Raw genomic sequence first — 144,179 nt, forward strand, 5'->3', positions numbered from 1 at the left:
GTTAGGTTTCATTTTTTTTCCAATTCAATTCAGTGGGACTTTATTTCCATGACAAGTTACACAAATGAAGCTGAACTGTAAGAAAAAGGCAGACCCTTTAGTTGTCTGTCAGAGACAGGTATGACACTCCCAGATAGACATTGTGTTTGGGATTCAATCCTCTAATTGTCATTAATGTCCAAACTAGTGGCAGGTTACTATGTAGCATGATGCCATCTATTTTTCCCCACAGGATCAGGCAGATGAGAACCCAACTTTAGCCTTTCTTTTAACAGCTTTTAACCTGATCTTTGCTATTATCGTCTTATTTTATTATGCCTTTTCAAAGGCGTTTACCAATTCAATTTATTTGCTCAATAACATGTTGTAAAGGTGTGCTATAAAGTCAAAGAGCAACCAGAGATCATCTGATTGATTGCTCCTGAAATCAGTGGCTTGTTTACCTCCACATCAACTTTGCCTTTCTCTTCCTAATTTAGAAATTAACTTGCCAGTAGCATATTTTGAAAGTCAGGAGGCGTACATGCTAACCTGGTACGTTCGTGTAATGCAGAGATATTGACATGTCACTACTAAATCTGGTATGGGATACAAAGCTGCCAGTGACATTGGTGGTTTCATGGTGCTGTTCACAATACAGACTAATACTGGAAGACATTCCATGCCCAGATCAGCTTCCAATCTAATTAAAGACAAGTTGCAAAAAGTGTGCATAACAAACAATAGGAGGGAATTCAGGATGAGGGTAACAGTAACACGATCAGTTACATTGGCTAGCAATACAACTTGATGGTTCTGAATCAGTTACTTAAACTTTGTATTTTAATTTCTCTTTTTGAAGACTCCTTAACCACTTGTGCTCCCTTAATGTGTTCTCCTTCTTCCCAGCCTTGAAAGAATCATAGAATCATAGAATATCAGGGTTGGAAGGGACTTCAGGAGGTATCTAGTCCAACCCCCTGCTCAAAGCAGGACCAATTCCCAACTAAATCATCCCAGCAAGGGCTTTGTCAAGCCTGACCTTAAAAACTTCTCAGGAAGGAGATTCCACCACCTCCCTAGGTAACGCATTCCAGTGTTTCACCACCCTCCTAAATAAAGGGATAAAGGGACTCTGGGCTTGCTACCTATTACTCCATTGAATTTGTATATTTCTGCCTTGTCCCCCATGCAGATGACTTCCGCTATACCTAATATTACTAGTCCCTTTGAAAAAATATTTCAGCAATTCCCATATTTCTCTCAGATGACACAGTCCCTTCCAAAAGAAAAGCCACCCACTCCATGTGGAGCTGGGAGCATACCAAGTATCTAGAGTTGTTCCTGACTTGGGGGCAGGAATAGGTCCTTGTAAGTGCTAGGTGTAAGAGGGAAGAAAGTCTATTGATTATGGATTGTGTGCTGTATTGTCACTGCTGTCCACAGCTATGAAGGTGCTGGGCCCTGCTCATTACCTAACTTCCTCAAACAAGGTACCCCTCTTTTTCCATGCTTTGCCCACCCAATGGTAACTCTTCCAACGCCACGGAGATCTCACAAAAGCCTGGAAATGCTCACATCACTGAAGCACCTGCACTTATATAGGCACTGCTAGGAGGGGAGAGAGTTGGGCCCATATATAGAAAATTATTTTTCTGTGGGGGTACTACTGGCTTCCATTAGAGCTGCCTGTGCTTTAATCTGGCTCTGAACCCCAATGAGGCAGAATCAACCATGAGAAGTCAGATAGGGGGCTAAATTACTGTCACAGAAAGCTGACATCAGGGAGACAAATGGGAATTGGCATTAGATCTTTTGATATAACAAAAAAATGCAAACCCTCAACTCTTCTGTATTACACATGTGGCATATCTTTAGCTGAACAATAATCTGATGACTGAGATATGAATTTGGTGTTTTGGTTGGATGACATTTGAATCCCATTCCTGAAGTAAATGAACTGATTAGTTGCAGAAAGAGGGTAGTGTGCTGGTTTACTCTAAGTTTAAAATCTTGATATTAAAATAGGGATAATGACAGACTCAATGCACATAGATAACATGTTATACAGCACCATGTACCTGTGTACATTCACTGGGTCCCATGATCTGATTTCACAAAAAATTCACTGAATACATTTAATGAGAAGTAAGAAGCATAGGTATATTGGGTTTGATTGTTTTGCACATGTTGGCATAGCTTGTCAGTCTGCATTTGAGAGGCAAGAACTTTTTGTTTTGTCTTTTTTTAAATAAAACCAAATCTTACAAAAGATTTCCATTGCTTTTTTCATCAGCCACTAGGTGGTGGTGTTTGCTATTCATGCTGTACTTAAAACAGAAAAAAAATTTAAGTCACTTGTTACTGAATGTGATGGTATATCATTTTATGATAGAAAGTTTGCTTCTTGCCCTAAAGGAACCTGTACCATTGATCATCTTATTTTCTCTTTGACGTATCTTCTTCTAGAGATGCACAAAACCCCAGATCTGAACTTTGTTGCTCAGGGGTCTATCTCTATTTTCCCCTCTGTGTTTTATCAGATTCTCTCAGCCCACTCATATGTTGGTGTTCATTGCATATTTAACAATAAAGAGGAAGAATGGTCTTGTGATTAAAAGCATGGAACTGGGATTCAGGTGATGTGGGTTCAATTTTCAATTCTGCTGCAAACTTTCAATATGATGTAGGGGCAAGTCACTTAATCTCTGCCTCAGTGCCCTATTTGTAAAATAGGGATAATGCTTCCTTTTTGTCTTTTTTTATTTAGACTGTAAGTTTCTGCCCCACAGACCTCTCTCTTACCATGTATTTGTACAGTGCCTAGCACCAGGAGGCCCTGATCTCAGCTAGACGTAGGTAGTACTGTAATAGAAAAACAATAAATAATATGGCTATTTTGTAGGAATCTGGAATTTTAGTTACGATTACCAAACAGTCTTCTCTATTGCACTCCTCATTGTTCTGAGTGCCCACTAGGTATCTTGTAATATAATACATAATAAGCAAGATGACAGGATTCATGCTCCAATTTTTACATGATAAATGTACAAATGTTAAGAATACATGATTTCAGTCTAAGTATTTTGAAGCTGAACTGCTCAATCACTCTTTACTGGTGAAAGGAATAAACATTCTTATTGAAGAAAATGCCCTGTTCACTTGTATAAAAGGAAATTATTATTTGAATTAAATTATGATATTACAATTACAGAAGAGGCATTTTTAGATTTAAGAAATATGCTTGCCTTTCGAAATCTCAGATCAGATTCCATTGTTCTTTGCAGGTGAAATTGCCCCGTGCAGAGTTCTAGGACCTAAGTGGTGCATAGATTGATTTTTTTTTTTTTTTTTTTGGTACAAGTTGTCTGCACTGAGATGAATTTCACAATTTGTGTCAAGAACTAACTCTGACTTGACTGGTTGAGCAGCTATGCAGGCTTACTGGAAAAGTGAGAGAGAAAAAATGGAGTTAGCTGTCTAGAGATTGGAGCAATTTTGCACTTGAAAGCAAATCATATCAACGCTGGCTTTTTAAAAATACTGATAATAAATACTGCTTGCTGGAGTCTGTGAATACTGGTGGAAACATGTGTCCAGACTGGATGAAAGTACAGAACATGATGACGTGGATACTAGTGAAAATATGATGTATTTAGAATGTGAGTTATCTCCAAGAGGAAGATGATAAAAACTGAGGTTTTTTCCTGCCTAGAAGACTGAGTATGAATAGATTTACCTTTTTAAATGGCAAGAAATTACTCTGTTTTCACTACAATCTTCTTCACCTTCTTGCAATAGGATGAAGTTGGAATTAATTTAAAACCAGTAACTTATCAATTTCAAACACAGTACTATGTTCCACTGTGAAGTCTATTGACATGTAGATCAATTTGAAAAAAGACCAACAGTACTGCCTCAGGATGCAGTAGCTAAGTCAGATAGTGGGGCTATTGTCTTTGCCATAAACCTTACACAATGCTGATCATTAGTGGCATGTGAATGCTATAGCAGTTTTTCAGAAGTTCATTACTTTGGCATATACATTTGCTCCATGCTGCATTTTGGAAGACAAGATTTGCCTACCATAGCAGCAACATATTTTAAACTACGGTTTCGCTGTTTGCCATACCATGATTAAGAAATGGATTTTTTTTTAAAGAACTGCGCCACAATAGTCTAAATTAATTTAGCCTGGTTATGACACCTGGTAGTATATTTTTACATATGTACTTAAAGACTTTAATGTACATTAACAAAAAAGTATGTTTCTGTAGTCATGGCATAAGGCGAATGATCACAGAACTGAACTCCAGATGTCTGAACTGAAATAAAATATGAACGTAGTTTGGGAACAGGTGATGTATTGACTTGTGTGTGTTTGTATGTATCAATACCCTCTACACAATGGAATGTAAGATGCACTTTGGTGCCTTGAGCCATTGTCTAAGGACCAAATTGTCTCCTGGGAATTTTTGCCATTTAAACTTACAATGGAAACTCAGTACCTACTTTTAAGCCAACAAAGACTCACTATTCCCTACTGGAGCTAGTTATGAAGGAAGTTGAGGAATTTTGTCAAAAAAAGAGTCCTTTCTCATCAAATTCATTATAGGAAAGTAGATAGGTTAGTTAATGGCCAGGTATTCAGTATTAGAGGGCTCCCTGAAGTGAGAGACCAGTCTAATGTCCTTGGACTATTAAACTGTTCTTCCACTTTTTTTTAGACCTTTCTCTCCTCTTACCTGTCATATGCACGTGTAGAAAATAAGGTGCATTTATTAACATACTTCTTCTGTCTTGTACACAGTATTAAACTTGTTCTGGGATAAATTGCTCAGATTACGTAGTTGGACACCCATGCAAATTTTGTGAAGAGGTGTGCTTCTAAAACTCCTTGTCTTTGGCAGCTCCCCTGGAAATTGATCCTACTTAAATATCTGTAGAATCTATTTGTTTACTTAGGTTAAACACATTTCTCAACTAGCCAGCTAATCTATGGGAGATGTTGATCACTACTGCTCCTCTGGCCTGTAGGAATGGACCTGAAAGTACCTGAAATCTCCTACCTATAAGGAACTGTTTTTCTCTTCAACACAGCTGTATGTGTGCACACGGAAAAGTGTGTTTATTTGGAGAGAAATATGTAACATATAGCTGAGATTTTTTTAAAAGTTATTTTGATAAAAAGATTTGAATTCCAAGCAGAGTCCAGATGAGGAGGGGGAGAAAAGAGAGCATAAATAGTGCTCTAGTTTGGCTCCATTTTAGGGACAGCGATGTTTACATGCTTGGGACTTTGTAAGGAAGGGAAAGGAAAGAAGTGAAGGAGATGCAAAGATACTGATGCAGATCCTCAACTATTACATTGCTTCACTTGGTACAGCTAAGGTTAGAAGTAAAGAACATAAGGCTGACTTTAAATCATATTTACACTCCCTCCTACAACAGCCATTTAAATCCGAAATATCATTAATATCAAGCAAATATCAAGCAAAGACAGTTTGTCTTAGAAATAAGGTACCACACATATAAGTTCATGAATAAGATTAGCTGCACAATTCCTCCAGCACAATAAGTTGCAACTGCCCACATAATGTTGTTACATAATGTTCTGCCTTGCAGAACAACAAAAAAAAAAAGATCTAAACTTAATGTGGGTAAGAAGTCTTGTGTAGCTGATCATAAATCACCTGGCTTCTTTCTTTTTGCTGAACACTTGTCCTTTATTTGGTGTCTAATATCTGTTCCCCCCCCCCCTCCCTGCCCCCGTCTATCTATAAGTAGGATAAATGTACTTCAATGACAAGAAAAGGTTGATATGCTGCAATACACATAAAAACAAAAGAGCTGCCATACTGCTTCAGACCATGGTCTAGCTGACCCACTCTGCTGTCTTTAGCAGTTGTGCACAGTAGAGCTCCCGTGGGAGTGTACAGAAAAGAGCCATTATGGCATGATCCACCCGTCTTCCATCCCCAGCTTCTTGTAGGGAGAGGTTTCAGGTAGTCCAGCCCATGTTTGGGGCAATCTTGGCTAACAGCCGTAGCTGGACCTATTTTCCATGAACTTATCCAGTTCTTCTTTTAAACTGGTCGTACTTTTGGCCATCAACCAGCACATGCATGGCAATGAGTTCCACAGGTTCCTTGTGCAGTGGGTGGAAAGTGGACACGTCCTCTCGTTTATACCAAACCTGCTACCTAATTAATTACAGGGCGGAGCCCTGGCTTGTGTATGGCGGTGACCGCACCACAAAACTAAAGCGTGCTGGGGTGCTGGCCTTTACACATCAGCCCGTTTCACAGCCGTTGTCTCCGTGAAGCCTCAGGAGGGGTGACCTGCTCGGGGTGAGCATGCCCCCCACAAGCGGGGCAATGTCTTTGCCGTTTTCCAGTAAGACACCCAGCTAGCGGACCGGTCCAGGGGGTGATATTTTCTACTTCTCCCTGGCCGGGGACAGCCACAATCCTCCCCCGAGGGCTGCTGGCCCATGCTGGCGGCGCTACACCCTGGGGAGCTTCCGCGCGCCGCGCAGCAGGAGGCGCCGGCTGCCCGCTGCTGGGCTGTGGGAGAAGTGGGGCCGCTGCCCTCACCCAAGATGGCGGCCGGGGCTCAGGCGGGCGGGCCGGTCACCTGTTGAGGTAGAGGCAGCGCGGCGCCTCATTGGCTGCGGCTGCCCCGGGCCGCGGTGCCTGCGCGGCGGGGAAAGGGTTAACGCCGGGGCCGGGGGCGGAGGCGGCGCCGTCAACCGAGGAGGAGCCCGCAGCGCCGCCCGGCTGGGCCGGGACAGGGGCCCCGCAACCGCCCCATGGAGAGCGAGGGCGCCGGCTGCAGCCGCTTGCCCGGCGCGGCGGGTGGGAGGGGCCCGGCAGGCAGCGAGCGGGAGCCGCAACAGCCCGGGGAGGAGGCGCCGCCGGAGGCCGAGTCGGACTGGAGCTTCATCGACTGCGAGATGGAGGCGGTGGCGCTGCGGGACCTGCCCACCGCCACCATCGCCTGCAACCTGGACCCGCGCCTCTTCCAGGACACCCTGTGCCGGGTGAGCGCGGGTTGGGGCCCCGGGGAGCTGCCGCGAGCCCCGCCGGTGCCATGGTGGCTTGGTCACTTTGTGGCCTCTCCCTTCCCTGCCGTCGGGGCGGCGGCGGCGGCTGCCGGGGCTCGGAGCCGGGCGCTGCACTGGGGGGGTGCGGAGGGCGCGCTCCGGCTCGCCGGGCTGCCGGAGGAGAGCTCGCCGCCCGGCTGCGGGCAGAGCAGGGAGAGCCGGAGCAGAAGCTGGCCGTGCCCCGGGGGTGCCCCTCGCTCCCTGCCTGGCGGCCCCGCTCGTGCTCCGCCGCTGGCCGGGGAGGCCGCGCGGGGAGGCTGCGGCACAGCCGAGGGCTGCCTGAGCCGGCTGCTCTCGTGGGGCGTCGCTGGCGGGCCGCGGCTCGGGCGTGGGGCGGTTGGGCGGCCGTTGGGAAGGCCGTTGGTGAGGAGCCGGCCATGCGGTGGGGGCCGGGCGTCTGGGTGGAACGTAACGTCCGCAGGCAGCTGGGAGGTGGGGAGCCCTTGGAGGCCGGTCGGTGAAGCATTTGCAGCACTTGCCTGGATCCTGGCGCCCCTCCCCCCCCCGCCCGGTCCCCTTTCCAAGCGCTGCTTGAGAGCAAAGGCCGGTGACCCCCCGCATTCCAGCGGCGCCTGCTGGGGGGTGACCCTGTCCCACAGACTTCCTGTTGCAGAGATCCCATGCCCTTCTGTTGCAACTCCCTTGCATTAAACCAGCGGCCACTGTTGGCTGTGCCCGGTGATAGGCTATATTTTAACCTACGTGACCTTAAGAGGAATAATTCTGGAACTTAAACAAATATATGCAGGTAATGATTTTGATTTTTTTGGATAGCTGCTCCTCTGAGTGAAGATAGCGTGTGCTTAGTTAGGTGTCTTCAGGTTTGTGGCGAGGGTCCCTAGCCTGAGGATTTAGTTCTAAAGAAATAATCAGTTTTTAAAGAAATGATTGGAAGCAGACCTTGACATCTTAATATACTAAACTCAGAACCTGCCTATACTCAGGGCTTGTTTACACTTAAAATGCTGCAGCGGCGCTGTTGTAGTGCTTCAGTGAAGAGGGACTTGCGCAGATGGGAGGGCTTCTCCTGGTGGTCTGGGTACTCCACCTCCCCAAGAAGTGGTCGCTTTGTCCATGGGAGAAGCCCTCTGGTCAACATTGCACTGTCTACAGTGGGAGTTAGGTTGGTGTAACTCTGTTGCTTGGGGATGTGGATTTTCCATCCCCCTGAGCGACACAATTATACCACCATAAATTCCTAGCATAGACCGAGCCCTACATGCTTTACTTCGCTTGTTTGAGTAGTCTCTTTGAAGTTGATGGTACTACTCACACAAGTAAATTTAAGCAAGTGAGTGAGTACATGTTTGCAGGATCAGTGCCTTCTGTTGTAAAGAGATCTTTGCCTATGTTACTAGTAATGCTTGGATTATTAAAAATGTAGAAAAAGATGGAAATCGGTTGTTTCATTTTGCTTTTATGCTCTTATTACTTGTAATGGCTGCTTTTCAAACACTGCAAGGGATTGTTTAGTTTTTAAATCAACTGTTTTTGCTGGATTAAAAACTTGAGGAAATATTGTACTGGTTTTTATCTTTTGCAAAAGCATGTTTTTATAATATTCAGATTTAGGGGCCAAATTTAAGTGTCTTTTTATTTTATTTTATTTTTTAAAGTACAGGTACTGGTTGTCATGGCAGTAGACCAGTAGTAAGTCTCTGAGCTTCCAGATAATTACAATTCATTAAAGATGAGAGTTTACATTTTTAAAAACTGGCAACAGTATTAACTGCTGATTTCAGTGTTTACGTTTAAGGTTGTATTCACTTTAAAAGACTGTGTAGTTACATGAAAAGTTAAAACTTTATTTATCACTTAAGGCCTAGTATCCTGTTAGTGTGTCAGTGCCACTGATAAGTTATGCATGTGTCAGAGGAAAAATAGACTTCTTAGTGTACATACTATTTTCAAGACTTAGTTTTCCTAAGTGCTGTAGGCATGTTGCCACCATGTATTATAAGTGTTATGTAGATGAAGATGAGATTTAAATATGAGAATGAAGAATAGGTTTCAGTTTTGCCAATACTGGGACCAATAGCCATTAAAAACATCTGGAATTTGCAGTCTTAGTTAATGTAGTAATAGAGATAAGGAAGATAAAACTTCTTTTCTATTGAAAAAGTACAATTTTTATAGTGCAAAATGTCAGATTGTGAGGGAGCATTGAATTTAAGAAATACATTTTAATGTAGGTAGCAGCCGTGTTAGTCTGTATTCGCAAAAAGAAAAGGAGTACTTGTGGCACCTTAGAGATTAACCAATTTATTTGAGCATAAGCTTTTGTGAGCTACAGCTCACTTCATCGGATGGATAAAGTGGAAGATACAGTGAGGAGATTTATATACACACAGACCATGAAAAAATGGGTGTTTATCATACACATTGTAAGGAGAGTGATCACTTAAGATGAGCTATTACCAGCAGAAGAGTGGGGTGGGGGGAGAGAAAACCTTTTAAAGTGATAATCAAGGTGGGCCATTTCCAGCACATTTCCAGGAGTTAACAAGAATGTCTGAGGAACAGTGAGGGGAATTTTAATGTAGCATGTCAACCAAATGATGCTTTATAAAATGGTATGAATGTTACACAATACCCCTGAAGAAAGGAATGAAGAACTTCCACTCCCTTTTAGGCGATGTCTACACTACAAACTTATGTTGACTCAAGTTACATCAGCATGTAGCCACTATCTCTAAGAGATAGTTTGACTCCTTGTGGCAGCGGTGTGTGTACACGCAGTAAAGCTTGTATCAGTGCACTGTGTGATGCACCAGAGGTAGGTATCCCACTGTGCAACTTGCCACCATCCAGTACACTGTCTTTTGAGAAGTTCTGACACTGTGTGAGGGGCCCAGAATGAGTCAGGCAGGGGTGTCTGGGACCATGGGGTCAACTTCCTTTTTGCAACTGTCTCCATTCCATGGTGTTATCTGTATCCCATAATTTTCATGCTCTTTTTTTTTTTTCAAAATCCCACAAACCTGCGTGACCCTCCTTGCTGTCTGACATCATAGAGCCTGCACAGCTCTGCACTATTATGAGCGTTACAAACACAGAGTGCATAATCCTGGAGTATTTGGAGAGCTACAAAAAGAACCAAATGAGTGGGGAACTTGGCCGTTTCTTGGGGGATGAATTGCTCACATCTTTAAGAATACAGAACTCTTCAGAAAGCTGCACCCAGGGACTTTTTCTCAATTGGTGGATTAATAGTAATTTTGGGCAATCCAGCCTACCCATTGCTCTTGAAGCTGTACACCAGCTACCTGGACAGCACCAAGGAATGATTCAATTGTGACAAAGTGTGGCATTTTCTTAAGATTTTGAACGAATACTGCGTGCCTCAGTTTCCCCTATGTGTTGCATGATTAACTATGTGGTGAAATGGTGTTTGATCTTTGCAGAGACTCCTAGAGGAACAGGTGTGATTGTCCAGCTGCCTGGGCCCAGACAATGGCTAGACATTTTGTAACTTAGAAACTGATGGCGGGGGGGGCGCATCCTCTGCAAGAAGCCAGACTGCTGCGTCAAGTTGAAGAACAAAGAGGTGGAGGCCAGGTGACCAATTTTTCCTGGGAAACACAACAAAGGACAGAGGGGCAAATGGGCATGACTGAGTGTGGGCTGCTGGAAACAGGACAGTCTCCTTCTTGTGGGTTTTCAAGAGGGAACCCAGGCTCAGGGCCCAACCAAGATGGACTTCGCTGGGACTCCCTGCTTTCTGTGCTAATGAAGAACTTTCTTACCCTGTGTTCCAGACAACTAATAAACCCCTCTCTTTTACAGTTCTGTCTGAGAGTGTCTGCTGATTGTAGAAGTTGGGCGTGCATGCACCCTTTGAGTGCGTAAGGCTTCCCCAGGTGTCCCGTTCAGACGAACCTACTGTGGGGAGCTCATGGCGTGGAATGGGGGTGCTGAAAACTCCGCGGTCAGTCTGAGGAGGTTTTCCCTAGTGAGTGTGTGACCTGAGGGAGTGCCACACTGACAAGGGTCCTGCCTAAGACTAATTCAAAGCTGTTCTAGAGCACTGAATCTGTGTGCCCATGACATCAACTATTGGCTCAGCAGGTGCAGAATGACCGTTGAATGTGCTTTTGGTCATTTGAATGGATGTTGGCATAGTTTACTCACAAAATTGGACCTCAGTGAGAAAAATACCTCAATGGTCTCAGCTGCCTGATATGTCCTGCATAATATCTGTGAAGCAAAGGGGGAAAAGTCTCTGCTGGGATAGAGGGCAGAGGTGGAGCGGCTGTCTGCTCAATTTGAGTAGTCAGATACAACGGCTATTAAAAGAGCTTATTGTGGAACTGTATGGCTTGGAGGCTTTGAAAGACTGTTTTAACTCTGAGCCTGAATAGAGTGCTCTACCTGGCCCTGCTCTTTTGTGGCCTGGTGGGAATTGTGTGGTGATTACTGTATATGGGGAATATAACCTTTTCAATGCATGTATTAATTTTGTTTGTGAATGATCCTATGTGACACTGTGCAGTAACAGGTAATTGGTTGCTTTCAGAACTGCTGAGCACTCAGCTGCATATGTTCTGAACTAATAAAAATGGGATTGTTGAACCTGCAGGTCTACCAGAGTCTGCAGTATGTGTGTTTTGCTGCCCAAGTAGCCCCATTATATCCTGGTGCATTTGCCTCTCCTTTTACTGCTGGGACTCTTGGGCCTTTATATTCTTCACTCTCTCCTTCTCCAGGCTGTCCGCAATGTCCATCCTCCAGGCCTTGTGCTCATGGTCCCATGCAGCACTAGCTTGCAGGATCTCATTGAACAGATCATCCTAAGTCGTCGTCTTTCTCCTCCTTATCTGGCTCAGGCATTCTGTGGGTGTGGAGAGGAAGACCCTGAAGGCTGTAATGGCAGCACCTCCAGATAAAACATAGAGGTACCGTTGTCAGCATAATTTCTACAGAAAGCATAACTTAAGATGCTGAGCTCACTCCCCTTGCTACCCAAAAATTTTAAGCACTACCCTTTCACTCTTCTCACTTCTGCTTGTGCACCGCACCAGTCACAGCACCAGCCATGGTGAATATGGCCCTCTGTGGCTTGGGGAAAGGAGGAGGGAATTGCTTGGTTGCAATTGATTTTTAGTAGAAGAGGGCACTAGCACTGAATACTGGCATTATTTTCCATAGGCGGTGGTGATTTTAGCTGATATCTCATTCCTCAGGGTAACAATGGCAGAGAGAGCACAGCTGCGGCTGATATCCTGACGGTACCTGGTTCCATGTGGTGCACAGCCTGTGTATTGCAATCATGCAATACTGAAGTTATTGTTGAAGTTATTGTTGAGTGATGTGGGAAAGTGTCCTACCTTGGAGGAAGAAATAAGGCAGCCCTCCATAGAAATCTTTGGCAGAGGGTTGCAGAGTACTTCCATGGAAGTTTCATCAAGGTCTCTCAGGAGGATTCAACGGACATTCCTGTATGCATAAACTACTACTCATGCTGTTCTCCACACCCTTCCTGCCACCTAACTCTAGAGGGGAATGAAAAGCAGATAACTCTACCTTTCTTGGTTATACCACTACCTCTTGTAGCGTGGGTAAATTAAGGAAAAGCCAAAAGATGTGTTTTGCGACTTTGGGAATGCCATTCCTGTAGTGAAAGTTTATCTGCACACTTACCTGAGGTTTCTTCCCCTGCATCGGGCTCACCCATGCTCGACTGGCTGGACTTCATTGGAGTCAAAAACATGTCCTGGTTCACTGTGTAGCTGGATCCGCCCAGTCGCCTGTCCCATATCCTCCACTACCTCCTCACTGTTGAGAGCAGGGGCCTGTGACTCCCCTGTGCTGTGCATGTGGTGTCTCCGCCACATATGGTATGCAGCTCTTTGTAAAAGCGACAGATCTGCATTTTAGCGCCTGGTCGATTGTTGGCCTTCTGGCATTCCTGCCTCAGCTTCTTAGCTTTCATGTGGCACTGCAGCTAGTCTATGTTGTACCCCTTCTCCTGCATTACCTGAGCAATCTTCTTGTACATGTCGACGTTTCTTTGGGTGGCTTGGGCCTGTGCCTGCACAGCCTCTCTTCCCCAGGGCCCATGAGATCCAATATCTCCTGTCTACTTTAAGCAGGCGCACATCTGGAGTGCGTAACCGGCATGGTCACCTGGGCAGTTGCATTCAACAATGTAGCGGTGCTAGGTGTCTTCACTAAGCCAGGCAATCAGGAAAAGGAATTTAAAAAATTTACAGGGCTTTAATGAACTTCCAGTCTCCATCAGTGCTGGTGCTAGCCCACTGGAGGCCCGAAGCAGGAATATTTTTGGGACAGTGTGGGGCAATTATGCCTGGGCTTTTACCTTGGCATAGTTCTCCACGGAGCCTGGCTCCTCCTCCTGCTCCCAGCCCATCCTGGGGTGATTGCCTGGCTTTTTTTGTCAGTTTCACAGCTCCAGCATGGAGTGTCTGCATGGACACTGTGTTGCCCTAACTACACTGACATAAGCCCTAAGCCTCTCATGGAGGTAGAGTTATGTTGGTGTAGTAGGGTACTTACATCGGCGGGAGCAAGGCTAGAGTATGTACACTGACCTAATTAGGTTGATGTACATTGCCTGTTATCCCTAATAACTTGCTGTGATCCCAGTAAATGTACAAAGGCACAGGCATAGACTCCGTGGGTGCTTAGCACCCACGGGGGGCGATCAGCTGTTGGCAACTGCCAATCAGCTATTTAGCATGTGCAACAGCCCTCATCAGCTCTTTGGCTGGCTGTGGCCAGTCAGCTGTTTAGCAGCAAAGTCCTCACCTATCAGCTCTTTCCCTTGCAGCTGCTGAAGCTCCCAGCAGGCTTCCACCCCACTGCAGGCAGGTGTGAGTCCTTTTAATTTTCAGGGCAAAGGGAGCTGGGCTAGGGAGACAAGCAGCCAGGACATGGCAGCTTCTGTACTAGCTGCAGAGGGGTGGGGGAGACAGCATGGGCAGCTTCTTGGCAGGGGTTTTGGGGGAGACAGGCAGGCAGCTTCTCGGCTGGCCACAGGGGACTGCTGGGGGCCGGTGTGGGGGGGGATTTCTCGAGGACCGAGACAGCCATTCTCAGCCCACTTTAGTGTCTCCCGCAGGACCTGTGCCCTGCTCTAGCCAGGAGAAACCAGCTGCAGACCCACTTAGTGCTGGGCAGGGGGACAAACCAAAGGACGTGGCTCCTTTAAGAAAAGTTTACCTGTGTCTGATGAGTGAACTTGGGCTGGGGCTAGCAGCTCGTCCCCTCCCCATGCTCCGTCCAGCCAGTCGGGTGCGCGCGGCCAAAGGTGAGAGGGGCTTCACTGCAGCCCCAGTCGCAAATGAGCAGCCTCCCACAGCCCGGACCCTGCCTGTGCCCGGACCCCTCCCTCACGGGCTCTGGGAGCTCCCAACCCCTACGGTTCTGATTTAGGTCCCAGGGCTCCGCATCCCTTCCCCCGTGCATGGGGGGACAGGAGGGAGAACACCGTCCCTGCGAGCTCTTCTCCATGACTGGCTGTCATGCTTGGCAACGTAATGCTTGCCCAGCTCAAAGCTGTTCTCTTCTCTCTCTTTTCCCCCCCATGTCCCCAGTCAAGCCTGCCTGAGGGGCTTTTCCTCCAAGAGAGGAAGTTTTTCTCCCCCTCCGCCCCCCCGCCTTTGGCCATGGTCCCACCAGAGGCTCCCCTCCCATAAAAGTTGCAGAGTTGTGAGGGAGTCAGCGAGTGAACTTCAAAGCTGGGATGGGCTGCAACCCTGGGGACTGGGAGGAACTGGAGTGACACAGCAGCCACACAGCAGGATGAATGAATGGGGCATTTCTATGCCGGGCTGTTGAATTCAATTTCTCTGTGTCAGGGTGGGCAGTTTCTGGGCTGGCCGTTGGGGTTGGGGGGAGACAGAGCTGCTTTGAGTTCATGGGTGGGAGCGGGCGCGAGACAGAACCACCAGGAGGTGGGGAGCAGAGAGAGATGGGGAAAACGGACACAGGTGGAGAGCAAGAAGTGGGAAACATCAGGAAGGGGAGATACCAATGATAAATATACATTCAGTAACTAGAATGAAAGTGTGTAAATATGCTGAAAATAGCCTCCCCTCAAAACTGGCGGAGCACCCCTCCAGCACACACACCTCGTCCTTAAGGCAGGAGGGGTAGAAAGGAGTGAGCGGCAGGTGGGAGGTATTTAGGGGAGGGAGGTTGGCAGGCACGAGGCATTCCGGGAGGTGGGGGAAGTCTAGGGGGATGGGGCAGGAAGAGGTGGAGTGGGGCTGGGGCCTTGGGGGAGGGGGCGGAGCCAGGATGGGGCATCCTCTGGCAAAACCAAAAGTCAGCACCTATGTACAGAGGACAACTTGTCAAATGCTATTCATGGCCTTAATCTTATTCTGTCTCTTTAGATTAGGCCCCAACTGAATTCCAGTGTGCCACTGGAGTGAGTGGGAAAACGTGAATGACATCACTAGGCTTTGAATAGGGTCCTGAGTGAGGAACACAATTCTTCCAAGTCACTGATGAACCCATGGGGAGGGCGAGGGGGAAATACTTTTCCCAGAGGAAGTTTTCTTCCTATTGGAAGAGGTAATCAGACTGACCCCTATGCAAGTCTTGACAAAAGTAATGGCCACAAACTGCATATATCTGATGGAGACCATGGTCTGATGGAGACCATGCTGTTTTAATGTCTTAGGTTATGCCAAACTCATACAGCATTCTAGTGACTTTTATGATCAACCCTCAGAATTGCAGGAGGGAATCTAGATGTCAGGCCATCTGTCTTAGCAAAACTAATGTTGTCCTTGCTCTAGTAGATGGATAGGAACATCCTTAAAAGGCCTCTGCTTTCAGATGTACCAAGACTGTATTAGCACAGATAGCCAAAAGGAGCCAATCTACTGAAGCTTCTGCACAGGGAGAATGGTCTTGTAGGGAGCTGTCACTATATGCCAGTATACTGCAACTTTCAGAAGTGAAGCAATCACTGCTCCTCATGGAAAAAATCCTGTGCTCAGCAACATATACCAATCAGGACGGATAATGTAACTCCAGTATCATATCACAGTCAGCAGTCCAAGATTAAAACCTTTCAGAGTAGTAATTCTTTTTAAGTCAAGAGTTACTTTCAGTCCACCACTCCTTCATGTTCCAGGACATCCAGGTTGACAGGCAGGCTAAGCAATGAGGAAGTCCAACCAGGAAAGTAGGGTCTAGAAAGTGAAGGGCTGGATTTTCAGCCAGTGTAAAATGGCATACTTTAACTGAAGTCAGTAGAACTACACTGATTTACAGTGGCTAAGAATTTGGCCTAAACTGATCAGCTTTCTGGAAAGTGCTGAAATAAACAAGACATCAGATCCTTTTCATATTGATAGCACTAGAATAATGAATACATTATTTAGAAACCCACTGAGACATGGAGCTGGTGCACATGCTCCTCTCTCTGTCTTATAGAACTGCTACATCTGGGGTCAATACTGTATTTCAACCCAGGAGTAGTAATTCTCTTAGCCTGTTTTGTGATTATAAGGCTCTTAAAAGACTGGACTATCAATTTGAGTAAAAGTATCCTCAGTAGTCTGTTGCTTTTTCCTTACCAGGCGTAATTATAGCTGATCAAGGAACAAAAACAATCCCTGACTTATTAAAATTTCTTCAACTTGGATTCTAGAATGGTCTACAGCTAATCTTCCTAAGAAAACCTGAATGTTCATCTCCAAGGGTTTTCAGATGCCCTGATTAGAAGAATCACTGTAGATTCTGCTTCCTCTCTTCTTAAGTTCCAGGTTACTAAAAAGTGGTTCTGTTTCTGCATTTCAGGTTCATGGTTTCCTCCCAAGCCCATTTCCCTGGGTTTCAAAGATTTAGTCTTTGAAACACTTTTCTGTTCTGACCCTCTGAAATTGCCTTCTCTAAAGTAACTTTTCTAGCAGCTGTAATGTCAGCCATGTAGATGGGCAAGTAATGGTGTGTTTATAGAGAAGTAGAATTTCTTAGGAAAGCGTCGCAACTCATGATAAGGTTGTCATCCTATTAGTTCTGTGTTCCAATGCAATATATGTGGCAGGACTCAATTAACAAAAAACATTAAATGTTTTGCTGTAGCACAATGGCTCCATCTCCTTGCCTCCCCAACTTGTTCTCCATTTGGCATTTTTAATGGTATTTTTGATGTAGGAGAGGTCTTTGATTTTATAGAATTTACTGTCGCATAAGTACAGTAGATTGATGCTCCTTATATATCCTAGAATATTGCACCAACAAACTTTAATGACTTTAAAAAATAATACTGGGTGAAGCCACAAGGGGGCTAAGTAACTTCATTTATGCTTTATTAGGCTCCTGCAAAGTAGGCTACATTGTTCATATTTAAGATCTCAAAGAATTTCTGAGTGTGAAGCTTCTGTTTCAGGTTAGTTATGGACAGGTTTGTCACTTATAAATGTTTTCATCATGGTTTGGGTTTTAAAATGAATATGGGTCTAATACATGTGTTGTGCACTCAGATGGAAGGAATTCTGTGTTAGAGCAGTAAATGTAGTTCTGAAGCTAGCAGATCAGGTACAGTGAAAGATTGTATGATCCAGCTAGCTTCTGTCATTTAAGTACAGGTACCGTAAATTAGCTTAAAGGATTTAAGTTTGCTGTAGACTTGTAAATCTTGTTGCATATTAAAACAAATTAATGAATGTAGTGCTAGATCTGTCTTAAATAATCAAAATAATTACCATTACAATCAGAGCTATCCCTCTTGGTTAAGACAGGATTTTAGCTAGAAGGTAAGACAATTTTCTCCACAAACTCTGGAGAATAACCCAGTTTTTACCAAAATTATCTTGAAAAAGAAAAGAGAACTGTTGTTAGGTGCATAGAACCCTTCCCCCAATTGCTGGAGTGGTAAGGGTTGGAGAGTGGAAACAATCTCTCACAAAGCCTATCCCTTCAAATGACCTTCCATGGCAGTTGCAGACAGAACTATCTTTGTATATTTTAAAAAAAAAGAGTGTCCCTGCTAAAACCATGAAGGAACACAATTTGTGTTTAGGTTTCAGAGTAGCAGCCATGTGTTCAGAAATTAGATCTGACCTGTTGCAAGTTTGAAGTAATATAGGCAACAGTTCTTAATGGCATATATACTGTGTATTGTTAATGACTGTCATATAATGTTAAAATTCTAAAACTGTCTGCAGTGTAAAAGTTTAATGTTGAAAAAGACATTTATGAATTGATCTTTAAATGCTAAGTCATTATTGAAGTGATTCAAGCTTATTAAAACTCTTGTGATCTACAGCCTTCTAAATATCATATGAGCTATTTAACAGAAGCTTTCATTATTTTGTCTTTCATTAAATATTCACAGAATTTCTCCATAAAGCTAATCTTACGTTTACAGGATATCTTTTTTTATTTTAGTTTTTTATTCAAGTGTTTGCAAAACTTTCTTTAGAAAATTGTACTTGGGTTTTCCTGTGTGTCTCACATGTTCAATTAATCCCTCTCACATGTACAATAATCCTGTTATGTCATGAATTACATTTAAACCCTTTGTGTTTAAAAATAAGTATTTAAAGAGGTGCACTTTATAAGCATTACAAACCATTGTTTTAGTATTTTGGCCAAATTAAAAAAAAATTAAGTGAAAGATTCTGTTGCAATTTGAATTTAAAAATTCAAGTGTTTTATTCAATAGAATACATGTGTACATACATTTATTTCACTGTCAGGTATACTAAAAAAAAAAATCTCAAAATATATTTAAGTCTCCCATATACACTTTGTTACCACACCCATTCACGTAATTCTCCTTGTGCTACTCATTCATGAAATGACACTGAGTTCTGGCAATTGAGATCATGGTAGGAGTTTTCATAAACCAAAAGTCCACGACTGCCTTTCTTGTAATAATTTAAAAGACTTTTGCAGTAATCTAACTGTTTAATCTAATTGGAAGACCGAGGCCTTGAGTAAAATTTTCAAAAATTACTTAGGCACTCAGGTTTCAAAGTCTTATTGAAAGTCATTGGGGCTTAAATTCTTAAGTCATTCATGCTTTGGGAAACTTTATCCTTAATGTTTTTCTATAATTCATAATTCTAATAAAATTCATAATACAGAACCATGTGAATTATGAGCCTAATGCAGTATAAATCCCCTCTATACTGTGCATATATACTTGCTGAAAATTTTAAGCAGTAAAAGAAAGAGATGAAGTACTGAAAATCTTAGTTTTTTAGGCATTTTGAACACAAGATCCTCATTCCATGTATATGTGTGTGTATACAGAATTTGTTCAGGGGTCACTGCTCTGCTGTTTCTCCCTCATAGGGTGCAAAGGAGTTTCTCTGACAATCTCAGTCAGGAAATCGAATTAGGTGTTTAAAAATGCTATTTCCCCCCTTAATTTAAATTTTTAAATAGAGGGACCCCCAATACCTAACTATTGTGTTAGATTTTGGGGGTCTCTGTTTATCAGGGGTTGGTGTCCCTAAAATATGGGAATATTCACATTTTAAATGCTTTCGTTCATGTGTCTTTTTCTGCCTCCCCAATTCAGGAGAGGCTTCCCAGTTACTCTTAATAGCCTTTTTTTTTTTTTTTTTTTCTGGACATCGCTTACCTTCCTAGTAAAAGAAGTCTGGAATAGAAGGGTTTAAATAGATTGTATAACTTAAGTGTTTGACCAGGGCATCATGAATACCTTACTCTTGGAGCTTTAAAGATTGGAAAGAATCTGTTTTGAGAGGACATGCTTTTCAGCATCCGTGTTAGTTTTATAGCTAAGCCCTTGAACGTCTCATGATAGATAGAGGATTCCACTTCCATTTTTAGTCTATGTCTGGCAAATGATTGCTAGCACTGTTCAAAATCCTAGGGCTCTTACTTACTCATTTCAGAAATGCTCAAATGATCCTCTTTACCTAGACAATCCAGAAAGATAAACAGAAAATACCTTTATTTAATGTCTTGGCCAAATAGCTTTGATATGTGAATATAATGTACTGTATAAAATAAATAATGGGCACATTTCTTTAAAAAGGCATTTACTAAAAGGGCCTTAAAAGTAGGGGCAATGGGAAAAAGAATTACTTTAATAAAAGTAGTCTGTTATACATAAACTTATTAAAGCTACTGGCATTTTAATGGGCAGGCAACTATCAAGGATGGAAAAACATTTTTGGAGTTCATAGCCATAGGGAAAAAATTCATAATTTTGTTAATACGTTATGTTGAAGAGGGAATTGGGCTCTTGTGAGGAAGAAGTAGAGAGGAGTCTTTAGTACCCCTCGCTTTTGAATATTTAGAATTTTCAACAATAATTTTGTTCAAATGGATGATGATCTGAAAGATTCAGCATTGGAATAATTGTAATCTAAGTGTGTGGAATGAGAAATGTTGAAAAATAACTTATGTACACATGCATATGCACCCACACTGTCCAGCCCATAGACTGGGATCAGTGAATTAGTTTATTAAGTTTATTAATACTTAAGTTTGCTGCTTTCATTGCATGCATCCTGTCCCTCTTCTTGCATATAATGTGGTAATTCTAGAAGAATATGCATATATATGCATCTAATAAGGGGGAAAGAATCTACACAGGTATCACATTTTGTAGCTATATATAATCTGTTAACTCAATACTATTTTCCCTGTTAATATTTATGGAAAAATGTGATCACACCCGGGAGGGCCAGATCATCAGCTAGTATTACAGCACTGATGTTAAAGGAGTTGTGCTGACTTACACCGGGCGAGGTTCTGATCCTACATGGGAATATTTACTTTCTGATCCAGATCCTATGCTGTATGCTAAATTAACATTTAGATTTCATTAAAAGGTTTCGGTTTTAGCTGTGCTGTGCAGGAACACAGAAAAGCTAATACAGCTGTCACCTTTGAATGACCTTTATGCTGTGTATTGTATCCCGCTTTGCAATTTCTGTAGTTTTCCCTTTAGAAACTACAGTATTGAAAAGGGTGTCTGTATGGTTTTGTTACCTGAATCTGTTGTTTTTCTGAAATGATACACAAGTGATGTGTGTACTAGAATGTGGGAAGTTCTCAAAAGACAAAACAGTGACTTTTAGGCTATAGCTACACTAGTGAGCTTACAGTGGTTCAGCTCTGCCTCTGTAAGCTCTCTAATGTAGCTGCTTTAAGCCAATGGGAGAAAGCTCTCCTGTCGGCTTAATTACTCCAGCCCCCGTGAGCTGCGGTAGCTATGTTGGCAGGAGAGCTTCTTCCACCAATATAGCACTGTCCACACCAGTGATTGGGTCTGTGTAACTTATGTCGCTTAGGGAGGTGGCTTTTTCACACCACTGAGTGACCTCAGTAGTACCGACACAAATGGTAATGTAGAGCTAGCCTTAGGTCTTGTCAACAAAACTCTGTAGTGTAGACAAAAGTTGTTGACACTCGAAGTGCTATAATAAAAATCAGTATTGCACGTTCACACTCGCTCCCTCTGTCGTCAGAGCACATCCACAGTTGGCGTACTCTCATTGACAATATGAGCAATGCCCTGTGGGTACCTATTCCACAGTCCAGCTCAACTCCTGCTGCCGCTAGGTCTTGCGCTGTGATCCACTCCACCTTCTCACATCTTGGGACCGAGCTCAATGTCCCATGATGCGTTGTTTTGTGTCCCAGCATGCCATGGGCTTCCAGCTTTCTTTCATGGCATTTTTCAACGGCCCTTGTTTGGGGTGCACCCCAGCATCTCTGTGAGAAGGGATGGATCCCGCACTGCTCTCCTGTGCTCTGATAACTGTCATTAAGACATCGCAGATTGCAGTGCAGTTGATCAAAAAGTTCCGAACTGAAGAAGACTGCCAGTTGCCTGACATGCTGTGTGATATAGATAGGAGCAACTTTAGATTGCTTTTGGCATTCACGGAGCAGCTGCAGATGGTGGACTGTCGCTTTTTGGCTCGGGAAACAAGCACTGAATGGTGGGATCATATCGTCATGCAGGTCTGGGATGACTATCAGTGGCTGCAGAAGTTTCGGATGCAGAAAGCCACCTTCCTGGAACTGTGTGCAGAGCTTGCCCCAGTACTGCGGCGCAAGGCCACCAGACCAGAATGAGAGCTGCCTTGTCGGTAGAGAAGTGTGTGGCAATAGCTGCGTGGAAGCTGGCAACTCCAGACTGCTACCGGTCAGTCGCAAATCAATTTGGAGTTGATAAGTTGACTGTTGGGGCTGTGTTAATGCAAGTGTGCAGGGCAATTAATTGTGTCCTGCTACAAAGGACCATGACTGGGAAATGTGCATGAAATAGCGGATGGGGCTTTGCAGAAATGGGTTTTCCTAACTGTGGAGGGGCAATAGATGGTGCCCACATTCCAGTTTTGGCACCAGACCACCTTGTGATGGAGTACATAAGAATAGCCATACAGGGTCAGACCAAAGGTCCATCCAGCCCAGTATCCTGTCTACAGACAGTGGCCAATGCCAGGTGCCCCAGAGGGAGTGAACCTAACAGGTAATGATCAAGTGATCTCTCTCCTGCCATCCATCTCCACCCTCTGACAAACAGAGGCTAGGGACACCATTCCTTACCCATCCTGGCTAATAGCCATTAATGGACTTAACCTCCATGAAATTATCCAGTTCTCTTTTAAACCCTGTTATAGTCCTAGCCTTCACAACCTCCTCAGGCAAGGAATTCCACCGGTTTACAGTGCGCGCACTGTGTGAAGAACTTCCTTTTATTTGTTTTAAACCTGCTGCCCATTAATTTCATTTGGTGGCCCCTTGTTCTTACATTATGGGAACAAGTAAATAACTTTTCCTTTTTCACTTTCTCCACGCCACTCAAGATTTTATATACCTCTAGCATATCCCCCCTTAGTCTCCTCTTTTCCAAGCTGAAAAGTCCTAGCCTCTTTAATCTCTCCTCATATGGGACCTGTTCCAAACCCCTAATCATTTTAGTTGCCCTTTTCTTAACCTTTTCTAATGCCAGTATACCTTTTTAGAGATCAGGGGACCACATCTGTACACAGCATTCAAGATGTGGGCGTACCATGGATTTATATAAGGGCAGTAAGATATTCTTCATCTTATTCTCTATCCCTTTTTTTGATGATTCCTGACATCCTGTTTGCTTTTTTGATTGCTGCTGCACACTGCGTGGATGTTTTCAGAGAACTATCCACGATGGCTCCAAGATCTTTCTCCTGATCAGTTGTAGCTAAATTAGCCCCCATCATATTGTGTGTATATATAGTTGGGGTTATTTTTTCCAATGAGCATCACTTTACATTTATCCACATTAAATTTCATTGCCATTTTGTTGACCAATCACTTAGTTTTGTGAGATCTTTTTGAAGTTCTTTGCAGTCTGCTTTGGTCTTAACTATCTTGAGCAGTTTAGTATCGTCTACAAACTTTGCCACCTCACTGTTTACCCCTTTCTCCAGATCGTTCATGAATAAGTTGAATAGGATTGGTCCTAGGGCTGACCCTTGGGGAACACCACTAGTTACCCCTCTCCATTCTGAAAATTTACCATTTATTTCTAACCTTTGTTCCCTGTCTTTTAACCAGTTCTCAATCCATGAAAGGATCTTCCCTCTTATCCCATGACAACTTAATTTACGTAAGAGCCTTTGGTGAGGGACCTTGTCAAAGGCTTTCTGGAAATTTAAGCACACTATGTCCACTGGATCCCCCTTGTCCACATGTTTGTTTGATCCCTTCAAAGAACTCTAATAGATTAGTAAGACATGATCTCCCTTTATAGAAACCATGTTGACTTTTGCGCAACAATTTATGTTCTTCTATGTGTCTGACAATTTTATTCTTTACTATTGTTTCAACTAATTTGCCCGGTACTGATGTTAGACTTACTGGTCTGTAATTGCCAGGATCACCTCTAAAGCCCTTTTTAAATATTGGCATTGCATTAGCTATCTTCCAGTCATTGGGTACAGAAGCTGATTTAAAGGACAGGTTACAAACCATAGTTAATAGTTCCACAATTTCACAGTTGAGGTCTTTCAGAACTCTTGGGTGAATGCCATCTAGTCCCAGTGACTTGTTACTGTTAAGTTTCTCAATTAATTCCAAAACCTCCTCTGGTGACCCTTCAATCTGTGACAATTCCTCAGATTTGTCACTTACCAAAGACTGCTCAGGTTTGGGAATCTCCCTAACATCCTCAGCCATGAAGACTGAAGCAAAGAATTCATTTAGTTTCTCTGCAATGATTTCATCGTCTTTAAGTGTTCCTTTTCTATCTCGATCACCCAGGGGCCCCACTGGTTGTTTAATAGGCAATTTGGGGTATACATTTAAGTTGAGCCTCTATTATGTTGACTTTGAAAAGTGTCCATGTAGCTTGCAGGGATTTCACTCTAGTCATACCTTTTTAATTTCTGTTTAACTAACCTCCTCATTTTTGCACAGTTCCCCTTTCTGAAATTAAATGCCACAATATTGGCCTGTTGAGGTTGTGTTCCCACCACAGGAATGTTAAATGTTTATATTATGGTCTCTATTTCCAAGCGGTCCTGTTATACTTACCTCTTGGACCAGATCCTGCTCTCCACTCAGGACTAAATAGAGAGTTGCCTCTCCCCTTGGGGGTTCCTGTACCAGCTGCTTCAAGAAGCAGTCATTTAAAGTATCAAGAAATTTTGTCTCTGCATTTCGTCCTGAGGTGACACGTACCCAGTCAATATGGGGATAATTGAAATCCCCCACTATTATTGAGTTCTTTATTTTGATAGCCTCTCTAATCTCCCTTAGCATTTCATCGTCACTATTACTGTCCTGGTCAGGTGGTCGATAATAGATCCCTACTGTTATGCTCTTGTTAGAGCAAGGAATTACTATCCATAGAGATTCTGTGGAACATGTGGATTCATTTAAGATTTTTATTTCATTTGATTCTACATTTTCTTTCACATGTAGTGCCACTCCCCCTCCCCACCCCCCCGCACGATCTGTTCTGTCTTTCCGATATATTTTGTACCCCGGAATGATTGTGTCCCATTGATTGTCCTCACTCCACCAAGTTTCTGTGATGCCTATTATATCAATATCCTCCTTTAACGCAAGGCACTTTAGTTCACCCATCTTATTATTTAGACTTCTAGCATTTGTGTACAAGCACTTTAAAAAACTTGTCACTGTTTATTTGTCTGCCCTTTTCTGATGTGTCAGATTCTTTTTTATGTGAATGTTTCTCGTCTGATCTGGCCCATACTTTATCCTCTTCCATCCGCTCCTCCTAACTAAAACCTAGAGAATCTCTATCAATAGATTCTCCTCTAAGAGAAGTCTCTGTCCGATCCACGTGCGCCTCTGCAGCAATCGGCTTTCCAACATCTTAGTTTAAAAACTGCAACCTTTTTAATGTTAAGTGCTAGCAGTCTGGATCCACTTCGGTTTAGGTGGAACCCATCCTTCCTGTATAGGCTTCTCCATCCCAAAAGTTTCCCCAGTTCCTAATAAATCTAAACCCCTCCTCTCTACACCATTGTCTCATCCACTCATTGAGACTCTGAAGCTCTGCCTGCCTACCTGGCCCTGTGCGTGGAACTGGAAGCATTTCTGAGAATGCCACCATAGAGGTCCTGGATTTCAGTCTCTTTCCTAGCAGCCTAAATTTGGCCTCCAGGACATCACTCCTACCCTTCCCTATGTCATTGGTACCTACATGTACCACAACCACCGGCTCTTCCCCAGCACTACACATAAATCTAGATGCCTCAAGAGATCTGCAACCTTTGCACCAGGCAGGCAAGTCACCATACGGTTCTCCTGGTCATCACAAACTCAGGTATCTATGTTTCTAATGATCATATCTCCCATTACTAACACCTGCCTTTTCCTAATGACTGGAGTTCCCTCCCCTGGAGAGGTAACCTCGGTGTGAGAGAATACCCCAACATCATCTGGAAGGAGGGTCCCAACTATGGGAAGGTTTCCCTCTGCTCCCGTTGACTGCTCTCCTTCCCTGGGCCTTTCATCCTCCTTAACAGCATAGGGGCTGTCTGACCAGAGATGGGACAAATCTACAGTGTCCCAGAAAGCCTCATCAACATTCCTCTCTGTCTCCCTTAGCTCCTCCAGTTCCGCCACCCTGGCCTCCAAAGCCCATATGCGGTCTCTGAGGACCAGGAGCTCCTTGCACCGAATGCACACATACGCCACCCGCCCACAGGGCAGGTAATCATACATGCTACACTGAGTGCAATAAACAGGATAGCCCCACTCTGCTGCTGGGCTTCTGCCTGCATTCTTTCCTACAGCTACCTAGGTTAATGATAGGGTTTTGGTTTAAATCAAGAAGTTTTGATTATAGTTTAGTTTAAAGGTTTTAAAGACTGACAAGTGTCCCTCACCCCCTTTCCACTCCCCTTCCAAACTCCCTCTTGAAAATCTTTGTTAGCTGCCCCTGTTTGCAAAGCTCCCTGGTCGCTTGCTCACTGCTTTATAAAGCCCTGTCCTTCTTGATCGCCCCGCCCCCTGACTAAGGCTCAGCCAATGAACAGAGGTTCTAGATTTCAAACCTGTTTTAGAAGCTCACAGCTTCCAACTGCCAGTCACAGCCCACTGTCCTTCAAACAGACAGACAAATACAAGTTCAGCACATCAATAGGAGTACTCCTGGAGATATTGCACTTCTCCAGTGCAGAGAAAAGGGAGTGCAAGGAGTGGAGGGAAGCTGAAAGGGTACTTGTGGCTCACCGTGGGCGTTTCACTGATATCAACGCAGGGTGGTCCGAGAAGGTGCATGACGTACACGTTTTCAGGAACACCGGCCTGTAGAGAAAGCTACAAGCGGGGACTTTCTTTCCAGACCTGAAGATTACATTGGGGGATGTTGAAATGCCCATAGTGATCCTGGGAGACCCGGTGTTCCCCTTACAGCTGTGGCTCATGAAACCTTACACAGGAAACCTGGACAGCAGTGAGGAATGGTTCAACAGGCTGAGTAGGTGCCGGATGACAATGGAATGTGCCTTTGGCAGATTAAAGGTGCACTAGCAGTGCCTTTATGGCAGGTTAGACCTCAGTGAGGATAATTGGTCATAGCCGTGTGTTGTACGTTGCGTAATCTTAGTGAAGCTAAGGGTGAAAGATTTGCTCAAGGGTGGAGTGTTGAGCCAGACTGCTTGGCTGCTGATTTTGAGCAGCCCGATACCAGGCTATCAGAGGGGCCTAGAGCAGGGGCAGTTTGAATCAGAGAGGCTTTGAGGCAACACTCTGAAAATGAGAACCAGTAATGTATATCTCTGTGATTGGTGCTGCATTGTTACGTTATATGTAGTTTTTCCTAGGAAGCAATGGTAAAATTTGGAGCCTTACATTCCAGTAATCAAATGATTAAACTGCCTGTATGTGTATTGGTAGTGCCTGCTACCTCAATTTGTAGCAAACAAAGATGTTACTGTTCAAAAACTTTGCTTTTATTGCACAAGAAACAACACCCATACAAAGATGCTTGGTGGGAAAGGAGGTACCAGGGAAGGGCAGACTTTCAGAGTTGTGTGTTGGTCCAGCTATCCTTTTGAAAGTTCTCCGGGGGAGTGAAGTGAAGGGGAAACCGAGCAGTCCTGGCAAGTGGAAAGGATTGTGGGGATGGAGTTTGGGAGGGACGCAGAAAAGAGTTCTGAATGTGCTGCAGGGGAGGGTGGGCATACATCTGTTCAGTCTGCAGCATCTGTGTTTGCGTCTCCATGACTTTAATCATCCACTCAGTAGCATCCTTCACAAACTCCTGATTTTTCTTTTGTCCTGTCTTTTGGCTTCCCTCCTCTCCTTGCGCTCCCTTTTTTCTACTTTGGAGAAATGCAGCACCTCATGGAACATGTAGTCTTTGCTCCGTCTTGGGCACTTTCTTATCTGGCGGAGATGCTCAGCCGGAGTGTGTGGGGTGTTCCTCAAGGCCACATCTGCCAAAGCACAAGGAACAAGGCACAGAAGCATAAGTTCATGAACAGCATTTAAACATTTCAGTAAAATTACACCTCTGGTTAAGTGACAATCACTTTCTCACTTATCCTTGACAAGCACACATCTCAGCGAACGCCCAAAGCATGGTGAGCGTTGACTGGGTAGGTGGAGCGCCAGCCAGGACAGTGTAGGCATTTTAGAACTCACTACTCAAAGAATTAAATGTAAGTGTAAGAGAAATAAAAATTATGAAATGCATAGACTAGTCAAAAAACTAAAATAACACTCTTTGAAAGAATACAATTACAGGGAATATATGTCCATTGCAGGAAGTACCAAGAAGTAACAACAACAACCACCACACAAGTATGTGTTGGGAGGTGAGTGTGAAAGACTGTATGTGCACGTGCTGGCTCCTGGGGAAGTTTCTGAGAGGCACTGTGCACTGACTTTTTAAGGCACTTACTGAAACCTCTCCTGCTTCTGAGCCCTGTCTCCCCTCTCTTGCTCTGTGGAGATGGGGTACATGGGCAGCGGGGAGGGAGAGAGTCTGTGTGTGTGATATATATGGCACTCACTCACCCGGAAGGCTGATTCAGACCACAGCAGCTCTCCCTGCTTTGTGAAGAAGGGGTACAGGGGTGGGGGACACCCTGACATTAGCCCCCCCTCCTCCCCTCCCGCTCTGCACAGCCAGTAGGAGGGTCCTGGGAGCAGCTGCAGTAGCAATGTGGCTGTAAAACAGCAGGGGGAGGGGCACCTGAACACATACTGCCGGATGTGCATGGCCTCCTGCTTCTTGCTCACTGGAGAGTAACTGCTGAGATTAGCTAGACACCTCTGGAGTAGTGAACAGTTCCTGGCTGCCTGCCCCACCGGGAGCTCCACATCATTGTCTAACTTCCTCTTCATCAACGACTTCATCCTCTGGGTTAGGTCCTTTCTCCACCGCCTTCAGGCCTGCCAAGGTATCCATGGGGCTCTTGGTGGTGGAGGTGGAGTTGCCACCAAGGATAGCGTCCAGCTCCTTATAGAACTGGCAGGTCTTAGGTGCAGCACCGGAGCGACCGTTTGCCTCCCTCACCTTATGGTACGCCTGCCTCAGCTCCTTTTTTTTGCTCTGCACTGCAGCGTGTCCTGGTCATAGCCCTTTTTGCACAAGCCTCAAGAAATCTGCCCGCATGTATCAAAATTCCTACAGCTTAAGTGCAGCCGGGATTGCGCAGCCTCCTTTTCCTACATAGTGAGCAGATCGAGCAGCTCCGCAGTGATCCAAGTAGGAGAGCGTTTGCTGCAATAAGCCACCATGGTCACCTGGGAAGATGCAATGAGACTTCTCTATGCTGGGCCAACAGGAAATGGAATTTCAAAAATTCCCGGGGCTTCTAAGTGGGAGGGGCGGATGTTAGTTTATCTGGCTGCAGGGCAGTGGAGTTCAAAGTGCTGACCAAAGCGGTCAGGATGAGCATTGTGTGACACCTCCTGGAGGCTAATTAAAGCGATTCAAATCAAGCATGCTGTCTACACTGGCCTTTTGTCGACAGAAAACTTTGCGCAAAAAGCCTTATGTTTTTAGTCAGAGTGGTTTTATTTTGTCACAAAAACGGCATTTTTGCCGCCAAAAGTCACATTGCAGTATTCACTGTTTTGTTGACAAAAGCTCCCTTTTTGTTGACAAAACTCTGTAGTGTAGACAAGGCCTTATATATGAAGACTTGGGTAGATCTTGGGGTGGGGGGGGATTTGCCCCCCCCCCATTCGCAAAGAAGGAATGTTGTGCTTTTGTTTTTGCTTTGTTTCCCTTTATGCCTAGGAGGAGTTTTTTTTTCTTCTTTTAATTTAGTCTTTCAGTATTCACAATTAGTAGTAGACTGGACTAGACTCTAGTGTTTTGATTGGATTAATAATAATTTTGAAGTAGGTAATTTGGGGAGACTAACCTGAATGTGGAAACAGAACAGTTTACTTATGTTGACCATTGCTGACTTAACGGAACTTTCTATACTTTAGAGAAAAAAGTTATATTTAATAGTAATAGTATGCAAGTTATGTCCCTTTTCTGTATGAGATGTATCTTATCCAGAAATTTTGCAACCATAGAAACTACTGTTTGAAGTGGAAAGTCAGTCAAAATCAAACATGCCTTTTTCTAAAAAAGTAAATAAATCTTGATTATATTAATATTCAAATTAACAATTCTTTTCCTAAGTGACAATGCATTACCGATACGTTGTTACATATGCTCCTAAAAAGAGCTGTGAAATATAGTACTGGGTGTATGCATCTTTCCAAGTAGCTTTGCACTATTAAAAAAACTTGCAATAGATAAAAGCTAACTAAAGATTAGCTTGTGGCAGCTCTTTGAAAGCATATCTTTATAATAAAATGAAATTGTGTGTTTTAAAAAGAACAAACAAACATGCCTTAAAATAGATTTGAATGCAAGGACAGCGATCAGTTGTTCTCCAGGACCACTGGGCGTAGGACAATAATTAATTAGGTTGGTTTGCAGCAAGAGAGATTTAGGTTAGAGATTAGGAAAAACTTTGAGGAGGTTTACCTAAGGAGGTTGTAGAATATCTCTTTGGAGGCTTTTTAAAACTGATTAGACAAATACCTGTCAGGGATGGCATAGGCATACTTGATCCTGCTTCAGCTGGCAGATGGACTGGATGACTTCTGGTCCCCAGCCCTACATTTCTAAGATTCTATGGTTTTCCACCTATAATGATGATTTCCTATGTCTTAATCTACTTTTAGTAGAAAGTCCAAACCACAATATTAGCATCGTGGTAGCTCCCCTTGAAAAGGAGGGATGAGCACAGTTCACCGATATGGGACTAGTGAAATAATGACAGGTATTTTTAACTATTTTGAAAACCAATTTTAAATACTTCTTGCTAAGTAGATATAAGTTGAATATCAAATCATAACTAAATCACTTCAGTTTCCTTTTGGGCCACCTCTTGAAGGTCTCATTATAGTTTTTTCTGACGTCAATCAGTATATTTTCCCCACCTGTGAAGATGGCTATATAATTATATTAAATGCCTGTAGCATTGCTATTTATTATTAGATGTATTGATGGAAGACGTTGCTGCATGGGAAGCAAAATAGCTCATATTTCCTCTTGTAACAAAATTACTGTTTCTCTACTTTTTTTTTTTTGTAGTAATTTTCTATAAATTTTGTTAGTTGCTTTGAGAACAAAAAAACTCTGGAGTGAGACAGGAGATAGCACTCCTGCCAACATAGCTATCGCCACTCATTGGAGATAGTTTAATTATGCCAGTGGGAGAGCTCTCTCCTGCCGGCATAGAGCGGCTACACAGGAGACCTTAGAGTGGTGCAGCTGCAGTGGTACAGCTGTGCTTCTGTAAGGTCTGTAGTGTAGACATGGTCAAACTTTAGAGCTTATACGAAGCTCTTCCTAAGGTCTGGGAAATGTACTCAGTGTGTCACAGCTAAATACAAGGTAGAATAGATTGTTTAGCATAAGTAGTTAGCTCATTTCAGGGGACCATTCATGGTGAAGTGGCCCATTAACAGCCCTCCAGTCATGGGGGAGAGGGGCATGAAAGAAGGAGGGGGAAGGCAACTAGGGGGTTGCTAATGGGTTATAGATTGTTTTAATAAGCCATATACAGTAAAAGCTGTTTTATCTGGCATGTTCGGGGAATGAGGGGTTCCGGTAAATGAAAAATGCCAGTTAACCAGGAGGGAGGGAGTTTGGGTGCGGGAGGGGTCTCAGGGCAGCAGGTTGGGGCATGGGAGGGGGTGCTGGATCTGGGGGATGCTCACCTTGGGCAGCTCCCCCGCAAGTGGCGACCTGTCCTGCGTGCAGCCTTCACAGCTCCCATTGGTCACAGTTCCCAGGCAATGGGAGCTGCAGAGCTAGCACTCAGGGCGGGGGCAGTGAGCGGAGTCACCTGCCACGCCTCTGCCTAGGAGTAGCCAGGACAGGTCACCGCTTGTGAGGAGATGCCAGAGGTGAATGTCCACTGGCTCCAGCCCACTGCCCCGAGCCCCCTCCCGCACCCAAATTCCCTCACAGATCCCATGCTCCAACCCCCTGCCAGCCCCGTGCCAATCAGACTATAAACCGGAATTTCAATGAAGATCAGAAATGCTGGTTTACGGAACTTTCCGGTTGGAGAAGTGCTGGATAAAACAGCTTTTACGATATCTAATGTCTCTCTTCATTCCATGATTTTTATGAATTTAAGCTCCCAGGTTTGTCTTTTGAAAGTGTTATGCAGGTTTCCTTTTGAGGATGAGGTCTGAGAGGTCAGATTATAGAGCAATCACTTTGTGAAAAGTATTCACTCACAGGTGATATGGGATTTTTGTCTTTTATAGTTTTCCTGTGAGTTCATTCAAGTGTAGTGGTTGGTTGGTTTCACCCATTTAGGTTTGAAGGCCAAAAGAGGGGGTTCAGGAAAGATTTCTTTCATGATGGGGTCCCCATCCAGTATGGATTGTAGTTGTTTGATACCCATATAGGTACCAGTGTGGGGTGGTAGGTGACAAGTACAGGTGGGTGGTCAGACGACGTTTTCTGTATTGAAGCAGGTTCTCTCGGGGTATTTGGATGGTCCATTCCATGATGCGACTTAACTTTTCTGGAGGATTGTCTTTGTTTGGTGAAGGCGGTTTTGAGTGTGTTAAGGTGTATATCCTGGACTTTCTCCTTGGAGCATATTCTGTGGTAGGTGTTATCTACTGCCAGGAACTCATATCTTCATAGATCCAATAACCACCCCAAAACACACCAAAAAATTAGTTTTCTGTATGACTTATCTAAGTCACCTGTATGATTAAACAAACTTTCTAAAGCATACTCCTGCAGTTAACTGATTTTATTCTAAAGTAGTCTATAATTGGTGCCTGATTCTCTGTACTACATAAAGACAAGACTTTTGGTTTTTAAATCCGACTACTGCTTGGATTAAGGTTTGATTTAAAATGTCTTGCAGATTCATTTTTTGTTACAAAGGCAGGTACTGTCTTGGCTTGTATGACTGGATGATTAAAGATAGACATGGGATCACAGCTAAATACAAGTTACTAACTTTTTTATATCTATCTTCTGTTGACCAGTCTTCCTCTGTATCCTCTGTAATTAAGGATAGTCAAGGAAAAAATTACTGTCTGCTCTAGTAATCTTCAGAAAACCACAATAGTGTTAAAAATGGCAGGATTATATTTCTGTAGCCTCCATCAAATGAAATTTTCCACTGAAGTCAGTTGAGGAAGAACAATGAGTTGGTTTAAACATATATTTTGAAGTGGAACATTTTTGGATAGTTAGCAAAACAGACAAAACATTAATTTCAAGAAGTAATTGTATTTTTCCAGGTGCAATTATTGTATATTGAGAAATTTTTTTTAACACAAATGATGGCAGAAGCCCAAAAAGGTAAATTTCTTAATGGACACTAAGATTCTGTGGTCTTGATTTTTTGTAATTCTAATTGCAAGCAGCTCTTGTTCACATTGTATCTTGTGACACATTGTATCTCTAACTCACTAATATTACTACTTAACCCTTCTGTTTCACCAATGATCTGACAGCACGGTACTTGGTTAACTTTTGATGGCATTTTTGGGCATCTAAAAATAGAATGAGACAGGGTCATATGACCCTATGATCTAAATAGAAAAGCCTCAGTGTAGAGTAATTCCAGTGTTATGTCCTTGCAGGAAAGGTTTGTTTGGTTTTGTTTGTGACAGTGTAGCATTTAAATAAGTATGCATTTAAGTTTTAGGACATGTTTTTAAAAAATCACTTAATAGTTTTATAGGGAAAAGTGGTGGTCTTTAAGTTGAAAAAGTGATCGCTAATAGGAAATAATGCCTCCGCTATCATAGCTTGTTCAACTGGCAGGGCAACAGTTTTCAATTTTAAACGTAAGCTTTAGTCAATATTACGTAAGACCAGAGATGAATATTCATTTCATTCTCTCCACCTTTTTGCTGCTTTTTAATCTTGTCTTTTTTTTGGCAATCTTTTACAGTGGAGCTTCAAAACTTTACTATTGCATTATCATATTGATAAGATCAGTAGTTTCTATTTTTACTCTCTTGGTAAGTCAGTGAAGAGACATAGCTGCATCTTTTGTGAGTAGGAGCAATTGGGAACAGTCTGTCCTAAAATCCCTGCATTGAATTGCTGCACTGAAGATTTGCATTCTCTTGTTGGGCTATGTTTCTAATACTGCATTTAGTCTTTGCCTGGAGTATGATCATAAACAGGAAAAAAACTGAAACATCCTTAGAACTGCTTAAAAGGATACAAATCTCTCAGCAGACTTAATTTTCTCTCCTCCCTTCTCAAGAGGGAAATGTCTGATTCCTGAACTCTGATGGCTTTCTCCAGTTATTTTTAGTGTCTTTTGACACTTTTAAATCATTGTATGTTGTTTTGAGACATGAAAATACATGGGCTGATAGTGGGTTTAATAGTCAAGAGTAATGATAACTTAACATAAACTCTGATCTGATTATTCTTATGCAACCCCAGGCAGGAGTTATTCATACTTTCCATTGCTTGCAACAGCAGCTGTTTTACGTATCTCCCTGGAGCAATCACTATTTCCATTAGGACAGATCTGTTTGCTATCAGACTGCAGTGACATGGCTGAAGTGCCAAGAAGCCTAAGAACAGGAAATATTGCAAGAGACTTCCCTTTTCAGCATGCTTCAGAAAATGGGAGAATGATATTGCTAGTTGTTGTTTTAGATTTGAACTCATTCTCCCTTTAAAAAAAAAAAAATCTTCCAAACCAATATTCCACAAGCACATTTTTATTTTTTGTGCTGACAGATATTTTTGCTAGCTTTATATATAAAAAATAAAATGTAATCTTTCCTTTTTTCTTCCTTTCTCTGCCCCCTGAAAAAAAGCTGATATAAGCAAGTAAGCAACATGGTTTGTAGGCTTGCAGCATTCTGCACTGTCACCTGTGATCCAGAGTCCTAAAGAAACCTCAGAATTACCACTCCAGGAAAGGAGGAGACCAAGCCTAGCGTGGAAGCTGGTCTTCTAAAGAAGTTGGGTACTGCTTGCATTGAGCGCTTAATGATTGTGCTATATGTATAAATAATGGAAATGGAGCCCCTCATAACAGATGACATTATACAGTATACCAGGCATTGTCCGTTTCCTCCTCCCTCTTCAGATATTAAGAAATCAGGTTAGTAAACTTTCATTAGAAAATCTCATAATGACAGGATTTTATTTATGGCAAAGGTGAGTTCCTGTTCTTCACATTTAGGCTTATTTTGACAACTCATTTTCCCCTCTGTGAATAAGATTGGTCTGGTCCCATGTTCAATCAGTCACCAAGATAGGACTTGGGTTTACACTCTCTGGCAGCTCAGTTCAGTTCCGCCTACTTTAGACTTCTACCAAGGAGGAAGTGCGGTGTTGGCACAGGTGTATTAGGAAGTTCCCCCCTCAATTTTCAGCATATTTTACTTGTGGGTTTTTTTGTTTTGAAGTTGAAGCCAAGCTTGCATTTTAGAAGGGATTTTTGCCTTTAAGAAGGAGTTTCCCTTCCATATAGACAGCAGTAGTCTCTCATAGAGGCGCCCAGATTGATGGCCAAACAAATGAAAAAAAATAATAGAAACTGTGCCTTCTTTCTGCCACCCTTCATCTCTGTACAGAAAAAAGACAAATCGTGTGTCAAAGTCTGCAGGATGGAAAATTCTTTGGTGTCCCAAATCCCAAACTTGACCGAGTGCAGCATTTGTTAATGAGAAAATCTTTCTTTTAGGAGTTCACAGAACCCATTGAAGTTCACCAGTAAGGTTCAGATACATATGGTAGCCATATGACATTTGTAGCTAAAATAATGGAAAGCAGGTATCCAGGTTAATAGTTTATGGAAGATTCCAGATACACTAAATACTCCTGGGGGAATTCTGTGCCACTGCACAATGTAGAATTTTGCAGAAATTAACGTTCACAGAATTCCCTTTCCCGCACAGAAATGGGTTGCAGTAGTGCTGGCTGCTAGACTCAGCACAGCCCAGCTCAAGCATAGAAGACGCTACTGGGGAAAGGGGAAGAAGCTGGAAGGTTTCTGGTAGCTGCAGTTCCCTGCACACCCTGAGGGAAGGAGATGGCAGTGCTCAGGAAACTCCAGACAGACTCGAGATCCAGCATCAGGCTGTTTCTCTCTCTCTGGAGCCCTGGGCTCTGAGTAGTGAAGGGAGCATGGCTGGGCTTTGGGGGCAGGGAAAGGGGGTTGGGTATCTGGGCAAGGGGAAGCCCGCAGCTGGGCTCTGTGGGGAAGGGGTTGGGTGACTGGGCTGGGAAGGGGCCCACGGCTGGGCTCGGGGGAAGGGTATCTGGGCTGGGGAGGGAGGGCATGCAGCTGGGCTCTGGGGAGGAAGGGGGCAGAGAAGTAGGAACTTGGTTGTCATAGGGGTTTCTTTAACTCTCTACTCCTGGGGGAATTTTTGTGTGTGTCTGTATTGTTAGACGTACTTACTGATGGGTATTTTGAAATTTCTAAAATAATTGAAACTGGCATGATTATGTAGTGTTGCTTTGACAAACTTGCAGAATTTTAAAATATTGTGTGCAGAATTTTTAATTTTTGGCACAGAATGTCCCTGGAAGTAACTCAAAGCTCTTTGGGAGCTTTTTGAGAAGGCAATTGAAGGAGTAAGCTCAAAGAAGAAACAACAGAACCTCCAAAAGATGTCTCTGCACTTCCTCCAAGTCTACTAGTATGCAGGACAGACAGGAAGAAGCAACCACAATAGCTGTGGCTCGCTTATAGCCCCCATGACCCTAATATTAGAAGCTGGTCATGCTGGCTTCTCATATTCAAATGCCTTTGTTCATCAAGTGGATATATTACCTCAGGGCTTACATACATCTGCAATTTTGTGATTCATATGTGTGCTTTGGACACAGTGTAAAATCTAATTCTCGTCAAGTTTATAACTAGAGCTGCATAAATTGTTTTTTTTCATTTTGGTTCACAAATCAAAAAATCTGAAAAGTTCAGTTTGGTTCCAAAAATGCTTAGTTTGTCGGCATATCAGAAAAGTCTGTTTCAGGTTCTACAGACTGTTTCATTGTGGTTGTTTTTAAAGGACCAGCTTCTGAAAACTGTATGTTACTCCTGAGGACATTCTGCTCCAAAAATTTAAAAATTCTGTACACAATATTTTAAAATTCTGCAAGTTTTATTTGTCAATAAATGCAGAGGCTTCACATGGTAGTGGAGAGCATAGGTCACTGGCTGCACGAAGGTGGGAGATCACCCTGCCGCCCCCGCTCCTGGGACACGAACTCAGTGGTGAGGTTGCACCCGACCTTGACAACAGTACAAGGCCTGGGTCTGCCCCAGAAACACCCTGGGGCCCTGCTCCTCTGTGTCAGGAGCACCAAGGGTGGGGCAGGCAGGCTCAACCAGGCAGGATCCAAGTGTGGGGGAATCCAGATGTGGGGTGAAAGGATTCTGTGTGGGACAATCTGGGTGCAGACAGCTCGGTGTGGGGGGAGCTGGATGCAGAGGCTCGTTGATGGGGTTCCAGGTGCAGGGGCAATGGGACTCTGCAGGGGCTTCCAGGTGAAGGTGGTTGGGGCTCAGCAGAGGGGTCTGGGTACTGGGGGAGTGGGGCTGGGTGGGGGTCTGGGTGCAGCTAAGTGGGGGTCAGTGGCGTGGGGGTCTGGATGTCGGGGCTCAGGGTGGTGCAGGGGAGTGGGGCTTGTCAGAGTTACGGTTTGAGTGCAGGGAGCTCAGTGGGAGGTTGTCTGGAGACAGGGGGTCTGGGTGCAGGGGGCTCCAGATGCAGGGTATGAGGTTCAGGGAGGTATGGAGTGGCACAGAATTCCCCCGAGAGTAGTATGTTCTAAACAGGACTTGGATAAAACTTTAAATTTCATGGAGACTACTACCACTCTGTTAAGGCTTTCCTTAGTAAGAAGACTTAAAGACCAGAACAAGCAAAGATTTCAGCTTGATAAGACCTATTGCTTAATGTCTTACTACAACTCTAGGTTTCCATTATGAAAGCGCAGAAAACCAAGAATAAGCTGAAGGGGGAAGGGTGTCTAGTGGACACAACATAGTGCAAAGAATTAGGCTTTATTCACATCCCTGCAGCTGACTGTTACCTTGAGCAAGACAAAGTAGGTGAGGTAGGTTACCTTGAGCAAGTCACTATTGGCTGTGTATTCTGATTTTGGTGACCTTCAGTAACAAAAGACAAAACCACCAGCGAGGATTTTAGGTGCTAAATCAAACACTTTTTCCCCACTCACGTTCACATGTACCCTTCCTTCTGTGTGCGACGATGAAGAATTAGAATTTTAGTATAAAAGAAATATAGTTGATGGATTTATAGAAAACACTATGAATTACCTTAAATAGCACAAAGCAAACTAAACAGAGCTCAATGAATTGTTCACATATAGGCTCGGGGTGAGGGAATAAAAAAGTAATCCCCAAAAAGCTAGACTTCATTGTATATTAAAATGATATGTAAGCGAGAGTGGGATCTGGCCAAATTAATGTCCAGCACAATCCTGCACCAGTTGCAGCTTAACACCTGATAAGAGAAACTGTCAAAGGTGTTTTACTGCCCCACCCCCCAAAAAATCAAAAATAGACGCCCAGTTTTGCAGCTTCCTGATACAGGCATAACTGTATCCCTTGTATAACTGTAACCAAGTTGATTTATTTTTAGCATAATTATCAGTTACTGAGTAGCAAAATAGTTAACTATTAAGAAAGAGCCAACTGTCTAAGAAGCTTTTCGAAGTGAGCTGTAGCTCACGAAAGCTCATGCTCAAATAAACTGGTTAGTCTCTAAGGTGCCACAAGTACTCCTTTTCTTTCTCCAGATCACTGTCTGTTACGGGGTGGGGGCGGAATACTACTATTGGTCTTCCTTTTCTTTTTCTTCTCCCCTCCCTATCTTTCTACATGTTCCATTAACACTCATCATTCTTTTAACATGTTTCTGTATTAATGTTGATTCAGATTATTATACTGTTACCTTTCTGATCTAATTTTATGTCTAGATGCACAAGAAGCTGGTCACTTTTTCCGGTTAAATTTGCTCTCCAGATGGGTGAGGGGAGTAGGCCCTCTGTATTCAACTCTTTGGTTATTTTAATCACTGTACATATGCTGTATATATAGTGGTAGTCTTTCCTTTGAACAAGATGTTTTCATTGCAGTAATTTAATAAAACTCCTTCAAGAAATACACTAGAGAGTGGCATTAATAGTAGACAAACTACAGATAACTTTGAGTAGTAATCTGAAGGAAGTTTCATATTTTTCCTTCTTAACCTGAGAAAATGTTTCATGATTATAGCTGCCATTAAAAGGATTTTTATGGCTATGAAATGGACGAAAAAATTGTATATCAATCAGAAGTTGAAACTGAAATATCCCGAAACTTGGGAAATTAAATCAGTGTTAATGTATGTTTGATCTGTCATAGTTGCACTATTTTCTTTTTGTTTTTTAAGGCACATTTAGACAACTTTACAGAATTGACAAAAATAGCCAGTCTTACTTTTGTAGCATCATTTGTATTCATATATCACTAAAAATCAAACTCAAGTTCTCTGTTTTCATTACTTCTGTATGCAAGTAGAGAGATAACTGGACCTTTGTGTAACTTGGCTCGTCTGAATACAGTCAGCGGAAGTGGTCATTTGGGAGACATAGGGTTAGATGATGTACTGTTTAGCATTTAATTGACTTCAAATTATTCTAAAGACTTATGTCAGGCAAGGTTTTCCAACATAGTATGGAAACTATTCTTGGGAATAGCCAAAATACATGTAATTAGTTTGTTCTTCTTTCATTAGGTAGACACACTCTCTGGTCAGAGTTGCAACATGTATCAAGAGAAGAATAAACAAAAGACATAATAGAATAAAAAAAAGTTTACTGAATAATTTCTGTGGACCTTTCATTAGTATTCCTAGATAACAAAATTTGACCGGACAGATAAAGTTGGAATATTTTAATAAATATTGTAAAACACACTGTGTGTGTGTAAATAAATATAAAAAAATAAAATTAACATATACACACCTTTTTGAAAGACCAAGCTGAGGCCCATCTTCAAAAAAATTAGGTGTTTTGAAATGTGAAAAACCTCCTCTTCCCTTTCCTTTCCTCTGTCTCCCAAGATGGCCACATAACAGTGTTTAGCCCACTGTGCCATCTTCAGTCTATGCATTATGCCTTTCCAGGACAGTGGGTAAACATCCTCCCCATAAAAAGACAAAAAGCGGGGAAATGTAGAAGGAAGAGAACCTGAAACATAAGCCCCTATATCAGAGACCTGGTATGCGGCCGAACCGGCTCACAAAATCGGGCAAGAACAGAGCTGATCTTGCAAAAATACACGTTCCTAAAAAGTGCTAGTCACAAAGTACTCATGCAAACCCATCCCGATATCAAGTGGTACCAGAATATCCCAATATCAAGGATGGTACAAAAACATTCCCCAAGGATAACAGGAACACACTGACCCCTCCTAAAAGATAAGGTCAGGATAACAGTACGTAATAAATATGTTTTAATCGAACCAACATATATAAGGTGATGGATAATAACTAGCCATGTCAGAGAGCAGTAACTAACTATGTCAGAGGGACAGTACTAACTTGTTTATAGCGGGGTATAAAGTTGTATCTCAAAGGGAGTATCTTTGTCTGGCCTAGGGAGGAACAGAAAATCCCGCTGTTCACTGAGCTGGTCCATTGTTATGGGCATACATGAATTAGTGGTCCGGTAAAGTCTGTGGGGTACTAGTACTATGCTTCGTCAACAATAAACCTGACTGGGTGCCTTCGTCCCTTAACTAATCTTGTGGTCATTGGGCGGTTCACTCGAGGTCTGCTGTGCCAACTGTCTGCACAGGGCTGGGGCAGCACATAAAGGAAACACACACACACAGAGCACAACATCTAACCACAACCTGCTTGTCCATCACTTTCCAAAAAAAAAATTCTCCACTGTAATCGACCACACATGACATTTCATGTTGAAAGAAGTATTTGAAGTTTTAAGAGTTTTATATGTGTGATTAAGGCCTGTAACTGAAACTCTCCATTAAAGAGCACATAGAACAAACTAATTAAGACTTGGTCCTTCAGGGAGTGCAGTGGGTTTACATGCACAAGTCTTTGCAGGATTGGGGTCTAAGTAGATAGGCTAGATTGATCCCTACTGGTACACCTTCTATGCCAGCAAAGGCTGCTTTGCTTAGAGGGAAAAGGGACATTCAGTGCCAGAGGAAGGAAGGTATTGTTTCTACTGCCAGTGCTGCCCTCCCTTGAGAGTTCCACCAGTAAGGGCATCTTAAGTATGTCAGGGATGCCATGGACGTGAATTAGTGCTTCCTCTTATGTGGCAAAACCTCACTAGTGACCACTCCCACCGAAGGGTACCCCAACAGAGAGCAGCTTGCAGGAGCCTAGTGCCTCTATGTCCTTGTGTGGATATCTACCTTTGAGGACTGTGTAAGGATCTGCACTGTCAGAAGCATTCAAGGAAATTCAGACACACACTCAGATGTGTCAATTCTGATGTGAAACCCTTTTTTTAATACCTAATTTTACCATACCTATTTGGACACTGAAGAATGTCATGTCTTTTAGCTAAGTAAGTAATAAAGACATTTGAAGTAAGTGAATTTCATGTCCTGGTCCAAGGTAAACAAGTAAAATTAAATGTCTCTCTAACTGTTACTGTTAATAGAGTATCTGAATGAATTTAGATGTGCACTAGGAACTTATGTACAGATGTACTCCTGAAAAATAGGTGTTGACATTATCCACTTTCATAATGCTCACTTTTTTAACTTGATGTTTGAAATGTTGATGTTGCACTTGATGTTGCATTTTTAACGTTCATTTATTATTTTGGAATTATCTCAGATTTTTTGCAATAATGTGATTAAATCATACTTACTTTTAGCCACACTTACTTCTGAAACCGTTCAATTCTCTGTCAAAAAGAGCATGTCAGAAGCATTTTTTTTGCTATTAATATACATTATCAGGTCCATATTGAGAATCCTGCTTTTAAGTGGCTTTTAACTATGCACAGTATAATCTTAGAATTTTCTTGTTTGAAATTCCCTGGTCAATCCCTGATTGGTGTCCAAGCAGCACTTTGTCTAGACAAATTATATGCCAATTTGGAGGTGTATTAAATATTTTGAAAAAATTTTTGTCGTGATGAGAATTTGTTTCTGAGCATTTTTTTAGGCCCTTAACTGCTCTTCCACCTGTCAAGTTGTAATAGTCCTAAACAACAATGGATAAAATCCTGCCTTAGCCATAAGAACCCCCTACCTCTGTGATATTGGATGTAAGCAGAAACAGGGAGTCACAACGCTCTCTGGGTGGACATCAGTCTGTTGAGTTGTCCCAACCTGCTCCTAAACCAACTATGTCTTGGCAGAATCAAGGTCACTGTTCCTTCTGTTGAGTCTCTAAGGCACATTCCAGGTGCAGGTCTCATGTTTGTACCTCTTCCTGGGCATGTGGAGTTTTTCAGCCTGGTGTCTCAGCCCCTCTGAATTTACACAAGCTCCCTCAGAGTTTCACCTTGCTGTAGGTACTTTGAATTTCTCTGTTAATTGCTTCATCGACAGCATGGCAGATGGGCTTAGGAAAGGATTCCTGCTATGAGACTGAGGTTTGGGTCAGCATTCATAGGCTAGGCTGACTCTCCTGCTTTCTCTCTCCTTAATCTGATCTTCCACTGTGTGTTGATGGACTGGTGCCAAGACCAGAGAAGCAGTCGTCTTTTAAAATTCTGTCCTTGTTTCCTATGGGTATGTCTATGCTGCAGCTGGGAGTGAGCCTCCCAGCCTGAGTAGCAGACTTGCACTAGTGTGGCACAAACAAATATACTAAAAATAGCAAATTGGATGTTCCAGCTCAGGCTTTGAAGCTAAGGGATCAGGTATGTTTGAGATCCTGAGTTGGGATGTCCACACTGTTATTTTTAGTGCACTAGTGTTAGCCCTGCTAGAATGAGTCTGTCTATATAGGTAGGAAGATTTTGTTCCAGCTTCAGTGTAAGTGTACCATGTGCTTCAGATGGAGGAATACCAAGCTCCAGCATTGTCAATGCTCCCTTCCAGCTCCCTTAGAAGTTATTCAAAGTCTGTTTTCCTGGGATAGAAAATCCATTGTTCCAGTAGGGAAGAGTCATTAAATATTGATGTTTCTGTTAGCCTTCTCTGAAGAGTCCCCCCCTCATAATGAGCAATACCATGTCTAGAATAGACTGGCATTGTCATGACCAGGCGCTTTTTAGCACAAACTTGATGTCTTAATCAACATGGTTACAATACATAATGAAGGTCACAATAAAGTTTACAATCAAAAGTGGCACTCCTAAAATAAAAATGGAGTTCACAGTGTGACGCCCTACCTCCTCAAACTGTGACACAGATCTAATCACCCTGCTTGTTTTTGAACAGCAGTGTAATGGAAAATTTAACTGGAAAAAAATTGTGAGAAACATAGTTTTGTCTGAGGAAATCATAATGAAATACTGGAAAACCAAATTCACTTTTATAACTTAATTTAGGTGAGAGAAAGCTACAAAACATCTAAATTGCACTGTTTGAGCTCCATATTTTGAGCTGAATTATTGTTTAGAGTTTCAAGAATAATTTTATCCTTAAAGTATTACATACTTCACAACCTTTCATGTGCTTATCTAGGTAGTGTCTTTAAAAAGAAGACAACTTGTAAATCTGCAAGAAGTTAATATAATCAGTTTCAAGTTTTTCTGTTTATACGGCAGCATAGCTTTACAGATTTCTAAACAATGACAGGTCCTTGTCCAGAGGAGTTTATGATTAAGGGCTTGAGCTTGCTTCCACTTAAGTGGCAAATTTATTGTGCTGAATTTAAACAGGAGCAAGATTAGGCCATCAATAAAAAGTAATGACCTCACACCAGGAGATGACATGTAAGAGTAGAATAAATATTTTAAAAGGTTTGACATAAATAAGATATATAACTGAGTAGAACTGTGTGAGAAATGTAACTATAATTTTGCAAGAACATAGTGAAATTTTCATTTACAAAAAATGGTTTGGTTTGGTTTTCCATAGCAGAATTTATTCCAGGCAGGTACTTTACTTCATGAAACTGTAAGAATATTTACTAGAATAAATTGTTTAAAAAACAATTCTCAGTTTGCTTTTAGAAAGAAAACAATGTCTTCAGAAGTTGTAGTCAGAAACTAAACAAATTTGTTAGTCTCTAAGGTGCCACAAGTACTCCTTTTCTTTAAACAAATAATGTGTTCTGCTTTACATAATGTACAGACTTTGTGAAAAAGTTTTCCAGGTAGTCCGGAAAGTAGAATACAACTGTGAATCATTTATGGAAAACACGATGGAATGAATTAGTCAGAAGAGGTATTTGAGTGACCCACCCCAGCTTCTGCTATCAGGAAATACTGTGACTTTCCATGGTTTTATTAAAATCATATGGCATAATAAGAAAAGCTTGCTGGTAAGGTTGCAAGCAGTTACAATCAGACCGCTCTTAACTTTACAAAAATACTCATTTGGAATGAATATCCATGTTTAATCTCAGCTGAAATGTGAGAGGTTTTTTGTTTGTTTTTGTTTTTTATTGTTGTGGTGGTTGTTTTTGTTTTTTTGTTTAAGAACAAAAAAGGGCCTTTTTGGGTTATGCGAGTGGCCAAATTTAATGGCTGCTCTCTGAAGGAGTGAAAAAAATTTTCTGAACATTACTCCTGGGGGAATTCTGTGCCACTGCGCACACACACAATTCATGTGCCACGCAGAATTCTGCCCCCACCCCAAAAGTACGTTCTGCTGGAAAGGTGCTATAGTTACTCCTTTCGCCCACCATGGGCCGCTATGGCGCCAGAACAGAAAGCAGCTGCTCCCAAGCGGGAGCAGCCCTAGCTGCGGATAGGGAAGAGAAAGAAGCTGCCTTCCTTACAGCACCCTGGCTGTGGGTCCAGGTCAGCAGGCATGGGATATGGGGGTGACAGACAGCATGGGGCATATGGGGCTGCTAGGGGAATCACAGACTGGGGTTCAGAAGGGCTAGTGCGGGGGGGCTGGATGGGTGGTTGAGTGGGGGTACAAGGACACATGGGGAAAGGGTGCATGGACACAGGTGATGGGGCAGGGTCACAGGGGGAGGGGATGCAGGGAATCATGGGGATGGGGGAGGAGGGGTGGCTGAGTTGAGTGCAAGGACACATGGGGATGGGGGGTGCAGGGAAACATGGGGACAGGGGCAGATGTGGCTGACAATGAGGGAGGCTAGGAGTCAGCCCTGGTCTGCATGGTGGAGGCTCCCTAGCAATCCCTCCTCACCCCCCAAAAAACCTGTTCCATTCTTCTCCCACCCACACCCAGCAACCCTCCAAGTTCACACCCCGGCTCCTTCCCAGCAATTACTTCGCTCTCCCTCTGCTCCTCCATTACCCCTGACACCTGCAAGCCTTTGCATTGCTTCTGAGGTATGCGTAAAATACATTTCTTTATTGTAGTTTAAATGAATTATTACTCAGAAGTCTGTATTAATGCCTAGTAAGGAATCTTTGTCAAAAAACATGTTCTGAATCTTTTTTGTGCACAGTTGCTGACAAGTATTTTGAAATAAATTACAAAAATAATTGAAACTAGTGTGATTATATTGTGTTATTTTGACAAATAAAATGTTGAAATTTTGCAGAATTTTAATTTTTTTTGGTGCACATTTTTTTGGCACAGAATTCCCCCAGGAGTAGAACATGCTCAGTGGGTATCTAAGATTGTTGGCAAAATGTAATGATTAAGGCTACCTTTTAGTCATGGGTATTTTTAGTAAAAGTAATTGACAGGTCACGGGCAGTAAACAAAAATTCACAGCACGTGACCTGTCCATGACTTGTACTTTTTACCCCTAACTAAAACTTGGGCCAGGGGGCCGTGGGTGCTCGGGGGAGTTGGTGGGGCTGGCAGACTCCCTTCTGGGTTCTGATGGGCATGTCTCTGCAGCTCTTCGGAGGAGGAGTGACCAGGAGGTTTCCATGCGTTTCTCCCACCACAAGCACCAGCTCCACAGCTCCCATTGGCCGGGAACTACAGCCAGTGGGAGCTGCGGGGGCAGCACCTGCAGGTGCAGGCAGCGTGCGGAGCCCACTGATCCCTCTGCCTAGGAGCTGCAGTGGGAACCAGGGACCTCCCTTCTCCCCCCGAGGTAAGTGCCTCCCCGCACCCTCCCACACACCCAAACTGTTGCTGCTGGCCCAGGGGCTGCCTGGCTCTGGAAGCCCCTGAACCAGCACCGGATGCTGCAGAAGTCACAGAAAGTCAAGGAATCTGTGACAGACATGCAGTCTTAGTAATGATGCCTCCATCTTTTTATGAAATTGTAGTGTGTGTTCCCAGTTGAACGGGCTGTTGCTCTCTAGCTATTCCTAGGACAGTCTGTGTGGGAGATAGTACATGTTTCATTGAAAACCCACCAAGCACATTTCTCAAATCTTCCTTTGAAATCCAGATCAGGATCAGTAATGGATATGTATTTTATATTGTGGATCCTGAGAACTGTGTTGTCTCCACTAGTGTTCAGTATGTTCTTCCGTTCTCAGATTACTCTCAGAAAGAGAAATGTCTCTATTTGCCAATGTTGTTTCTGGTGGTGTGTAGCTGTGTCGGTCCCAGGATTTTAGACAGAGAGGGTGGGTGAGGTAATATCTTTCATTGGACCAACTTCTGTTGGTGAAAGAGACAAGCTTTCAAACTTTCACAGACCTCTCCCTCAGGTGAAAGTTTGAAAGCTTGTCTCTTTCCTCAACAGATATTGGTGCAATAAAAGATATTACCTCACCCACCTTGACTCCATTTACCAAGACATATCACAAAATAAATGGATTCACTGCTGCCATATTAACACAGAATTGTAGAAAACTGTCTCTAGCCAAATAGTAATAGTAATATACGGAATGTATTCCTTTACGGAGGTGTAAACTTCAAATATATGGGTTTAGCTGCCTTTTCTTTCTGTTCCACATCTGTACTTCATCCTTCAGGCCAAAATTTAGTCCTAAGGCTGTACAGTTGAAATGACCAAAACTGCAAAAGTTTTAAGGCTTCTGTATCAACTTTCCATACCTGTGTATTTTGATACACATTTAACGTTATATGTAGAAATGGAGTTTGTTTTGAGAAGTAATTGTAAAAATAGCATCTTCACATGCAACAGATTAAGCAAATAACATGACCGTCTTATTTCACTTTTCAGGTTAGCACCACTTCTGATCTACATATTTAACAGAAGAATAGCAATAGAAAACATTACATGTGCAATGTTTAATGTTGCTGTGGCAGCCTTAGCTTTTCGTATCTTTGCTTTTAACTGTGCTACCCTCTACAACATGCTAATCTTTTTGCACTTAATTATGCATATGTATGATACGATGAAAGGAAAAAATCTTCCAGCTTCTTATAGTAGAACGCTTTCATAACCAATTAAACCAATCTGATGATATTCCTTATTTTGGAGTGTTCTGCAGTTCAGGTTTCATAGATTTTTACATCCAGAGACTTTGCCTTCAGACTTCAGAAGATCCATTCAAGGAGGACAGATTTATTTACTTGCTGAGTGCTTACAGCTCAGCTCTTACAGAGTATGTCAGTTGACCTCAAGATAACTGGAAAAAAAGTATTTAAGGTATTGAAGTAGATACCTTTACTCTGTTCTTTAAAAATCAACCAAATATGGCTTTTACTTTATTTTTTTTAAAAAAAACAAACAAACAGACATTAGGACAAACTCATCCCTAAGATAATTTCTTGATTCATATCAGGATGGATTTGGCTGATCACTTGTGTACGCAGGCCAATACTGTAGGCACATACGTATGTTTCAAATGTCAGCTATATGATATGATACTTGGACAATTATGTTTCAGTCCTGATAGCAATGCGAGAATACATTCTTACTGACCTTTCATCCTTTGAGTTCTAAGCACACCTCATCCTTGGTTCATAAGTGTTTTGTTTCTGATTTTATATTTTTATAAATCATGTGGATCTTTGTGATTAGAGTGTTCAGTTTAAACTAGGGCTGTCAAGGGATTAAAAATATTAATCTCCATTAATAGAATACTACTTATACAAATATTTGTTGATGTTTTCCACATTTTCAAATATATTGATTTCAATTACAACACAGAATACAAAGTGTACAGTGCTCACTTTATTTTTTATATCAATATTTGCACTGTAAAAACAAAATAGTGTTTTTCAATTCACTTAATACAAGTACTGTAGTGCAATCTCTTCATCATGAAAGTTGAATTTACAAATGTAGAATTATGTACAAAAATAACTGTATTCAAAACTAAAACACATGTAAAACTGTAATGTAAACTTTAGAGCCTACAAGTGCAATCAGTCCTATTTCTTGTTCAGCCAATCGCTCAGACAGACAAGATTGTTTACATTTTCAGGAGATACTGCTGCTTGCTTCTTGTTTACAATGTCACCTGAAAGTGAGAACAGGTATTCGCCAGTGTTGTAAGATATTTACATGCCAGATGTGCTAAAGATTCATATGTCCCTTCATGCTTCAACCACCATTCCAGAGGACATGCGTCCATGCTGATGATGGGTTCTGCTCAATAACTATCTAAACCAGAGCAGACCGACGCATGTTCCTTTTTACATCATCTGAGTCAGATGCCACCAGCAGAAGGTTGTTTTTCTTTTTTGGTGGTTCAGGTTCTGTAGTTTCCACATTGGAGTGTTGCTCTTTTAAGATTCCTGAAAGCATGCTCCCTACCTCGTCCCAATCAGATTTCGGAAGGCACTTCAGATTCTTAAATCTTGGGTTGAGTGCTGTAGCTATCTTTAGAAATCTCACATTGGTACCTTATTTGCGTTTTGTCATCTCTGCAGTGTAAGTGTTCTTAAAATGAACAACATGCTAGGTCATCAACCGAGACTGCTGTAACATGAAATATATGGTAGAATATAGACAAAACACAGAGCAGGATAAATACAGTTCTTCCCCAAGGAGTTCATTCACAAATTTAATTAATGCATTATCTTTAACGAGCCTAATCAGCATGGAAGCATGTCCTCTGGAATAGTGGCCAAAGCATGAAGGGGCATACGTATGCCCCGGTTATCTGGCACGTAAATACGTTGCAATGCCAGCTACAAAAGTGCCATGCAAATATCTAGTCTCACTTTCAGGGGACGTAAATAAGAAGGGGGCAGTATTATTTTCTGTAAATGTAAACAAACTTGTTTCTCTCAGTGATTGGCTGAACAAGAAGTAAAACTGAGTGGACTTGCAAGCTCTAAAGTTTTACATTGGCTTGTTTTTGAGTGCAGTTATGTAACAAAAACTCCATTTGTAAGTTGTGCTTTCATGATAGAGATTGCACTACAGTACTTGTATGAGGTGAATTGAAAAATACTATTTGTTTATCATTTTTACAGTGCAAATATTTGTAATAAAAATAATGTAAAGCGAGCACTGTACACTTTGTATTTTGGTTTATAATTGATATCAATATATTTGAAAATGTAGAAGAACAACCAAAATATTTAATAAATTTCAATCAGTATTCCATTTAACAGTGCAATTAAAACTGCGATTAATCATGATTGATTTTTTCAATCGTGCTTAATTTTTTTGAGTTAATAACATGAAGTAATTGTGATTAATCAACAACCCTAGTTTAAACCAATATTTACGAAAGAGAGGCTTTTGAAATTAAAATCTGGATTTAATGGTAAACGTTTATTGAAATGAAAATGAATTCGTTCTGTGAAATTTAAGAGAATATGTGTTATGTGAGGGTATGAAATAAAGTTGACTACTGAGAAAGAGTGATTCAGGAAAAAAGCTTTTTAATTTAAATATCTACCAAAAATATCACACTTTTTTTTTTTTTTTGGCAAATAATAAATATAAAGGAGATTTCTCAAGAATGGGGTTATGATCAATTTTATAACTGCCCCATTAGTCTCTTTTGTTAAAATTGTGGAGATCTTATGATTTGATGTTAGACTCTGTCTTCAGATCATCCTGAATGAAAAGGAGAAACGTAGTTTCAGCTGGCAAGATATATAATATTACAGGAGGGAAAAAAAACAGTAACCTGATCATCTCTCATATCTGTTCCCTTTAACTCCCATTCATTCAAACCACAGTCACCCATTGGTACTCTGTTTCCACTCAGTGTGCTGTTTAATATGGTGGTTACTTGTGAAGATCCCGCCATTGGAAGAGGAGTGGAGGAGGAGAAAGAAGCAATAATGTTGCAATTCACTAATTCTGTGACTTTCATATTTACCAGGTAGTGTTAACTTACTGGTTGATACTTGGGGAAACAGCTGTTTATTTTAAATAGTGAGATGCATATCACAGGGATGGTTGCTTCTTATTCAGTTGCATTTCCATTGGCTGAAATGTAATATGCAAATTATCTTCATGGACTATACGGTCAAATTGCTGGGCATATATTCTAATTTTTTTTCATGATCACTAGTTCACTTAAAAAAAAAAAAAAGTGTTTCTGTGGTATGTGACTGATATAGTCTACCTCAAGATGATAAACAGCAAAGCCTCTGATTTGAAATTTAGTGATTCATTCAGACCCTGACTTAGGAAAGCATAATTGCTGATTCCATTTTTCAATTTAAACTAATTGCCATCGGTAAGAATTTTTTCAAGAAATGTACCTTGGAAAGAAAAAGAAAATATTACTGTTACTTGAAAGGATTTGTACCTAATTTTTTTTTTTTAATCCTTGTAACAGCAACATATGCCATGTCCCTGTGGATCAATTATTGTTGTTCCATATTATTCTTTTCAATTGCTTGCATCGTGTTCACAAAGGAGAAGTATGTCAACGCACTGGCTTGAGTAGGCATGATCATATCATGGCTTTTTTGATATTGGCTAACTGAGGGGTTTTGTTCTTTTTTTTTTCTTTTGACGGATATGGTTATTTTTAGAGCCCTTAGCACAGTGGGGCCTGACTGTTTTTAGATCTTTGCCCATCCATCCTGCTGGACGTTTTGCACTCACATAAAACACTTTTTAGAGATCCTACTGTTATGCTTTAGACCAGCAAGTGATCAAGCCTTTGCTATGGTTGAATATTAGTGGCAGAACTCAATTCTCCTCCCTTCTAAAAGACACAAAAACAAGCAACCTTGTAGCAAATAACTTCCCATTATCAAGTGCCTGAATCTTCACTATTGTATTAGCATCGTTTTAGTGTGTTTCTGGTAAATGATCTACTTCCTGGGATTCCTCCACATACAAGCAACCTCTGCTCCGCCAACTGGGTGCCTTCTTAATCTTTGGTTCCAAGGATCTTTTATGCATAGTTTTTATAATCCCCTTTTCTGAGTGGCAAGACTCAAAGCTGGCACCACTTTTGTGGCTCTTCCTTGGCCAAGGCCTTGTGTCAAGGACCTAGTCCATTTGTCCCTAGAAAGAAGACTTTTTTTGTATCTGGTTTTGCATTTTTCTGGCACTAGTCCTTGATTTGTCTGTCAAGATCCTAACCCTAACCGTCTGGCATGTAAGAGTTGTTTCTCTTTCTCCTTTGTTTGGAGTTGACGTGGGGTGGCTGGGGGAGAGAATCTGAGAATCACTGCACTCTTTAAATCCAAAATTTTTATGCTTTCTTTTCCTATAGTAGCTGCCATTGACTAAATTTTTTAAAAAACTTTTTAGCCTACAAAATGTATCAGTAGTATTAAAAAAAAATCCCAATGGAATTGACAAAGCTGTTGCAATCAGGTCCTTAGCGGCCTTTGCTTTTGGGGAGGTGTTTGATCATGGGGGTACAATTCAAAAATACACTAGAAGACAACATCTTTTTTTCCATAGCATTTTTATAGTCCTTTTTAGGTTTAAGCCCAAATGGAGGGTGAATCTAGTATACAAGCTCTTAATAATTCTCCCTTCAAACCTATGCAGGGTATTCCTTTGAAGTTCTTAACCCTTAACTCCTTTTTTTTTCTAATGGCAATTGTCTCTACTTGCCTTGACTAGGAGTTAGCAGCCCTGGCTTAGACTTTCTTCTATACTTCCTCAGAAGAACAAAGTTGTCATCGGTACTCTTTAGTTTCTTCAGTCCCCACATTTCCATCAGATCCAGAATATCTGTCTTCCCTCTAATAGTTCTCTCCTGAGATTAATTGGTGCCTCCATAACTCAGATATCAGAGTTTGGAATTTTTACACAGATAGAAGGGAATTTTGGTGCTGATGAGTTTGTTCACATATCAGAGTGGATCAGTGATGCTTGAGTGTTTAGAATCAGCCTTATGTAGTGGTGATCAAGACCTACTTTACCGAAAGCACTGCCACTTCCTAAGCTGGGAAGTAAGGCTTCCTAAGGACAGATCTGCTAAGGCACAATGTGTAGTTTCCTAAATACGCTTACTAGGAGATATGGAGTTAGTCACTAGAGCTGGTAGAGTTGTACAAAGCATTTGTATAGCTTCTATTCCCGGAATAATCTTGCTTTAATGTATGTACAGTGATACTTAGACACGATCTGTAGTTACACTGACCTTGTTCACTTGGAATATAGACTTTTTAAAAACCACTTAATTCTACAGTGGATCTAATTAGTTTTGATACCCCACTGCAGTGGATTCTCTGTTCTAATGCTCACTTACATTTCAGCACAGAAAAATATAAAAGTTGTGTGTCTGTTGAGGAAGTCACTACTAATACATAAGTTCTGGATATTTTTTCCACTAGAAAATGCAGTTCTGTTTGACAATATGAACAAGAATGTAATGTTGAATGCTTGGAAATGTAGGTAATTATGGATTTTCCAGTAAATATAGCATATGAAGAATATTTATTAAAATACCGTTACACACCTACATTAAAATATTTGCTCCATGTAGCTCCATGTGTGTATTTTAAGGAAATACTTTCCATAAAAGGGGAAATACATCATTGAAGAAACTTTTTAATTTATAAAGGTATATGCCACATTAAAAAAACAGAGTTTAGTAAATGTGTCTAGCTGGTTACGCAAACATTTTCTTCAGTGGAATTTCCAAATTACCACTCTAATATTACCAGTCAGTGAACAGGAATTTAATGTTTAATGCTTGGAAATATAAGTAAGTCATGGATTTTTCCAAGGAAGGAATTAAGTACTGTAGGTATTATTTTCTGTCAGTTGAATGTGTTACAGTTTTCCAACTAATGGTCAGCCAATCTGTAAATAGCCTTTCTATGAAAAAGCACAGCTTTTTATACTCTGTTTGGACACATGAAAACTACATGATCAAGTATAAAAATATATTGTTATGTTTTATTGTAATAATATTTCCTTTAATGAGAACCTATTCAGTATAACAAGTTTAAAAAAAACCTGCAGCACTGTTTCCAGGAAGGAAAGAACTTATTTCAGTACATTCAAAAAAGGAAATTAAAGCATTGTCAGAGCGCTTGTTATGATTCTTTTACCCCTCACTGGATTGACTACAAGATAAATAGTTATACAGTAGTTCTGTGCAGAACAAGGACCAAATTCTGCCCTTGGATACATGAGTCCCATTGATATCTATAGCTAAGGCACACTTTGATCTGCAGTCAAAATTTGGACTCCTTGTATCATACACTCCCCAATACACTATTAAAGTAAACGTGATTTATTAAAAACTGTACTTTTGGAGGATTGTTCTTGATGTTTTTTAAAATATTAGCAGTAGAGGTAGGCAGCATTTTATGGGGATTTTTTTGTCAATCTTGTGACAAACTTTTGAATCTGGGTTTTAAAAAAAGCATTTAGCAATTGGTTAAGCATTTACTAGAGCTAAGTGGTTTTGCAGTTCATGTGCTTTTAATAGAATCCTTTAATCTTTCAGTAAAGGGAGAAAAGAGAGAGATGGGACTTCAGGAGTTATTGATGACACCATAGACAAAACTGCTTTACAATCTACATGGTCTCACATGCATTAAGGAGTGGTAATGAAATAGTATTGCATACCCCTGCAAAAGAGATTATTTGGGGCATAATGAGCAACTGCCCCAAACCACCCTCTACATCCTTTCAGAGAAGAAAAAACAAAACCCTCCAAAGCAATCCTGTCCAAACCAGCCAGAGATCACCTTAACCCAACCCACAAAGAATGATAACAAATCTTAAGGAATCATGGACACCTGACCATATTCCATCACTTGGAGATCATCCAGACAATGACACTTGCAAAATGTCGTTGGACTTCAGGCAACACCAAAGATTTCTCAAAGGGAAACATTTAGAGTGCCATTGTCAAGAGATGGAGTCTTGGGTGAGGGCCTCAAGAGTACTGTTTTGAGTTAAGTCAGCACCTTGCCCTTATGTTTAAAAAATAAATAACATCTTGCCTTTCTCCTTCAGCTGTGCAAGTACTCTATGCTTTTTTTCTCTACCCTTGAGAGGCCTGCATTTAGAACAAGGTTTCTCCAACAATGGCTTCAGAGCATTCTTCCTTTATACAAGTCTGATAACAGCTTGGTCTTCCAAAGGAGACTGAAGAGCCTCCAAAAAGGTCCTTCACTCAGTGAAAGCAAAGGTGAATGCTGAACGGAAACCATAAAAGGCAATTCATCTTGTCAATATTGAGTCAAACCCAAGATTCAAAATATATACAAACTGTGTTAATAGAGAAAAAATTCATTATTTTGGTTAATGTGTATCAGAGTGTCTGCAATATAATCAGTGCTTTTATGGTAACTCTTTATTAGATTTTGAGTTGCAAGTCTAGGTAAACACAGTGACATTGCTGATTCATTCTTTCCATTCATTCTACCTCATATTGAACTTACATGCTATCTCTTCCCTTTATCTTCTAGAATGAAAAATAATTTTTAAGATAAGAAATTTCTTGGCTTTTTCGCATATGATTTTTCCACAAGGCATTAACTGATGTTGGAATATTTGGGAGACAAGGTGGGTGAGGTAAAACAGAGCTTATCTTCAGGTCTTTGTATAAGCCCAACATCTTGTCTCACCAACAGAAGTTGTCCAAAAAAAGATATTGCCATCCACTTAGTCTCTCTAATATCCTGGGACCAACACTATTGCAATAACACTGCATACAACATTGGAATATTTGAGACATCAGTATTTTAATGTTTTAAAGTCCCAGTATAATGAAGACTAGGTAGGTACATGCTTAACAAATCCACAAACCCCAAAAATTTTCCTAATTTCTCAGCAAATATTTAATAGAACAGAATGCTCTCTCAAGGTTGACATTGAGACTTAGTTTATTCAATTTACTATAGTACACTTTTCAAATCTTTTAATTACATAACACTATCCATGTAGAGTTAAAATTTGAGAGCCTGGGCTATTACTCTATCCCCTCCCTCCCCCCCATTCAGTCTAGATTTCATATATCCATCCTGTTTTCTTTAACAGATTTCTGGGAAGTATTTTTAAAAGCGTAATTTAAAAAAAGTACACATCAGAATAAATGACCAAACTACATTTTAAGTAACGTTGAGCCCAAATTGCCATGGAAGACATAGGACTCAAAACGGAGCACAACTCTTTTGGGCCTACTATGCAAGGGATGCCAGACAATGAAAGGTCTAGTTTGAATATTCCTGTGCACTGTGGAGCATCAGTCGACTTGGGCTCAGTCTGTAATAGCATCAGAGGGTTTTGATGAGTAAGGCAGGTTAGGTGTTGGGGCTTAGGGGTGACTATTAAATACACAGCAGTATGGATCCACTGCCAATACTCTTCCCCTTCCATCACCTGGGGTTTCCACATAGCTGCTTTGCCTCCCTCTGTCATTCTGCACCCTTACTTTGGGAGTTTTCATCAGCTCATGTGGCTCTAGCATCTTTATGCCAGGACTCTCAAAACTGCCTTTCCACTTCTTACCTCTTCTCTCCATCCTCCATCCAGGCGCATATCTGTACCCGTCTAAGATAGATCCTAGATATCTCGCCACTTATTTAAACATTAACTTCACCAATAGTGAACTACTGGGGGCCGGTTCTTTGTGATAATATCCCCTTTATGCTGCTCCAGTAGCTTGATGATCGCATGTTTCCCTTGCCAGGATACAAGGGAATAGCATAGGGATTTCCTCAGGTGCTGTAGACGTGACCCTACACTTCTCACCAGCCCCTGGCATAGGAGTTATACTGGGGAAGGGCTGGAGTGTGGCTGCACTCCAGCTGTGGGAAGAGTAAATATGAAGAAGTGTAAAGGTGGCATGAAGCCACCTTCCTCCCCCTCCCCCCATTTCTCCCCTTCATCTTGTCCACCTACCCCTATTCCTCAGCCAAACAGAACTCTGGTAAGATGGATTTCAGAGTAACAGCCGTGTTAGTCTGTATTCGCAAAAAGAAATGGAGTACTTGTGGCACCTTAGAGACTAACCAATTTATTTGAGCATGAGCTTTCGTGAGCTACAGCTCACTTCATCAGATGCATACTGTGGAAACTGCAGCAGACTTTATATATACACAGAGAATATGAAACAATACCTCCTCCCACCCCACTGTCCTGCTGGTAATAGCTTATCTAAAGTAATCGTCAGGTTAGGCCATTTCCAGCACAAATCCAGGTTTTCTCACCCTCCACCCCCCCACACAAATTCACTCTCCTGCTGGTGATAGCCCATCCAAAGTGACAACTCTTTACACAATGTGCATGATAATGAAGTTAGGCCATTTCCTGCACAAATCCAGGTTCTCTCACTCCCTCACCCCCCTCCAAAAACCCACCCCCATACACACACAGACTCACTCTCCTGCTGGTAATAGCTCGTCCAAACTGACCACTCTCCAAGTTTAAATCCAAGTTAAACCAGAACATCTGGGGGGGGGGGGGTAGGAAAAAACAAGAGGAAATAGGCTACCTTGCATAATGACTTAGCCACTCCCAGTCTCTATTTAAGCCTAAATTAATAGTATCCAATTTGCAAATGAATTCCAATTCAGCAGTTTCTCGCTGGAGTCTGGATTTGAAGTTTTTTTGTTTTAAGATAGCGACCTTCATGTCTGTGATCGCGTGACCAGAGAGATTGAAGTGTTCTCCGACTGGTTTATGAATGTTATAATTCTTGACATCTGATTTGTGTCCATTTATTCTTTTACGTAGAGACTGTCCAGTTTGACCAATGTACATGGCAGAGGGGCATTGCTGGCACATGATGGCATAAATCACATTGGTGGATGTGCAGGTGAACGAGCCTCTGATAGTGTGGCTGATGTTATTAGGCCCTGTGATGGTGTCCCCTGAATAGATATGTGGGCACAATTGGCAACGGGCTTTGTTGCAAGGATAAGTTCCTGGGTTAGTGGTTCTGTTGTGTGGTATGTGGTTGTTGGTGAGTATTTGCTTTAGGTTGCGGGGCTGTCTGTAGGCAAGGACTGGCCTGTCTCCCAAGATTTGTGAGAGTGTTGGGTCATCCTTCAGGATAGATTGTAGATCCTTAATAATGCGTTGGAGGGGTTTTAGTTGGGGGCTGAAGGTGACGGCTAGTGGCGTTCTGTTATTTTCTTTGTTAGGCCTGTCCTGTAGTAAGTAACTTCTGGGAACTCTTCTGGCTCTATCAATCTGTTTCTTTACTTCCGCAGGTGGGTACTGTAGTTGTAAGAAAGCTTGACAGAGATCTTGTAGGTGTTTGTCTCTGTCTGAGGGGTTGGAGCAAATGATGGAGAATCAGTTCTATCTGGTCCAAATTTGAATTGTAAGCCCTTGGGGCAAGGAATATGGCTCCATTCTGAGTTCATGCAGCACTGTGCACAATAGGGCTCTAGGTGATACTGTGATACACTACAGAATAATTAAACCATACAGATTGTACCTCTTTCTAAATAACTTTGTTTTGTAAGGGATAAACAGCTATAAAGTATTCTTCATATGCTATGTGCACAACGTCACTCAAATTTCTGATGGGCCACTTTTTGGTTTAGTTCCTGTTTTATACCATGTGCCCCTTTTTTCTTTCTAATAGTTAATTTGCCTTAAATACCCATGATTTGTTAATAATTTTGTCTAACTTTTCCCCAGACCTGATGTTCAAACTAATACTCTCTAAAACTCTATTTTCAAGCGGCTTTCATTTTTTCCTAGGTATAGTAGTGGGAAGAATATCTGATGCTTCCTGTATTCCACAGCACAGTAATAAATTCACCCCTGAAGTTTTAAATGTATTTTTATGTATGGTGTATATCTTTAGGAAAAAAACATTACTTATTACTTATTTCTATTCTTCTATATGTATCTTGCAGATACTTTTATCTCCAGTGAAACTGTTTTTCAGATCTTTATTTCTTATTTAACAAGAATTTCCTTATTGCTATTTTATGTTAAAAATTCTTACACTGTTTAAATATGCTACTAAATAGATGGATTTGTTGCCTTTTTTTTTTTTTTTTAAACTCCTCTGGGGATATTTTTCCTTCCTCCGCAGAGGAGGAGAGCTGATTCTAAAGAGGCCTACAAATCCAGTAAATAATGTAAAAAAATCACTTTTCACATTACCAGCCTCTTAAATTTCCTCATCGTGGTGACACGCACTGTTTCAAGACAAAAGTGTTACGCTCTCATTTTTTAAAGAAAAAAACTACAGAATCATCCTTTAGTGTCACTGGATTTTCTTTTCCAAGTATTTCTATCCATTTTGTTCTGGCTACGTGTTTTCCTGTAGGCTGTTTCCTTTATTTAAAAAGGTGTTGTATCTCTGGGACAAAGCTTCTATAATTCCCTTATGACTCACTTGTGACCCCAGAAGAACAAAACCCAGCGTATAACTTACTACAAAGGACTTGTGGTTTCACAATTTCCTCCATTTAAACACACGCTGCTTTGCCATCATTAATACTGTGGTAAAAAGTAATCAATTGATATTTAAATACTTTTTAAAGGTCAGTTTCCAGGCTGAAATAAATGTTTAAAATATGGGAAATGTAATAAATCCTCTAAGGAAAAAGCATGTTTGATTGGCTCACCTGTGTTACAATAGAGTCTGTATATCCCTAACTCCTCCATGAATTATCTATTTCTTTTTTTAACCCAGTTAGTTATCCTTTTGGCCTTCACAATATCCCCAGGCATTGAGGTTGACTCTGCATTGTGTGAAGAAGTACTTCCTTATGTTTGTTTTTAAACCTTCTGCCTATTAATGTCATTGGGTGACCCCTGGTGTTTGGTATATTAAGGGGCAAATGACCACTTCCTTTTAATTTTCTCTACACCGTTCATGATTTTATAGATTGCTATCATTTCACCCCCCTTAGTCGTTTCTTTTCTAAGCTGAACAGTCCTAGTCTCTAATATCTCCTTGTCTGGAAGCTGTTCTATATTCCTAATCGTTTTTGTTGCCCTTCTGTGCACATTCTCCACTAATATATCTTTTCTGAGATGGGGCAACCAGAACTGCATGCAGTATTCAAGGTATGGGCATAACATGGGGTTTATATAGTGGCATTATGATATTTTCTGTTTTATTATCTATCCCTTTCCTAATGGTTCCTAACATTGTTAGCTTTTTTGACTGATTCTGCACATTGAATGGGTGTTTTCAGAGGATTGTTCACGATGACTCCAAGATCTTTCTTGAGGGATAACAGCTAATTTAGACCCCATCATATTGTATGTATAGTTGGGATTATGCTTTCCAATGTGCATTAGTTTGTCTTTATCAGCATTGAATTTCATCTGCCATTTTGTTGCCTAGTTGTGTGAGATACCTTTTGTAGCTCTTCACTTAACTTTGGACTTAACTATCTTGAGTAATTTTATATTGTCAGCAAATTTTGTCACTTCACTGTTCACTCCCTTGTCCAGATCATTTATGAACAGGTTGTACAACATGTGTCCCAGTATAGATCCTTGGGGGACCCTGCTATTTACCTCTTTTCATCGTGAAAACTGATCATTTAGACCTACCCTTTGTTTCCTGTCTTTTAACCAGTTACTGATCAATGAGAGGACCTTCCCTCATATCCATGACTGCATAATTTGCTTGTCAACAGCTTTCTGAAAGTCTAAGTACTCTATATCAACTGGATCACTGTTGTCCACATTTTTATCAACACAAAGAATTCTAGTAAATCAGTGAGGCATGATTTCCCTTTACAAAAGCTGTGTTGACTCTTCCAGAATATATCGTGTTTATCTATGTATCTCTGATGATTTTGTTTACTATAGTTTGAGCAAATTTGCCTGGTACTGAATTTAGGCTTACCAGCCTGTAATTGCCAGAATTGTTGCTGGAGCCGTTTTTAAAAATAGGCACTATATTAGTTATTCTCCAGTCATCTGGTAGAGAGGCTGATTTAAGCTATAGGTTACATACCAATTTCATATTTGAATTTCTTCAGAACTCTTGGGTGAATACCATCTGGTCCTAGTGACTTATTACGGTTTAATTTATTGACTTGCTCTAAAGCCTCCTCTATTGACACCTCAATATGGGACTGTTCCTCAGATCTGTCACTCAGGTGTGGAAATCTTCCTCATATCCTCTTCAGTGCAATGTAAATAATCAATTTAGCTTCTTCACAGTGGCCTTGTCTTCCTTGAGTGCTACTTTAACACCTTGATCGCCCAGTGACCCCACTGACTCTTCGGCAGATTTCCTGCTTCTGATGCACTTGAAAAAAAAAAATGCTGTTAGTGTTTCTGTCCTTAGCTAATTGCTCTTCAAATTCTTTTTTGGCCTGCCTGATTGTACATTTACACGTGACTTGCCAGAGTTTATGCTCCTTTCTATTTTTCTCACTAGGATTTGACTTCCAATTTTTAAAGGATGCCTTTTTGCCTCTAACCACCTTTTACTCTGCTGTTTAGTCATGATGTTGTTTTTTGGTTGTCTTATTAATTATTTTTTATTTGGGATATACTTTGTTTTATCCTCTATTATGGTGTTGATTGAGAACAACTGCAAAACCACTGCCTAACTTCTTTCATGTATGGTTTTGCATGCCACTGCAGGGACTTACAGCTTTACTTAAAGTAGCTGCAGGAGTGTTGTATTTTTGCATAGCTGCAGAAGAACATGCATCCACTTTGCACTGTTTTCCTTGCTGAAGGAGAAAGATCAAGGCTGTCAGGTGCCCACAGACAGTCTAATGTCCAGCAGAATGTATCTGCCAATTGTTTTTAACAGGGAAGTCCTGTTAGACTTGCCAAAAGAGGCATTAAAAAACCAAAAACATCCAGATTTAAAAAAACAAAACCCCAAAATATTTGACTGTTAAAATTATTGCAGAATCTCCCTCTTTATATGCATTTCTCCTGTTTCTCTATCATATTACCTTTTTTAAGCCCCATTTACTGATAACTGCCAGCATAGACTCTTTCACTATATGGGAGGTAAGAAAGTTCTCTAGCTCCCTGTCCTTACTACACTTTTGTGGATCAGCCAGCTGACAAAGATGTAAAGACAGCAGCCTCTTGTTAAATTAGTTTCTCTCCTTACAGGAAAGTTTCTTGCTCCCACTGACTGCAAAATTAGAGATGCTCGAAGAGGTTTCTTGTATGACTAAAATGTTGATGATTTGGTTCGAGCATTCAGGAAACCCATTTACACAGGTACAGAGTGTTTTGGATGACTGCTTTTATGTTTGTCTAACTTGAGTTTGCCTCTTTTTTTTTTTTTTTTTTCCCCTTGAGTAATTTCTTCAGTTCTTTTTGCAGAGTGTGCCTTAAAAATAACCTCTTATCCAGAGTGCAAAACAGGAATGCAGACTGTGTTTCACATCCTGTTCTTTAGAATGCCTTTCACACACTTATGCATTCCTGTTCCTTTATTGGGATCTGGGTAAGAGGTTGACTTTAATTTTCACACATGCGCAAAAAATATACTTTCCTGATACCAGACATGTATAGATAATCTTGTTTCCCTGACTTTGAAAATCAAAACCTATCAATGCTATTAGGAAAGTTCATTCCAGGATAGTGTTTAACCTTTATTATCTTAAACTTTATGTAGCATATAAAAACAGGAATGAAAACAGTACATAGACACAGAAAATCAATAACTGTATAATAAGGTGGGGGTGTTTGGGGTAGGAAGTGCAACCCTTGAGGTTTGGTGTAAACATTCACCAAGTGCAAGAAGGCCACAGCTGGATTATGAAATTCTGGTTTTGTTGCTTGTAGGACAAACATTTCTTTAACAGCATTGTCAATTCTGTAACTTCTAATATTACATAGGTTTTCCTCCTTGGTCTCCCAGTCAGTGATAGCATAGGTGTCAACTAAAAAAAGGCGATGTTTGTGGCTTTCCTCTTTTTTGTGCCCCCTTCTTCGTATTTGTCTTGCATGTGTCCCCTGGAATTCCTGATATCCTTTTATACACCATCTGTGGCTTTCAGTGTCTCCTTATTCCCCTTCATGTTCCCACTATACCACTTGTCCATTCATATTTCCACTATCCTCTTGTCACCTATCAGTTACCCGTCATCTCTCTCCCCCAACCCTCCCAAAAAAACCCTGCTGCTTGGGCTTCCACTCAAGTCTGCTTTTGTGCCCTGAGATTGCTACCAACTAAGCATCGTGGAGGAGGAGTAGCTAGAGGGTACAAGAATAGGGGACTGTAGTCTCCAGCCACCCTCTTCTCTACTCACACAGCAACTTAGTGGCAGAAATCAGCTTCTAGAAACTTGGGCTTCATCAGTCACAATCCCTGAGGCTTTGGCTGGAAATGAAAACATTAAGGAAGCAGAGCTGCCATGTTTCTCTTATCTCGTGTGCTACTTATATGTTTGATAGCCCTGTCACGTGTTCAGCAGGTTCCTCTTGCATCCAGCTAGAGTGTAAGGTTGCCAACTGTCTAATCACAAACCCAAACACCCCTGCCATGCCCCTTCCCTGAGGCCCTGCCCCAGCCACGCCCTTCTCCGAGGCCCTGTCCTGCTCACTCCACCCTCTCCATCCATCGCTTGCTCTCTCTCACCCACTTTCACCTGGCTGGGGCAGGGAGTTGGGGTGTGGGAGGGGGTGCTGGCTCTGGGCTGGGGACGAGGGGTTCAGAGTGTGGGAGGGGGCTCCAGGCTGTGCCTGGGACGGGGTGGGGGTGCAAGCTCTGGGAGGGAGTTTGGGTGCTAGAGGGGACTCAGGACTGGGGGAGGGGTTTAGAGTGCAGGAGGGGGTGTGGAGTGTGGGCTCCAGGAGGGGGCTCAGGGCTGGGGCAGAGGGTTGGGGTGCAGGAGGGGGTGTAAGGTCTGGGAAGGAGTTTGGGTGCAGGAGGGGGCTTGGGGTTGGGGTGCAGGCTCTGGCCATGTGGTGCTTACCTCATGCCGCTCCTGGAAGCAGCCGGCATGTCCCTGCGGCCCCTGGGCGGGCCAGGGGCTCCGCACGCACCTCAATTTAGGCAGGCAGGGTCCCTCTCTGCCTCCCCTTTCTTCTCCCCCTGCTGGTGCACCAGGCCAACATGGAGGCAAAACATCAAATTGTGCATGTCCCTAGTAGTCAAGAGTTGGGAAGAAGGAAAGGTGATATTGCATTAGAGCAGCCAGAGACAGATTCTGTGAAATTCTGTGTTTTTTTTCGGTGTTTCTTTCAGGATGTGTCATTTGTGTGGTGATATCAAATGCCATAAAACAACATTGCCACCGAGTTGTCACACAACATCAGGAAGTTGTAATAGTTATTTTGTTGTAACTTCTGATTGCTTCTAAAATAGATATTCAGTTCTTCAAGGTAGAGTACTGCTTTAATTACTAACACTTTATTAGATAAAACAGAATAGTTAACAGTATACATTTATTTTCTTGTATAAAGACACAGCAAGTTCTTTATAAACAAAAAATAGTTAAACTAATACACTGTCTTATTTTTAACAGAATATCTCCGAGCATGTAGACTGTTTCTTTTAATCAAAATACAGTACCAGTGGGTTAGACTATGTTTTAAACTAATCTCTTTCCAAACTTCACTTTTCAGATTGAAGACAAAACATTTTGTTCCCTGCTTGATACATTATATGGGAAGTTTTGGAGCAGGACAATTTTTATTTATTATTTATTTATTTATTTTTGGCAGAGTGATATTTGGTGATTTTATTGACTTGTATTATAGTAACCCAGAAGCCTCAGTCAGGTTTTGAGCCACAAAAGTAGTCTCCAGAATGTGGGTGACTGTGCCATCAGGAAGAAACATGAAGTCATCCTGTTTGGGCCTCAGTGACAGGAAGAGGAGCATTAGCACAGGAAGACTGATAGGTTTTGTTATGTCTCATTTCCCATAGAACTAAGTTCTCCTTAGTTCCATTACCTCTTATGGAAATTTTGTGAGTAAATGCAGTGTGTGTTTTCCATAGCAAATTAAGGTCCAATCCTGTTTCCATTAAAGTCCCGAGAGGAATGCTACCCATTGACATCAGTGAGAGCAGGATTAGGCCCTAAAACTATGTATCTAGAATGGTTGTTACATGGTCAAAAAGCCTTGTCTCTTAGTTGAACCCCCATATTCAAATACAACATCATGCTTTGGGCAGACTGGTAATACACTTACTGTACCATGAAGGTGATGTTCAGGAAAAAAAGGCTTCTGAGTAGAAATAAACTGAATATAGAACTCTGCAACAAGAACTAGAATAACTTGACTAAGTATGTGGTCAGTTAATGCTGTGATATCACCGTTATGATTTAAGTTGACTTGTTCAGTTCATTGCTGAAAGCTGGATTTCTGGGTGTATCAGTATAGAGAATTTTTTTAATTAGTCTTCCATTTTTGAAGTGGGGTTTGGGATATATATGTATATTCAAAGAGGTATTTTTTGCTTTTAGAGTTCTTAAAATACTTCTGTTCACTCCATATGATGAAAATGGCAGGTATTACTGGCAAAGAAAATGCTGCCATTAATATTTTTGTATAACTTGCAATTAGGCAACAAATCAGAGCATTTAATGTTTTCCTGTCTTAGAATGTTTTTATAGTAAAAGCTGTGTTATCTGGCATTTTACCAACCTGAAAGCTCTGTAAACCGGCATTTCTGATCTTCATTGAAAGTCTTGTTTATAGTCCGGCTGGTGGCAGGCTCCCTACCTGGCTCTGCATGGCTCCCCGGAAGCTGTGACATGTCCCCGCTGCTCCTAAGTGGAGGAACAGCCACAAGGGGTTCAGAGTTTGGAAGGTGGTGTGGGGGTGACCTAGAGAAATTGGAGGATTGGGCTAAAAGAAATCTGAGGTTCAATAAGGACAAGTGCAGAGTCCTGCACTTAGGACGGAAGAATCCCATGCACTGCTGCAGGCTGGCGGTTCTTTAAGAAAAGGACGTGGGGATTACAGAGGATGAGAAGCTGGATATGAGTCAACAGTGTGCCCTTGTTGCCAAGAAGGCTAATGGCATATTGGGCTGCATTAGTAGGAGCATTGCCCGCAGATCGAGGGAAGTGATTATTCCCCTCTATTTGGCACTGGTGAGGCCACATCTGGAGTATTGTGTCCAGTTTTGGGCCCCCACTATAGAAAGGATGTGGACAAATAGGACAGAGTCCAGCAGAGGGCAACGAAAACTATTAGGGGACTGGGGCCCATGTCTTATGAGGAGAGGCTGAGGGGACTGGGCTTATTTAGTCTCCAGAAGAGAAGAGTGAGGGGGGGATTTGATAGCAGCCTTCAACTACCTGAAAGGGGGTTCCAAAGAGGATGGTGCTAGGCTGTTCTCTGATGAACTCAGTGTAACTTGTGCTTTTGAAAATTCCACCTTTAAGTGCCTAAATATGGGCCTGAGAGACTAATTTTAGCCTCATAGTTTTGAAAACTTTTTGGCCTGCATACAAAATAGTTTACAATAACTTAATGTATTGAAAGTATAAACTTCTTAACAGTGAAGCAATTTTGTTTTGAAGTGGCAAAGATTTTGTACACAAATATTAAAAACTTTTAGCCTCTGGTGCTGCAAATACTTATGCACATGCTTAACTAAGCAGATGAGTAGTACCACTGAAGTCAAAGGGACTATTCATTTGAGTAAAGTTACATGCTGGTTTTAGTCCTTGTCCTACAAACCCTTAATCGTCTGTGGTTTGTTTTTTTTTGCCTGTAGCTGTTTTGTAAAATTCAAATAAGATACCTTAACTGTAGTAGATTTTATACTAAAATAAACTAACTAAAAAAAGTATTTGTAATTTTGTTCATTAGATTAAAATTTATAGTTGCAATAGCACAGATTTTCAAATTAGCTTTACAAAGGCCCCATCTGATCTGATATAAATATTTTAAATCAGTGACTTAAATAGCCTTGATTTAAATCTTGCCATCTTGCTTTATTCTCTGGAAACTTTCTCCGAACAACACTCTGAATTCATTGAACAGGGGATATAAGTGTAGGCTTTACAGTTTTACACCAGTGAGAATTAGGGTTTTGTATTAAAATCCTAGTAGTAAACTACTAATTGAGCTCTTGTATGATTTCATATTACAGGGCCTTGAGACCATAAGAGAATCAAATAAAGTGGAAGCAGGAAATTACTCCATAAAGTTTAATTGGAAAAGGTATTTCAAAATGAATTTCCACTATAAAGTATTTAATTGAAAAACATATTTTTCAAAGTAGATTTCCTCTAATCCCCAATTTAAAACTTCTTGTACATTTTCAGAAAGTACAAGGAGTAAATTTACTAAGGGATTTGTTTTCTAGTTTCCAAAGTCTTGAAATTTCCCTGCTGGCTAATTACTGCTTATTACTGTAGACATTGAGCTGTTAGCAGTAACATTTTCCATCTTAAGATGGGCTGGCCCATTCAAGTGAAGAGCATGTTGTCTGAGTGCTGAATGGAATTACTACCAATGGAAACTATGCTGCAAGAGGAGTTGATAAAGCAGCTGCTGTGCAAACCTCAGCTGTTTTTTCCATCTTCCAAAGCAAAGTTAATTAGCATAGGAAAGCTGACTAATGTGCTGATGTCACCTCTTTCCAGTAGTCGCTTACATTTTGTCCCTGACTGCCTTAAAGCATGCAGGACTTTGTTCAGGAATTTGCTGTCACTTACGGGATGCACTGAAAGCTTTGAGGGGGTTGGACTTTTTCCTTTATAAACACAGTCTACAGAACCAACAGCTTCCTTAAAAGTAATTGCCTTGGATTTGTGTTGAACTGCTATCGTTGCTTTAGTGAAGCACAAAATGCATTTTAGGAACCTTAACTACAGTTTTGGTTCCCTAATTGCCTGTGTGGCAGACAGCGATGTCTTCAATCAAATTGAAACGAGGGTATGGCTTTTTTAAAGTTGAGTTTTAGATCTGTGGATTTCTTAAATACTGAAGGATAGGTGCTGTTCTAAAATAGTTGAAAAATACTGTGCTGTTTAAAACATTAAACAGATAATGCTTAAGAAGTAGGGAAGAACTATTTCAGAGGTTAACAGGTTGTAGTTTGCAAATGTGTATTTTGTGTATTATGTTTCAGTCTTAATATATCATATGGACTTTAAGATTTTTATCTTCTGCTTTTTCAAATACTTGACTGTCCATAAAAATACTGTGTATATATGCATGTAATTGTGAACATGAGTTGAAAAAACTTCATTTGAAGGCATTTTCAATGATGTTCAGATTTAGAATGTTGCTAATAGGTTTGTTTATATTAGAATATATGAAGATGTTTAAATTACATTGTTGGTGTAGCACTGTAATTGTTAAGACTGGTGACACTTCTGTAGTGTTGGAATGCTACGTAATATAATCACTCCAGCTATCTAATTGATGAGAATGAAGGAGTAACAAACACACAAATGTTGGACTTACAGTAGTGAATTATTGATTAGCAGTGCTAAGACATCTGTCAGGCACAAAACAATTGGATTTTATTAGTAGATGCTATGATGCTAACATCTGATTTCATCTGGAAGTTTGATCCATGAGGCGAGTATTTTATAATAGTACAGACTTTTCTTTTTAGCTAACATAAAATTGAAGATTCCATACATTTCATTAATCATCTAGATGGTCTCCAAAGGTTTAGTGGTGAATATGAATTCTGAATTATAGACCAATCTGTTTTTCTGAATAGGTATGAATGAGATATTGGTGCACCAAGTAGTGTAATATAGAAAAAAGATAAAAAAAGGCTTAGATTTCAGAAATACAAAGCAGCTTTCTTTCCCGTGTAAAAAGCTAACAATAACAAGTAATTCCTGTGCTAAGGGTTCTATTCTTGAGAATTGTATTAAAACTACTTGGAGTTTACATACAGCTAGCTTTTATTAGAACACTAAGAGACAGGATAGTTTTGAGTTAACATGCATACATGAAATATTTGGCTTTTGTCTAATATATATTTGTTACTTAGAGTCTTGGGATAGCAGTAGCAAGTTGTGAGTTAGAACCACGCTTAGCTTAAATAAAAACTATAACCAAAGGTTTATATAAGAGAATAAGGAAATTAAGTGTTCAAGAAAAAAATATTACGCTATTTTGTTATACCCTTCTATGTAGCCTTATCCAAAAATCAGTGATTAAACTGAATGCAGTTGAAAGATGAACATGAAGTCAGAACATTCTGATCAGTAAGATTCTGTGAAATAGTAACATACAAAATGTCAATACATAAAACATAACTTACTACTAAGGGTTGTACATAGCGAGTCATTGTGCTTAAAATAAGTCTGAAACAGCAAGTATGCCAGCCATACACTCATTTTTCCCTTCCCCTCCCCTCAGCACCCTGAAGTAAAAATGGAAACATTCTTCATAAATAATGTGTAAATAGCTGAGTTTGGTTTGGATAGCTGCCCCATGTGCTACTCAAATCATCAATGAAGACTGCCAACTTTTGATGGACTTAGTTTCATACTGCCATCTAGATAGGATGGCTAAGTCATTGGGCCACACCGATAAAAGTACAAGGTTTTGGAGTCAGAAGGGCTGGGTTCTGTTTCCACTCTGCAACAAATGTACTGTTTTAACCTTGTGCAAGGCCCTCACCTCTGTTTCCATGTCTGTGTAATTAGAACAATACTTTCTTTACTAAGGGAACTGCGTCTTCGTTTGTAAAGTTCTTTGAGATCCATAGATGGAGGGTGTTATAGAATTACTGTGTCATTATAACTGAAATTTCCTTAAGCACACTTCATTTCCCTAAATTAAAAATAAGTACAAAAAATAGTTTTCATATGTCATAACATTACTGAGGTGTCTGGTTACCTTAAAAACAAGCACATTTTAGCACAGCACACTATTCAGTTTTCATGTCTACCGTTTTCATGTCCTTCATGTTTACTTGAGTAAGGACTTTTGGCCCTCAATTTACTTTGCCTGCTTTTTATAGATATTTCTATATAAACTAAACTAAGCAATTAAAACTCCATGATCTTAATCACTTGTGAATAGTACTTTTTTTAGCATGCCACAAGATTGAGACAGAAGCCAGTAGACATGCAATATATTTTACTTATTTGTAATCTTTTCTTCTACCTTGAAGGCATTATTATTTCAGCAAGAAAAAAGCAGCTGCTATGTTGTAAATAAATGATGATTGGTTTATTTTGAATGGCTTACCATATTCTCTAATAAAATATTTTAGCATGCCACTGTTAACTGCAGTCCATCATAATCAGCAGTTGTCCTTGAGGGAATGAGAATAAATTACAAGAAAAAAGGGATGTGGCATGTACATGGCTTCTTTTGTTTTTAAAAATATATAATTTTTTTTTTACAGGCCAAATTTGAATCTCTCTTTAGAACATATGACAAAGATATCACCTTTCAGTATTTTAAGAGCTTCAAAAGAGTACGAATAAACTTCAGCAACCCTTTATCAGCCGCAGATGCTAGAATCCAGTTACATAAGACAGAATTTCTTGGAAAGGAAATAAAACTGTATTTTGCTCAGGTATGTTTTACCAAGCATTTCTGTATAAATGTAATCATTTTGCCATTGAGTCTTATGCTGTTGTAATTGACAGTTTTTTTTTTTTTAAAGACCTGTGAAAATTTGTAGCATTCATTTGTGACCAAATTGATTGGAGAAAACATCAGGTAGGTACCTCCAAACTTAGGAGTGTTTGGAGGCTAATGAATATGTTGGGTTTCTGGCTGCTTGTGTATTGTGTGCCCTGTCTTGGGATAAGGGGGAGACATGTAGTACTCACTGTCATACCAAGAGCTGGTTGGGTAAACAGGGGGAGGAGTATATTTTGTAAAATTTCAAACAACTTTTGGGAATATTCAGAACACTTGATTTTATTGAATATAAAAACCATCTTCTCTCACTACTTTAATTTTTTTCCACTGATAGAGGGGAGTGTTCCTCTCTTCCTAGCTTCTTCTTTTTCATAATGTTCTGAAATTTTTCATCAGTTTCAATCAAAATGAAATATTGTTGCAAAAACTTCCATTTTATTGCAAATACTTTTTCTGTTGAAGAAATTTTGACAATTTTCAGCCAGCTTTAATTGAAAATCTAGTAAACCCAGAACTCCTAATGAGATACTTAAAGATATCCAGGGTCATAAAACAAAGATGGTTTTAAAAAACAAAATAACTGTAAGATTTCACTTGTGGAGGGGAGGGGGGAGACTGAAAGCATGTCTGCTCTTTGCCAAATTGTTAGCAACACTCCCTAGATATTCTGCATCTCTACAGTACAGCTGTAGAAGATTCTGCAGCAGTTTCAGATACATTTATTCACTGGAATGGAAGGCTTTATTGAATTAAATCCCAATAACTAGTACAGTAAAAGCTGTATTATCTGGCCCTGTACTAACTGGAAAGCTCTATAAACTGGCTTTTCTGATCTTGATATTAAGTCTGGTTTATAGTCCGGTTGGTGTGGGGCCAGCAGGCTCCCTACCTGGCTCTGCGTGGCTCCCCAGAAGCAGCGACATGTCCCTGCTGCTCCTAGGCGGAGAACGGCCAAAAGGGGTTCGGAGTACAGGAGGGGGTGCGAGAGTGCGGGATGGGGCACAGGAGGGGGTGCAGGCATGGGCACTGGGAGGGAGTTTGGGTGCAGGATCCAGGGGGGTGCTTACCTTGGGAGGCTGCTCACAAGCAATGACTTGTCCTGGCTACTCCTAGGTGGAGACCCATCAGATGGCTCTGCGCGCTGCCTCTGCCCTGCCCACTGACTCAACAGCTCCCATTGGCTGGGAACCAATGGGAACCCGCACCCAAACTCTCTCTTAACTGGCATTTTTCACTTGCCAGCACCCCCCATTACCCCAACATGCCAGATTTAAAAAGTTTTTACTGTACTAGTATTGTGTCCCTTGTGGTAATAAGTTAAGTTTAGTTTGAGGTGTTTAATATATACGTTTATTTTTTAAGATGCTATACGGATTTGTACTGACAACATAGTTGGCAGCTTGAGTAGTGACAGTTATAGCTTTGGGACCTGGGGAAAGGTGTGGGAATTATGGTGGATAAATGCATTAGCTGGAGATTTCTGCCAAAATGATAAGCAACTAAATAGAGAGACAAGGTGGATGAAGTAATATCTTTTACTGGCCCAAAACTTTCGAGCCATGGCTTATTACAACGATCTGTAACCAACTAAATCCTCTTTTCGTCCTATGACTGCAAAGGACTGTTAGTGGGCCACTCTACCTTGAATGGTCCCTTGGAATAGAATATGTGCTAACAACCTATACTAAACAATCAGTTCCACCTTGCATTTAGCTGTGGTGCTTGGAGTACCTTTCCCAGACCTGAAGAAGAGCTCTGTATGGCTTGAAAGCTTGTCTCTCTCACCAGCATAAGTTGGTCCATAAAAGATATTACCCCACCCACCTTAACTTTAATATCCTGGGACCCAACTACACTACATAAAGTAACTAAATAGTAAATGATACTGGGGAATTATTTTGTAATATTAGATAAGGTAATCATTTGATCAGTTAACTCCCCTTTGAGATGACCAATTATTTTGGCTATGCACAAACTCTTACACTTACTTACCTGCATAGTTTACACTTGGTTAATGTTTGATGCTCTCTGCAATCGTAACAGTTAGAAATGTAATTTTTCTTCAATCAAAGCTTACATTCTTGAGCACAGTTCTTATAGCATGAAGTGGGTTCTCAGCAAACCTGATGCCTGTGGAGTCGCAAAAAAAACACTGCTCTAATTGTTATACAGAGATGCAAATAACACTGGCTTGGAAGTTCGATCTTTTCCAGCCTCAAAAATAGCCCTTGATTCGGCAAACAGGGTTGGCCTGTGGAGCTGCATTGGCAGTGATTCTTAAATATAGATAAGGGTGTGCAGGGGTCTGTACCAGTATATAGAGCTATACTGATTTCTGGTCAATACTTTCTGTGACAAAGTTCCTGCTCTACCTCAGTGGGTCTTGTGCTTATTGGCGGATTTGCTCGCCTTGGAACTTCACGGCAGCACTCAGCTTGGCCGTTTTTCTGAACCCACAGTGCAGGTAGACTCCTCCTTGTCTGACCAGGAGTTGGGAGGATTTGGGGGGAACCCGGGCCCGCCCTCTACTCCGGGTTCCAGCCCAGGGCCCTGTGGAATGCAGCTGTCTAGGAGTGCCTCCTAGAACAGCTGTGCGACAGCTACAACTCCCTGGGCTACTTCCCTATGGCCTCCTCCCAACACCTTCTTTATCCTCACCATAGGACCTTCCTCCTGGTGTCTGATAATGCTTGTACACCTCAGTCCTCCAACAGTTCGTGTTCTCACTCTCAGCTCCTAGTGCCTCTTGCTCTCAACTCCTCTCACGCACACCACAAACTGAAGTGAGCTCCTTTTCTGAAAACCCAGGTGCCCTGATTAGCCTGCCTTAATTGATTCTAGCAACTTCTTGATTGGCTGCAGGTGTTCTAATCAGCCTGACTTACTTGTCTCCAGAAGGTTCCTGATTGTTCTGGAACCTTCCCTGCTCCCTTACCCAGGGAAAAGGGACCTCCTTCGCTTGCTGCTTAGCTGTCTGCTTTCTATGCTCTCCTAAAGCCCCCTGGCCTGGATTTTTCTTACTTTTTGACCCTGCCTTAGTTCCCCCCTGACCGGGCCAGACGCTTTTTCTTCGTTTTGTTTTTTTTTGCTGTTTTTTTTTTGCTGCCATTCGAGTGCTGGTCAGTTGCCAGCTTGCTGCCAGCCCCCACCCACGCCTGCTCTCGGACGCCGCTTTTGCCCCAGCTGAAATCCCCAGAGGAGGGGGGGAGGACTGCCGACCCGCTACCAGGAGGAGGGGAGTGGAAGCCCCCAGACCCAGCCGTTTTGCTGTTATTTCTAAACCCGTACCGAGCTAGGAAGATTCTTCTTATCTCTGCAACATTCTTGGCCTGCTGAAAGCCTCATCACAAAACCGGAAGAGAAGATAGCCGACAGAAAAAATCACCCAGGGAAGCTACGAACCATCGTGGAGGGGGCCGTAAGACTGAGTAACTTTTGAATTGTACTCTCGTGTGGGGGGAGTTTGACTGTGTTTTAATTGCGTTTGTGGGGGCACAGGGGGTGTGGCACGGAGCTGCCCCCCGATCCATCGGTTCCCCCCCCAACACTACTACGACCGTCACGGCCCCCCCGCCGTCCGTCCCTGCTGGCAACTTGCCATCTGCCTTTGGATTCAGCTGTTTGCTTTGAATTTTTCCGCGCCGACCAAACAAGACTCTTTGGACAAACGTGCGTGGGTCCATGTCCCCCCCCTCCCGCCCCGGACTGTTTACCCCACAGATTGCCCCTATTACCGGACCCCAACTCCTGTTTTCCTCCCCCATCCAGTCCGACCCATTTGGCACTCCCGCCCCCCCCGCCTGCAGCCCAGCAGGGAGGAGTGGTTAATCTGCTTCCCCCTCCCCCCTCCTCCTTCTGGTGTCTCCCCGTCTCTCCCTGCTCACAATGGCGGGGAATGAGAGGGGTGAGGCCCCTCTAACAACCTCAGTTGCCTCTCCCCCACCTACCCCCCAGCCCTCCCCCCCACCACTGCTGTCAAAACATCTGCCACCGCCCCCGCTGGGGCAGCAGGAGGCACCCGGGCGATTACTGCCGCTGCAACATCCACCGCCCCCCCCACCAGATTATAGGACCCCCCCCCCCAGTTGGCCGGAAAGGCCAGGGTGTGAAGAAAGGAAAGGGCCCCGCTAAAACCACCAGGCCCTCCATGGCAGGGGCTGCCCCCACCGCTGTGGCCTCGTCATCGACCATGGCATCCCTCCCCGCTGTTCCCTCCACCAGCTCTGCGAGCGTTCCTCCCCCGGCCCCCAGGACGTATGCCCGGGCGGTGGCACCCCCCCCCCCGCCTGCCGCCTCGTCATCTCGCCCAACCACCGCCTCCGCTACCATCAATAGCGGCCGGGGCCCCTTTCCCACCATGACCAGGAAGCACGGCTTCCATTGCCTCCTGGTCCCCGCCTCGCCCCACGTGGAGACATACGTGCAGGTGTTGGCGAGGGTGGTAGGATCCATGGCTATCGTGGCGGCCTCCAAAATGTACAGGAAGATCTTCTTTTTCTTAGCATCGGAGGCTGCCGCCCAGGAGGCAGTGGACAAGGGCCTGGCGGTGGGGGGGGTGTTTGTCCACCTGGAGCCGCTAGAGGACCTGGGCGTTCGCCTAGTCCTCACCTCCGTCCCTCCCTTTCTACCCAATGCCGCCCTGTTACCCGCTCTCTCCACCCTGGGGAAACTTGTTTCTGTCATCAGCCCTCTCCCATTGGGCTGCAAGGACCCCACCCTCCGTCACGTCCTCTCGTTCCGCCGGCAAGTGCAGCTTCTACCGCCGCCGGCGGCGCGTGACGGAGAGGCGCTTGAGGGGTCCTTCGACTAGTCCTTCCTAGTCCCCTACCAGGGATCCCGCTATCGGGTCTTTTACTCCACGGGAGAAGCCCAGTGCTACCTCTGCCGCTCAGCGGGGCATGTCTGAAGAGACTGCCCTTTGACCCAGCGGGGAGGGGCACCCGAGATCCCCGAGACCCGGCAGGACGTCGGCTCCGTTGTTGCCGACGCCCCTGGCTGCCCGCACCTGAAACCACCTCTCCTCCTGCTCGATCCACCACTACTCCCGTCCGGGCCCAAGAGACACCTCCCCTACAACGCCCAGACGAGCAAGGGAGTCCCACCCTTGCTATTAACAATCCAGCAGAGCCTATGGAGGAGGGTGCAGCAAAGATATTACCGGGTATAGGAGAGGGCCCGCCCCAAGGAGAACCCCCCCGCCCCTCATGCTGCCTCACCGTTACCCCCCCGAACCCCTGAACCATCGCCTCTGCCCCCCGATACGACCCCTGCTACCCAACCCCCAGACGACGCTATGGAGGGCTGGACCCTATTCCAGGGGAAGCGAGGCAAGCGGAAGGCTCAAGCTCCGCTGCACCCATCCGATGCGGAGGCCCCCCGGAAGACCAGGAAGGGAGGCACTGATACTGAGCCTTCCGCTATGCCCACGAGTGAGATCCATCCGCTGGTGTCGGGAGGGGAAGACAGAATGGCATTGGAAGGTAGAATCTCCCCTCCACGGGAGACCCTCCCCTCTGAGACCCCTGAGGAAGCCCCTTCTACCCGGATACCACCCGAACCCCCCGCGAACCCCGAAGCAACCGTCGAGGCGGGCCCCAGAGGAGAGGCCCCCGGGGTAGCAGAAGACGACCTCTCCTCCGTGTATGAGGAGATTGAGGCCCTAGGTTTGACCCCAGTCACCCAGGGAGAGGATGATCTACTGCCGGCTGGCGTCGATCTGGGCAACCTCACCCCAGTCCCCCTTTCCCCATGCTCACTCCCCCTAACCGCCTTCCCGGGCGGGCACCCTACAGAAGGTGGTCCACCACCTGATGCCATGGCCGCCAAATCCACCACAGAGCCTGCGCCTAGCATCACCAGTGCATCTATATGAGTCATCAGTGGGTTACTGAATGCTGGATTCCTGAGTGTCAGTAATACCAAGGAGATCTCTAACTGTACCTCAGCTCTGAAAATGTGTGCACTTTCAGCTGCTATCATTAGGCACTCCTTTTTTTAACTTTAATGGGAAAATCAATCTGAGTGTTCCTTTCTTCTTGGTATCCTTTGTGTTTGTTTCAAATGTCCTCAGGGACAATCCTGAAGGAGCCAGTTTATTTATATACCTTCTAGAATTTTCACCACTTGTGATAATAAGTTTCAACACCATTTATCATTAGACCTTACAGCCCCTTTTTAATTTCCCTCTATTTTGGTCTTCTGGGAGCAGATTTTTCTCTGATGAAATAACTGTATATTAAAACAAAAATGAAAAAAAAAGCAGATGCGCACATTTCACTGCGTGTTTTGACAGCATTGTCAGCAAGGTGGTTTTGAATTTGTATGTTTGACATGTTATCACACAGTTACATACTGCCACCTTGAGTGCTTGTTGTAGTATATCTGTTCAAACTTTAAATTCCATGCAAATGATACTTTTAATTTTCCATTAATCAAATAGTTAATCGTTTGTTTTATTCTCCCAGACTTTGCACATTGGAAGCTCGCATTTGGCTCCACCAAAACCAGACAAACAGTTTTTGATTTCACCTCCAGCCTCTCCTCCTGTTGGTTGGAAACAAGTAGAAGATGCTACGCCAGTCATTAACTATGACCTTCTCTATGCTATCTCCAAGCTAGGGCCAGGTAAGAAGGATTCTGAGCTTAAAGTTTTAATACTTGTGTTTGAGTAAAAAATGACTTGGAATACTAGTAATAATTCAAAAAGATTTTTCCTCCAAGATATTTGTTCATTATCAATTAAATTACTAACTACAGAAAACAGTCTGAAGTTTTTTTTATGTCAAGGATTGTTTTCGAAATCACCTTTTTGTATCAAAAAGATAAAAATTTCCATAGGAATATCCTTGCCAGAACAAAACATTCTTGCTGAGTCATACAACACGAATTATAAGATTATAAAATTTAAAATAAAATTGTAACTCTAACATAAGTTTCCCCAGAAATAAAATGGCACTTCTAAAATATTTATATTTTAACTATATAGCTACTACTTTTTCTTAAACACGGTTGCTGTTGTTCAACCATCTGACAGTAAATTAATAACTGACATAGGTCTAGCCACTTTCATCAGAGGATTTGCAGACGTTGCACATATTAAGTCTCACACCACTGTGATGTTGTGTTGTATCCATTTGATAAAGGCTTTTTTGAAATCAGAGAGGATAAGTGACTTATCACACTGTAAGTCAGTGGCAGAGGGGAATAGAGGAAGCTCTAAGAGCCTGGCTCCCATTTATCTGCAGAACTGGAGGCAGAATCCCTTGTTTGTTCTGTGGGAGCTTTCATCAATTTTCTGTAAAACTATTTGGGAAAAACTGTGCAAGGGACACCTTACAAACTATCCAGCCTGGCTTGCTCTTTGGTTCCCTAAAATATCTGATGTCGCAAGCACCACAATTTGTATGGTGATGCAACTGCTAAGATACTGAGGTCTTAAAAGCATGAGGATAAAACATACCAAATTGAGTGGAACAGAAGAAAAAGTGACCAGAGGAACACACACAGAAATATGAGTGCTAGTTTCTTTCTCCTACAGAAAAGGTATTTGAAAATAATAAATTGTAGGGTTGTTTCTGATTGACATAGTCAAATGACTAATCAATGGACATAACAAAATTATAACACAGCCTATCTAAATGCTATCCAAGTAGATGTGTAAAATCCCTTCTAGCGAATTCTGTTGTTACACAGGAATCCCAGGGCAGAATTCAGCCCTTTAGGTTTTGGTCAGCAAAACTATATCTAACTTCATTAACTTCTGCCAGTGGAAGCCTTGGAAGAAATCTGCTTCTGTGGTTTTAAATCTTCATGGTATGGAGATGGACAGTTCTCCTGAATGATCAGATTTGATCATACTGTTCAAATTTTGCGGATGAGACAAACCTGGTAGAGTTGCAAACACTTTGGAGCCTAGAGCTAAAATTCAAAGGGATCTTGATAAATTGGAGAACTGGGCTATGGACAACAAAATGAAATTCAACAAAGGTAAATGTAAGGTGCTATACGTCAGGAAGAAAAAACATATGCACAAATACAGAATGGGGGATAACTGGTTTGGCAGCAGCACTGCTGAGAACATCTGGTAATTGTGGTGGATCACAACCGTAACACGAGTCAACAATGCGATATTGCAAAAAAGCAAATGCAATTTTGGGTTGCAATAACCAAGGTATAGCATACAAGTCACAGGAGGTGATAGTACCACTCTACTTGGTGCTGGTTAGTCTTCAGCTGGAGTTGTGTGTCCAGTTTTGGTCACTGCTGTATAGAAAGGATGTAGAGAAACTGGAAAGGATCCAAAGGTAAGCGACAAAGATGATCAAAGGGATGGAATGCAAGCCATATGAGCAAAGGCTGAAGGAACTGGGTATGTTTAGTTTGGAACAGTATAGATGAAGTAAGGACATGACTGCGGTGTTCAAATACTTGAAAGGCTGCAATAAAAAAGATGGAGAAAAGATGTCTCTCTTGCCACAGAGGCAGGGCCCGCTCTAGGTTTTTTGCCACCCCAAGCAAAAAATTTGCCTCCCCAAGCTCCGAGATTGCAACTGCCCAAGCATCCCTGGAATTTTGCCTTCCCAAGCACATGCTTGCTTTGCTTCTGCCTATAGCCAGTCCTGCACAGAGGGCAGGGGGTTCAAACTGCAGCATAGAAGATTTGATTAAATGTCAGGAAATACTTCCTCACTGTAAGAACAGTAGGACAATGATACTCACACCTTCTTGTCAATTGTTAGAAATGGGCAATGTCTACCTTGATTGCATTCGCCTCATTAGCACTACAAAAGTAATTTTCCTCCTTTGATATTCACCCCTTCTTGTCAACTGTTGAAAATAGGCCACTTCCACCTTAATTGATTTAGCTTCTTTAGCACTGATCCCCCACTTGGTAAGGCAACTCCTATCTTTTCATGTGCTGTAATATTTATACCGCTTTCTGTATTTTTCACTCCAGGCATCTGATGAAGTGGGTTTTAGCCCATGAAAGCTTATGCCCAAACAAATTTGTTAGTCTCTAAGATGCCACAAGGACTCGTTGTTGTTGTTGTTGTTTGTTTTTAAATTTAGACTGTTTGTTCTGTGCTTACTGTGTAGAATGGAGCTTTTTTGACCAGTTTTGCTAATGTTCTAACTTTCAGGAGAAAAGTATGAACTCCATGCTGCAACTGACACTACTCCCAGTGTTGTTGTCCACGTATGTGAGAGTGACCAGGAAAATGAAGTGGAGGAGGAAGAGGAAGGCATGAAGAAACCCAAACCAAAAATTATTCAGACAAGAAGGCCGGAGTATACTGCTACTCATTTAAGTTGAAGTGGTTCTAACTTTCAAGGGTTTCAAGTAGACGTATACAAGAAAAATGCTTACTATGGAAGTGTCAGGTCACAGGTTTGGTGGCAGTGGCTGCAGCAATAGTAGGAGAAATTCCAATGTAATTTAACCCAGAAAAACACTGGAAGTTTCCTCATTGTTTTTAATGCTGCACATTGGTTAATATGTATGGAACCGAAAATAAACTTCCAGATCAGAGTTAGGGTGATCAGAAAAAGGCATTTTGAGAAACCTTCCTTGATAAGGAATCCTAGGCTGCTTCATTATAAAACAGATGGGGAAAGCTTTCTTTGTTCTATCTCACATGATACGCCTCTAATTCATAGGCTAGACATATGTGAAGTACATGTGATACTGAGATGGTTTAAGGATATGGGAATTGTAAACATTTTTCTTAGGTTGTTTTGTGCATGTTGTTTACTGATGTTCAAAAATAACTTTGCATTATTTTCTATATAGTTTCTCATTTCACGCTTTTTGAAATCTGGGAAGTTGTCTTCAATGCTTATCTCTCAGCATCCTGGGTGTCTTACTGTATGTATGTTTTATTGGTACCCAGTTTCCAGTGGACATACAATTTATGTAGCACCTTATTTTGGTGCAATATAATTTGTGCTTTTAAAATTTTAATCTGTTATTAAATGCTTATGTGGGATTTTGTCTAGCAAAGTTATGGAAAAAACTGTGCAATAGGAAAATTGTTCAAGTAAGTGGATTTTAAGTTATTTAAACTTTAAGTTATACGTTTTTAAGTAATGCTGGTTCAATTATTTTGATTTTCTCCTTTTGAAAAACAAAATTCTTAAACATGTAAATAAAGCTAGTACTGTATATTCACAGCAGTGTACAGTTTTCAGTGAGAAGTATGGCAAAGGAAGAAAACCTGAGCTGTATTACTTTTTACATTAACTTGTACATTGTAGCTGGTGCAGTTACACATTTTAACAGTGATTCAACACACATGATGTGAAATAGATGACAGATGTGTGGTATGTTTAAGTGGGATGGAGTGCCTTTTCCCCATTAATTTGTGATGGGATTGTTATACTAGTTGAACACTTGTATTTTTTCTAATGGCTATGTCCGTCCAATATGTATTCTCTTTTGGCTTTGTTTCCAAAACAGGCTGGTATTTAGAAATGCTTAGTACCAAGTAATAATGCATGCTTTATCAGTTCAGGTGATGGCTTGCTGTGGGAACAGATAAGCTTTCATTCTGTTTGGTTTGAGTACTGTTTTAAGGACAGTGACGAATGATGTACAAGTTTTCTGTCATGTTTACATAACAAACAAATACATGCTGTACCAGTTCAAGTGTTTCCAAGAATCTGCTTTTAAAATGGAGATTCTGACTTTGAAATATTTTAATACTTTTTTAAAATATACTAATATATTGACAAAATATACTGTTGGGGGAGGACATGTTTCTCTTTTAGAAGGAGAGGTATTTTGGGGGTTCGGACATGTTTTTAGAAATAAAGACCCTGATCCTCTTTTTGAAGTCAGTGGGAACTTTGCCATTAGCTTCATTAGTAGTAAGACTAGGCTTGGGATCAGCATTGTAGCTGTTGTTGCATTAAAATGAAATGCGTTATGATGTGCCATTTGTAGTTAATGTTGACTTGGAAGCCCAACATAATACACTTTTGGGTAGAAATAGACAAATATTATAAAGAATACAATACTGTATGTACCGATGAATTCGTACAATCATTCCAACTGATAATACAGTATAGACTCCACACCACTAAAAGCCTACCATTGTGCTGACCAAGACACACAATGTTATTGTGACCAAAGAGAACAGAAACCTGTTAAACCTCAGTAATCGTCTGGAGTTGTAGGGCCCTATTCTGATGGATTAGATTTACAGTAAGCAGGCATGCACACAGACTGATGCTGAGTTTTGGTTCCTATCTGTGACAGAGAGAGAGAGAGATGCTCTCCCTGTGTATGTTATGTTGTTTGATACCAAGTTTGCAGGTGTAGAATGTCACCCAGCATAGCTTTAGGTCAGGCTGTGTTTTACTGCTGATTTCATACAGTATATAAATTCAGGGGCACATGAGCTACTTTTCTGTTACTGAAGTGTAAACAGACTGCAATGCATGACATTCTTTGTTCTTTTTATTTTTAAGTGCAGGATACAATGACCAAACTTAGAGAAACATCGAAGCACACAAATGTCTCTAGTATAGCTTTCTAAGGCTTCCCATGTAGCCAAAGACACTGCTGCTAAATTTGATGCAGATGTTTTATATTTGCCCTTCATTCAGCACAAAACCTTTGGCCTAATTTCTGTAGCATTCTCCTCCATCTCCTCTTCTGCTGCCAGCATAGACCCTGAACACTGGGTGCTGTTACTGTTGCTTCTATGGGACTGCCAAGATGCATCAATTATCTTCAATAGAAAAGAGAATGTAAAACAAACAGTGACATGATTTGGAATGTTGGTACACATTGAGACATTCTGCATGATGGAGGTTGAAGGTAGTCATTCAGATTCAGAACTATGAATGATTTGGGCTGGCTGCAGTTTCTGCCACTCTCAACTGTATTTGTGAACATGGATTACTGGACGGTAACTGCCCATCTTGCTGTCCGCCCCCAGTTTGTGTATCTTGGCCTATGTCTGTTCTCTTAGCACCAATGTGGTGTATGGATCACTCTGTTTCTGTATGAAAATAACAGCTGTTCTGTTAAGACAAACTGGTATTTTATAAGATTGTATAGTATGGGACATATTTAAATTAAAATATTTGGATTGTCTACTTATAAATGTTGTGTTGTTTATGCATGAAACAATAGTTAAAGATTTTGGTGTAAAAATGCTTAAACTTCAAGCATCCAAAAATATACTTATGTTAGGATAAGGACTTTGTCCCCGCTTACTTGGTAGGCTCACATCCTTGCCAACCAAATTTAATATTAATTAGGGGGGAGAATCCAGTTTGATAGTCTTCGATAGTCTTTTACAACATTGTTTAATCTCTTTAAAAATATTTTTCATAGTGTCAATAGTTTCATATACGTAGCCAGCAAGCCTAGTCATTACAAAACATTACGAGGCATGCAAAATACATTAAAGGGCCACCTCTTAACCCAGGGTAAGAATTCTTTTATTCTAAAATAAGTGTGGAGAAAGGAGTTTTTGATGTCAATGTTAGTCTTTTACATTTTCTTCTGCATAGAAACTCTGTGATGTATCAGTATCTTACAATTGGCATTATTTACATTTATTGTGTGTAGCAACATTCTGCCTCTAATACAGACAAGCAATTCTCCAATTGAATTCAATGAAAGACACTTACACATCAGAGGGAATAATTTGGCTCTTGATAAGACAGTACAAGTAAGACTACAGGATTAATTGGACAAGTGTGCTTTAACTAGCACACCTCCTTAAATTCATTCACTTTTTAGGAACAAATACATGGAAGTTGCTGTGTCTGGCTAGTTCCACTCTGTTTTCCTTATTGACTTTTATTTTTTTTAATAAGAGTCTCACCCACTCTCATGAAACTCCAGAAAAATGAAAATGATATTCTGCCATTCAAGAAATCACATGCATATAAGAATGGTTACCAATGTGTGTTCATTCTTATGAAATTGGTACAGATGAGCTGTGTACAGTGCCATAAGTGTTAACAGAATATGGCCCTTACTCATAGTCAAGACAAGTCCAAAAATGCATAGGGCAAAAATTATTTTTAAGCAGGCTATTATTCCTAGCCATCAAGAATTACTTAACTATTTTGGGTTCTAATTCTTTAGGCTGGCATTGTCAAAGAAGCCTGAAGAAGTAAGGTGCCTAACTACCAATGAATTTCTCATGTCCTTTAAAAAAATCCCAGCTACTGTACTTGCCTGCATAGTTAAACTATATTCTGCATTGTGCTAGAAGGAATGTCTTAGCAAAACAAGTTCTGTTAAAGTTGAAGCTCTCTACCTATAATTTGTTTGTATTCTAGTTGCACCTAGGAGCCCCAAATAATCAAAATAATAAAGTAATAGGTAGAATCCTACTTTATTCATGCAGAACTGAGTATCTAAATATTCGGTTTTTGGTCTTATGTTTCATCTTCCCATTTTTACTATAATCTTATATTAGCTCCAGTGCTCCAAAATTGTTGATAATCATTTTTAAATGATCACATAAATTATATTTAGTATAATTCATGTAATTGTTTGTAAAAATGCAAGTCACTGACCCATATTAACACTGAAAATAAAATACAGAATGTTGTATATCATGCGAATGGGTAGCGGAGCCAGAAGGATGTTTCGCATCATCCAGTCTACTCACCTGTATTTTGCGGGATGTTTTACTTAAAAACCCAGTCCTGCAATCTCTATACTCACAAAACTCCCCTTGCTTGAACAATGACTACAGCATTGGGGCCTACGTCATTTACTTGTCCCCTCTAATCGGTATCTAAGTATCTAAAATAATGGAGCCCTACCACCTCTGTTGGTCTAACTACCCGGCTGTTAATGTCCCCATGCTTATCTCCACTGGCTGGTAGTGTGGGGACCCAGGAAGCAGCTATTTTCCATAGAATGCTTTCCCTGCGGCTCTCTGGAGATGCTCCAGCAGACTGAGGCTCCATGAAGTTTAGGAGACACTCCCCTTGTCACTTTTTAAGGCCTGAAGCGCCTCTCTTCCCCCACAAAAGACATGATAGCTCGATATCCATGGCTTCAAAACCATATTTTGATGATCTAGCACTTCCTCTTTTGAGTTTGTATATAGGCAGGATAGCATGGAGGAGCAGTAGACATTTTTTATATCTATATATATTTATAAACTCTTCAGTCCTTCATCCCATTGCTTTTTTGTGCTAACAAATTCTGACCCCGTGAATAATTATATTCTTTAACTTTTCCGGTTACTTTGAAGATATTTGTCACTTGCCCTTCTGTCTACTTTTCTAACCTATAAAAATATAGGTCCCTAATTTGTTCTTTATGTTTTATCCTTCAGTCTTTCTGCCATATAGTTGGCTGTTCCTTGTATTTTCTTTTTCTCCCAAAATGGTGGCACCCTCTGCATGCAGTCTACCACGTCTGGTTGCAACAGGGCTATTACTACTTTTGGTATTACACTAAGTTCTCCCTGCAAACACACACACGTGCCGCCGTCGTCTTTTTTTATTTTGCAACAGCAATGTACGATTTGTCCATTTGCCGCCTGTCACCTCTGGATTTCTGTCAAACGGGTGACTTTTCCAGATGTACAGTCTTTTGATCCTTTCTTCTCACTAGCTGCGTAACTTTACACTTCTTAGGAATTAACATGATCTTGTTGAACACAATCCACACTCTTCTTGTTTGTCCAAAATTCAAGGGATAGTAATCTACAACTTCGGACCTTGATAATCATACACCTTCCTATATCATATATTAATGTATTAAATGGTATGGGTCGCATGCCTGGAGCTTTAACTGTCAATGAGCACTCTTTATAATGGCTAATTTTCAGACACATGCTAATATAGTGGTATCAAACTTATTCAGTGGTTCTATACTGAATGTCTTGTTGCAAATTTAACATGCTCCATCCAGCCTTCCCTTTAACTTTATTTTTTAGATGGAAGGATGTTTCAGAGGTAGGGCACTAGCACTGGACTTTATATCTGGGTTCAATTTCCTACTCTGCCAGAGACTTTTGCATGATCTTGGTCAAGTCATAGTCTCTTGGTGGTAGTTCCTTGCCTCCATAGGGGTATTTTGAGGATAATACATGAAAGAATGCATCCGATGAAGTGAGCTGTAGCTCACGAAAGCTTATGCTCAAATAAATTGGTTAGTCTCTAAGGTGCCACAAGTCCTCCTTTTCTTTTTGCGGATACAGACTAACACGGCTGCTACTCTGAAACCTGAAAAAATGAGGCGCTCAGATACAATGGAAATGGGGCAACATATGTACCTTACAAATTAGCAGTCACTAAGGCCACTAGATTTTTCACATGCTCTTTCTAATAAACCTCTTTTTTATATAGTCTTAAACATCTCTTCCAATTTCCCCCCCTGTAATAATACACATGAATATTCTGCTTGGAACAGATGTTATGTTCATTGGCAGAAATTTCCTGCCAAAGTCTCCCTAAGTCTGAGCTGCTCTAGCTTCTCATCTTAACTTGGGTAGACCAAACACTTTCAATCCTGCCCTTCACAGGAGGAGTCTGTCCCACTCAGACCAATTCGTTTTCTACCTTTGCCCATTTCAGACTTACAGGTCGGTGTTCTGCTTTCAAAACGTGGTGGTTGTGAAATAGAGGCTGTGTTCAACCTGCATGGCTGGGATGTTTCCCGTGGTGACAGGGCTCACTTACCCTTTCTACCACCAGGGCAGTTGCTCTTCACCACTCTGCAAGCAGGGGCTGGCGACAGCAGGTATGTTGGTTAATATGGGCCACAGTATAGACCTACATAGCTGCAGCAGAAGCCATCATTCCAATTTTATCCCAGTCCATGTGCAGTTCCTCAGTTGGACCTTTAAAGGTCAACACTTGGGGAGTAAACCCGTAATATCTTACGCATCCTAGTGCTTCCTCTCATGTTTGCCTCATTCACCTGTTGATCAGCAGGTGTCTTAAGTTGTGCAACCTGAGCTCTTCCCTCTTATTGAATCCCTGCTACTAGGAAGAAGAGAGAAGCTGCTTCAGCACATGAGGGCGGGCAGAGAGTTACCATAGCACTTGGTCTACAGTCATTGGGTGAGGTACCATGGGCTTTCTTCCTGAGACAGGGCTCTCCATTTCCCGGCTATCACCCATTGTTCCATTCCCCTCCTGCTTCTTTAGGCCTTCTGGCTCCCAACAGCTCCCAAAGATGCTAAATAGTTTGGGAAAACCAGGTCATCTTCCTAGTTGCTGATCTATCTTTCTTTCTTTATTTATTTTTGGTCCTGTGATACAGCACTGGACACATTCACCCTGTCATCCCTGCTTCCCATCAGACAATTGACAATAAGACATTTCCTTGAGACGACAGGCCGGGAAGCTGAACTTTCAGTCCGAGGAAAAGCCTTTCTTAAGGTAAATGAATGTACAGGAAGCCCAAAGCACAGGCATTAGTTTTATTTGTAATTCCTTGGTAGCCCCCCTCCTCTGTTCCCTTTTCTTTTTTCAGTCTGAGTTCTTGGAAATACCACAGCAGGCAGGGAATCTCTAAATAGGAGTGCTTTAGACCAGGCACCCTGGCTGTGGTATTCAGCACCCCTCCACTGGTAATTAAATCTCTATTCAGATTCTTCATTATTTCCAGGGCTCTGTTTCATAGCACATCAGACAAGCTTCAGTTTAAGGTGCAGTCAGTGAATGGGGTTCACTGAAACATTGTGGAACTTCTGAATATATATTCTGGAACATTTTCTAGTCTAGGTATAGATCTATCTCACCACAGTATCTGAGATGCCTTCGTTCACTTCTCTCTGACCGATGGAAATCAAACTTCCACCCTATTAGCCAAGTGCCTGGAGTTTTTTCTGTGGTTGGTTCAAGCTCTTGACAATGCTGCGAAGGAAGGACCTCTACTCTAGGAGTAATTCAGGAAGAGCCCAAGGAGTACCTGATTTGGAGTCACTCAATGTAATGTTTTTTTTATGGACTGTAGAAAATATAGCTATTACACTCAGGTATATATACCTGTGCTGGAACCTCCATTTAGTTCTATGTATGCTATGTCCTCTGCGCTTTTGAACCTCTTCACTCTGTGCTCTTGTTTTGATGGGCAAATAGTTGCCATTTAGTGGCCATCACTAAAGCTTGGGGGTGGGGGAGGGTCCAATCCTCAAATCACCTCTTCTGACTCTAGTGATATTTTTCTTAAGATTATTTTGAGAAGTTCCAAGATTTCCTCTGCTAGTTCTCTTAAAACTCTTGGGTTCATCTTTCAAGCCTGACTGAAGTTTAAATAGATTTTAATTTTTGCCTAATACTTTTCACTATCCATCTATTACATTTAATAATTTTCCTCACAAGACTCTCAGATCTCCTTAATGTTGTTGATTTTTAATTCAGAAAACTGATCAGAATAGCTATTTTTGGCGATCTTGCCTTTCCAGTATTTTCTAGTGGTTGTGACCTCTGGATTCACAAAAATAGCTAATGAAACCTTGAACTTTCACTGAAGTAAGATTTGGTGTTGGAAAATCTAATGAAAAACAGGGACCCAGCTTGATAGACAACCTGACCATTTCTAGATGTATTTTTATCCATGCTCTTTGATTGAAAAAGATTTAAAAAAAAAACAAAAAAAAAAAACTGTTCCCATGAAAATAAGTGTAGTTTAGGCTTTTTATACTCTGTTTTGTGCAGTAGTGTATAAACTGCAATTTACAGAATTATTTCAGATTTTCACTTTAATCCATATCAGGTTAGATTTTTGAACTGTCAAAATCTTTGAAAAGTTAGAGGTATCCAAACTTGGAACATAGATTTCAAGCCAACCATCACTGTAATAATCTGTTTCATGCGGGCCAAAATAAAATGGGCGGGGGGGGGAACTAGAGGTTTTACAAAGAGTTCTTACTGGCTGTGCAGGTCAATCTCTCTATCTGATATGTCAGACAAAAGCTCCCAACCCATTTTGGAAAGCAAAATTTAAATGGTTCTGCTGCCAACCCAAAGCAGTCTAAAGAGAAACTGAAAATATTTTCTTTTTCATGCTTCATTTTAAAGATCTACAAAATCTAATGGCTTTTATTATTGAATGCTTTCTAGCTTTTTCCTAGTTTATTTACAATGAAAACTGTCCCAAAACATGCTGTTTGGGCCAAAAATGTTTTAAAAGTACACCCTGATTTTGCATGTTGCTCTAAGCATACCTGTACATCTGCCTGTGTAGAAAAGTTCCAGGATCAGGCCTCAAGTATAAATAAAATAATTTAGTCCCGCTGCCTATAGTTATAAAGTAATAGTATATGTAGGTGCCCAGTAGGTGGAGCTAAGTATCCAGCAATATCAAACTGCTTAGCATTTAGCCAAAATAAAGGCCCAAACCTGCAAGCTGCTGATCACCTTTCAACTCACAATAGAAAGACCGCTGTAGAAGAGAGAGATGTGGCCATCACAGAGCCTCTCTTCCTTTTGAATATGGCTGATTAAAATATAAACTGTACAATGGGCTTTTAGTTAACACCATGTAATGATATTCCCTTTTTAGTGATGAAAATTCTAAACTTATAATGTACAAATTGCAATTGCCATCTTAGGCCCCAGCCCTGGGAGCACTTAAGCACTCTGTGACTTCACATGTGAAACCATTCTCCCCTGAGTAGTCCCATTGAACAGGATGAGGGCCTAAAGTAAGGACTTCCACTCATAAGTGGAACCAGGGTGCAGGAAACTCAGTGGGCGTTAGGTCAGGGAACAGAATTCACATCTTCAATCTATGGACAAGCCACAGGGCTGCAACACAGTCCTGTGGCTACATCTACTCACAGACTAGAGTTTTTGCACAACTGTGCTATTTCTGCAGTCTCTAACATACGGCGCTTAAGTGGTGCAGGACAGAACATCTTGTGTAAGTCCTCAACACTTGGGTGAAATTCACCTGTAGTGTGAGGTGGTTCTTGTGGGGGTTAATGGGTGACAAAAGCAGTACATGAAGGTTACATGGTACATGTGAAAAGCAAGGTATACCAAGACTTGCATGCATTATAAGCTGATATACAGTAGTAACTAATGCTTCTACTTTTTAAAAAGTCTTTGTATTGCAAATTTTCAGACTACTGTTATTCTAAACCCCAGATTTGAGGGCTATTTCAGAGCACATATAACCCAAAAACTAAGCTACATATAAAAAAGGGGGAATTATATGTTAGAAGAGAGAAACTTAAAACAAGCATGCTGTTTGTGGTGCAGTAACATTAGCAATCTAGCCCTGAGCATGAACTTCAGTATGGTTTCTAATAGTTGTGTTGCCTCTGACCAGTTGTATTGTGCATATATATACAAAAGTCATGAAAATCTATATGCGATAGAGACTTTTTGTTCAAAAATATCATAGTTTAGATATTCCAATTCTGGAATTATCACAACTGTTTACAAAAACAGGAGTCTGGATGTTGGATTTTTAATCTGCTTTTTAAAACCTTTCAGCTGTCTAAAATGATTTTTTTAGTATGGTTAATTCACTTGTAAATGAATGTGTAGAAAACTGATAATGAGAAAATATACATATATTTATTTTGCAAATTAAGATATAATCCTGTCCTACATGAACACTTTTTAGATTATTAGAAATGTCTGATATTAATTCATGCTCTTTTAAATAATAACGTAATGTTGCAAGATTAGAAGCAGTATGGAATGTAAATATATTAAAAAGTTAGGCCCTGGTTCAGCCAAAAGGATTTCATAACGGTAGTGAACAATGGAAGCAACTTCAAAAAATGCAGCATTTAATGTCTAGATACCATTGTGAATTTTGCAGCAGTATCCAACGTTGAAGTCAATGGAAGTTTTTCAGTGGGTGCTGGCTTGGGCCTGTAATGGGGGTATTTAAGCAATTTATTTGTTTTATTTAAGGTATTGACGCCATTGGGGCTATTCACAGAGAAAAGTACTACTCGGCATGAGTAAGAGAGCAATCTAGCCCTGAGATTGAACTTATTCTCGATTTGTTAAGAGGCACATTTGATAAATAAACCTATCTTATCCTTATGTAGGGCTTGATCCCGGAAGGTGCGGAGCACTTTGGCCTGAACCAGCAAAGTACTTAAGCACTTGCTTAACTTTGAAGTCAGTGGGGAAATATTAATGTGTTTAGCTGTATCAGGTCAGAGCGTTCGATACCTTATAGGATTGAGCCCATACTGAGCTATGATGTCATAATATTCCTGAAAAACAAAATGAATAAATTGCATCTGGAATTATTGGGTAGTTAGCAGACAAATAGTGTATAACAAGTCCATTATGGACAATGGCTTTGTGTGCCTATCTATGTTCTCTAAGAATTTACATATCCTTCAATGTATTAGATCTTCTCCATTACCTACATGTAATTTATTTGTCATGCTAGGATGCACTTGAAAAAGTTGTTCCTAATCACTGTTATTGCAGAAATGAACAGTCAGTGAATGGTTGCCTTTAAACTAAAAGCTTTATGAAAATATTCTTCAGCCAAGTATCTTTAAAAAAGCAACAAAAGAAAAACTGAGAACCCATGTCAGTTAGCACCTACTGTATGTATAGTTTCAGGGCAAGACCATATATAAAAGGAATAAAATGTTTTGTTGCAAAATGGAATTGTAATGCATTCCTTGTCATTTTGATATTGAGAAGGTCAGCGCTATTTTTAAAATGTTACAATGTAAAATATTCCAGTTGAAAGAATATAGGCTATTTTGTGCTGAAGAATGATTAGGGAGAAAAAACTATTTTTGTAAATAGAAATTTTGCTGTGGGAAAACTGGTGCCTCTCTTGCCTGTAATTGTTTTATCCATTCAGCATAAAGTGGCCGGTTTTGAAACATGGTGATTGCCCTGGTTATTGAGAACATCCAATTCTCAAGCGGTTATGTTGTTTTCAGATACATTACAGAAAGAAGAATTGTTTGAAACGTACCTTGTTTCCTTTGCCATTCATGGCACTTTATTTATTGAGCCACTCAGTTTCACAGGCAAGTTTATACAAACTGAGCTGCATCGCTGTGTACAATACTTCTCAAAATATTACCAAACCAATGTTGGCAAAGAGTCCTTCCTGTGGCACCTTATAGACGAACAGACGTATTGGAGCATAAGCTTTTGTGGGTGAATGCATGCATCCGATGAAGTGGGTATTCACCCACAAAAGCTTATGGTCCAAGACGTCTGTTCGTCTATAAGGCTCCACAGGACTCTTTGCCGCTTTTACAGATCCAGACTAACACGGCTACCCCTCTGATACTTCAAACCAATGTTGAGTTTTTGAAGAGGGTGCAGGCGGAGCATGGAGAGCAGTAGGCAGACTGAGCAGAGTATGCCAGGAGCGTGTGGTGTGGCAGAAAGACAATATGATAAGAGACAAGGGAAAGAGGGAGGCAAAGGAATTGAGGTGACAAATGGGAAACAGGCGACTGTGGGGAAGTGTGGAGGGAGATGTTGAGTATATAGCAGCCATCATTCCAGCCCAGCAGGAAACCAGCAAGAGGCACCAAAGTTGGTACAGGGTCTGGGTACAGGCTAAATCCAGGCCACAGCAAGGATTTTCAAACCTGCAGCAGTGCAGCTAGTTGGAGAACTGAGGAGTAGAATGGAGGAGAGGAGCCACCAATGTACGAATTAGTTTAGTTACAAGGAATATATGCAATTAAGACTGATATACCCATACAGACACATTCTATATTCCAGTGATTAACTATCCGAAAAACCCAATCAAATTGAACAAAGACAGAACCTCAAAGACATGACTGGAGGGTGGAATGCATATTTAAGTGCAACACATTTACTATATAACAAGTCAGTTGACTTGCCCCTCTGTATGCCACAGAAGAAGGTAATTATGTTGTTCTTTGAGTGATTGCACGTGCCCATTCCACTGTAGCTGAGTGTGCACCTAATCCACAGTTGTTTGAGATTTTTCTTTCCTTCAGTAGTACCTGTCGGGGTGGCTTGAGAGCTCTCTACTGCCGCATGGTTCTGTGTTTACGTATAAAATGTGGAGCCAGCCCTGACCCTCCTCCCCCCTCCCCCAACAATTCCTTCTTACTACCAATGCCAGTTGCAGTTGGAGTGATTTCAGTCTTACTACTGCAAGTTCTTCCCTCATATCTTTGTAAAGAACCTGTTTTTCTTAGATTTAGTAGTCAGTTAGCTAGTTATACTATAGACAGTTAACGATATATTTCAGTTTAAATTAGGTCCTTATTCTCACCAAATTTGAATTTCGGTACTAGGACCAGTACCGAAGCACACTCTCCAAGGTTTAAGACCTGTTGGTCATGTAGTAGACCAATGCTGGTAAGCAGCTCACACCACACCTGCTTGAAATTCTTGGGAAAATCCCATGTAAGTGACAAGTGTCACATTTGCAATGGGTTTAAACCCCACTCCAAAAAGGACAGAGCAGCCAGACATAAACGTCTTCTGATAGAGGCAGCCACGTTCGGAGCGGGCTCCAGGTACCATGGCTTCTGTCCAGAGTGCACTGCCTGAGTTGGCAGCACGTTCCCTGTCACCAGTGCCAAAAAGGTGGCACAAGGCTTCAAAAGACTGTGTCCTGTTCAGCAAGTTCATCGAGTTGTCTAAGAAGAAGAAACCTCTGCCATGTCCATCGAGGCCGGCACCTGAAGTGCCTGTGGAAGAGTCTCAAAAATATGAGTGACTACTGGTACCAACAACTCCGGAGATATTTGCAGCCTCTAAGGAACTACTTAACCTCTTGGTACTGATGTCCCCTGCGGTGCAGGAAGGTTTCCAGCCAATACTCATACCTAAGGCTCCTACTTCTGTTCTTCTGGAGGATGCAGTACCGATGCCATCTACACTTTCCCTACCTCAGAAGATGGTATGGTTGAGAGAGAAGCTGCTGATGGTCTGGCTGGTTCCACCATCTCTGGACTCTGGCTGTCTTTCTGTGGTACTGACAGGGTCTGTTGCCCTGTTATCAGAGCAGTTGGAGTCGTCATTTTTCTCAGTGTCAGAGACTGGGTCATGTGTGTCTCAAACTAGATAGGACATATATCCTCCATCAGCCTCTCGTGGGCCATGGAACTCACAGCAGACTCAGCAATGGTCACCTGTTAAGGGCCAATGGTCCACACAAGAATGGGTTCCAAGACCGTCAATGGCCTTCTTGGACCCTGTAGGGTTTCCTTCCTCCTACCAGGGCATTCCCTCACCCACCTCAGTTGGTCTCCTTGAGATCTCACCATGAGCATCAGCACCACAACTAATATCCACTGATAGTCAGAACTGGACCAGTACCAAACAAGCAGAAGCCACTCTAGCAGTTCTGCCATCACAGGAGTTAGATAGAGCTCTGATTCAGCATCCTGCTCCATCCTCTTCCTCATCAGATCAGGCTGTAGGAGCAGTGAGTGACACTCCTGCATGGTACCATCTGTTCCTACCCCAATGTTTGCCAATCATCTATCCTACTTCCTATGTGCTTGGACTCTCATCACATCAGATCAGTGGGATCTCAAGCACTGTGGAAGTGGGATACTCCCTCAGTTTGTTCCTATCCCCACTTTCCCGCCCCAACAGGCTGTCCTTCAGGTGGAGGCCATAGAGGAAGTTCCTCTGTTTCGCAGGGGGAGGGTTTTACTTCCACTACTTCCTCATGCCTAAAGCAAGAGGCGGTCTCAAGCCTATTTTAGATTCAAGAGAGTTAAACAAATACCAGAAGGAAATAAAATTTGGCAGGGTTCCACTGGTTTCTGTTGTTCCTTCCCAAGAACAAGGGGGCTGATGTGCTGCCCTTTATTTGAAAGACGCTTACTTTCACTTGATGATCCACCACAATCACTGAAGTTTCTCAGGTTCATGGTAAGGGGGACTCATTACCAATTCACAGTACTTCCATTAGGGTTGCCACCAGTCCAGTTTTCACCTGGACAGGCCAGGGTTTGGCTTGTGTGGCTGGGTGCCATTTGACAAGCCTAATGTCCGTTTCTTTTATCTGCAGGGTGGGGGGGGAGTCTTGGGGGAACAGGTGGAGCAGGGTGCAGCTCCTCTCGGCACAGGTGCCAGCTTCATCGGGCCCCAGGGGTGCTCAATGCCCTGCTCCACTCCAGGTCCCGCCCCCACCCAACCCCTTCTCCCAAGTCCTTGCCCCATCTCTTCCCACCCCTGCCCTGCCTCTTCCCACCCGGTTCTGCCTGCTGCTGCTCCTCCTCCTCCTAGTGCCTCCTACACACCACGGAACAGCTGATTGCAGTGAGCGAGAGGCACTGGGAGGAAGGGAGAGGAGTTGATTGGTGGGGCCACCGGCAGATGGGAGGCACTGAGGCTGCCGGTGGTTGCTAAGCTAGGGATTTGGCACCTATGCCTCCCTGGAGGTCCTGGGGCACATGGCAGCACATACCCATGTGGTGCAACAGACCAGACTATGCCTCAGAAAACTTCAAGGATGGCTAGCGTCAGTGTATACCTGGAGTCCTCATCTGTCAGGATAGGACAGTTCATGTACTAACATTAGTTTTGTCCTCTCTGGACTGGTAGACAGACCCTCTGAGAGTTTGTATAGGGATTCCCTTCATTCTCTCACAACTAACGTTAACGTTAATCACAGATGTGTCATCCCTGGATTGTGTGGGAATACCTGGAGACCTTGCAGACTCAAGGTCTGTGGTCTTCTCAAGATCTGAAGATTCTCATAAACATCAGGGAATTGTGAGCTGTCAGTCTAGCTCATTCAGTCTTCCGGCCACATATTGTGGGAGAGAATCTGCTGATGCTGACAGACAATGCACAACTACGTTTTGTGTAAACAGGCAGAGAGGAGTTCTGCATAGCCAATTCATTTAATCTCAGAGCTGCTTACCTTCCAGGGGTGCGAAATACTTGGGCAGATCAGATGAGCAGATCCTTCTCTGGTCAATACGAGTGGTCACTATGTCTGGACATTGCCAGAACCATTTTCCAGCTGTGGGAGTCTCCCCAAGTGGACCTATTTGCAACAAGGACCTACAGAAAGTTCCTGCCACCCTAGAAGAGCTCTCTACTCTATGCCTTGCCTCCAATTCCATTACTTTCCAAAGTCTTGTCCAAGGCCAAGCAAGACCACACTTGCATCTTATTTATAGCACCAGTGTGGCTTCTGCCACCCTGGTACTGGATCCTCCTAATTTTGTCAGTCAGGCCTCCACTGTCTCTCCTGTTTGATCCAGGAATGATTTCCCAGGGCCAAGGTGCCTGCTTCATCCCAGCCTGCAAGCCTTCCACTTGACAACATGGATGCTCATGGTTACAACCACTGGAAAGGGATTCTTCTAAAGACATACAGAGGGTACTTTTCAAAGCAGAAAACCTTCCACCAGAGGGACTTATCTGCCTAAATGGAAGTGTGTTTCCCATCCATCGTCTGTACCTAACACATCAAGGCATTTAGCGCTATCAAGGTCCATTTGGCAGATATCTCAGTTTTCCATCCGTCAGTGGATAGTAGATCTTTTCCCCACCCCATAGCTGTCAGGTTTCTGAAGGGACAAATGCAAGAGTCTCTTTCCCAGTGGGTTCTGAACTTGGCACTAGCAAATTTAATGGGGCCACCCTTTGAACCACTTACAACTTGTCATTTCTATTAAAGTGGTGTTTTTAATTGCAGTTATCTTGGCAAGGAGAGTGGGTGAGTTGAGAGCACTGGTATCAAAGCCTCCCTGAACAGTATTCTGTAAGGACAAGGTTTGCCTTCTCCTTCACCATATGTTCCTGGCAAAAGTAGTCTCCAAATTTCATGTTAAGTAGGCAGACCATCTTCCAACTTTTCTTCCACAGACTCATACTCATGGAGAAGAAGAAGTTAGAAGAGCTTTAGCCTTTTACCTGTTTGTCACAGTGGCCAACAGAGTGAAGAGCCACGCAGTATCCTCTCAGAATCTCCCCCGGACTTCTTCCTGTATTTGTTTTTGCTACTGGTTGACTAATGTAACTCCTCCAGCTAGAGTGTTGGCCCATTCAACTAGAGATTGCGCAGCCTCAGCTGCTTTCCTGGCACAAATACCTATTCTTGACATTTGCTAAGTGGCAGCTTGGTCATCAGTGCACGCGTTTGTTTCTCATGACTCTCTAGCCCATCAAGCCAAGAACAATGCCAGATTCAGACATGGTGTTCTACAATCACTGTTCAAATAGATTCTGAGCCCACCTCCAGACTGATCTACTTATGTGTCACCAACAGTGGAATGGACATGTGCAATCATCGGAAGTAGAAGAAACACTTACCTATCTTTCCATAACTGTTGTTCTTCGAGAAGTGTTGCACATGTCCATTCCTCGACGCACCCTCCTTCCCCTCTCTCTCTCAGAGACTATCCAATACGAAGGAACTGAGGGGAGTTTGGGGGGTGGCTCCACCCATTATACCTGCACATAGTGGTGTGCAAGCAGCAGAGGGCGCTCAAGCTGTCCTAACAGGTACCACTGAGGGGGGAAAAAATCTCTGATAACCATGTGCTTAGGGTGCATTCACCTACAGTGGAATGGACATGTGGAAAACATCTTGAAGAACAACAGTTACAGAAAGGTAACCGTTTCTTATGGATAGGTTAAAGCTTCCCTGCTCTCAGAAGACAATTCAAGGTAAAGTGATGGTGGGGAAGTTTGAGGCTATTGTAGGCTGTGCCCCACTTTGAGGGGGCTTGCAGGAATGGAGGGTTACTGTACATGGTTTTGGGCTCCTAGGAAGATTTGGCTAAGCTTTCTGGTAAGCATTCACATTTTGGAGGCTTAGCTGAACTAAACCAAAACCCTAACACTTGAGCAGTATGGGTCCCTTCTAACTCCAAAAAAAAAAAAAAATCTGTGATTCTATGGCTGGTTTGTACAATGGAAACTTTGACACAGCCTTAATGATAGACTAGTGCTGTTATAATATAGCTACGGTATGTAGGTCAGTAAGAAAGCTTCCCAATCCTAGCCCTGTAATCTCGTGGTGTAATATATAATAAGTGCTCACAGTAGAGTGGCTTACATGTCCAGTTGCTAATTAAGGAGAGTATTTTTAAGTCAGTCTAAATTTGTGCATAACAGATTTAAAGGGCCATATGGGCATGATGCTACTGATCCCTTAGCCAAATCGCATTATGTAGGAAAGGAGTTTGGCAAAGAGCTTGTCTTCCTTTAACACTGCCTGGAGCCCAGAGGGGGGCAGCACTAATTTCAGGAGTATGGTTCATGTATGTTGTGCTGGATGGTAATAACTGAACTTTTTATTCAATATAAGATAACTGCTCAGTAACTTAAGTCACTTCCATCCTCATAATCCAGCTGCCCTTTGACCGCATTTCCTGATAAACACCATCATCAAGGTACTACTGTACTTACCCCGGCGCTCCAGCCAGATTGCACCAGCCCTTTGGGGGTTTCATTGCACATGTCAGCATGTGGCCCCAGGTTGTAGCTCAGAGAATGCTAACGCAGAAGCAAGGTGTGCCTCACTCATTGTTTTGCTTATGTTACTCTCAAAGGTGCTGATGATATCTGATGAGTCTCAGTGGATGCGTGGACTATCTGTGGGAACGGGGGCGGGAAGACTCACTCAGGTTAAAAGCTATTATTTGCTATTCACATACAATCACCCTGTCACAGCACATGTGCTTTACAAAACTGAGGTCTCAGCCTCAAGCAACTTAAGCTACAATACAGGCAATTAGGGATCAGATCCAACCATGTGAGCAAACTGCACTGGAGAGACCAAAGAGGAAGGCTAAATGAATAAATCAGCCTTTAAGTAGAGATAAACCCAATCAAGAACTCAGGATCCAAACTCTCTCAAACTTTGGGACAATTCTTAGAATCTGATTCACGGCCTATTGAGGAAAGTATACATTTAAATGCTCATGTCCCATTGAGATCAAAGGGACTTAGGTGTGTATTAAGTGCTGTCCTGAATGGGGATGGTCTTAAAATGTGCTCAAGTGCATTCCTGACTTGGGCCCTGAGATTGTAAGTTGTTTGGGGCAGGGATCCTATCTTTGTACGTGTTTGCGCAGTACCTACCACAATGAACCCTGAACCTGAAAGGAGCTCATGGGCACTACTGTATGACTCGCTTCAGTCACAAAGGTTCACTTCTGTGAACATCATAAAAATCATCCATTTGCTAGGATGACTGGAGCTGGGCTGATCATTTTGCTATCCAGGGCCAATCTGAACGGCAGTGCTGGCCCCCCAAAAGCAGTACTTCCCAAGTTAACATTGCAGGATCAGCAAGGTGGTATGGCTGGTGCTGGAATTCCTGGAAATACATCTTAAAGTATTGGCAGATTACTGCTGCTTGCACTGCAGCTTGACTGATCTGCATGCCTCTTACTAGCTGCAGATGCTAAGTATTTTGTTCCAAACTCAATTTCCCTGGACTACGTCTTATGATATTGCACCAGATGGGCTGTACCAACTTCAAAATCAAACAGAAACAGATTCTGAAAACTGTCTTCAAACAGGAGGTCTTTGAGGAATTTGTAGTACAGCTAAGCTTGGGATCTGCTTATGTGCCACCCTGTTCCCACCAATATAAGTACACATAAACACCACTGACCAAATTTTTTTTTGCTTATCTGTGTTCTCCCACCCCCTGTGGATTTTCTGAGCTATCATCCATTGTGCTATGGAGAATCATGATTTTTCTCAGGAGGAGACAATTCCAAAGGGAGGTCCTATTAAAATATATTCCATAACAGAAATAGACTCAAGTCTGTACCTTTGTGGACAGCCCCATTTTCAGATTTGGATTAGGCTGTTCAGTCGTCTTCACCTGACTCCAGCGCTGATAGTAACATGTTGAATGTTTTACAGGAGCTCCATAACCTTGTTGCAAATTCGGCTCTATTAGAGACCAATGCAGGTCTACTGTGGACTGATCTGAGCAATGACTGGCTTCTGGCAATGCAATTAAACGACTCCAGCTTCAGCCAACTTTCAGTTGGTAGATGTCCAAGTTCGCAGGTGTACTAAAATCCAAGCTATTCTGCTTATTTCCTTCATTAGTTGATTAGATGCCCAAGTTGTGCATCTGGGAAGCTGTACATCTGACAGCAGATGGCTCCTCACAGCACAAACATTTGGTCTTAGATTTTTACCTAAATTAACACCCTGCTGGAAAACAGAACACTTTCTCATGTTGAGAGGTCCACAAACCTATCCAGGATTTTGTATTCCTCAAAGTGGGTGAAGCACAAGGTTTTTTAATAGCACTCTTAGCAGGGTACACATGAAACTCTCATAACTAACAGCCACCCTTCATAGTTACTGACTAAAATTTTTCAGGTATTGAAAACTGGCCTTACATCTTTTGATTCTGGGGCACCCTGGAATTTCCCATGACAAGGCCTGTGTTGGATGCAACAAATAATAAAAAAGCTCCTTTTAAAAACTATCGTTTAGACTTTTCGCTTTTAAAATCTGTTTGTGTTTAAACTGTGTCAGGAAGCAAGTCCTTAACCCTAAAAACTAAGTCATATGGAAATGTTAGGGCTGGAATGGCATTACTGTTATGTGTGAATCTTCTCATTTCTGAAACTAATGTGTATTACAGTTAGGGTTGCCAGTGTGGGTTGTATATATTCCTGGAGGTTTCATCACATGACGTAATCTTTAATTAAAGATTCATCTATAATTCCTGGAGACTCCAGGACAATCCTGGAGGCTTGGCAACCCTACTTATAGTAGAACCTCAGAGTTATGAACTAACCAGTCCACCACACCCCTCATTTGGAACTGGCGGTACACAGGCAGCAGCAGAGACACGAAATCAAAAAGCAAACACAGTACAGTACCCTGTTAAACATAAACTACTAAAATATGGGAAAGCTGCATTTTTCTTCTGCATAGTAGAGTTTCAAAGCTGTATTAAGTCAATGTTCAGTGGTAGACTTTTGAAAAAACAGCCATCACGTTTTGTTCAGAGTTATGAACATTTCAGAGTTACGAACAACCTCCATTCCCGAGGTGTTCGTCACTCTGAGGTTCTACTGTACCTGACTTCATCTTTAAAGAGAAAACCTTGAAATGTGGGATTCTTTACAGCACTCTAAACTATCTTTAACATTAAAAAAGCATGTTCATAAAGAGATGGTAGGGTTTGTGTATTTGATGATGGGATACAGGCCTTTTCATCAGCCAAAATCATCCTAGGCTCTGAGCAATTGAGAACTAAATTTCCAAGTCGCTACTATTATTTTTTTAGAAACCACAGCAAGACAAATAAACACTTTTTAAAAGAATGATTTATGTTATTAGCCTATCCCTCTCCTCATCACAAGGTCCATCAATTTGGATCAGTTGTTTACTATTGGAAGAGGTGCAGATCCTTACACAATTTGCTGTAGTATCAACAGAAATGCTTACCTTGAAGAACCCCCCCCCCACACATACACACACACAAAAGGTGAGTGAGAGGGCATCAATGGCTCAGAAAGAAGCCCCACAAGGCTGATACTAATCAAAGGTGTGTGAAGGACAGAGAAAGCTGGCAATAGAATGAATCAGTGGAAAACAATTTGTACCACCAGGGAAAAATCAAGGCCCCAGTCTGGCAAAGATTTTACACAGATGCTTAACCTTGCATAATATGAATAGTCTTGTTGAAGTTGATGTGTGTGCAAAGTTAAGCATGTGCATAAGTCATAAGAACACAAGAATGGCCATACTGGGTCAGACCAAAGGCCCATCTAGCCCAGTATCCTGTCTTCTGACAATGGCCAATGCCAGGTGCTTCAGAGGGGATGAACAGAACAGGTAATCATCAAGTGGTCCATCCCATGTCGCCCATTCCCAGCTTCTGGCAAACAGAGGCTAGGGACACCACCCTGCCCATCCTGGCTAATAGCCATTGATGGACCTATCCTCCATGAATGTATCTATTTCTATTTTGAACCCTGCTATAGTCTTGGCCTTCACAGGTCTTTACAGAATCAGGGCCCAAGATTTTATGATGCTCTCAAGGCATTTTGTGGTATCATTTAACGTTGTTGTTTTCCATGCAACGTGAAAATTTTAAACAACTAAACTTAATGTATTTTTAAATACGTTTATTTACTTATTGACATGAAGAAAACTGTTTTTTTTTTAATAAAAGCAAAAACTTGCCTTTGAACAAGTGTGTAAAAGTCATGGAAATCTGTTTTTTCCCCACGGCTTGTGAAATTTTGCAACGTTGACATGGTGATATTTTTTCAAAGGCAAAAATTTATTTTTTCTTGAGTCATTGAGGTGAGCTGATTCTAGTGCTATTCTGTTGTTGTTCTAGGATTAAGAAAGAATCAAGAGGGATATTTTCAAAAGCACAAAAAGCACTTATATGCCCGGCTCTATTTAAAACCAATAGCAATTAGACACCTGTCAATGTGCCTTTGAAAAATCTTCCCCTACAGTTCTACATTGTTCACCAGTACCTATACATGCAGTTGCATATGTAGACTTTTATGTGCCAGAGCCGAAGGAACAAGAGAGACAGGCTGACCTCTCCTGCTGCCCTCTCCAATGCTCCCAGGACAGCCCTGTGTGGCCCCACCACCTGGAGATGGAGAAGGAACCAAGCCAAGAGATCAGAGACTCATGTGTGCAGCTGCTGAACCTTGTAGGAGAACAAGCTGGTTGAGTTCACCATGTCGGCCTCTCCCCAGTCTTCAGATATTCAGACTATGAATCAGCAGATGCTGAGTCCACGAGGAGTGCCTCGCCACCTCTTTGGGTCTCTAAACGCAAGTCAGATGACAAACTTCATTCCTCGTCCTTTCTCCTGTCCTCTTCCAAGTGCTCGGAGTGTTCTCATGCTGACAAATGCTCTAAAGCTACGTTTTCCCTCCAGTAAGTTCTCCAGAACTGGTTCAAAACATGGCGCGCATAAGCGCTCATTGGCTCCATCTGAGGCAGCACTGCTGACTCCTGCTCCTCCAGGACTGTTGAGTCTAGTGCCTTCATCAATACCAGGGCTGCTGCCATCACTTCAGCTGGTCCAGACAGTCTTGGCACTGTCCACGTTGCTGCTGCAGCAGGCCCTGTCACTTAAGCACCTACCTGTCTCGGTGCCTTCAACTCTGCAGACTTTTCTATCTTGGAGAGGTTTGATTTGTTTACTGTACCAAATCCCCCGCTACACCTGGTTCTGGTATTGTAGATTCCAGCTTCTTGGACACCATCAGTACATCCAGCTCCACTGGCTTTGCCAGCATCTTCCAGGCAATCAACACACCCGGCACTGCTGGTGTACAGTCAGCACTATCAATCTGGTCTGCACTATCAGTGCGATGGGTGCCCTTGGTGCGCTCGGCACTGCTGGCATCAGTCAGTGTGACCAGCATCATCAGAAGCTTTGACAGCATAATTCCATTCTCTCAGGACGTGTCCGCTGACACCGGCAGCTCCACCAGCACTTGGATGTCTGCAGAGCATTGGTATTCTCCCTTAACCACCCCAAATCATTCAGAGCCTCTCCCAGGCTCTTTGTAGCCTAGGCTGAGAGAGTCAAAGGCCAACCAGTGGCAGCTCAGCATATCTCACACAGGGTTTCTGACTGCATCAAACTTTTTGTTACAATTTTGCCAAAGTTTCTCCTCCACCAAAAATAACAGCTCAGTCCAATTCCTCAGCCTTTTTGAGAGAGGTTCCCATAACAGACATCAGCAAAGCAGCAACATGGTGGTCTATATATACCTTTTCCAGACATTGTGACTTCTCTCAGGTCTTTTGGGACGATACCAACTTCGGCAAATCAGTATTGCAGTCTCTATTCAGATAATCTGAAGTCCCCCACCACCTGCAAGGGAATTGCCACAGAGTCACCTGCAGTGGAACATATATGTGCATAATCAAGTGAAGGAGAAAAGCGATTACTTATCCACAGTTACTGCTGGTCTTCGAGAGGTGTGCACATATACATTCCGTGACCCTCTGACCTTTCCCGCTGGTTGGGACAATAACTGCACAGGTGGCAAGAAGGAACAGAGATGGAGACAGCAGACATGCCCTTTTTCTGACTTTGGCTCAATGCACAAGGGGAGCAGGGGCACATGTGTGTCCTAGTGGTACTGCTGGCAAAAGTCTCCAACACGAGTGCATTGGGCATATGCATATCTAAAGTGGACTGTATATGTGCACAATCACTTGGAAACATTTGTATTGTTCTTAGCTTTTGTAAGACCTTGTTTTCACACAGCCCAGAATTGGGGCCAAATTTGACTTGGCAATGTCCCTTTAAAATTAAACTAGTATGATACTACAGCGAACAAATGTACCTTGTTGCTCTATATGGAAAACTTTTTATAGCATGCTGTATTTTTGACTTTCAATACTTTCTTCCATCCACAGCAGCTGGGTCATGGCTGTCAACATGTTTAATGTATTTGCCATCAAGCTCATTATTACATCTTGTGAAGGACGAGCGAGAACCATTTTGGTGGTGAAAAGTTATGGTCATTTCCAGATCTGCTAGAGCAGAGTGATAAACCATTATAGTGATCCTAATGTTCAAGTTTTCTATTTAAAAGATTTAACTATAGAACTTCAGCTGATCATTTATATAGTCAGCAGTTAATTGCAAAATGATGCGACTATTAGTGTCTATAAAATATGATAGCTCAGTAGTCGTGTTTTCCTCTGCTTAGTCACAAAGCAGTTACAGCATGGGCTTCGGGTGAGCTAGCTTTCCCATCCTGCCTGACTCAGCCCTGACCAGTAGCAGTGAGTAGGTAGTTCAATCTCCCCTATCCATCCATTCTTTGACTTTTTGGTTGATGCCGCCGCTAAAGGTATCAGTTACGATGAGGACGTCCAGCCACTGAAAAGTGGATTGAGAATTCAAACTCATTTCGTTTCACAGAGTACAGCAAACAGACACTGGTGGCAATCAATTTTGGTCACTCACTGCTGAATTGAAACAAAGTTTACTGCTCCTTTAGCAATCGTGAGCTTCCTTGTCTCCAGTGACAAGATCTTTGTTTGTTTTAGTAGATCACATCTTGAGAGCCAAAAGGCCATCTCATTTTACATGAACAGAGTTCTCTAAATTGCTGAAATACATTATTCATGCTGTCCCTTATATTTAACTACTCCTACACGTATGTTGGTTTTCATCCAACCTGCTTTTTCTTTCAGACATGGGTTAAGTAAAACCAGCTGGTTAATGGTTTTCCATCTAAAAGTAATCTCTAAAAATGAGTGCTTTTGGGACAGTCCTACATCAAAATGAAAAGCATTCTGCTGTCAGTGCTTCATGGATAGATAGCAAATTGTGTGTGCGCTCTGTATCCATCCCCATGTAGAGGCATTGTAATTCAGACAGTTACTAGGAGTCACAGAGAGGGAAGATGAGAGGTAGTACTGAGTCAACAATATTCAATGATCATATTGAGTCAATGGTTTTTAAAAATATTGTTAAGCTGGAGGGTATTGATGGCTTCCAGCAATTGTGTCTTTGATCTATGGGCAATCACAGACCTTGCTGAAGCTGAAGGGCATGCTAGCCACCTTTCCTTCAGCAATTAAATTCCCTTTTGTTTAGTGATAGCTGAAATACCAGAAGCCACTGCCCAGGACACGGACCAGCATGGCGAGGCTTGAATAGAAGTTGAGCCATGTGGCCCAAGAGGTTTCCTTGGAGACTGATTGTAAACACAGGGGCTGTGGTGTTGATTTGGCCACAGCTGTTTGAATGTGTGTGAAAGGAATCATAAAGTGAGCAGACAGTGAGAGACTCAGTGTAAGTGTGACCCAGGGAGAAAGAGAGAGTTTCTTTTGGGCAGAGTAGTGGCCGGATAGGCAGGCCTGGAAATTGTGAGTAAGGAAACTATCTTCTATTGTTTGTTCTAATGTGGTTAGGGAGACAGGACTTGATGTACATTCTTTGTAAATAAACAGGATTGCACACACACACACACAACCCTGACTCCTATCAACAATTTCTCCTCCTAGCAGAAACATGGCAAGGCACCAAATATTGGCTAACCACTCAGACCAAGGGGTTACCATATTTTCCAAAGCGCTAAAATAATTTAGGGTCATTTGCTTGCTGGGGTTTTAAGAGCTATGTGCTCAGTCCATGGGTAGGAGTGGGTCACCTCACATTGCCCAAACAATCCCTCCAGCCAACCCAGGGGTAACACTCATGGTCACTGTTGGGAGCTGTACCAGGCAATCCTCAATTAGAAATATAAAATGAGCTTCTCTAGGGCCTTTAAGAGGGGGATTAAGGGAATATGTCCCTGAGCCTTCACCGCTAAAATCAATGGGAGCTGATCAATGGGAAAACTTGCACTGCTAACGCTTCACCAGCTAGGTGGATAAATAGGGGACTTCAGTCTGCAGAGCTGGTATCTTTTTACTTCAGGATACATTGGATCAAGCTTTCTATGAGGACATCAAAGAACTATTAACAAAAAAACAAAACACACCAGCAAGCCACAGTTCCAGGTCAAAACATATTGAGACTTGGTTTTTTGCGTGGCCCTTCCTGTGATTTTCCTCAGCTTTCAGGAGCTCTCACTGTTAAGCAGCTGTGGATATTCTGCCAGTTGGGCTTTTCTTGCTATATCGTCAACAGCATAGAACAGAAAACATTAAGTTAGTTTTTCAAAAAGAGTAATTTCAAATTGTGTCTAAAAATTTAGCTAATTTCCCCCCCAAACCCACCAACACACACACACTCTTTTAACTCAATAAGCATTTGGTTTTGAGGCCCATACTCCCTTCAAGTGTCTTCATGGGCTATCTCTTGTCCCTCCCTTTGCTTCATCCCACTGCCCTCTTCTGGGGAATGACTGGAGGATCTGAATCAGTGTAAGCTAGTAAGTCTGTTGTTGGATCCTGCTGCTCTGGCTTTTTAAAATGTAAATTCACTTTGTGGTGTAGACACTGTCTTAATTACTGCAGGATTAATTATTCTTGTGGGAATGGGGGGAAGAAGGGATTGTACAAGACTAGGGATTAATACTGAGCTCTCGGAGCCAGAACATCCAGAATGCTTTTAAATGTTAGAGCCAGAGCCATGGGTCCCAACAGAGAAGTTACTGGCTCCTGCTATTCTAGAATTGGATATTAGGCTGCCTGGTAAGACTTGAAGACGACATCAATGAATTTGGGAGTCAGTGGGGCTGCCCGTTCCTATGCTGGAAGGAGTTCCGGGCTGCTGAGATTCTCTCATGAAAATGCAATGGAACCAAGCCGCCTACTGGAGAAAGAATGAAGGTTGTGGTGCCTGTCAGGGGACTGTGTGAGGAGGGAGAGGTGGCAGGATTGGCGGTTTGGGTAGCTCATCTGAAATAACCCATTGTGTAGGAGTACCTGAACTCTTGTATGCTCATTTGAACCAAATTAAAACTCCCAACCTTTAGAGGCTTTCCCAGTGCCAGTACTAGTTATTTCTTAATAAGCACTCAGAATAAAAGAGGACACCAACTAGAGCTCTTTCAAACTCACCCATTCAGCATACCAGGGGAAAGATCCTGTTGATCTCCTGGAAACTATTTGGATGGTAAATGTGTTTCGTTAATACAGTTTGGGTATTGGAAAGTGTTTGGAAAGTCCTCTTTCCAAACAAAAGGAATAATGTGTAATATATCTGGCTCAGTAGCTGAACCACAGGAATTCACTTTTTCCATTTCCTCGTACAGGACAAACAAAGTAGGCTTAAAATTAGTAAGTCCCTGTTAGTCACTGCATTGTGAATGTCACACTATCCTAATGCCACTGCTCATGGAAAATGGTTTCAAAGCTAATATACAAGTTTTAAATAACTTTCCTGGTAGTTAGCATATGTATAAATGTATATATGTATAGTTAGCATAATAAAGATGGACCTGCTATTTGGACAGCCAGCTAGAAAGCTAACAACCTTCACTTGTATACAGCTGGAGGTTTGAGATAGAGAGGGCCAGTAGGATTCAGTAACAGGAAGATTCTAGACACCGATAGAGTGTGATTGTAAAGATACCTGAGGGAAATTGCTAGAAGCTGAGTATTGGAATAAGATAGAATCTATGTGCTGAATGATATTGTTTCATGGTGTCCTTCCAGAGATGCAATGGCCAAATTAATTGGACATATAAGTGGTGATGTAAATATGGAGAAAATCCACTTCATCACACCTTTCTTTTAAACTTCCCCTGCTTTTTTCCAGTGGAAGAAAGAGAGAAAAGGTAAAAAGGAAGCCAGGGGGGAGAGGGGGGGCGGTGGAAGTCCCTAAAATCCCAGCCAAGTTTGGAAAACTGAAATGTTTTGGCTCCAGAAATTGAAATGAAACACACAACTGAAATGTTTTGACAGTGTTGATATTTTCCCATCAATTTTCTTTGTCAAAATCTGTGCCTGCAGAAAATTGGATTTTGATGAAACCTCATTTTCCACCAGGATAATCTTTCATTTTAAAAATGTTGACCAACTTTACTTATAATGTATGTGTGTGCATTTCAGAGTAAAATATCTTGCACTGGAAATCTATAACTTTAAATGATCATTTTTTAATTTCAACTCTTCCGTTTAAAGGCGCAATATTCCCTGAGGATGGTTACTTTTATTAACATAGTATATGTGTGTGCTACCTGGAAATGCTAAACCCAAAAGAAACAAGTTACAAACTGTTTGGTCACAGCACCTTTCATGCATCGATCTCAGTCACAACAATTTAAGCTTCCTATCACCTTTCAGACTGAGGTATTATTATCCCCATTTTGCACATGAGGGTGGTGATGGTGGTGGTGTGTGTGTGTGAGGGGCGGGAAACTAAGCCAAAAACCATGACTTGCCCAATGTTACACAGTAAGTCAATGCTGGAGTCTAGAGCAGGGGTGGGCAAACTTTCTGGCCTGAGGGCCACCTCAGGGTTACGAAATGGTATAAAGGGCCGGGTAGCGAAGGCTGTGCCTCCCCAAACAGCCTGGCCCCTGCCCCCTCCCACTTCCCGCCCCTGACTGCACCCCTCAGAAGCTCCGACCCATCCAACCCCAACTGCTACTTGTCCCCTGACCGCCCCCTCCTGGGACCTCCCATCCCTAACTGCCCACCCAGGACTCCGCCCCCTATCCAGCCCCCGCCCCACTCCCTGTCCCCTGAGTGCCCCGACCCCTATCCACATCCCTGCCTCCTGACAGGCCCCCCGGGACTCCCATGCCTATCCAACCCCCCTGTTCCCCGTCCCCTGACCGTCCCCCCTGCCAGAACCTCCATCCCATCCAACCGCTCCCTGCTCCCTGTCCCCTGACTGCCCCCCAGGATCCCCTGCCCCCTTATCATGCAACTTAGAGCGGCGGGACAGGCTTATTGGAAAGCCTGGGAGGTGGGCGGGTGCAAGCCGCGCTGCCTGGCAGGAGCGGCAGGCCAGAGCGCTGCCCGTGCAGCCGCATGGCTGCGGGGGAGGGGCCGGGGGCTAGTCTCCCCGGCTGGGAGCTCAGGGGCCGGGCAGGACGGTCCCGCAGGCCGTAGTTTGCCCACCTCTGGTCTAGAGGATGTGACTGCCAGCCACCTGCTGTAATCACCATTTAGGAAACAGAATATGCTCCACCCTTATTTTTGTAATGTAGGGGGGCAGGACATATTAAACTGGTTCAGCAACAGCCTTTTATTCAAGTGCACAGAGAGAAGAGTGTGTATAGTCTGATTTAGGGGTGGACAGATCTGTTTTGCTTAATTTCAAGCCCATTTTGACTGGGGATTCACAAATTTGACTTAAATGTTCTTAGGTTCACATTTTGCTTAGACGTGAATTTGCTTATGGTAAAGGAAATTGTGTGTGTGTGTGTGTGTGTGTGTGTGTGTGTGCGCGCACGCAAAGCGAAAATCCAGCCAGGGAGTCTGGCTTACAGAGACCAGGGGCATGAGGCACTCAGGCTAGAACTACCCAGAGACAATAGAGCAGATCTGAGGAGGACACCAGTTACCGTTGAACTGACTCAAGACCAAAAACATTTTGATTCAAAGTTGTCAGAACATTTTTGTTTTAACCAAAAATATTGAAACAAAACATTTTGGACATTTTCTGAAGTGAAAGTTTTCAGAACTTTCCATTTCACAGAAATGTTGGCTATTTCAACTTTTCATCCTGATTTAACACGCAAATTTTGAATTATTGGAATTTCCCGTGGGATGGCCATTCCCATTTTTGACCATCTCCAGTGATAGCTTCTTTAGGCATGATAGAATAACCACAGGTGCCTTTTACCTTCTCATTGATGGTTCACAGTAATTGTATTTCAATAAATCTCAGAAAATAATCAGGAGGTTCTGTAGGTGTGTAATGGCACTTCTCTGCCATAGGCCTTCCAGCAACTGAGCTGAAAGGAATGGTTCCTTTTTCTCAGACCCTCTGCTGAACCTGCATTCCTAATAGGTTTCCTCCTCTTCTTTTATGTCTGCACCAGTGCCAAGCCAATATGCTGAGAGGTGGGTTTTGAGGATGGCAATTCACAAACTGTAAACTATCAGGCCATTTAGTTCAGTGAGCCGGCATAAAATTCTTGGGCTATACTTGGATGTTACTTATGGGCTACCCATTCTTCTTTGCCATTTATACTGCTCATATTTATTCTAGCTTTGCAGGGGAGCTGGTCTGTCTCTTTCAAGAACACCAACATTGGCCTGGACTTCTGTCTCTAGATGGCTAGCAGTAAAACATCCCATTGGACTTCTGGTAGAGTATCTGCCACAATCTTTCTCACAGCATGTCTGGACATTTTACAATGTCATTAGGCAGAGCTGCAGCCTGTGGCATTTCATAGAAATTCTGTGTCCTGTTTATTAAAAGTATTAAAGATTTATTGTACCATAAATCAATCAATTATTCACATACCTCTATTTATACAAAGCCCAAAGTGTGTGAGAGGTTTTCTAGACAAGTAAGACAAGTCCCTGCCCTGAGGAACTTACAATCTAAATAGACAACACACACAGATGACAGAAGAGGAGTGGGATGCATTGAAAAACAAGGAGGCTGAACTGTGAGCTTTGGCATGAATTTTGTTTTGTGGATATCATGCTATGCTGGTACCAGGTAGTTGTAGGGATAAAAGCCTGGCACCACTGAAGTCAATGTCCAGCACTTCACCCCAGCTCTTTTGTGGCTTGACTCTGCCCCACATACCCATTGTTCATAGTACTTACACAAGTAGTTCCATTGACTTCAATAGGGCTGCTTGTGTGAATAAGAGTAGCAGGAAAGTGGTCTTCATATACTTAAAGGAAACCATCACAAATGTCACTACCTTTCACTCTAAGTAAAAGTAGCATTCTGGGACCTTATCCTTCTCTAACATAAACACACAGCTGTGTGTGTGTGTGCATTTATTAAAAAAATTCCAAAACAACACTCTACTGTGCACACCTTTTCCCCTAAGGAGATGACGAGACAACAGATACATGACAGATGTTATTCATGTTGCTTAATGTATGCTTGGACCTATGGGCAATAGAGTAGAATTCTATCCAAAACAACAGCATAGACATTTAAAAATGTAATAATCAATAAATATGTCTATGGAGACTGTCTTTCCAGACAATGATGACAATTGAGGAGGGGTGGTGATGTGAAAATCACTCTGCTCAGAATTTAGTGGGGAAAAGGCAAGATATCTGGCATGCTGTTTTAAAGGCAAGTTTCAACAGATAGTTACAAAAAATACGTTGGCAAATGTCTTTTTTGTTTCTTAACATTTTAAAAAATGTTTCATTGCTTTGCACGCAGATATGGGGTCTGGGTGCTAAGGATTAACCTACTCTACTTACTGCCCCCTCCTTTCCTCCTGAGAATTGGTGTTTCTCTGATTTCCTTCCTCTTCCTGTTTGCTCTTAAACTCATCCATCATCACATAATATGGCCTGCCTCTCCATTCCATTCCACCAGTGTAACTAGACTGTCTTTACTGGAGAATATACTGGCGTTATGGAGTGGAGAATCAAGTCCATAGACTAATCTCATCTATGGTATTTACAGTAAGACTTTACTGAATGAGTCTCATAGAGGTCAAAGTTGGGTTGGGGCATGATGGGAAGACAGATGAATTGCCAAAGAATCAGAGAAGGAAGAGAGAAGTATTCCCAGGGGTATGGGAAGGTGCTGATTATCTAACCTCGCCAATCATCACCAGAGCCATCTGCCTATAAAGTGAACAAAACCAAGTTAATTTAAAATAAACCTGTGTTTAAAAGAAATTATAGATTGAAACGGGTCTTATAAACATTGTTCAAAGTGGTCATCTTCTCTCACTGAATTTTATGCAGAATAAGTTTCTCCACATCCTTATTGATCTCACTTTCTGGAAGTAGCAGTTTCCATGTAGGCCAGAGTCATCCATGGTATAGGAAAGATGAAATTTCCAACAGTCATTCTCTTCAGTAATATTTATTATTTCTCAACCATCTTCTTATAGCAATATTTATCTGTTAAAAAATGCTTCCATTTTCCATTTAGAAATGACCCCATTTGATCTTGAATTTTAATTCAATTCAATTCAATTCTTTTAATTATTTGATCCGGTATAGGGGAGTTGTCTAATAATAGGTAGTTCTGACAAACATCACTTGAAATAATCTATCATCCCTAGCATCCATTTCATCTTGGAGGTATTGCTTGGTGGTGAGAGTTCCTGAATTTACCTTCACTTTTTCTGGGTCAGACCACACACACCTTTATATTTCAAGAGCTGTGTAGGAGTGTAGAGGAACCTTCCAGAATCCCTGGCTGTGACCAGGAATGAAAACACTGTTGTGTCCTGTCAGCTTTGAGGCAATGTCATGAAGAAGATTGCCTCATTTACTTTCCTGATTCCCAGTTCCATAGTCATTCCTCTAAGCTGTGCCACCTCTCCTGTTCCAAGCTTCAGAAGTGGCACCGTAGGTATGTACCATTCCGTTTTTCACTACTTTCTCATTTGTTTCTGTCCTCATTTGTTTCTGTCCTGCTATATCTTTCTTCAGTAGGTCATTCGGGGAGTGTAAGATCTTACCTGCTTGTTTTAAAAGTTCTTTTAACAGGTTCTTGCCAAATATGCCACAAGCTCCCTAGATTCCTCTTACAAGATCTATTGTTCTGGCTGCTGTCTGACCTAACAAGTTACACATAGAAGACCTACTGATTATAAAAGCTACATATGCCTGTGTAGGGTATGCCCTTAAAGGTGGAGCGAGCCACAGATGAGTCTCTGTAATTTTTTCTGCCATCTATGCTGTTGATTATAACTAGAGTTTTCTCTGTCTCAGTGGAGGACTCTACTCATTTTGTGAATGTTTCCTCTGTGATGCCAGTTGCTCCTATTTTTATTATAAAGTTTAATAAAACAGTTAAACTTTTTCAGCTTCACCATGCACGTGAGTCCCTCAGAAAGACCCAATGGGCAATAACCAGTTTAGCTGTGGTTTTGTTGTACCAGGGATGTTCCCACTGACCTACCTTCCTGCAATTCCTGCTCATGCCTCTTCTGGCCAGCTGGGTTTCATTGCACTTGTGCACTGCTTTGCCATTCCTCAGTTATGGTTCCTCTTCATACTGTCCACCCCCATTCACACCTCGCTCTGTCTGTCTGCCTCACCCACACATTGTCCCTCTTTACTTGGAAGTCTCTCTTTGTAAGCGCTTCCAGTCTCTTGTTGGCTGACCTCTTTTTGCCATTTCTAACTATTTTACCATATGCACTGCTTTGCACAGTGATATTTCACTGCATTAGTCAGAGGGGCCTTATTATCTAGGGGTCTGAACATAAGTCGGTCTCTAATGCACGTGGCGATCCACAAAATCCGTTTTTTCTACATGTTTGCATGGAAGTCTTTGTGACAGACGTGGAGTTGATATGCCTTGATATATAACATGTCAGAATGGTACGAGTATGATCAGAGGCCTGGCCAGTGAGGTAAAGTTACTGTGTTACTGCAGTGGGCATTAGAATTTCCTGTATGACTGTATGGATCTAACTTAAACTGGGGCAGTCAGGGAATGTTTATTATTTGCCTATCATGTTTGAATTCCATCGGGACTGTGCAGGAAGGCAGCACAATGGTGTGTAAATAAGAACATCCCAGCACATTGTTGGGAGGGAAGGGAAGGGGGGGACTTGCACTTCAAGGCTTCTGGCTGAAGTGGCATAGTTATTTTGGCAGAATGGGAGCCTGGACACAAAAAGAACACAGAACAGTTAAGAAGCCCTTCTGAGGGGAGGTAGGGAGATCATTTGCCAGAAGCTGTCTCAGCAAGAAAGCTGGAGGAGGCTAAAAGAATTGGACCTTTTCAGGTCCAGGGTATAGTAAACCTTAGGGAAAAGGTAAACATGCATACAGTCTGTTTAAGTGATTTTAAGATCTATTTTTTTGAAATGCTTTTGTTCTAAATATTTTGCTTGAAGGAAGATGCTTGGCCAATGGTTCCCATAGTCCTTGCCCCAGAGGGAACAGAACTTTAGGGTCTATGCCTACGTCAGACCTGCTGAGGCAAACATGGTTGATCACAGGGGACTGCAACCTAGGGCCCATCTGAGAGTTGGAAAATCTCATGATTCCATCCCAAGAGACAGGAGATGGCCTGAGTCTGGACCTCGATGGAGTGTGCCCAGAGAGCACGAGTGAGGTCACAGGTGTTGTTTACCTAGTAACTAGGAGAGTGTATCCAGGCTTAGATGGTCTCATCTACTTTAGTTGCTTTCTGGAGGAAGTGGGTGCTCTAGCGTGCTGCAGCATGGCTGCCCATCCCATGAACTAGTGAGTACAGCTGGGTAAAAAAAGGTGTTTGGCTGAATCGTTTATTGGATGAAAAATGCAGTTTTGGCTGACATGAAACTGTTTGCAGATATGACATTCATTGTTTTGTCATTCACAAAATGGTCAGAGGAGGAGGAAGAGATGGTGAAGGTGGTGATGCTGCTGCCCTCCTCCCCTTTATATCCATTATCCTGGAGATTAGGGCACTCACATGGGATGTGGAAGAGCCAGGCTCAAATCCCTGCTCTGGAGCAGACCCAGAAGAGACTTTTGCAAATCAACAAAAACTCTGAAAAATTTCAAATTCAGTTTGATGTGAAACCATTTTTTCCCCAGAACTGCCACAGAAACAAATAATCATTTATTTGCCCAGGGGTCACCCAATGAAATTAATAGAGCTTGGTTTCACAGACCCTTCCAGTAAATGGCACTCCCAGTGGCACAGAGCCCCTTAACATCTTGCTTGAGGCATTATATTCTTTCTGATTTGGAGAGAAGTGCCAGCTGCTGATTCACCAACACTAGATCCTGGAGCTTCTCCATTTTAGATGGGGCCTCTCGCCCAAGCACTGAGCAAATCTTATGAAAACTGACAAGCCTGCAGTAGATTGGCTGCAGGGTTAACAAAGATGGACACTTATAGTAACTAAAATATTTCTCTTTGGTGAGAGCCTTAAACACCTTCTGACAAACAAAAAGTCTCTTTAAAAATCAGCCTGGAAGGGTTGAGTATCCATTACTTGTCCTAAGATAAGAGTTTGCCTGGGCAAAAACTTGCTCTGCCTGCAGCACAGGAGCGTGTGTGATTTTCACAATTGCAAAAGCAAGATTTAATTCTCAGATAAAGAGGAGCCAAGTACATGAGCTCACTCAAAGCACTTCATCTCAAAGAAGTATTAAACACAAATGTCCGTTGGTTCTGCGGCAGAAAGGTGGACCAAAATGAATGAAACCTGACCTGGGAAATATTTGGTTCACATGGATCCTAGTTCTGTTAACCTCAGCAATGAATGGCAAGATCAGGCACATATTACACCAGCGTGAGTAATGTTCTCAGCCGAGGGATGACCCATAGAGGGTGCCATTGCAGCTTGAGTGTAAATTACAGCAATCCTTAGGCTGACTCCTACGCAAGGGGAAGGCAAAGCCCTAAACATCTCAAAAATACTGGTGCCCACATGGAGCAATGAAGAATCTGTGCTACTGTGTTTGGGGCCTTTTTACAAGGGAATACTTGTCTTTACCAAAGAAATCTAAAGCTTTCCCCATGGAGGTTCATACATGTGCTGATCCCCTGGAGAAGTGTCATAAAACCTTGTGCAGTATCTTCTGGAAGAGAAGGTGTTTGTCCTCCCCCATCTCATCCCATCCCACCCCCCAAAAAATGCATTGCCCCAAACAATTATTTCTCCACTTTACAGAAAAATCTCTCCAAAGAGCAGTTGCAGGAGATCCCGTAAACAGGCCATTCATGATCTCTGCTGGGCATAAAAAGGGGATTTAGAAAATTAGAGAAGGTGCAATGTCCTGCCTGCTGTGATCAAGATTAAATCAGCAGCAGCCTTATTGGGCTACCAGGTCCCTTTAGACCATCACTGGAGACAGTAGCTATCAGCTCTGTCATAAATGGTTTTCATGATGCTATTCAGAAGAACTATAGCAAATCAGTGAGATTTCCCATAGAAAGATTTAGCAGCAAACAGTGCATGAATTTTACAACATCCTGTTTTTAGATTTCAATTTGTCCTGTTTTACAGATTGCACAATTTCTTCCTCCATTTGCATGAACTGAATGAGGGCCTATTGAGAAAGAGGAAGTAGGGTTGAATGCCAAATGTCAGATTTTAGATGTTGTAGTTCCTGGGATGATCTCATGATTCAGCCCCAGGGAATCAACATTATATCCATTCTCTGAGCCTGGACAAATCACTCACTTGTGCCTAATTGAGAAGTTGTTATTAACTATTTATTGGGTGATGGATATTTTTGTTTATTTCATTCCCCCCACCTACCCACCCAACACACACACACTCTTATTATAGCAACTTGTTACTAAAGCCAACATTAAAGTAAAAGTCAGCTTCACAAATGGTATCCCATTGGGGGTAGCCAGAGGATTACTACTGCAGCCAAGAGTCAGGAATCAAGATGCACCCACTACATACACTCATTGAAAAGAAAAGGAGGACTTGTGGCACCTTAGAGACTAACCAATTTATTTGAGCATAAGCTTTTTGCGAATACAGACTAACACGGCTGCTACTCTGAAACCTGTCATTGAAAAGTGTAACCAAAAGCCAGACCAAGTAAATGCACTTTACAGAATGCCCTGAGGTCCACTAAAAATGGCTCTGGCAAACCCCCAGGGGGAGTGAGCTCCCAATGCACTAACCCTTCACTGGGAGCGTTTGGTAGCAGCAGTGGAACGTTCAATCACAGGAAGTGCAGGCAAGAACATCCCCCACCCAACAATAATTCCCATGGTCAGATCTAGCATGAGACACCCTGTCAGGCCACTTGATCCCAGCCCAAACAAAGATTTAATGATTATCTCCAACCCCTCAGATGGTATCCAGAAGCAAACAGAAAGCTAGTGTGAATGCGTCAGCACAGAGTTGTGTGCTCAGCACAGCATGAGCCAGCAACTGCACTCTTCACTGGCTGAAGCTGCTGGGTAGACCTAAAGAGAAGACCTCAGCAAAGCACATTGCAGCAGATTGTCCTAGAGGTTACAAAGACATGGATGATCACAGCAAGAAGGGTCGCTACCTCTTGTCCAGCCATACATGGGAAAAGGCACTGCAAGCCACTCAGTTACCTGGGACTCGAGCAAAATGCGAGCTATTCCTGAATTGCTCTGTATCATTTTGATGACTAAGGACACCCACTGCAAGCTCTTGAGGCATGGTTTTTCACTAGTGTTGCCCTTTTGATATGTGGCAATATCTTCGCTGGATTCAAAGAATAAGACAGTCCACACACAATGAAGTTCGCTGTGTCTCTAAGAATCCCAAAGTACACCAGCTAAGAACTGAGCCTATAGAATACACTAGACGAATTGCTTTGACAGTCTGTTCCTGCTTATGTATCTAGCATCTCTGCTGCTGTTACTTCTGGTATCATCTGCCTCCTCAGTTTCGGCTGTTGGTGCTATGTCTGTATAATGTCTGGCCACACATCAAGGCAACACTCCTATACCCAGGTCTTTCCTTTCTTACGGCATTGTAAATCAGGGGTAACTCCACTAAAGATAATGGGGTTAGACCAGTGTAAAATTGGTGTAAAGGGACATCAGGGCCTCTGGAGTATGCTAAAGTAGAGAACATCAATTCCAACGCCTTAGATAGGAAGCTACTGGTGTACAAAGTTGGATCAGAAAACTCAAAGCAGAGTGGGAAATCCCGCTCTGTATCACCGCTCTGGGTCAGTGAATAAGAAATAGAAAGAATCTCAGACATTTCAGAAGGGCAGTAATTTTCTGGGACTGTTCACATTAAATGTTTGTTCAAGAGAAAAGTAGTTGAAACAGGAAGGTATGCATGGCTGCTGCTGAAGAAAAGCATACTTGTGCCTCATTGGAAAGTTTTGCTTTGTTTTGTTTTTTTAAAAAGAACAGAACATCCTTTCTAAAGTCGTCCGTGATAATGCAGTCAAGGTCAATGAGAACTCAGGTTACCTACTGCACCACATCCTCCCAGTTGCATAAGTTAAAGTGCCATGTATAGGGTAGCTTTCATCTTTTGATTTGACTTGTTGCGGAAAGTTTTGCACAACTGGACAGAACCCTTCTCCTTCACTCTGACAGTGTCCCTTTTTGTGCTCGTGGATTTCCCAATAGATACTAGAATATATATATTTCTGTGATGCAAAGAAACAAACAGAAAACCTGGTGACTGAATACCTTTGACACAGACTAGATAAAAAGTTATATATGTGCTACTTTCTTCTGAATTACGTGCTCAGATTTGTACTACCCAAGGAATATTTTTGGCAGAATAATGTCCTTAGGACTTTGTCCTGCCCTCTTACAGCAACATGTAGTACTAGAGCTGAAGTCAGTTATGAGATACACGCACACATAATGCTCCTTTTATGGACTGGGTGGATGATTTTAAACATTGTGAATGAAAGCACTGTTTGGCTCACTATCATCTGAGAGCTTTTATTAGCTATTATGAGTGGTCAGACAACTGCCAAGTATTTGTGAAAAAAATCATAAATCTTAGCAGTTTTCACAGATGTAATTATGAATGTATATAGGAGGTGATTTATTCATTATTGTACTATTTAAACTGTTTCAGTTATATCCAGTCAGGAAACAGAGGGAATAGTATGTGACTTAATTGGCCACACAGCACGAATAGTTAATGGCAAATAGTCAAAGTGACCATTTTGCAAAACCAACTGGGTGAAAATTGTTCATTCAATCTATCTGGTGGGTAATTATGAATAATAAATACAAATGAAGATCACTTCACAAACCATTTGCTACATAAAAAGGGGCTAAGGTTATTATTCATAATGAATAATTCAACAAGCTCTTCAGATCATAAATAAATAGTCAGCTCTAGAAGGGACTGAAAAATGTGGCAAAGAATTTTTCTCCTGGAGGGCCATCAGTGTATTTTTGTCTCACTGCATCCCTGTCTCTAACTTGGCAATTTTCAATTATATTACTGACACTGAGCCAAGTAAAACACAATTTACATGCAGACTTGAATGTACTGAGCAACAATACAGGTCACAAACAATGCAATGCATTAAATATAAGTGCAAAGATTTCCACAGTGTTTCGCCCATCAGCGTTATAATAATTTTCTCAATAATACTGTTAAGGCAAAAAATCCAGCATTAGTGAAATAAAGAGAAAATAACATGCTAGATATTTTTCTTAGTCAAACACATATTGACAAAGGTGAGCAGTTAAAACCTACCAGGATCTTGGCACTATTGACATTAGCTGCGTGACAAAATAAAGCTCCAACACCTTAGTCATAATACACCAGTGTCATTGTTTCTGAATTCCCCGCCTATAGGGTGATATGACAGCTCTCCATGGTTCATTGAAAAAATATTGATCTGTACACATTTTCAGGTGTAGGCACCTTTTCCCAGCTATAGACTTCTGGATACAGTGAGATCTATTCTGATTGGACTTACTTTGCGGAAGTAACATTTTTCTAATACTTTGGTCACCTGGATTTTTTACCACACAGCTGCTCATTACGTGAAGTGTGGGAGAAGGGGTGGGGATAGCAAATGTTATCGGAAGAAGTGATTGGCCCAAGACCTAATGTTCGGATCTGCATTTCATGCATTCCAACATTCAGGAGAGTCTGGCAGTGCTCCCATTAGAAAAGAGAAATGGAACCTGCGAAAAGGGGAGAGAGATAAAAGGTCACAAATATAAAGCTTTGAAAGTACATCAGAAGCTTGGTGTTCAAGGTGCACGTGGCCACTAAGCTGAATTAAATATACACGACATCAGATATGTTAAATCATGCAGAGACTCTGTGTTTAGCAGCTTTATGAAAAGGGGAATCCCTCTCCAACTGTAAGTTCAAGTTCAAGTTTCCTCATGTCTCTTTCACAATTTTGCATGGTATGAACAGAACACACAACATTCCTCCCCTACCACTACCACCACCGCCTCTCCCCCACCCCTCCCCCAAACAGAGTTAGTAATTTGTGGTGAGACATTTTCCAAGTCAAAAAATCTTTGTGCACACTCTTACCAGTGGAAGCTGCCTCCTTGTTGTTGAATGCCAGAAGTGTTTAGCTGTGACACTGAGTCCTTTTTCCTGACCTGGGGAAGAGTTCTGTGTAAGCTCAAAAGCTTAACTCTCTCACCAAGAGAAGTTGGTCCAATAAAACCTCACCTAACTTCTCTCTTTAGAAGTATTTCCAGTTATTGTTAAGACTATCAAGTTTCCACAATATAGGGCCTTTTCCTATGATTCACTGAGCATCTCCTCAGGTGGTGAGCCTCATCAGCTCCCATCGAAATCAATGGGAGTTGATGGAACAGGGCCCATCATCAACACTAAAAAGAATTCCTATGCCAAGAAGTCTTTGGGTGTCTAAGCCTCGTTGATTCTGTTCCCATCTTTCCTTTCCCAGTGTTATAATTGCATACATTTTTTAACATCATAGCGATAAATTCAAGAATGTTTTGGATGTTTCTTCTGTGTTCATGCCCTTATTTCTCTTCAGTTTCTTCAGGGCTTACTCCACCTACAGAATTAATGGGCTGAACTGGCTAATGAATTTCACTAAGGCCACCTCATCCCCCTGCCCTGGCCACACTTCTTATCCTGTCAGAACCACCACTCTCCAAGCTATGCAATCCCTTATGGCCCTGCCCCCTGGGAGGTTATGACCACACACCACAGCCTCCTCCCTGATGGCCTTTCTGTTTTGGGAACTTTCTGCCACGGTTTTATTCGTAATCCCTGAGATCTATTTTTTGCGTTAATGTACTGAAACTGTGTGGTTGGAAGAATAACAAACAATTTAATTTCCTCAAGTCAGTGACATTGAGAACCTGCTGATTCCATTATGAATGTAATAAATTATTTTTGCCCTTTTGTTGTGTAGTGGGTGATATCTGATCATCGCTTGTTCACTATGGAAACTGGAGTTCATTGCCCTTCCCACTCTGGGGTAGCATACTTGAGTTACAAATGGGATGTTAGATATAACCAAGGCGAGGTCTTTGTTTCACTATCATAACTTCTCTGGGGTTTAATGAGCCAAGACGTTGTATGACGATAGACCAAATACTCTAATTCTATATCTGTTATGTTTTGCAGCTTGCATCTGATGGCTCTACTGACTTTATTTAAATCAATGAACTGAGGGTTTTTTAAAAAATATTTCCATAATGAGCTCAAGTTTTTTGTTTTTTGCAAAGCTGTTTTTTCCATTTGTGTTAGCTAATGTTACTGGAAGCACAGTTTTAAAATATGGAGCTCTACCCCACAAACCTAAAGTAGCTGTCAGTGTGTCAACTTTGATTTAAAAGGTCTTGTCTTTTAAGATCAGCTGGTTTATGATAGATCCACAGGGAGTGACTTTAAATCCTCCCAAGTAAATATATGAAGTATTGTTTTAGCCATGCTGAATTTAAGATACCTATATATATTTTTCTCCAAGTTTTCAAAGTTAGGCACTTAAATCTCTACTTAAGTGCTTTTTAATTTTTTTCCTCCAGATGCCTGAGGGATTTAGAAGCTTGTCCCATTGTCTTTCAATGTTACTTCAGCTCCTGAGCCACATAAACACTTTTGAAAATGTTACCCTTAATAAGTTGCCCAAGTTTCAGAATTGAAGAGCACCCACAGTGCCTCCTGAAGTGGGAGATCAGCACTTCTGAAACTCAAATCACATGTTAAAGTATCTATGTAGGTATTTAGATACCTTACTTCAAGCACCAAACTGAAAAATGTGGCTGTACTCTCAATATATTAAGATTGTAACAGGTGTGAGCAAACTATTTTGTTTTTCGGTATTAGTAGGGGAGGAGCCATGTTAAAATCTATTTGTCAGTCTAGTTTCTTATATGGCTCCCATTGCTGTAGTACCTGAGCGACTGATATATATGAAAGTGTTTAACTTTCAAGAACCTCTGTGATCTGTGGAAATGTAATCTCCATTTTACAGATGGGAACTGAGGCAGAGTGATTCAGTGACATGAATAAGATCACTCAGGAAGTCTGTGTCAGAGCTAAGAACTAAACCCGCTTCTTCTCAGTCCCTGTTTGGAACCTAACCTCAAGACCACCAAGAAGGAGATTGTGTTGAATGGTTTCTTGGGAGGAATTACACACCTAAAATCTTCTGGATAGGTGTAAGGGGGAACAAATTAGTCTATGCACATGTGAGTATTGTGCACATTTCAACAGAATGAATGTTGTTGAGGTGGTTGGATGCATGTGCCATTATGTGTCAGCTAGCACAAGGTCTGAGATAATTGTAGGCTTGAGGCATCTTCTGTGTGAGTGTAGGAAGTTGGATGGGATCTCTGTGGTGTATTATTAAGAGTACAGCTCTGGTCATCTCCTTAGAATAACAATGAGAGTGTATGTGAGGTGATCTGAGAAGCAATCGTTTTTTCCCTAGATATTTTTTAATTTGTTTTTCTAATGCTCAGAAAGGCAAGGAGTTGATTGAACAAACAAATGCAAAGCACAGTGCAGCCTGGCCTGACCTTATATGCCATTGTACTGACACCCTGACCTGCAGCACTGAGAAATTTCTGCCTTGAGGACTCTACTGTGTATTAGATTTGTTAACATAAGCAAATATATATTCATGTTTCATTGGAAATGAACACCGTCATGCCAAAACAGAATGGGACAGGTTTCACATTCCACTCCGTACCATTTAAGCAGCTTCAGTGGCATAAAGCACCTGTCTAGTTGTGGGAATCGGCATCTGAGGAATACCCTGAGTGACATGGAGTGGCCTATAGGCTCCCAAGGTCACCAGCATAGGTGTTGGAGGTGCGTCAGGAGAAGAAGGGGGCTATATTTAGCAGTGGAATGTCCCTTTAGGGGCATTTGCAGCATACGCTGGAGCAGCACTGAGGCTGCTATTACTTAAGCTGAGGTCTGGGCTTAGAATATGGGAGGTGAGGTGGTATAAAACTGCATTTGCCTTCCCCATTCCGTTTTTGCACTGAGTGGAGTTTGGGATGAGTAGAGAAACTGGTCTAATTTTGGAAAGTGAAATTCTACAGTGTTTCACCACCCACCCTTCAGGCAGTGAAACAAACGTATGTCCTTAGTCTGTTTCCGTAGTCCTCTAATTCCTTAGTCTACTCTTTGAATTCTCCCATTCCCAGGAGACAGGGGCACTGCTGCAGAGAAAAGTGAGTTCCTCCTGGGATGAGAGGGAAGAAACAATATTTGCTCTAGGATGAAATTCTACATCCAAAACAGCATACTTGGAGGTGAGGACTCCCTCCTGCACGCCGCCTCAGGCAAAAATCCAAGCAGCTTTATTGGGATTTTACCTTGGTCAGGAGACAGGACTGGCTCTGTTACCATTACCAATTTAACCAAACGTCCTCTACATGTGTTGGTATGTGTTGTGTGTTTTAAAAAGGGCTCTCTTTAAGGAGCCAGTCTGTACTCCTTTGAGAGGGGGGAAAGCATCATTTAAAATTTTAATTTTGTACAAATAATTAGCCCCATTCAGTCCTTTCACCTCTGCTGAGCTGACCAGTTGCAGTTGTGGCTGCCAGTCACAACAGTAGTTATTGTGATATGGACACCTGTCTACTCAGAATGGAGCAAAGACCCTTCAACTTGATTGCTATGTTCTTGTCCCAGTTGCAAAAAGACGAATTCCGAGGTCAGAATCAGGCAATCTACTGCTGCAAAAAGACTCAGCTCCTGTGTAGGAATGTGTCTGAGAACTTTATGGTGGTCTCAGAGTTCCACCGCAGTGTGATTTTTAGTTCAGTTATATTTATTCTTATTCCTTTATTAACTGGATTTTCAGTAGCACCGAAGGAAATGAATCAAGGATCCTCGGGTTCCAGGCCTTCACTCTACAAGCAGAGTAAAAAGACAGCCCAGGCCCCAAAGAGCTCGTATTGTAGAGCTGCTTGAAACTGTATTTCAAAGGTTCAGTACGGGGTTCTCCAGCACATGCTCTGCAATACCCGATAACTGGAGTTTGCTTTCAAGAGATCTGCTGAATGAATTTTAATTTCTAGTTAGGAGCACAGTCTTCCCACCAGTTAAAGGATGAGTTGTCAGCAGTATAAACAGTAACATCAGTCACCTCTAAACCAAATTCTCTCTGTACCATCATTAAATGAACGATCACTGATTTGGATGACACATCTGGCTCTTCATAAAAATTGAACGCTGTATCATGCATGTCTCTATTGGCATCTAAAACACACACTTATCTAGGGGAGAGGGAATTACAGTTACCCACATAATGGACAGTGGAAGCTACTACAAACAGATTGTACAATTTGTTCAGGTTTAAGCACATTTTAAATTAAACAGTCCATTCTAAGATGGAGATTCAATCTGTGAATCATTACAAAGGTTGAGGCAGATTCTCAGCTGGTGTAAATCAGCATGGTTTTCAATATAGTTACACCAATTTACACCAGCTGAGGATCTGGCCTGTGATAGTTAACTTGTTTCTGTAGTCAAGCAAGCTGTCCCTCCCCCTGTCCCCATCCCCTCCCTTCCTGCCCCTGCCCGTAGTGTGGTAGAGGAGGATGTGGCTCAAGGACCTAGGATTATGGGGAAGGAATTTGATTGATTGGTGTCCTTGTTGTTATGAATCTGATGAGCATACATTAATGTTGGAATATTGGCAGGTCAATAAGTGTATTAATATCTCAGCAGTTATTTTCAGGATTCTGAGTGATTCTATTTTTGGTTCTATAATTTGAGACAAATTAAAGGATCTTGATTTTCAGAGGGCTGGTGTTAGGGTCCTTCAGAAAATCAGGCCTCTTTAAACTGCTATAGGCTGATCACTCAGAATCACCAGACACTTCTGTATGTTTGCAGTGAAGTTGAAGCTTATGACCCTGAGATTTTGCCAAGAAGAGGTTGTTGGAAACCTTAGTGAGAGCAGTTTCAACAGAGTGAAATGAGCAGAAGCCAGATTGGAGAGGAGCCAGGATGAAGTTGAAGAGAAGCTTGAGGCAATGTTGGTAAAACAGGTGTTACAATAAGTGTTAGGGTTGAAGGGAAGAAGAGAAAGGAACAAGCAATTCAAATGACTAGATAGGGATGGGCCCAAACCAATATTTGATCTCTCTCTAGCGGGGAGAATCAAAGACTGGGAATGTGAAATTTAGTGATAGGGGGAGGATTAAAATTCTAATCCAAATTGTTCTAAATTTCAGTGTGATCAGATTTGATATGCGTATTCATTAGAGAGAGAGAGTGTCCTCGTGCAAACACTATCCTTACCTGGGACTTTTGTTCTGGCCCATCTCTGATACGAGTGTATGTTCGGTGTTACTGAGTTGATGTTTCTGTGGGGATCTTAGCTTTTAAATGTCTTGAGATATATGTTTAAGTTATTAGCATTAATGTTTCATTAACACTAAGTTTTTGCATATGATTTACTTTTACTTTTAAATACATGAAAAGGGAATGAAATAACTTAGTTCAGTTTTCTTGTGCTAGTGCCTCAAGCAAAATACCAATGAGCCTGTTGCCGTGTTTGTGAGTGATCAAATCCCACATCCTAAGAAATTTAATTCACACCAGTGATGTGGTTATTACAAGCCCTTCATTGGTGTGAACTACACTATGTTCCTTAGTGTGCAATGTAATCCTTTTAAATTCTAAGAATTCATTAAACCACCAAGATGGGAATGCCTGCATGTATCCTCCAACCTGTCTGGTGTTTGGATTCCCTCCGAGACCTCCAATCTACCAGGCCTGCCCCAGGTAGATTGGAATAGTGATTTGTAGATTGTCACTGGCATGGGATCAAGGTAAGATCTAATAGCTTGGGGTATCGTAGGATTTGACAGCTGTTGGAGTTACTGGATTTATATTTGTGGAGAAGGTGATAATCTACGTCAATTTGGCAAGTAGGAGGGGGATTCAAGCTATGGTCACTGAGGTTGGCATTTAATATGAACTAGCAATTGACCACACTTTACAAAAGTACTCTTGATGTACGAATGCAGGACTGAGAAGGAGAGAAGTATATCTGGACTGTGTCCAGACAAGAAGGTTCAGGATCAAGCAGTCCACTTTCTCTGAGTGTGAGCTGAGGGACTAGCTTGGTAGAGATCGGTCCAGGAACAAGGGAGTACAAAGGTGCCTTAGAACTACTTTTGTCTCACCCACTTCCCCTTCCCTCCTCCCCCCCCCACCCTGCCCTGGCTTCCAGAGCCAAACTGAGAAATCCTGGGCTACAACTCAGGTTCTTGGCCACTGGGCCCTGCATTACGTATGCATTATAAATAGAGGCAAGAGGTGTATCACTTCCAGCTGATTTTCCTAGGATTTTATAGTGATGATAATGGTTTAATATAGTATGATGCATGGGAGTTATGCCAAAGATAGCAATCTCATGAACTACATGATTCATTATTTCATTGCTAACAAAAGCCACTGGAGCAAGTCCTTCACTAACCTTTCTGATAAACACTGAAAACGCCCCAAACAATAAGTTGTTATTCCATACACCAGCTCAGTGCTGCTTGTAGGAGGGTGACAGCGAGGGCCAGTTTGACCTTGTTTGCAAGAAACCAGCAAGCAATTTTGAAAGAGGTGCAAAGCCTTGATTTTTGTGCAATGTTACTGACCAATCTCCTAAAACAGGCAGCATCTGACTGACCTGTTGGATCCCGTTGCTCAGCGTGTCACTACTGCATAGGGTGTACTGAAGAAAATGAAAACACTGCTTGTTTACAGACCCAGTAGGGTATAGAGATTTTGAGCTAGATCCACAAAGGGAGTTAAGTGCCTAACTGCCAGGTCAGGTGCCTAAATCCAAAATGTAGAACCTCCCACTCAGTTGTTGCCTAACCTTGTAGGTGCCTTAAGTCCCTAGGTGCTTAAATTTCCACTGATAAAGTCCCCTGAGAACCTGCCAGTGAGTATGTACACAGCCACCTTAGCCTAGGTGCCCAGGCAGCAAGCTGATGCCTGAACCACAATGGAATTCTTCACACTAGGCATTCCCCTGCCTAACTCGCCTGGGGGAGCCTGGTCTGGTAGGCACACTCAGAAGCTCCCTATCAGATCAGACCCCGCAAAGGACAAAGGGGGAGGAGGAGGTGCGGGTGCTGCTGCTGCACAGTACCCCTGCTGCAACAATTTTTAATTATTTATACACAGAGAAACCACTTCAGTCGGTGAGACTGCGAGAGGCATACCCCGGAACAGTACATAAGCTAGGGCACGGGCCTCAGAACCAAGTTCAAATCCCTTCCCCACATCAGACAGAGCAGGAAATTGAACCAGGGTCTCCCACATCCTAGGTGAGTACCTTAACCACTGAGTTAAAGATTATAAGGGGTGCGGGGGGAGGGCTCCTCCTCTTCAGAGTTTAGCGCCAAAGGGCTTAGGTGCAAAATTCCAGGAGAGGGTTCACAGCTGTGAATCCTAAGTGGAGACAGTTACCTCCCTCCGGCTCAGACTTAGGCCCCATCTCTCTTTGAAAGGCTTATGCCTCGTCCTTCTCTTCAGTATTTCCTGTTGGCTAGCTTAGCCAACTCTCCACTCAGCATGTTTGAAACAGCATTTTCTTTAAACGGCACTAGGGAACGTTTAATACACACCAACAGGGTCTACACAGACAAATTCATGTGCACCATGCTTTAGAAATCACATCCCTGTTGTAGTGCTCATGGGCCCACCTGTAGACAAGGCTCAAGGTGTCTCACTCATCTCAATAATATTATTGCAAATATCAGAACACATTGGTCTTTCTACTGGAGAGGGCATGAGAAAAACAAGCCTTGACAATTTAGTGATTCCAACAGAGATACTGAGAAATACCTTCCTTTTAGCGCCCTTTTAGTACATTTAGGGCATACTTTGTGCTGTCTTTAATTGTTGTGTGGCATTTACCTAGTAAAGTGACAGGCACTTGATAAAAACCAAGGCCAGAAAGTCTGCCAGATAGTACAAGTGACAGGATTTAACTGGATGAACCGGAAAAATGCATCTTTCTATCACCAAAGATTGGCATGTGGTTTGTGAGTCCTGTCTCCAATACGTCACTTAGGAAAATAAGTTCCTCCACATCAACTGACACCTCAGAACTGACTAGTCATTTTTAAAGAATGGGTCTAGTCAGCTTAGGCAGCTGAAGACAGATCTCTAGCCATGAGATGCAAACAGTGATCACAAACTGTTTTCGTTCTTTTCTCTTTGTATCACAAATATTTTATCCAACAAGAAAGATACATAAATAGAATCCTATACTGCACTCAGATATTCAAGCTGTTCTACTTCTGGGTAACTCCACTACATTGGTTCCCAACCTTTCTTCTGGTGGCATCTACCTTATGACAGATGACTGCCTCCCACCATCTCAACTCCCACATGCCATGCCTTAGCACAATGCCTGGCCCTTTGCTCTCTCCTGTCACTATCTGCCTGGGTACACTCTTCTTTAATCCTTGTCATCTTCGTTCTTGAATCTTTTGTATTCTCTTTTGATCTCTTTTCTTGCAACTCTCCCTTTGGCATACAGTGGTTCTCAACCTTTCCAGACTACTGTACCCCTTTCAGGAGTTGGAAGCCCGATCCCCGCCTCCTGGAGCTGAAGCATGTAACTTAGCTTCTTGGAGCCCCCGTTGGCACGGGGCCCCAGGCAATTGCTCTGCTTGCCATGCCGTAATGCCGGTCTGCACTTGCGACCCCCCCACAAAACCTGTCCCGCAACCCCCTGGAGGTCACAACACTCAGGTTGAGAAACACTGATCTATATGAGTTGATGTACCCCCCCACCCCCAGAAGACTTCTGCGTACCCCCAGGGGTACATGTACCCCAGCTGAGAACCATTGCTCTAGCAGACTAATAATATAGAGTCAGATGCAGCTGATTACTAATCTAGGCAGTCACCTTCTGTACATGTTTACATAGCCCTTTGATTTTTTTTTTTCTTTTTTTTTTATATCTGTGTACTGTTGTCAGTGAAGATTTACTGACTTGGTTACCAAATACCATACTTCTTCCTTAAGGAGCCACAGTGTTCACCTTAACATTCTTCAATGAGTTCTTCTGGATTCACTTAAACTTAGTTGATAGGATTCTGACTTTGAGGGGATGGAACTAGAGCTGGGTGAATAACTGACTTTTTGGTTTGCTGGCAGTTCCAAAACAATTTTAAAAAATTGTTTTGAGTCAAATGAAATGTTTGTTTCCATTTCAAACTTTTAAAAGGTTTATTATTTATTTATTTATTAAAATAAAATTTAAGGAAATTTCAAACCAAGAGTAGTTTCTAATCGAAAAACCAAAACATTTTGAAAATGTTGAAACAAAACTTTTTTTTTCAGATTTTTTTTGGGGGGTTGGGTTTTTTGACTGAAACAATTAAGTGAAGTTGACATAAATATGCAAAATGTTTGGGTTGCCTTGAATCGTCATTTTTCACCCCAAAAAGGTTTGGTCAAAACATTTCACTCAGCTCTAGCTGTAAGGAACTCACCTTCACCCAGAAGAGAACTCAACACATGAGGGACGTGATTCATTACCACATACTTCTGTAGCATTTTTAGTAGTCTTGCTTTGACTAGAGGCAGTGTTTTCTTGTAGTTACAGTAGGGAAGTGTGTGACCGATTCTCTTATATTTCGAGCTCTACCATTGACTCACTCTTTGCACTTGGCCAAGTCACTTACCCACTTCAGTCTCCATTCACATATTTGTATAATGGAGGTAATAATACATCCCATCCCTATCTTTCACATGGATGCTGCAAGGTTTAACTAACTAGTGTTTGTAAAGTGCTTTACAGACCCTGAATGGGGAGCATTATATGAATGCTAAGTGGTGCATTAAAGCAATTATTGTTCTTTTCATTTTAACAACCTGCTTCATCTTCAGGCTACAACAGTCCGACAGGAGGTATATTTTAGTGTCTACTCCCACCCCATGGGGGAAAAATGTGCTCCACTCTTCTGGCAAGGATGTGTGAGAAGTATTTCAAGATGCTTATTTGTTAGTCTTCATTCCTTCGTTTTAAGTACTGGTCACGTTCCAGACTCTTCGGTAGTCCAATCGTGCTACAAGGACCACTCAGCTTTGAAGGAATATGTACAATGAATACAAACACAACTACGTAAAGGAAGTAGGAGCTGGTAATTTTGTTCTTAATGCAATATTTTCTGTTTTGGAACCTATGCTACCTTTAGTCAGAATTCTTGGGGACAGGAAGTTATTATCAGCTGGCACATGCTGGGAGACTTACCAGATGTATCTGTTACAGGCATTTAGGGAGTATGAAGGGCACATTATGCCACATTTAATCATATTTTAAAAGTGAATTTAGGGCTCATGGAAGCTATCCAGTTGAGCTCGTCCCTTCATTTCACATAGGCACTGAAGCCTTTCAGGCATTAATGACTGCCAGCCAAATGATCCCTCTGCTTATCCAGTGGAAATGGACACGCCTTAGTCCTGGATAGCAAACCTTTTTCACATAATGAACAGAAGTAAATAGTGTGTTCCACACCACAGTCTGCATGTGTCTGTTTGATTTAAGGAGCAATTGCTGGAAGTGGCTCCCTCTCCCTTTAACACTGAGAAGGATAATGCCAACGTCTACTCTAGGGGGTCTCACAGGACTGAGATGTCTGTAAAAGTCATAGCATTTATGTAAGCCATTTTGCAGATGATTTTTATTTCCCAAAATGTTTCATTCAGTGTATCAATGCAGAGCTAAGCAACGACCTGTGACAGACTTTATAATGCAACTGAAGAATGAGCCATTTTCAGAGAGCGTCAGAATGATTGTTCTGAGCTTTCTGTCCCCTCTCCCTACTTCAAACTCCAAAGAGGTGTGGGGCAGGGGGAATGGAGCGGGCTGTGAGGACTGCAGGATGAAGTATGTTGAAAGGAATTTTGATAGATGCACTAGCGTGTGCAGGACCTGTGGAGTCAGTTGTGTGGTGTGTCTTCGGGGGTGGGGGCGATGCCAGGAGAGCAGGCGTGTGGGTGACTGGGGGGGGATGTGCTGAAGATAGGATGAAAGGAAGGAGGCTGGGTCATTGTGTGGCTGCCCTAGGGGTGATTACCCAGGAGCAAGGGAACACTGGGTGCAGGCAAGGGAGCCAAGGGCTGAGTGTCCTTAGGGCCAGGTGCTGGGCGTTGTACCAGGTGCAAGTCACACTCCCCTTTCTTATTTTGTGAGAGAAGGCAACTCACTTGCTGAAGATCTGCTGTCCCCTGGGATGCTGTGTCTCTGGGCCACCTGCCCTCCGTGCCCAGCCAGCCCCCAGCACAGAGCTGCCCCCAGCCCCCCTGTCCCCCGTGCTCACAGTCTGAGGTTGGTTCCTGGTGCCCATATCGCAGGTTCCCGCCCACATACATACATAATCTGAGGCTGGTTCCCAACACCCAGACTTCAGGTTGCCTCCCACTCATGCTCATAGTGCGAGGATCTATCTTACAGCACCCAGATCACTGGCTCCCTGCCTCTTCCAACTGCACAGCCAGGTGAGTTTGCATGTTTTCCTGTTTGCCTCTCAGCTTTTGTACAGATCAAGGGAAGAGCAAGCAGCTGGGCAGATGTGCTTGCTCAGGACTTTTTTTTGCAGGGCCCCCATAGGAACTAGGAGCAAATTTTCCCCTGCTCTGACCCCAGTGAAGCTGGGGGCGAATCTGGCCCTAGATTTCTCCAGAGCTCACTCGTTTCTGCTTCTCTTTTTCTCAGCAGTAGCTGGAATCCTGAGTCTTGACTGTATTTTGCTAAGACAGGCTGGCACTGCAAAATAAAGTTCAGTGCAAAGGGGCTGGAGTGAGAATGGGGGAAATAATGCTCACAGGAGCCACAGTTCACATAAGCCTCCTGCAAAGGAATTTGTGGAGATAAATAAAAAGGGAGAAGGTCTTTAACTTGATGTTGTTATTGTTTATTTGTATGGAGCCAAGGGTCAGCCTGGCACTTTGCAGTCCATGTGTTGAGCATCAGCCCAGCGTAGCTAGATCTGAAGGGACAAACACTGTGCACATGATTTTAGGCTGTCATGTCATATATGTGTGAAGTGGGAGTTGAATTTCTATCTTGTAATCATATGAACATAACATTTTGTAAAGGAACAAGCCAACTAGCCCAGCCCTGCTGTATCTGTGTAGCTGAAGAAAACAATCTGATTCCACAGGAGTGGAAGCATAAAGCTACCTAAAGCTACATCTACACTACACACCACTTCTGGTGGTGTGTAGTTTACAGGTAGCTATGTAGTTTACGTGAAAGGCACACCATGGTGTGCAGCGACACGAGTCAGTGGCAGGCTCTGGCAGAGGGAGGCAGTGGGGCAAGACGTCAACTGCTCCCCATTCTCAGAGCCTTTCACTGCAGCTAGGAAAGGCTCTGGCAGGGGGAGGAAGGCAGCAAGGAAAGGCTCAGCCTTTTCCCCGCTGCCTATCCCCCTGTCAGAGCCTTTCCCCCCTGCTGGAGTCGTTCCCTGCAGCAGGAAGGGGATTCAGCAGTGGGGAGATGGCAGCCTTTCCCTGTGGTCCTCCCACAGCTAGAGCCTTTCCCTGTAAAGGGAAGAGGGTCCATCAATGGGCGGCAGAGCAGCTCTACATTGTTAAAAATAGCAGTGTAGACGGGAGGTGAGTAGAGAACATGTAGGGTATGTACCCCAGTTACATGCTCACACCCTTCCTGATGTCTTTACTCCACTGGCTTAATCCGTGTTTTACCATCTACACTGCTGTTTATACCTCTGCTGAGGGCTGAATGTGTGTGTACACCGCACACTGCTGAAAGAACCCTGTCGTGTAGATGCGCCCTGTCTATCTTGGGTGTTTTTCTTGTGCCCATCACCATGATTTGTAAACACATATCTAACTACGCCCAGCATTTGTTCATAGTAAACGTTACCTGTTTCTGTTCTGTCCCTGGTGGGATCCTGGCACTCAGATTCTTGCATACATTTCTAAAAGCCATACGAAAAAAATGGGGGCTCAGTTGTGGAACACTCCACTCTCCAGAAACCTGCTCACCCTAGCAATCTCTCTGAGTGAACGGCCGGGGAAGAGAACCACTTTCACTTTGATGTAATGGGTTACAATTATGTATAATGGATGAGGACAGTACTGTGGCAAGACATTTTATGGGAGTGATTATGGGCAAAGGGCTGTGCTAACATCTATGTGTTGGATTGGCACACAGGTTTTCAGCCCCCCGTGAAAAGATTACAACAGTGCTATATTTTCAGAAGACAAATACTTCTGTAGAGAGTTCAAGGGTAGGCTTCTATGGCTGACAGTCCTACGGCAGGAAAGATATTAGGGGCAGATCCTCAACTGGTGTAAATCATCCTCGCTCCATTGACTTGAAGGGAGTCACACCAATTTCCACCCAGTGGAGGATCGGGCATTTAACAGTCATCTGTGTCTACATTACACACACTATGAAAATCTGTCCCTTTCTAACCTCAGCACGCACGGGAAAGCAGAAGGAGCCTAAAAAAAGTGTTGGGCCCAATCCTGCCCACTTTATGGCCAATTTCAATAGCCCCCGGGACATCACAGGTGCAAGATCATGTCCTTTTATGACCATTGTAATAGGGTCACTCTCCCTGAGTGACAACCGTAAAAGGGAGATGGGGCCACACAGAATTTTTCAGCATTTGTTCCTTGGAATGCATGCTTTCTGATCCAGCATGAGCCTGCCAGAATCACCAACCCAGATGAGACATTTAGACTATAAACTGCAAAGGAATACTGAGATGTTGAAATTAACCGTTCAAGTTGTGTGGTATACGTTGTACTTGTGTGTATCTCACATCGCTGTAACTATGCTTTTAGGGATGAATTAGGGTTCGACTGTCTTTCATTTCTCAGCACAGCCACTTCATAGTCACACATGCTTATATTTGGTAATGAACTGACGGATAGAAATCAGAGACGATTTATTATGGTACTGTTGTACTTGAACTTTCATTTGAAAGGCCTGGAACCAGGTGTGTTCATGGGCAGTCTTCAAGCCAGCGTTCAGCAGCCTCGTGTCATGGAGGTGGGAAACCTGAGACACACACAGACAATTCATCTGGCTCTCCATCAAGTTGCAGAGTGTGCTGAGCTTCGTGTGTTTGTGGGTAATGGCTTTTCATCCGGCTCGTCTAATGCCCACGTTCTGCGATTGCACGGCTACAGGAGATTGTTCATGATCACTCCACTGAAAAGCAATATGCTTTTAAACAAAGGGATCCTGGTGGTTTGAAAGCTTTATTTACCAACTTTCTGGACTGCTACATGAACTGTTTAAGCACTAGTTTGAAAGGCAGAGAACCCCCTCTGATATTTTCCTTCCCATATATCTGTAATTTGCCACTTCCGGCTAATTTCTCTTTGGCAATAGGCCCCCATAGGATGAAGATACAAATCAAGAACAAAGTGGCCATTGGATGCTTATTTAGCAATTTTAGTTTTCTGGAGAATTTTTCTCCACCATTAATGTACCTCTCCCATCTCCTCCCATTCTTGCTTCACAGGTGACAGGGCTCTTGTCTAGGCCAGAGAGAATTAATTGGGTGATAATTGGGTAGCACATGCACATAAAGAGATTGTTGGAGGGCAGTAGGGAGGACTGAGCAGTGTGAATATAGTTCAATGTACATTTGAATAAGGGAAAGGGGATACTGACTGTCTAAAGCCTTGTCCACAAGGGTGTTTTGTACCAGTGTAAGTCACAGTGTGCACCAGTGCAGCACACTTACACTAGGGGTTTGCACTGGTGCAGCTACATTGGTGTAAAACTCCTAGTGTAGAAAAGCCTTCAATTTAAATCATCCCCAACAATATCCGCAGACAAATAGAGAAAGAAAACACTGGGCCAAACCCTCAGCTGATGTAAGTCAGATGGAGCTATGCTGATTTATAGAAGCTGAGGCTCTGGTTCCTTCTGTTTTAAATAGTGCTACATTTACAAATAAATATTTTAAAACACACTGAAACTGATGGAACTCTGCCCTCAAACTCTCCTGCTTTTCTCACCGACAGAAGTGCTGTATGAGCTTCCTGCAGGCCTTCTCTATGACCCTTCCTGTCAGAATGACAGGTAGCAGGTGCTTGGGTGCTAATTTAGTTGTGTTTAAAGCAAATTGAAGTGAGGCTGAAATGTCTGAAAGGCACTGGAGATGTAGTTGATTGCACACATGAGGAAATCAAGTCAACAAAGTGGCAGCTAGGGATATTTTTGTACCTACATCAAGCAGCAACTGAGGGAATGAAACTTAGCTCTTGGTTCAAAGGGAGAGTTCAGAGAGAATCCCTCATTTCCTTACACAGTAAGGGCAGGATTTGGAGAAAAAGTGGACAAGACGCCCATATTGGGAATAAACAGAGCATGAAAGAATAGAAGTTCAATTTCAGCCTTGGTGCAACTCCATTGTAGTCACTAGAGTTATTGCCACATACAAGGGTTGATTCTTGTGTGAGAACCACCAAGGAATTGAAACTGTAGGTCTAATTCACCACTGCATGACTCCAGTTTTACACTGGTGCAACTTGACTGGTTTCAGTGGAGTTACACAAGTGCTAAACAGGAGTAATGCAGTCGTGAATTAGGCCTTGTATTCTTATGTCTCAATGTAATATCACCCTCTGACCCTTCTGAAGGATCTTTCTATCTGAATCCAAAATCCCACTGGCACTTTAGAACCAATAATAAATTACTTAAACACCAATAATAAATGACTTAAAGGTTTCCTAAAGTCCTCATTTATCTCTTACACACCCGGAATGGAAGTAGTCCATCGAATTTATCTTTGACAATTATACTTGCACAGCTATCTTTGAACCACCCATTATGCCCATCCATTGTAGATCAGTGGAGAAGGAGTAGGTGTACACAATGTCCAAATGTAATGTGCAGTAGTTCACATACACCTCCATTTGCAATTTTTAAAAATTCACACACATGTTCTACAAATCCATCACTGTGTTTACTTTGAAAGTTCAGTTATCTTGGAAGCATTTTCATGTGTAGGAGGATAGTTACCTGAGGGCTCCCAACCCATTTAAGTTAACGGATCAGTCCTTAAAGGTTGCTCATGTATGTTAATATTTTACATTAGCAAATAGACAAATAGCTCTCCAGAGTGAATGGTCAGCTGGGAGATTCAAAGAAATTATTTCTTGTTTTGTTTTTTAATTACGTTGATTGTGTGGCATTTTCCATTTTACAGTATTCATAATGCTGATGCACTTCCCACCCAGTTTGTAGAAATAATTATCTCCAAGAAAGGCTTCAATTTCCTTTTTTCTTTTCTTTTTTGCTTTTAAAGAATCTGTCCACAGCTATGAAATGTGAATGTATTTTAGCCTGCTGAGCTCAAGTTACCAAGACATAATTTTCTGTAAGTAAATTTGACCTGTCAGAATCCTTTGTCTAAAGCAATAATTTGGATCTGGGCATTATTTTGTAAGGGAGATTTTTCCATCTTGTGGGCAGATAATTTGGACCCTCGTCAAGCAAATGTTAAACTGAGCATCTATGTGTTGTAAAAGGTAATCCGAGGGCCCCTATGCTGTAGAAAGATACTGTTGCTACATGAAATTTGATGGTAAGCGTTTTGTTTCAGTTCACATCTCGACTGAGCCATACTTTCAAATTTCAGGAGCGACCTGAACCACCCAGCAACCCAAACGGCCAATTTTTGTCTGATTTTAGTTTGAAATCATCAAATTTCTTGTGGTTTGATCGAAACCATTAATCTTTCCTAGAAAATGTGAGGTGCAGGAGTCCCTGGGGCTGCTTTCTCCAAAATGTTTACAAATTTGAGCTGAGTGTCAAGTTCCCAATGAACCCAAACCCAGGGGAAATGTTGCATAGTTTGGGGTTTCAGAGCAAAAGGTTCACACAATTCTAGTGCTGAAACCAACATATTGTTCTTGTAATAGTGTTTCATTTCATTCACTTTCATAGCATTATATTTCAGGTAAATAAATGCTGTTTTTTAAAGGTCAAAGAATCATAGGATCCATTTCTTTTTTTCATTTCCAGGGCATCATAGCATCTCTGTTTACAGATGTCATATAGAGAGCTGGGTAAATAATAGCTTTTTCTGTTTGCTGGCAATTAAAAAAATGGTTTTGGTCAATTTGAAAAGAAATGTTTTGAAATTTTTCATGAATCACAAAGTTGAAATAATCATTTTGAATCAACCAACCTGTTTTCATTTGGTTTCAAATGTTTCATTTCAGTGTTGACCATTTTTTGTTTTGGATTGTTTCCTTTTTAAGTTAAAGGAAAATGTGGGGGCGGAGGGTAGAAGTCATTTCAAATAAAAACATCATAACTTTTGTTGGGGTTTTTTTGGATCAAAAAAATAAAAAATTGGGTTTTCTTTTCAGGCAAAAGAATTTGACAAAATTGACATGAATTTGCAAAGGTTTTGATGTCACTGAATCTGCAGTTTTCACCAAAAAAAAACCCCAACCTTTCACGCAACAACTATGCCCAGCATTAGTCATACACTATCTAGAAACAGAAAATTTAAACCAGTCTCACAAGATAGCACATATTTGAGTGCTATTACTCCTAAACTGAGTGTTTGGAGTGAAAATCACTGCTGTACAAAGGGCCAGCACAAGATCTATGCATCACTCAAGTTCTACTTAAGCCCTCAAAATAAAGCTCAAGTAGCATGTAAGACCTGCATAAACCTTGTGCTGGCCTTCTGCCCAGGAGCAAATTTACCCTTGATGTAAGTGAATAAAATACAGTACATGGCTAAAAAAAATCTCATTTAAATCAGAAGAGCCTGTGTAAATGAACCACTCTGTTTTCACATAATTAAAACTGTATAAAGAACTGACAGCTCCTATCTTGTTACAAGATTACTGTCAGTGAAGTCACCTTGAACTACAATACCTGCTATTCAAAAAGTCTAAGGGCATAATACGATTGGGAATGTTAGTTTTAATTTATTACAAAAGCTAAACTATGCATTGTACTAAGATTAAAGTGACATGTCAGTTACATTGTCTGGTTAGGGAGACTTGGGTATTGCAATCCTGGTACATTGTTCTTATCCACTGAAAGGATTTACTGCACAGGATGTCTGGTGTTGAAACTCTAAAGGGGGAAATGATCATTAAGCTTCTTGTGTAAAACTCTCAATCAAAATAGAATTGATTACCAAAAATCTTTGATTCCGGGTGCCAAAGTGATTTGATTGCACTTTATATGGCAGTATACCTGATTTGCAGGGATGTCACCAGAGGTCAGCTTAACCATCCAGCAAAATTCACAGCTGCATGGTGACTTTCTTTGAGAAGGGCTCTGTGAATCAGTTACAGGAGGGTGGTTGGTTTTTGTTTTATTGGAGGTAGGGTGGGTGAAGGGAAGCACTTTTCATCACCAAACCCTAGGAGCTCTTGCTCTGGAGGCTGCTGCCTTTTTCTTCCGTCACCTGCTGTTTCCACAGTGGGGGAACAGACAGAGAGCGCAGTAGTAATTTATTTGGGATGTTTGTACTTACATAATAAACATTACTATAAATTTACACATGAAGGGACAGGTCCTCAGCTGATGGAAATTGAAATTAAATGCATCTTCACTGAATTTAATAGATTTATGCCAATTTACACCAGCCGATGATATGGTCCGAAATATTTTGTTTCTAAGTTCAGCATTCTCCCATGAAATAGTTTTCTTCTCTAAGAAAGAAAGGCAGACAGGATATTTATCAGTTGTATAGAATTATTGCCACATTGGGTTTTAAAAGTGTACCTGGTTTTTATGCTTTTCTAGAAATCACCACTTCAGAAAGGAAAGAGTGAAGGAAGAAGATGGCAACGGTGTCTAATGATACGGCACTGAATTCACTCCTCTCCAAATTATTACAAGAATATGTAGACCAGACAAATAACTCTGCATCTTCTCAGGCTGGAAAACCCAGTGACAATCTGGAAATTATCTATGTGCTTTTGTTGCTTGGTTTCTTTGGCTTTTTCACATTTGGAACAATGCTTAGCAACATCCGCTCCAAAAAGCTTGAGCACTCAAACGACCCATTCAATGTGTACATTGAAACAGATATTTGGCATAAGTTGGATGAGGCAAATTTTCACGCAAGAATTGTGGGAAGTTATAAATCATACTGTGTGTTTGAGAACCAGCTTGCTGTGGAGCAACCAATTAATGAGATTCCTCAGGTGAAGTCTTCATAGAGAAATGGGAGAAAAGGTGGTCTGTTAACTTTACAGGTATAGAGCCAGTTCTTCACCTGGTATAAATGGAAGTTGCTGGTGGCCCATCCGGTGCAAAATAATTTTGCAAGTAGAACACAAAATCTCTTTTTGCATAGCATCTACCATGATGTGGGAGCACTCCATTTCATACACTCCTTGTTCCATGAAATTGGACAATTGTGCTGCAAAGCTTTCAACCTTGAATATCAGGTTGCAGTAATCTCTAAGATCAAGAACAGTAGGAGCCAGATCCTCAGCTCGTGTAAATCAGCATAACTGCATAGTCCTCACCAATGAGGCTAGCTTAAAAAGTGTTTTATACTTAGAGACTGCATCCCATATTCTTACAATGATCAAAATTTAGAACCTGCTGGTAGCATTTGTAGTAATCTGCGTGACTAAAACAGGAATTCATCTAGCACACACTAGAAATGTTGACAATCAAGTAGCATCTAGGCAATTCACCCTTTCAAAATATGGAAAAAGCTGATCAATAGAGCTGGTTGAAATTTGTCATTCAAAAAATGTTTGAAGGAAAAACAATCTTGTTACTAAATGAGAAATTTTGTGGAAGATTTTTGTTTCTTTCCATGTTTTTGATGAAAATCTGAGAAAAAAATTGGTTTCCAGTTTTGCATGTAAAAAAACTGTTCTGTGAAAAATGTAAATACAATTTTCCGACTGACTCTACAGATCAGCCCCGCTCTGTATTTTCTCCCTCCTCATGAAGAAAGATTATGCACTAGGGATGAAATTCACCCAACTGCACAAGGTGAACACAATGTCTGTGCATCACTTATGTTCTGCTTACATGCTATTTGGATGGGATTTAAGTGGTGCTTAGATCTTGTGCTGCCAGTGCACAGGGTGAATTTCATGCTATGTGATGAGTTTGTTTAGCAAACCTCTGATATTTAGCCCCAATTCAGCAATGCACTTACAAACGTGCTTAACTTCAAGCTTGTGAGTTAGAATGCTCCAAAATGACAGTTTCACATTCAGTAAATGTCCTTTATTACACAGTGGCCAAAGCGCAGCCCAGGTGATGGCAAGACGCTTTTTCTACCTATCTGGTGCCATTTGTTTGGTTCTGAGTCAAGCGGAAAGCATCAGCTGAACTCAGCAACTTGGGGAAGGGGAAAACCTAAAATAAACAGCAGCATTACTTGTCTCTGCAAAAACAGGGGCACATGCCTTCCTCAGGCAACACATGCTCAAAAACAGGGATCTCGGCACCTCACCTCTGTGCCTGGTCTCAAAGGAGCATGGCCTGAGCAAAAATGCCCTTTCAGCTGCACATCACATGTACAGTTTCTGGTTCAAAATTTCTTATAATTAACATGAGGTGGGAAGACACTCCTCTCTGGGTCGGGGTAACTCATGTGAAGAGCCACTTCAGCTGCAGAGACAAGTAGGCAGAGGGCTGGAAAGATAAGTGCAGCACCACAGGATGTGCCAGGCCACATACTTGCAAGACATAGTGCTGTAATTCACTGATTGTTCTCTTTCTAAGCTTAGGTGCTCCTGAAAGCACGACACTGTCATGAGAAATCATCATGCTATTAAAAGTATGGCTTGTGCTATTAATGTTTGTGCTTATTGTGCTACCAACAATAGCTGAAAATAATTGGTGGAGACTGTCAAAGCAGTTTAGGGGATTTAGACAAGTATCTTCCATTAATCTGAGTGGAAGGTCTATGTTTTATGTGCCCTAGGCTGCTTTGAGAATCTCAGTCATTGTTATTATCTGATTCACTTTTTCTAGAACAAAGCAACGTATCCAAACACCCTCCGACTATGGGGAGAAGAGCCTTCCTGGCCTGGAACTTTTCTTCTCAGTGCTATTTATGCTGTTTGTTTGTTTTTTTACATTTCCCTCAACTTGAACAAATGAAAACACGCTAAGCAGTTTTGCTTTCTCGTTCTCCTGCAGTAGGCCTGTGCTGTACAGTTTAGAGTGAAGCGTTGCCAGGAAATGGTTAAACCTGAACAAAAACGAGTTTGATTCAACTAAAACAGTTTAACAAACACTATCAATGTTCGCTTTTTTTGAAAGTCTGGTAAACAAACAACTCCCCCCACCTAAGTTTTGGCCCTAAACTACATGACAGTGTCCTTGTTAAAAAGAATGTATGTTACTTGCAGTATAATTATTAGTGGTGAAGGTGACTGACTTTTTTAGTTATTATATAACTTCTATGTTGTTTTAAACCTATAATTTTTTTTATTTATAAAAGGGGGGAATACAATTTTATAGTCATTATTTCCTCTATAGAGGAGCTATTAATTGGCTTTTCAATGGTGGTGTAAAAGTGTACCATAGACTTTGAATGTTAACTTTTAGTCTTATAATTTTTTTCCAGTTTGTTTTGTGAAAATCATTTTCCTTTTTACAAAATCAATAAAACATATAATTACAAAAATGTGGTGTAGCCTCAGATGTCATTCCTCATAAGGTCATAGGACTGGAAGGGACCTCGAGAGGTCATCTAGTCCACTCCCCTGCACTCATGGCAGCACTAAGTATTATCTAGACCATCCCTGACAGGTGTTTGTCCAACCTGCTCTTAAAAATCCCCAGTGATGGAGATTCCACCAGCTCCCTGGGCAATTTATTCCAGGGCTTAACCATCCTGACAGATAGGAAGTTTTTCTTAATGTCCAACCTAAACCGCCCTTGCTGCAATTTAAGCCCATTGCTTCTTGTCCTATCCTCAGAGGTTAAGGAGAATAATTGTTCTCCCTCCTCCTTGTAACAACCTTTTATGTACTTGAAAACGGTTATCATGTCCCCCCCCTCTGTCTGCTCTTCTCCAGACTAAACAAACCCAATTTTTTTCAATCTTCCCTCATAGGTCATGTTTTCTAGACCTTTAATCATTTTTGTTGCTCTCCTCTGGACTCTCTCCAATTTTTCACATCTTTCCTGACACGTGGCACCCAGAACTGGACACAATACTCCAGTTCAGGCCTAATCAGTGTGCATTAGAGCAGAAGAATTACTTCTCGTGTCCTGCTTACAACACTCCTGCTAATACATCCCAGATGTTTGCTTAAGAGTTACATAAAAGTCTATGTTTCTGTTTGAATAACTGTTTACCGACCTTTTGCTTTCAGTTTTCAAGCATACTCAGCAGTGTCACAGCTAAGCACCTTTATGTCTTCATTATAAGTATAATTATAGGCTGTATAATGTAGGGGAGAAATAATGATGTTATAGGCCAGATCGCTGGCTGGTGTAAATTGGCACCCATTGAATTACCCCAGGGTGAGGATCTGGCCCAACATTATATGGAGGAAAATACGCAATTGGTTCATCTTTTAGATGCACATCAAACACAGTTTTAACCATGTTTGTAAAAAACATCCAATTAATTAAGGATTCACCCCAAGGCAGAGCCCTCCATACCATAGGAACTCTGTTACCAAAATAGTGCTCAGGCATGCAGGAGTGAAATCAGGAAGGCTAAATCACACTTGGAGTTGCAGCTAGCAAGGGATGTTAAGAGTAACAAGAAGGGCTTCTTCAGGTATGTTAGCAACAAGAAGAAGGTCAAGGAAAGTACGGGCCCCTTACTGAATGAGGGAGGCAACCTAGTGACAGAGGATGTGGAAAAAGCTAATGTACTCAATGCTTTTTTTGCCTCTGTCTCCATGCACAAGGTCAGCTCCCAGACTACTGCACTGGGCAGCACAGCATGGGGAGGAGCTGACCAGCCCTCTGTGGAGAAAGGAGTGGTTCGGGACTATTTAGAAAATCTGGATGAGCACAAGTCCATGGGGACTAATCTAATTGCCTTCTTTGACGAGATAATTGGCTCTGTGGATGAGGGGAAAGCAGTGGATGTGTTATTCCTTGACTTTAGCAAAGCTTTTGATATGGTCTCCCACAGTATTCTTGCCCGCAAGTTAAAGAAGCATGGGCTGGATGAATGGACTATAAGGTGGATAGAAAGCTGGCTAGATCATCGGGCTCAACGGGTAGTGATCAATGGCTCCATGTCTAGTTGGCACCCAGTATCAAGCAGAGTGCCCCAAGTGTCGGTCCTGGGACCGGTTTTGTTCAATATCTTCATTAACAATCTGGAGGATTGCACCCTCAGCAAGTTTGCAGATGACACTAAACTGGGAGGAGTGGTAGATACGCTGGAGGGTAGGGTCAGGATACAGAGGGAGCTAGACAAATTAGAGGACTGAACCAAAAGAAATCTGATGAGGTTCAACAAGGACAAGTGCAGAGTCCTGCACTTAGGACGGAAGAATCCAATGCACCGCTACAGACTAGGGACCAAATGGCTAGGCGGCAGTTCTGCAGAAAAGGACCTAGGGGTGACAGTGGACGAGAAGCTGGATATGAGTCAACAGTGTGCCCTTGTTGCCAAGAAGGCCAATGGCATTTTGGGATGTATAAGTAGAGGCATAGCGAGCAGATCGAGGGACGTGATCGTTCCCCTGTATTCGACACGGGTGAGGCCTCATCTGGAGTACTGTGTCCAGTTTTGGGCCCCACACTTCAAGAAGGATGTGGAAAAATTGGAAAGAGTCCAGCAAAGGGCAGCAAAAATGATTAGGGGACTGGAGACCATGACTTATGAGGAGAGGCTGAGGGAACTGGAATTGTTTAGTCTGCAGAAGAGAAGAATGAGGGGGGATTTGACAGCTGCTTTCAACTACCTGAAAGGGGTTCCAAAGGGGATGGATCTAGACTATTCTCAGTGGTAGCAGATGACAGGACAAGGAGTAATGGTCTCAAGTTGCAGTGGGGGAGGTCTAGGTTGGATATTAGGAAACATTTTTTCACTAGGCAGGTGGTGAAGCACTGGAATGCGTTACCTAGGGAGGTGGTGGAATCTCCTTCCTTAGAGATTTTTAAGGTCAGTCTTGACAAAGCCCTGGCTGGGATGATTTAGTTGGGGATTGGACCTGCTTTGAGCAGGGGGTTGGACTAGATGACCTCCTGAGGTCCCTTCCATCCCTGAGATTCTATGAGTCTAGTACGATGGGTTTGTCTACACTTACAGCGCTGCAGTGGTGCAACTACACCTCCGTAGTGATCTGTGATGTCGCTACCTACACAGACAGGAGAGCTTTTCCCATTGACATAGGTGCCTCACCTCCCTGAGAGGTGGTAGCTATGTCGATGGGAGAAGCCCTCCCATCTACACAGCGCTGTCTACACGGGGGCTATGTTGGTATAACTATGTCGCTCAGGATTTTCCAGACCTTGAGCGACAAGGTCACAGCGACACACATTCCCAGCGTAGCCCAAGCCTATGGGGGGAGATGCAGGCAGAGTGAGCATGGGGGCGGGCGTGGAGGTGGATGGAGCAGGCTTGCCTCTGCATTCCCTGTAATCTCTGGAAGGGGGTTCCAAATGTGATGGCATGGAGAAGCAGCAAGGGAGATCAGGCTAGATACCACCAGATCATAATTTAGCTTAAAAACTGGGGTGAACTCTTTGTGAGTACATGAAACATAACACATATTGAGAGCTAACACCTGTGAGTGCATTTCAAAGCATCGTGTAGGTCTTGTAAACTTAACTCCAACTTCCTCTATCGTTAATCACTGACTAATTCAGGGTGCATGATGCTAGAGTCTTAATTGCTCATAAATATTTAACAGAAGCAAGAGTGTTAATTGAGCGAGTAACACTTATGGATGTGCAATTAGCTGTTGGTCATATTTACAGACAAAAGACCGGCAACAACAACAAAAAAATTGTCATAAATATCATTAACTAGCACTCACATTTCCTGGCATCC

General features: G+C 42.1%; 2 protein-coding genes across 4 annotated transcripts; both read left to right on the forward strand.

Annotated features, from left to right (window-relative positions):
- The first annotated feature begins 6,559 nt into the window (after positions 1-6,559).
- On the forward strand, positions 6,560-81,984 carry RCAN1 (regulator of calcineurin 1). 3 transcript variants are annotated; one of them, XM_077818855.1, is made up of 5 exons: positions 6,560-7,021; positions 61,445-61,555; positions 69,630-69,803; positions 76,339-76,498; positions 79,015-81,984. In XM_077818855.1, the coding sequence occupies exons 1-5, from the start codon at positions 6,791-6,793 to the stop codon at positions 79,185-79,187; spliced, it is 849 nt and encodes a 282-aa protein (XP_077674981.1). In that variant the 5' UTR covers positions 6,560-6,790; the 3' UTR covers positions 79,188-81,984. The 3 variants fall into 3 exon arrangements, with proteins under 3 accessions (XP_077674981.1, XP_077674972.1, XP_077674989.1); XM_077818846.1 differs by lacking the exon at positions 61,445-61,555; XM_077818863.1 differs by lacking the exons at positions 6,560-7,021; positions 61,445-61,555 and adding an exon at positions 67,040-67,183.
- A 56,028-nt stretch (positions 81,985-138,012) lies between these two features.
- On the forward strand, positions 138,013-138,393 carry KCNE1 (potassium voltage-gated channel subfamily E regulatory subunit 1). Its single transcript, XM_077807251.1, has one exon. It carries the CDS (start codon positions 138,013-138,015, stop codon positions 138,391-138,393), a length of 381 nt encoding a protein of 126 aa, XP_077663377.1.
- The last annotated feature ends 5,786 nt before the right edge of the window (positions 138,394-144,179 follow it).

This window comes from Eretmochelys imbricata, chromosome 1 (assembly GCF_965152235.1).
Source record: "Eretmochelys imbricata isolate rEreImb1 chromosome 1, rEreImb1.hap1, whole genome shotgun sequence".
Lineage (NCBI taxonomy): Eukaryota > Metazoa > Chordata > Testudines > Cheloniidae > Eretmochelys > Eretmochelys imbricata.

Coding starts and splice junctions, on each gene's coding strand:
- RCAN1 (XM_077818855.1), top strand. CDS start 6,791: ATGGAGAGCGAGGGCGCCGGCTGCAGCCGCTTGCCCGGCGCGGCGGGT. Junction 61,556..69,629: donor CAGGAAACCCATTTACACAG/GTACAGAGTGTT, acceptor TTTTTTTTACAG/GCCAAATTTGAATCTCTCTT. Junction 69,804..76,338: donor TAAAACTGTATTTTGCTCAG/GTATGTTTTACC, acceptor TTATTCTCCCAG/ACTTTGCACATTGGAAGCTC.
- KCNE1 (XM_077807251.1), top strand. CDS start 138,013: ATGGCAACGGTGTCTAATGATACGGCACTGAATTCACTCCTCTCCAAA.